Below are 128,492 nucleotides of genomic sequence, written 5' to 3'. Positions count from 1 at the left end.
TTGGCTTGTACAGTCCTTCTAGTAAACAGTGTTTTTTCAGTATCTTACCAAAAACTTTACCCCAACAAAACGGTGAGGAGTGGCGTGCACGCCACACTATTGTGTGATGCAAAAAGGATGCATGCAAGCAAAAGGACAAACAAATCTTTCTGCTCATGAAAACATTTCATTTCCATTTTAGCCAGGAATGCACTAAATAATGCATAATTCCTCAGCTACTCAAAGGTCACCTTTTGGTCTACAAGCAGCTGCAGCAGCTGTGTTCCTTCGAGACCCTCCTCCGAGCACAGAACAAAGCGTGAGAGCTGACAGCAAGCTTGGGGGATGCAGGTATGGGACAGGCTTCTGGAGGCCTCCCAGCAGCTACAGTTGAGAACCACTGCCAAATTTTTTCTCTCATTTTTTACTTTAATCTCAAACAACCTCCTTCCTTTCCCTCCCTTCCTAAGTAAATTAGTCATATGTAAAGTATGAGAAAATTAACAGCCAACTCAGATTTTGACACCGTGCAGAGACAAGTATCCATGGAGATTAGGGACCTCCTGTTCATCACTGATTTCCCATCACATTTGACAGGAAGGTACAACAAACAGAATAAACTAGTCCCCAGAAAGGCACTCTGTGAGGCTGAGCTCAGCTTAGAGGCTACCAAGTCTGTTGTTCCCAAACTATAATGCAGCAAGCCAATTCCCAAACTGTAATGCAGGCAAGACCCACAGCTCCTTTATATATACCACTCATATTTGAGGCTTTCATCCAGTAAATCTGGATTAAAGAAATTGGTGGCTTCTCACATATTATCTCATTATCAGGAATTCAAATATTACTTTTGCAGCTAGGAATCACTTCAGCTTTCTAGACTGGAGTGTTGGTTATAACATACAGACCTTAATTTGGAGAGAGTGATTTTGAAGGGGAAAGAAAATCCATTATCATCCAGTTCAGAATCTGTCCTCCTAACAGGTAGGTCAGGGTGGTACAGAGGAGACACCCTGATCAGACCTGACTTAGACAGGATGGTGGGGGAAGCAACATGTTGTTCTTGTAGGATTTTCACAGTTATACTTTCCACAGATCTAATCCTGTTCCATTTCCTGAATGCCTAGATCAAAATTTCCTACAACCAGAATAGCTTTTGTTTCAAATTAGATCAAACAAGCAAGGAGAGAAATAACAACTACATGGGAAACAAACAAGAGTGTAACTGACTGTAAGGGCTATCTTGCATTGATGCATAGCATTCACTGCTAAGCTACAGCCTAGGGAACACTCCATTTTTAAAGGTCCCACACACAGTAACAGAATCATACCAGAGAAACATCTAACCATATGTACCAGTCATCTTTCCTTACCCAGAAAAAGAAGCAAATCTTAAAAAGAGATAGGAAAAAAAACCCAAACCAAAACAAATCAACTAATGCACAAGCACTGAACTAATTAGAATTCCAGTGCTTATGTATTCCTTAGTTCATCCAGATGTGCTTTCATCTCCTCCACTCACTCACACATCAAGATTGCAGCAGACCTCCATGAAAACCCTCTGAGCTCTGGGATTCCTGTCCTTGATCCTGGGTGATGTAGGATTCATTAACTCCAGCTGCTGCTGTTAGATTTCCCCACTGAAATGGCTCAGTGTCACCACCAGCCAACACAAAATCCGTGCCATGTGGCAAGGCTCCGTGGCTAAGCAGGCTGCCAGCCTTGGTGCCATGGTGGGCACAGCAAGGTGGCAGCTATCAAAAGACAGAAAATAGAGCAAGGTGGATGGGCCTTAAGGGCTCTTCAAATGAGTTGGCAAGAAAATTTTTAAATTTGCACTTTAAAAACCCAAAAAGCAGAATACTGCGGAGCAACCAAATTTGCCGTAAACTGTTCTTTACAAGCTGGAGGTAACAGCAGGAGTTTTCAGCCAGCCTGATCAAACTGAAACCTCCTGCTTGCTCATGTGCCTCTCTGGCACCGGCACATGAGGGCCCTGAACAGCACATACTGCAAGTCAGGAGAGAGCCCCATATGCTTCTGACAGCAGCTATTGTAACCATTTTCCAGCCATGTTACCATCAGGTATGGGTCATTACTGGAATTCAGTCTGCATCAACAGACTATATATATATAATATATACTGGACCTGTCATTCAGTAGATACTTCAAATGGGGCCAGGATATCACTGGCATCACTTAGATCATCTGGCCAAGCCATAGCCTGCAGCAGCCTACATTAAAAAAAAGAAAATCGAAAAAAAAAAAGGAAAAAAAAAAAAAAAGCAAAGCAAGTCTGTTATCCATAGGTTTAAATTTGTTCAGCAGGAGCATACACCTCCTTTGCAGAACATCTGTGAATCTGGAAAGTAGAAAAGGCTAAAGACACAGACCAGTCAAGCACCATTTACTTAAAATATGTGATCCCAGAAATAACTGAGGATCCTTTCTAGCTAGAAATGCAAGCCAGAAAGCGACAGCAGCCCCCTGGACAGACAACAATCCAGGGTTTAATTCTGGGCCTACAAACAGTTAAACAAATGCTCATTCTAACAGCGAGAGAATGGGAACACACAGCCTTTGCACCTATGCCTTCTCTTCCAGTGCTCAAAAGCCATGTGCTTCAGGCTTCCATAAGTTGATTTAGAGTCTTTAATGCAATATGAATTCACCAAAGATCTTGACATCATTTCTACTATTCTAAGTCACATCCTTGGACTGCCTCTAAAAAAGCCATCTTATCTTCACTGACAGTGTGGGCAGCCTGGTAAGAGGAGGTTTCCAGCACAGACTCCTGCATAATGTGCTTCAAGTCAAGCAGTGACAATATTGCTCCTGTCCCCTCACCCTTCCACTGCTGTTCTTCCCCCCTTGGCTAACGAGATGTTTTCCTTTGGCAGAGCAAACCACACCAAGTATGTACAAACAGCTGCAAGACTGGAGTAGGAGTGCATCCGTGTGAGCAAAGCAGCCCTTTCCCAGCTTCACATTGGTGCAAGGCCAAGTGAGCATCAATGCCCTCCATCCCATCTTCAGGCCACCATGGGCAGGAGAGCCCAGCCCAGCAGCTGGACTGGAGTCCTCTGGTGTTACAGTGAGCACTACCCTTCACACGGTATCTGCTGGCCAATTAAGGTACAACCACAGTAATTTTTTGTCTCTTGAGCATATTTTCAGAGTTGTCCCCTTTGATTTAGGTATTTAATGGGTTGCAACCCAGTTAACACATTTGCACACACTCCCAGACACACACACACACACAGAGAGCTGCTTACATATGGCTTTCCTTACAGTTTTGATAATCTGGGTAATTTATTCAGGTTGGCAAAGTTTGAGTGTTTTTCCATTTCTTCTGCACAAGGGGAGCAATGTGATTGTTGCTGTGGTGATCCTTTCCTTAATATTTTTAGCCATAATCTGACTTAAAGTCATGACTGGCAGTGGAAAGTGTCATTTTTTAAGGCACAATACCAAAACATTGGGGAAGAGCCTTTTATTTTTCACACTGAATATTATATATATATATACATATGTGTGTATATATATATTATATGTTATATATATATATATATATATATTCCTTGAAATTCACATTGATAAATGTAAACATGTAGATGTTTCTTTATCATAAACAGGCCTGGGTTTGGCCTTTCTTTTGTAAGGTCTGTTCTCCTCCATCCACTTGGGCTAAAGCTGCACAGTCAGAACCTCTGCTCACCTGGGTTATGTTTTCAGGAAGGGACTAACTTACTCAGACATATAAATGCTGACATTAAGAGTTGCTTGTCTAATCCCACAGGCATGGGGTTTAAAAATGTACCCCCTTCCCTGTTAGTGAGGTTAATAACTTCTCTGCAGAAGGGCAGCAAAGCAATTTCATGTTTTTCCTTCAGTCAAGAGGCTGCAGAGCCAGCATTCCTCTCTGTGCTGAGAGGACAGCAAATGCCAGCTCCCTACCTTCATTTATGCCTTGATCAGTGAAGCTGTTGGTAGAGAAAACTGTGACAGACAGCAAGGAAAGGAGCACAAACCTGATGGAAACGGCGATGTTATTCCCATTTCTAGCATGGACTGTAGGCATATCCCTGCAGGACTCTATCAAAGCGAGGGTGGTAGCACCACCCCACCAAACCTGGAGCTCTGCTGTCGCATGGCAGTGGTGCAGAGCACACAAGGAGCGGAGGTGGAGGTCCAGCCCTCAAGTGTCCTACGCTTTTCTCCTTCCCTTCATTCCAAATAGGAAACCCGAGAGGCCTGGGAATGGATGCGTTCTTAAAGCTGCAAAACTAAATTCATTACACTGCTTTTCCATAACCTGTTTCACAGCGAGTGAAGTGCTTAACATTGAATTATCCCATGGGACTAACCATGTAAAGGATGCCATGAAGTGCAGATGAAAGTAAACTCAACTGGGCCAGTGGAAAGCTGTCCTCCCACTTAGTTGTGGTTTCCTGAAAATTATCATTTCAGATGAAATTTTGTTTGTCATTTAAAATCCAGGATTAGTCATTCAGGAGGGCTGACAATTCTGTTTCTCCATTTTGTGTCTCCTGTGGGTGTTTTCCAGCATTTAAAACAATTTCCAGGTTTTGGGGTTTGTTTTTCTTTTTTTTTTCTTGAGGTGGGGAAAATGAAGGGGCTGTTTCTTTTCCATTCAGGCAAATAAAAAGTGACAATCCAAAAGGTTATACAACTTCCATCATTGTAACTAAATGTATTTGGTGTATCTGAATAAACCAGATTTGGATATTTGTTCCTGAAATGCACCAACAGAAACTATCACATTTTCTTCTACAATGGGATTGCAAATATAGATGATATGAAACCATATATTGTCTTAATTTTAATATGAAGAACTCCTAGAATCATAAGTAGAGACAGTATTTAACAAAGAGATGAATATATACTTATTTACACACACACATTTACTATGAACTGCATTAATTATGATGACAGAACACCACAGCATGATTATGCCTGTGTCTTTTGTTTCTCCCTGCTCCTCTAGAAATTTCAAAATTTTTAGGATTTCATCTGCAAGTTTTCAGTGTGTGCAAGAAACTCGTGCCTTCCAAAAAAGCAGTTCAGTCCTCTGTGATCTTAACACTCCCTGGATAGACTCTGGTAGATTCAGCAGCCTGTTGATGCAGCAGATTACATCAGAGGTGTAAAAAACAACCAGTGCTGCACTGGTGGAACTAGGACACAGCTTTCTACCACCCCTCCAATCCTTTCCCATCATCACCAGCCTGGTGCGGGCACTTGGACTCTGCCTTCCCACTGATCCCCTGAGGCAATGCATTGGACATAGATAACACACATGTGGCCAGACTGCACCTGCACAGTATTTTGGGGACACCCTGGATCCTCTGCAGTGGCTGAACAGTGATGTCGTGCTTGTGCTCATCCAGGCAATGCCAGCAGACCTCCCATAGCTGCAGCCAGCATGACTGCTCCTTGACAATTCTCTCACCAGACCATGCAGGGCATGCTACACCTTGGAATATTAATCATGTGCTGGCATGGGAAGGGCAGGAATTGAGAGCTGATTTACTTTCACCTTGGCCCGTTTAATGCCCTGTCCCACACTGTGATGCCACCAGCACCAAAGTAATCTGCGGGCCTGAGTATCATGTACGTGAGTATTCTTGCCCCAGGGTCAGCTAAACCTCTTTTCTAGGTCATTTAAAGAGATTTCACAACACAGACCCACTGTTATTTAAACCCAGTCCCACTGTAAGAGAAAAAGAACCAAAATAAAGCAGACTGTTGGATGGAGTTCAGCCTGCTTAGAGCTACTTTGACACTTTTTTTTAGCTATAAATGCAAGGTCTTGCTTTCCATACTGACCTAAACTTGCTGGATCTTGGCTCACTTTCCCTTAGCATGCACCACACCTGACCTAACTGCAGTTTCATGGGACCAGACTGAACCTCCGAAGTCCTGCTATGCCACACTCATCTTCATTTCCTCCCAAAGCCTTTGAATTAAGGCAACCTTCCACCACATCCTCCAAGCAATTAGAAGATTTCCTACCTGCTGTAAGGCACCCTTATTGTAAGTGTTTATCACAATACAGTTTTTTACATGTTATTCCACACCAGGATTGCTGCCTTTGTTGCCGGGTACTGAGCTACAGCCCCTGCAGAAGTGCTGAACGGGGCATTTGCAAGCAGAATGTAGGCTTCTGTGCTATTTCTGAAGCTCTGCAATTCACTTCCTGCCTCACACGTGAATCAGGGGTTTGCTTAGATGCAAAGCTCAGATTGAGCTGTCAGTCACAATACACTTCTCCTTTTTCCATTTTAGAAAAGGGATTCATATCCATAAAGGATGCGCTCAGTTCAAAACACTGTAGCCTTAACTACATTGGCTCTGGAGCAAAATAGCGAAGAGAGATGAAGGTATGCTCCAGAATTAAGTCTGTGCTATAAAACAGGCCTTACTAATGTCTAAATTCCAGCCTTGCTGAAGTACAAACAGCAGCCTCCTTTGCTGTGCAGGTAACACCAAGCTGTTTTTTTAACAGTGTATTTCCTAGCAATTTCAATGATTCTTGCTGACAGTTTAGTTTTAAGGACCAAATTCTCAGACAATAACTCATGACCTAATTCTGAAGTCAAGACTTCAGTTCACAGACAATTTTCTCCGTACATCCCTCAGCAGTTTTGGAGAGAAAGGATTCTAAAAGAAGGCCATAGTAAGCACAAAAGAGACAAAAGCAGTTATACAGATATTTAAACCAGATAAAGCCAAGTAAGTACTAAATACAGATTATCAGCAGCAGTTTTTGCAAACCCACAGAGGGGAACTTAGCAGCTCCAAAGTCAAGGCAGGTAAGAAGTTGGACGGTCTTAACTGGTTACTGCCTTGCCACCCATCACCTGCTCACCTCCACCCCGTGTGAAATGAAGGCAGAAAGTAATTCTCAGTTAAAACCAAACAATGCATTCCTCCCCCCTCCTCCTCCCTGCCAAAAGATACCACGATATTTACATATCTTTAGTCAAATCTGTATTATAAAAGACAGAGAAAGCACTCAATTTTTAAATAAAGGGAAAAAGCTCCATACAAACAAAAAGGCAGCAAGACTGGGATATTTATTGTCTCACCTGTCTACAGAGCTTAATTTTGAATTACCTTTGTGGCTTTGCTACTTAGCCTACACACTCAGATTTTTAAATTATGGTTGATTTTTCCAGCTCCTTAGAATATAAGCTTAATTCTAGTAATCACAACTGCTCATTGCTACAGCTTGCTAAAGCTTATTTAAGTTTTGAGGCCCCAACTTCAAGACTCCTTCTCTGGGTATCTTTAAGGAGGAGTTAGACACACATCTCTAAGGAACGATGCTGATAAAGTTGCACTTGCATTCAGAAGGAAATATCGTTTAATGATCTCTTAAGGTCATCTTTGGGGCTAATTTTACGTGACAGGATCTGATCATAACACAACCTAATTGCACTAATTCCAGAGAAAGTTACCTCATCACAATGGCTCTCCCTCCAGCTTCCCCCTCCAGCTTCTCTTCTATTTTAATTAATCCTTTCTCTGTAGTGTAGTTTGGCTATGAAAAAAATTAAGAAAAATAAGTTGTCTATCTAGGCCAGATAGACAACTTTCTGATGACAGATAGAGAACCATTAGCTTTGTCTTTCTATTGTACCATCAGTTGTATGTGACATAAAAACTAGGAAATTCAATACTGTGAGGAGAGAGGTAACAGAAAGTTTCTCACCAGGGTTTCACTGTCACAGACTCTGGCTTTCTCCACCAGCAGACTGCTTGGCAGGACAAATTTGATCTGGGCAGAAGACTGCATTTCTATCAAGTTAGTTGCGGTACCTGAAATGAGGGTAACATTTCCTACAGCACCAAATTTGTCACTGCTATTTCCAGCCTCAGAGAGTCTTTGGACATTTGAACCATTCCTGGAGAAATGTGAGTGATACATCTATGTTGTTGGTATCTGTGATATCAGTGCTCCGCATGGTGTGCCCCATTACACCTACAAAAGTCTGCTGGGGACCTTCCTGTTGGGTTTGCTCCACTGTCAAAGCCTGGTCTAAAAGAATGAGAGCCTTGGGTCCCTGACATTTCTGACAGACTTTTTGGGGCAGATCCCATAAAAATTATGGAGCAATTCACAACCCACACGTGCATAGTTTTGAAGTGTAAAATGTTCCAGAAATTCCTGGTGTATTCTCCACATTTTCTACCTCCTGTTCTGTTTTCCTCCTTTTTTTTTGTATATCCATTAACTCACCACTTGAGTAAAGATCAAAAGTCACTGTCTTGTTCTGTTTTAGGGATCAAATCCCTCTAGAATAATCTCTGCAATGGCATACAGATCTGCAGATGTATTTTTGTGGAAAAAGTTAAAAAGCATTTGAATATTGTTCAGTACATTATAATATTTTGTCTCTTCATTTTTAATTGCCTCTAGAGTGAAGCTTTATGTTTTTTATTTGAACACAAAGATTTCTTTTATGCTTGAGATTTAAATTAGCAGTGGGCAAAGCAATTCCATAAAGAGGAAAGGAGAGGGGATCAACATTTCACCTTCCATCAGAAAATAATATATCCAAAGTGAGATACAGGGGGTGTGTGCTCTGAGCTGGGACCCCCCATCTTCCCACCACTCAGTCCTGTGATTTGGTGCAAACCCAAACCCACCCACCCCACATAAGGCTCCTGCTCAACTGCTCCTGGGTAGACTTTGGAGACCAGCAGGGAAGCTTTAAACCTCCCACGCTCAAACCAAGCGTTGCTCTTTGCTTCTTTGCCAAAAAACATCTGAGAGGACTTCAGGGGCACTCTTTTACAGATCCCATTTCCCAAGCAGGGCTTTGCAGTGTGATAGCAGGCTCTTCAAGTGCCAGTGTTTATCCCCAGAAAGGAGTACACACATGAGAGGGGGAGGAGAGCACCTGACCTGAGTGGAGCCACCAGAGTTTCAGCAAACACAGACTGGAACGGGACACTTGGTTTGTAGCCAGCGGACCAGTAGTGGGAGAAGGAGCAGAAGACTAAGGAAGGACTTCCTGAGCTCCAGAGGAAGAAGAGCATTGGATTATCAAAACCATGTGGATGTTTTGACATCCACAAACCAGGGAACCACCTGGACCTCCTTTTGCATTTTGGAGCTGATCTCTCAAATACTTAGTGGAATGCTGCTCCCTGTGGTTTGCTGGTCCTTACGGGGGAAACAGTAACACACAATTACAAGTCCATTTTATAATATTGTATTACTTACAAACATACTGACTTGAAAAGGATGAAAGTTAGTGCTGGTTTTAAGTGCCTTTGGTTTATATTTTAGCTCTCTAAAATTAACTCTGGTAAACCTGACTGCTTCTAATGGCAAGATAAAACAGATTCAAAACCTTAATGTCTGCCTCTAAAATTAACCAAAACAAAAGTAGTCATCTACTTTCAGTTCCCTCCTTTAAAATCCTCTGACTTCAGTTGCCTTTGACTTCATAGATAAAATGAAGGGTTTGATCCCCTCCCCATTGCCTGTACACAATCCAAGGGACAGTACTGAAGACTATGGCATTTCTCCAAACACACATGACCAACAACAAAATCTGATCAGGTGACATCAGAAAGAGTTTTCCTTGTGGTACATGTGTGCTGTAACCCGCTAGGGGGAACAGCAAATCTCTCTGCACTCTTTTTGGTACTGCACATCCATTACACAGCCCCAGACAGACACACATGATAGCACTGTGCCATGAACTACAGACAAGGTGTCAGAGATACAAGAGAGAATTTCCATTTTCTGATCCTCTAGCAGACGTACTGTCAACACAGAGCTTTTCTTACCCAAGAGGGGATCAACAAACAATACATTACTGCCCTTCTACATACTCGTCCTTTGGTGCAGAGCATGGTGGGAGCCAGCCCATGCCCAACTCTATGGCCATTCTCCTGCCAGCATAGTTTTTTAAGGTCTTAATTTGCTTTGTGCCCAGTCTCCCTTGCAAAGCATCAATGCTGTTCAAAAGAATCATTTGATCAAGGATTTGTCCATCTATGCTGAGAAAACAAATGCTGCAGTCCCTCAAGGAGTTCAGTTTTGATCAGATGTGATACACCGATGATGCTGCACTAATGCACAGTCCTCACAGTCTCTCATAAGACCCTTGTTGTTGCCAACACCATTGCCTGGTTTACACTAAACCAACAATCTCTCCATTCAGTTCTTAGGTACCACATCATTTCTCTGTTTCAAAACATTCTGTTATTTGTCTGGGTAGGCTTGTTATGCAAGCACACGCCCTTGTCTATTGGTTTTGTTCCAGCACAAGGTGTTAGTTTTTCCTAGCATAGCATTGGTCACAGTACAAAATAAACTCACATATTCCGTCCTAAAGGTTGCAGTATTTTCATGCTTTTTGAGGTCATTGTGTCTGTAATGCCATCCCTCCAAGATCTGCTAATGAGTATTAGCTTATGCATTATTTTCTAAACTGTACACCACAGTTAGGAAAAAAACCCCAGACACTACACATGAAGTGTCATTGTTGTGAGTTGGATTTATAATACCTAGAGAACCAACAAGTGGACTGGCAATGTGATGTACTTGGATTCAAATGCTAACTTCTTGTGAGATGAAGTACTTTCACTGAGTGCTGAAAACTGAACCTGGTTACGGAAGAGCTCCTAATTGTATTCCAGTCTGCCCAAATACAAATGTTTTTCAAACAAGGGGTTACTGGATTTGTCAAAGATATAAACAAAGCCTGCATTATCCTAAAAGCTGCAACAGGGAACGTAACACAGAGTTTCAGCCTAAGACTAATGGAGAATCTGGCCTATACTATAAGGACAAGAGAATGCTATGGCCCCACAGCAGAGCCGGCCATTTAACAAGAGTTCTGGGAACTGCAGTCACATTCTGTGCTTTGAGATGCCCAAATAGATTGTCTCTTGGCTCCCTCTAAGTATTCAAAAAACATGGGGGATCTCAATTACAACCCTCTACAACACAAAGAAAAAAAAAAGTAAGAAAAAGAAAAAGATACATCAAGTACATTTGGACCGAAATTAAATTTTTTTGATAGGGAACAGTATAGTATGGTTCAGCTGCAGATAAAACCTAACTGCTCTTAACAACACCCTGCAAAGTTGCAAAACACCTATACACAGACAGCAGGATCAATATAAGCTAAACTTGTGTTTCATAGCTGAAATCAGAGCCACTTCATAGTGACAAAATAATAAAACAGCAAAAGAACAATGAGACTCTGGCACATGTGTACATTTTCTAAAACAACACGTAATGAAGCTTTAGCAATGCAGAACTCAACCTCCCTGCTCAAAGTTTTATTGACCATTATCTCACTGGATTTGGAACAGCAGCTCTGAATGCAGTAAAAGACATTCATTTTTCACAATGTTTTCCCACATAACTGACAAATTTATTACTGTTATAAAAAAGGACACTATTTTGAAATCCTCAGGGTGCTTGACTTGTAATGGTGCCAAACATGTTTCTCTTTTCATTAGCATTCAGGGAACACTGAATATGCCCAAACCAACCTCATCTACTTTTCCCACTCACGTCGATGCAGCTGATGTTGGATCTCCAGTCATCTCAGTTCTTGTCCAAGATAACAGCTTAGGACCAGAGCAATCAGACATACTGAGAGGCTGTTTCCAGATTAGACTGGAGACTGCCAGGCATCCCCAGCATAGCCTCACACTGGCCTATTTCAGTATGGTATGAACCCTGAAAATCTTGTGGCTACCTCACCTCACAGAATGGGCAATGTTAGAAGAGACCAGAGCGGGTCACCTGGTTCAAAGTTCTCCCTGGCTGAGAAATACAGACACTTGTCTCAGTTTGTAGGATGGTTGCAAAAGTAGATATATGCAGAAATTCAATTGATAAAAAAACCTCACAGGTGTTACATAAACCTCTGGAGTGCACGAATTCTTCAACAGGCTTGGCACATCTTCCACCTCCACAGGAAAAAGTGAATGAAATGGCAGCACAACATGTTTTAGGTGATGTCTGAAGAGATCACAGGCAAAAAAAAAAAAGACAGTAATTAAAAGGGCATCAAGGTACTTGGTTAGCCGAATTTTGCTTCTCCCAGGGAGAACTCCTGTCCTCCTTTCATATTGTAACCTTTGTGAAGAAAGCAGGAACTCACAGCCCAGAAACCTCCTGCTTTCTGCCAAGACTGCTCAGTTCTTTGGTCTTCAGCCTAATGACTCACAATCATTCTGAAATTATCTTTGATATCTTGTCCCTCTCATTAATGAAGTCACTTTGGGGCCCTTATATGATATAAATTTTGTTCCCCTCAGCTGGACATGCCTAAATTTCCCTAAAGAAAGAAGGCTTTTTCAGAAAGGCTGGACTCTTCTTGTTCCATGACTTCCTCACTCTGTCATCTGTCCACCCTCTTGGTCAGCACAGGCCTCTGTCTCCTCTTTGCCCACAACTCTCCTTTCTCTCAGAAACCCATCCTGGAGCTCCATACATTCAGTGATACCAGGGTGGTGGCCTTTCACACAACCACCTGCCAGCCCCTTGCATCACTTTGGTCTCTGTCCTCCAGGATATCAAGGCTTCAGCAGTCAATGGTATCACAGCAAGTGCCATTAACTCAGTCACACCCACAGATCACATTTTACATTACAGAGCCTGCGGTAAGGATTTGCAATCTTAGTTTCCACTTGGCTTCTTCTCACTCACCTTCACTGCAGCCCTCACTCTGGTTTTGCTTTCTTTGGCATATTCAGACCTATCTCCAGTGAGTTCAGGTTGGATTCTTCTCCTCTCACCATAGATAGTTAGGAGTTTGATATAGCCTAAATCAACTCAATTGTTTATGCTTTCTCTGCAGTAAATGGAGACAGCTCCAGAGGGCTGTTCATCCCACTGTATTCAGGTACACCAGAGAGGGGGGGAACGCATCGCCTTACACAGAGCAGGAGATCAGACATCAGCAAGCTCAACATCCACATGGCTACAGTTCAGCTCTGTAAACCTTACAGCATGAACAACAGAGATCTGAAAACCAGAGACTGACTGACTGATTGAGAGCTTCACTCCCATGGAAGCCCAGATGTCCTCTCTGTCCCATTATCACTTTCAAGTTGAGGGGTGGGGATGGTGTTTTCTGGTATTCCCAGGAGGTTGTGAAGATCTTAAGGGCATAATCAACACTGTTCTGTGGGGCTGACATCAGTTCTGTGCAACACCATGCTCAATGTTAGGTTATCGTTGGGGTCAACAGCCACAAATGTTTCTTTCAAACTTCTCTTCAGATTCTGCATCAAGGTTAAGCCTAGTTCTCCAGGATCCACATCAACCGCCATTTAAGGCAAGAAAAACAAAGGAAACTGTTCCTTTGAAACTACTAATGATTGAAGCCTTTTAATTCTTTTCCTATTTTCCATTAATTTCTGCCCCCGTGAGTCTCAGAGCTTGCTGCTTTATCTTCTAAGCCTTAGAAGCCTTGTTTTCCTCAAGGACACATTGGATTTATGAATATGTCTTTCTTTGTTCACCATGCCCTTCCTATTTTTTTTTTCAGACTCAGGAACTCATTACAGCACCAGTTCATTCTCTCTCCTTGCCAAGTGAACCTTGAGTATGGAAAGTAAGTGTTTTCTGTATGCAGGGAATCCTTTCTTGATAATTTTCCAAGTAACACAGAATGCCTATTATAAGAAAGAAATCTCTGCATATTCTTACAAAAACATAACGTTGATAAAAAGAGATAACTCTAGACTGATCCTCAATTCCCATATCCCAATCTTCAAAATAACTGAAGGAAATTATATAGTATCTTCATTCAGTGAAAAGATTTTCCTTTGTAAATCAACAAATTCACTTTTTCTCAGGTCTGCTTCTCCTTAGCAGTCTCATACAAACTTTCCTCCTTGCCTTAATTCTTTTCTCTCTGCTTATTATCATTAGGAGTCCTATTCTTACCAGGAATGAAATAGGAATCTTGAAGACTTCACTGGCCACATCTCTAGTCTCATTTTTCCTTTATGACCTTCCTTCTGCGTCCAACACAAGCAACACACAGTGAATCAGAGGCTGTGTATCATTACTAAAAGTGAGTTCTACTTACAAACACAAAATAATTCACTCTCTAGTTTCACAAGTCTGTCAGAATGGACATTTCTTCATTCTAGGATATATTCTCATGATAGAGTTAAAAGTTATTTCAGGTCTCTTCATTCCCCTTGCCAATTTGCACAGGCAAACAACATCCAAAATACTTTTAAAAATAGTAATAACAACCCCCAAACAAATGAACAAATGCCATCCCACCGGGCAAACATGAAAAAGAGTCCATATGACAGACCACCAAAATGTGTAGTCAAACCATCCATGCTGGCAGGGGAAGTACTGAAATAATGAACCAATGCCAGGCTGAGTTACTATATGTGTTTGTTACCAAAATCACTCATAAAGTGAAAAACAGAAACCTTGTGTACCTCACTGATGTGCTGTGGAAGGCAACAGCAAAAGCAAAGCAAAGGGCAGAGCCTGGCCACATGCATGGGAAAGATGGGATCCCACTTGACCTAGAAGACTGAGGTATTTCCTAGTGGAGTGCTGCCTGTGATCCACTGGGAGGGACAGAGAGGGAAGGGGATTTCCAGTCAGCAACCCCTGTGTTTACCAGAAGACTCAAAAGAGGAAGTCTTAATGTTCCCAGAGATGGGAGGGAGAGTCAATCCATGGCAAAAAAAAAAAAGAGAATCTAAGAAATTGATACATTTGCAATTTATCCCTCCATCATAACTTCAAACCTGTTTCTAGGGAAGTCAGTGACAATCAAGGATCAGGGTTCATTACAGTTTATAACTTTTCAAGAGTTATTTCAAATACCAGCAAACATGTAGGTTTCCAGTTCCTTTCAGCACAAAAATTCATGTGCTCTTTAACAATATAAATATTTTAAAACTGCAGACTTCTGCATCTTGCTCTTACCTTTATGGTCCTCAGAAGCTATGATACAAGAATTGTTACCCATACTTAGTTCATTTATTTAAAATCTCGTCATCTTGTCTGCACAACATGAGTTCTCATATAGATGAAGTCACTGACATTCCCTGGGCATATTTGGACTGCTCCTCAGAGCTTTAAGGAGAGAAAGGCACAACAAGAGCAGCTGCCTCTGTCTGAGAGCTGTCCTCATCTTCCTGCTACACCAAGGAGCAGCAAAGCACAAAATCCATGTGAAAGATCCTCACATGACAAAGCCAGAAAAAGGAGATAAAAATCAGGAAGAGAAGCAGAGTTCAAAAATTTCTTACTCTGTTTCCCTGTTTGTGTCTCCTCCTGAGTATTCTTGGGTGTAATGAGGAGGTGCAGGAAGGTTACAGCTTTCCTGACAAGCTGGACTCAAGCCTGAGTCCACATAATTCACAAAAGCTGATACAGTCCAAAAAAATCTGCAGAGTTAACAAAGTCTGGACACCTCATCCTGCCCCCTCCTCTTGGAAGGAGCTCTCCTTCCAAGTCACAGCATCAATATTAAATCAAAAGTAGTGAGAGAAAAATTTAAGTGAGTTTAAAAGACCTGTAGACAGAAAAGTTGTGGAGGAAGTTACCAACCCTGGAAAAGAGGCAGCCTATATGAAATGAAATTTAAAAAACAGACCACAAAGTATTGATCTGATCTTTGCCAGAATAAAATATTAATCATAAGACCCTTTCCTTACACCAACCACAACCGTTATAATGATAAAAAACCCAGGAAGATAATAAAGTCATCTCACAAAAGAAGAAAGAAAATAACCCAGGGAGATATAGAACACCATTTGTCCCAAACATGTTTTCTTAAAATATCTTGCCACAAATAAAAGCCTTAATAGAGCTTTTTTTTTCACTTACTAAAGTTTTACTTCCTTTTCTTGGGCAAAAGGTTGTAAATCAGAGAGGAAAATGGCCAGGAACAGTCCCTTGCAGATTTGCAGGAACCTTTTTGTTGCATATTGCAGGACCCTAGCCACTATGTGAAAGTGATGTCCATTGGGATGGCTGGGATCACCATACAATAAATCATAGAGAATTTTACCAAATCAATCTCTTCTGCATCTTCCCCTGTTCTCTGTCTAGTCATCTGTCTCACTGTGATTTGCAGGATAACACATCCCAATTCTACAGGTGACTCCAATTCGCAGCAGGTCATAAATCAACCTCTTCTTGTTGCTCTAAGTGAGTTTCCTACCCTACAAGCCAGGAGTCATGATTTTTCATAGTTTCTTTATCTCCCATCCCGCAAACATTGAAATAAGAGCTCTTAAATGAACGATCTGGGGAATGTTCAGGTTTTCTAGCAAGCAGAAAGAACTTAGTCAAAGCCCTGGAAAGTCCTGAGTGTCATTTAGTGTCATGAGGTTATTGAAATTTTTCTGGGATTTTGTGGTTTCTTTAAAATTCTGTAAGTGTTCTAATTCTAAGAGCTTCTAACTAAAGCATTCATCTTTGTGAGCAAATGAAAACATTCCCAACATACTTTCCAAATCTGTCTAAAGTAGTTCTCAAGGGCTTCTACTGAGTTCTGCTCCAGCAACATCCACCTAGCTTGTAAGTGGTACAAGTGGCACAGCCCAAATGATGTGTGTGATCCTACCCCAAGCACAGCCCACACGCTCCCTGAGTGGCTGCGCCTGCTTGCATGCACACAGAGCCGCAGGACAAAAGTGCTCCAGCACCAATACTCTCCCCATAAGGACTACATAGAAATGCATGGCTAGACACTAACATTCAGCAGCCATGAGCTGGTTTCTCTTTTGGGAACTCTCCCGAGAAATCCCCATGTGACGGTGCTCAGGGTGCCTTAAGAGCGCAAGGGACTCTGAGTGCCTTATTATCCTGATGGATAACACCTACTTCACAAGTCTGTTCAGCACATGTGAAAAAAAACCCCAGCTGTTGCTTAATTGGAGCCATGGAGGAAAAAACAGAGGACTCAGGAGTTCTGAGGTCATGGAGAGACACTCTTGAGTGGCTTCTCACACAGCTGGCCCTTCAATAGGACTGTAATGCCCAGGAGAGGCCTACAAGTACAGCATCCAAAAGAGGATGGAAATGCTGCAGAGTATTTAGTGAGACACAAGGTCAGTAATGTCAGCAGTTTTGAAGTAAAGAGTATTGAATGTGAGAACTTTCACCTTGCTACTTAGACTATGAAGGAATTCAGGGAAGGATGACAGAGTTTAAACAGTGAAAATGAAAAAAAAACCCTCAACATTTGCAGTTTGGGGAAAACAGTGGTAGCACAAGCATGGGACAACTGAATGATGCAGTTTTCTATAGCTCTTAAAGTAGATCAAATATTTTGGCTTACATTTTTCCTGAGACCTCACTTATACAAGTTCTCAGAAGCATTTCTGTGACTTTTTATTTTTTCCCAAAAGAAAGCTGAGTAATAATTTGGCTTAGGTGAATTTGCAAAAAAGGAACCATACAACCACAGAAGGGAGAAACTGCATTTGGAAGGATTGACAAGGACCATCAATACTGTTGCCAAGGTAAGAAAGATCATTCAAATATACTTGATGAAAATCAAATATATTTTCAGCTGTTGCCATTTCAGCACGATGTGCTCCAGTACTCCCAGAAGAGAAAAGTCCATGTGTATTTATCCAGATCTGATTATCATGCTCCAAGGGTGGGAGTTGGATCAAATGTGTCTCATAAGCAACCCACCTTCTCCGATTATCTCTGCACTGGAAACATAAATTGCTTTATATTTAATAGAAGTTTAATAAACATGAGCCTGCCTTTAACTCTTAAACTAGAAGTTAACTATTTGTCAGGTAGATCTTGTTCTATGTAGGGCTAAGGGAAACCTTACGGTAAGAAGGCATTTTCCTCACTGTGAAATTATTTAGGAGTTCTTGCTGCTTTTCCCTAGGTCCTTTGAGACACCATGACAACCCTAGTATGTCAGGGGCAGGCAGAGGTCAGCTCCAGAGCTCAGTTCTTCCTTCTGCAAGGAGCTGAGTCATTTTGTTCAGAGAAATGACATTGCTTCACCAAGACCAGACCAGTAACAATAGTATTGAAATAATAACTTCATTTGGATCATCAGTTTTTAAGGGATGAATTTTGCCTCTGAGTTATATGACTGCTTCTAGAGGAAAATTTTGCCTGGTGCTCTCTCTTTCTGATGTGAAGAAATCTGTGACTCCCTGACCACACAAAGTGCTTGGTGCCATCAAATATGATGGAAGAGATCAGGGAGTAGGCTGTTTGAAAGATCTGGTTCTCCATAGAGGAGCGTGTCTCAAATGAAATTTTCTAGGTGGAAATTCCATTAGAAACCTTCTTCTTTCTGCTTCTTTCTACTGCAAGATTTATTGCTCAAGGGATCAACAAAATCCAGTCAGCAGACCCATCCCAAACCTGGTAAGCCACAGCAGTAACCATTACAAAGCAGCTGAAATTTTCAGTGAAAATTTCTATCTCATTTCCAAAATCTTTGGTGGAAGCTACTGGCGTGTATTTACAATGTTCAGATTTGACTTCAAATTATCTAGCTTCAGCTTCGTGATTTTCTGCTTATGTCTTCAGATCTGGAGTTCTCAGAGATCACCTTTGTTAAAGCCAGGTAGCCAGCCTGCCAGAACCAGAATTGAGAGCAGGCTTCAACGATGACAGAACTCAACTGAATCTTGACCTCAGGGCATTAAATTTTTCTGGTACAGCTAGAGATTTGTGAAATGAGCAATTATGCAAGAGCTCTCAGAAGTCAGGGGATGTTAAAGGAAAAGCCTGGAAATTTATCAACCCTGTACCCTTGCTGGGGTGCTGAACAAGAATTTTGACATCAGATAATATCTTCTTATGCAACCAGGCTAAAACTTTGCAATGTCTTCATCACCCATTGAGGGCTTTCTCATTTAGGATTTGGGGGAAGGAAATTGTGGGTAGGTGTGATTGTGCATTTCTGATTAAAGCAATAAGAAGACAGAGGGGATAATTTCCAAGAAAGTTAAAGAAATTATTTTTCTTTACTCACATTTAATTTTCTCTTCCAATAGCTACAGTTCTCTCTGCTTGTTTTTATTATCAGCAGAGTACTGAAATATCACCACTTTGGTACTGACATTGTCCTCAGAATAGAGAGGTGATGGCGAACATATTGCCCATTACTTCAGCTCACCTTTTTGAATGGTTGTTTTTCCAAGCACAGTTATCCATTTAGTTTTGAATATGTCTGCTTCCTGCATCTCCTCCTCACATGATTTTGCAAATGTCAGCAAAATAAGTATCCTCAGCTGTGTCTGAGACATGTTAAGAAAGCAATGTGTAATGCACAGAGATTTGCTCAGGTTTCTGGGTATCTAAATATCAGCTAAGAATAATAACAAAACTGGAAGTCACCTTCAAGTCATCAAGCAGCTTAGACTCATGATTTTGTGTCTCTGTCAAGGCACTCCATCACTGACAGAATGAGGAGTCCAACTCTATTCAGCTGCTGCTTTCATGCCTTTGAACAGCTTGGTCTCCTTCTCCATCTTTTTTTATCCCTCCACAAGGACTCCCTCTGTGAACTCTCCAACTTGTTACATGAGTATTTCTCTCACCACTTGCAGCATTTTGCTGGGGTAGTTTTCTGAGTCCTCCATCAGCAGTGCCTAGCAAGCCCTAGCAGCTGCCATTCAGGCAAGGCCACCTCTGAAGACTGCATCCCTTCAATTACACTATTTCACAGCAGGCAGAGACAGTGCCCGATCATAGATCCCCCACATGCAACGTGGTAGGTTAACTGACCTGAGCTGGTCTTTTTCTTGCCTTGTAGTCAAACTCTGGCTCTTCTCATTTCAACTCTCTTTTGAGCTGCAACCACCTCAAAGGACATCTCACTGGCAGCAAAATTCTCTCCAGTTTACACCTGAAGTCTGGTTCTCTGTTTTCCATCACAGTCTGAGGGCCTTTGAATCACTCTGTCTCCTCTGGAGGGTTGCAGACATGCCTGTGATTTTCCAACAGAAGGATGTTCTGAACAGAGAAATTTCAAAAGACACACAGAAATAAGAAAGTGCTGATTCACAGGCACTCTATGGCAGAAATAGTGGGAGTATTCCTTTAGCACACTACTGAAAAGTCTCTCTTTTAGCTCAGGATGAACATGTCATTTTGAACACCATGCTATGAGTCCACGTGTCTGTCATAAATTCCTTGCTGATCTCCAGGGCTGTGGCTATCTGATCACCACTCTGCTACAAGCCACAGATTTTTCTCAGATGTCAGTAGTCTGTAGAAGATCCTTTTTCTGTCCCTGATCAAGTTTGAGATCAAGTCCCAAACCAGGCTGTTTTGATAGACCCTTATCCTGAAAAGATATGCACTGGGGAAGTGGGGACACTTTCATTTTAATTTTTTTAATTTTTCATTTTGTAGTAAATGCATACAGAATGAATAAAAGCACTGTAAAAAAAAGGGGCATTTAACATTATCATACCTAAACACTTCCATTCCCTTTACTTGAAAAGCAATTTTTGCTCTTCCAATAAATAAACAATATTTGGTTTCTCCTCTGAAAGTCAGACAAATGTATTAGAAACAATGGAATTCCCCATGGAACTGATGTTCCAGTTCTTAAGAAACCTGGGGTTTAAGTTTTGGATTTCAGTTTTGCTTTGTTTTCTAATAAGATCAGATACTATATATAGACAAGATTTGGGACAATAAGAAACTTTTTCCAAAATAAATAATTAATACAACAAGAGTTGAGTAATTTATAATGATTGTGAAGCCTTCTGAAGGGACCTGAATTTTATATATCAATCTCTAAGCAAAGTAACAGTAAAAACCCAAAGATAACATAAACACATTTTTATCCTTTCAACTGTTCAATTTCCCAGAAATATTGACAAATTAGTGCTACCCAGTACTTTAGAACTAGTAAAAACAAGCTTTTACAAAAATCTCAAGTTTATAAAAATATTTCCTTTCACATTCTTACGAGCAGAACTTGAAATAATAAAGAGAAATAGTCCTTTTTAACAGTTCCTATTTTAATAAAGATCCTTTCAAATGGGCATCGTTCCTTCAAATTGAAGAAAAAAAGTTCAAGCTTATTTTTCCATTTCTCATTTCCATACATATATGTATACATAAAGAGGAGTGAGTAGTGGAAAAAAAGCAAGGGAAAATGCGATTTAAGAGTTTTTCAAGATTTTTTATTATTATTTTTTTAAGAGAGAGGCATTTTTGAACTGATTCTGCATACAAATACCCAAAGATACAGAAAGGAGAAAAGCTGTAGTCCAACATGTTGCGTGAAAGAGCATGAAATATTTTCCCTTCACCCTGTCAAATACTTTTTTAAATTCTTTGTAAGATTCCCAATGTAAGACATTACTGAAAAGGGCTCTTTAATGTAAGGTGGGCTATGTCAAGCAAAAGTTCTACCCTGTATAAGCAAGAATGTCAAAGGCTATGGCACACACACTGCTCAGCTTCAGCTGCAGCAGAGAGGTAAAGAGGGCTCTGACATGTTGCACTTTAGACCCAAGAGTATGGATTGACATGAGGGAAAAGAGTGACACACTATATTAAGAAAAGCATTTTAGGATAATGCCTGGAATATTCCAAAAGTAGAAGAGTATAAGTTGAGAAAACAGAGCCACCAGGAAAGCTAGCTGGTCAGCAGCCAGGTAGTGCGAGAGGTTAAGGGAGGGGATGTGAGAAGGTACGAGAGCTTTTCCCTGTGCTAGTTCCAGAAGCTCTCACACATGACCTGGCCGAGCTCAACCTTTAAGATAAGATTTGCATCCACTCTGGTAAGTAGAGTGGCTTCTGAAAAAGGACCAATGTACCTTTTGAACCGCGCGGTGTTAAGGGTTATGGGAAGCCTGCTGCGGCTGCAGCTGTGGTTAGTGCTGCACAGTCACCACTCAAAACAGATTTGAGGAGTGCAAAGGTGCCTTTGCTCTGGAGGGGCACAACACCACCACTAATACATTTATTGAGCCAGCAATGGGGTGCTGCCCAAGGACACTTGACAAATGCTGCTTAAAAATTAACACTTTAGATGTGAGTGCTTCCAAAGAATTCCAGAAAATCTAAGCCGCTTCATTTCAAACACCCACTTATTTTCTTTCAGCTTTTAGAGCCAAACAACTTTTCTGTCTGAAATTTTATAAAAATGACTGTTGTTCAGAAGAGGTTGGTAAAGATCTAGGTGACCTCTTTTACTGTACTCCAGCAAACTATCATACTAATTTTTCTCCAGGTGTGGAACATTGTAATTTTAAGCAATGCATTCTCACACACTGTGATAGTTGAATTTTTTGCAATTTTTTCAATTGTCTTTGAAGCCTGTTATTTTCTTCACTAGCAGTCCAAGAGATGAAATTTCTTTGAAGACAACTGTTTCCATTAATACAGTATCACTTGGTCAGCCAGAGACCTAGCCCTGCAAAACGGGCCTTAAAAAGCACCATTTGTATGAATAATCTTTATTATCACAAGAATAAATTACCCAGTGACTGTTGCTCTGTGTATTTACAAGAGATAGATGAAAGAGAACTCCAATCTGACTTATTACATATTTTCCCCACATGGACCTCCAAGTATGATTGTTATTGCTATTACAGCCAGCGCTGTTCAAAAGACATGTTTGAAGAAGCACTTCGGGGGTCAGCATTGGGATTTCAGGCTATTATCAAACTAAGAATTGACCTAGTGGTGCTTTCCAACCCAGCTACAACTTTCTGGAGAAATAATAAATACTTGATAGAAGAAGTGGAAATTGAATGGGAGATGCTCAGACATTTCTGATGTAAAACTGAAAAACTGCAATAAATGTGGTTTTAAATTTGTCTCCTCAGAGAAAATATCTCTACTTTAAATCTGCTGCTCTCAAAATGATTTATAACCTTCATCTTCAATGATACCAAGATCTTTAAAAGATTTGAAACTTGGTGAATCATGGCTATCCCATGGGGTGATGCAGCATGATACTGCTTCAAGATACAGGCAGACCTTCCATGGTTTGCATTACTTGGAGATACGCTGCCATGGTGGAACAAGAGTTTGAGAAGGACAGTAATCATTGTTTTGCTTCAGCTGTGAGAAAATGCTAGGATTGTGAAGGTATGCTTTGAAATGAGTACAGGATCATTGCTTCTAACTCCTTCCAAAAGCATGGCAATCCATCTTCATATCTCTCATCCTCTGGAACTGTACCTTGCATTCCAGTAATGGCCAGGACTCTTCACACAAGCTATTCATATGACAGATTACCAAGAAGTTCCTCATCACAAATTCTGTTGACCAAACTGGTCAACAAAACTATTTCAGAGAAAAATTCCAGCTCTGAAAAAAATCATCATCCAGGTTTCTCACATAAGATTTCTTGATTTCTAGAGCAGCAGTTATTTGATGATTTTCTGAGATCTCGCCCAAGACACAAGAGAATAGCAGAACAGGAACTTTATCATGTGTCTCCCTCATGAGTACTTTAGTCCAACAAGCCCTTCTTTACCTGGAGAGCACAAGGGATGTTGGTATTTCCTTTGCCAACATGATAAGTATTACCATTGCAAGTGAACTGAAAAGTAGCAGTGGAATGAAAAACACTTTTTTTTATCCAGCCATAACATATTTAAGTATTCAATCAGTTTAATTAGAGATATGACTCAAATACAATCAGTTTCTGGTGTAAGGTTTAAGCAAAGACTTTGGAATACCTACCACAGGCCTCAGGTTTCAAGAAAGTTTCAGACAGAGGAAATTTATATCTGACTCCAAGTAATTGGACACCTTGAGAATGAGACCTGGGTCCGTGACTAGTGTGAACCAAAGGAGACCTGGAAACAAAAGAAAGAGACCCTGGTACACTGAAGGACAGAAATCCCTCTTTTTATGACCTCTGTCATTTAAGCTTCATTTTAGTAGGCTCTTCTTGAGCCTTTAAGTTGTTGGCTGAACTTCATTCTAACCCATGAATGAGGCTGAAATTCAGCCCTGAAAGTACTGACTCCACTAACTAGGAATCCTCACGTTGTTACTGTACTAATTGTGTCCTCCATTGTGACAGCTATTAAATAATTTGCTTCCACTCATCATTGCACCATTTGGGGTAAGAAGGCTGGGTAACCAAAATAGGAATCTGAACAGGACTTGAGGCTTACCATAATAGAGAGAATTAGATATTTTTCCATAAAGGAAAATATCTCTCTTCATACATTTAGCATATCAACAGATACCTCAACAAAACTACAGACTTACATCAAGACCCAAACCACATGTTTGTTTAGAAAGACAGGCAGTATGCCTTTTTTTTTTTAATTCACCATTTTACTCACAAAAACAGTGTAAAATGTTTCTTTACAGAGAGACTGTATTGCAGAGAGACTGCAATAGTCTCACCACTGAAAACCCCAGTACAGCAGATTTAAAGGGAAGTTGTGCAGAGGCAGCAATGTGTTGTACCACCCAGGGAGAGCTTGGGTACACATCAAATGAGTCCGACCTTCAGCGTGTGGGTGTGCTGAGATTTTAAAGAGGTTCCCAGTCGAAGAGAAAGAGGAGTCTCCATTTAAGCTAAGTGCCACATTCCACATGTGTTAAGCAAGGCGAATTTCTGGATGTCAGGGAGCCTGCCTAAGATGCAGTTAAGGTATTCCAACAGATAAAATCTTCTCTCCATGCTGCATTATAGCACAACTAGCTAAGAGACTGACCTCTGCTCTGCCCATCGTTCTTGATATCAGTAGAATGCAGGACAGCAGGGAGACTACAAGGTGGAAAATCGAAGTAATGCAGGACACCAAGCACTGCTTGTTCACAGGGTAGCTGGGACAACAGTGCTGAAAGTAATTTGTTCTATAAATCATAGAATACCAACTGTTTTCAGCAAAAGCATGGTCTAGACAAGACAGCCCAGCACTCTGTCCAGCTGAATCTTAAAAGTGTCCACTACTGGGGAACACTCCACTTTCCTGTGAGAGATTATTCCAAGGGCTGTTTGTTCTCATTGTGAAAAATTTCCCTCTTCTGTCCTATCGGAATCTTCCTGAGAGTAACTTGTACCCCTTGTCTTTTCCATGTGATGTCTTGCAAATAGGAATTTCCATCTTCTTTGTACCACACTTGAAATACTAGAACACGGTGATGAGGTCTCCCTAGGCCTCTTTTCCCAAGGCTGAACAAACCCAGTTCTCTCAGCCTTTCCTCACATGGCAGGCTGCCCAGGCCTTTGAATATTTTTGTGGCCCTCCTCTGGACCCTCCCCAGCCTGTCCATAGCTTTTTTTGCATAGCAGGGACCAAAACTGAACACAGTGTTCAAGGTGCAGCCTGAGGAGTGCCAATTAGAGAGGGACAATGCTTTCTGCATCACTGCTGGTGATGCCCTTGCTGATGCAGCCCAGCATCCTGTTGGCTTTCTTTGCTGCAGGAGCAGCACACGGCTCACTCATATCAAGCTTTTTCTTGTCCACCAGGACCTCAGGTCCCTTTCCACAGAGCTGCTCCCCAGGCCTTATTCATTTATTAGCCTCAGGTATAAATCATGATGCTCTGAGAAGTTTGACCTTTTGGCATACAGCCAGAGCCATGTTTCCTCCATGACCTTGCAGAGCCCCCACATCCACCCAGTGTGCAGCAGTTTGGACACAGTTCCTCTGCATGCACAAATGAATGCATAGGTGGAGAAGGAGGGTGTACATGGATATCCTCAGACCTGGCTTGCCACCCCATGACAACATGTTGCTCTGCCAGCTGAGACACCACACTGCAGCAAGGCTGGGAAAATCACCCAGTGTGCATCCTCCCAGACCACAGGGAAAATCAGCCCTACGCTGCTGGGGAGAAAATTGGCAAAGCATGGACCTCAGCCTACTTATTTATACCCTTGTAGGTGCAATGGCTTTGTAGCATTACGTCACAGTAAAAGAGCAGGAACATTATTGACCTTAGATCCAAGAGCCAGGAAGATGCTTGATGGAAATCTTCCCTTATCTCAGGACTGTGGGAAAGATAAGAGGTGTAAGTGCTTTCAAACCTTCACTGGCATCCAAATAGGGATGTAACAAGCCTATCTATGTGCCAAACTATCAACTTTTCTTCGTAAAACCAAACCAAATACCTTCTGAGAGCAAAATAAGGGTTATCTGCTTCAGGAAGTTTAGGCAAATAAGTCTGATGTTTCAGGGTAGCACAGAGGGTACTTGTGTGACTTTAAAATAAAGCTGTTGATCTAAGTAACAGAGTCTCAGGGTCATTTCCTATAAATATATATATGATCTCCTAAACAATGCTTTCCAGTTCTCATTCATTATTAAACCAACGCGTTTGACCCAAAATACCAGAGAGAAAAAATTTGTGACCAAAACTTATCTGACACCTTAACATCCCACTTGACAGACATTACAGGTCTGTTCAATGTCAGATTTTTGCACTAGTATGTCTTTGATCTCATTTTATCACACAGAATGTGATCTGCCAGCACCTCTTCTCTTACCTGTGCCAGTACATACACAACTTCTGGGTTTCTCTTTACCTCAAAGGCAGCTGATTTATTGGCAGGAAGATGTACTTTTTCACAGGCAATGTTCAGGTGGGAATCACACTAATGCTTAGTAACTTCATCATTCAGGCCTCCTCCCTGTCCCCATGGGGATGGCATGTTGATGGGGTCTTGAAAACACAGAAGAAAGAGAGGGGAAAGTCCCACTCCCCCACTTCTGTAGCAACTCCACCAGCTCCTCCATTTCTCCAAGGGATTTTCCTCTCCAATGCAGCACTCTGGTGCCTTTATTTCCGTGTGCATGGAGGTCCCTCCCCACCTACCTCACACATGAGTGCTGTGGTAGCAAAAGGCTAGGTGTTGTTTTCTGAAACCACAAGCTGAGCATGGGTCAGCACCTGAAAACATCACCTCCTCCACCTGCTGCTCCACCAGGTGACTGACGTCGGGACACGCTGCTGTGTCACAGCTTTTGCAAGCATGTGCAGAAAAACTGCCCACAGAGGAAAACCCTGAACTTGGGGCACATGAAAAAACTGTACTTCTACATGCTAATAGCAATGCACTAAAATCCTCTGAACTGAGGCACCTCAATGAACAGTAAATTGTTGTATTTTAACAGCTGTAAAAAAGAAAAGCTGTTAGAAACCTTGGTCTAAATAGTTTTTAAGATATGTAAAAATACAACACAAAAAACCCCCTTAAAAATTACGTTTGTTGTTTTACATCTTCATTTAACACTTATTTGGAAACTTCCAGAAGTTTAGACTGTAATATGAATTTAAGCACCACTTAATGACTTGGCTCCAGCTGAATATATCTTCATTAGGCAAATGTGTCTTAATTTGTTCTGATTAAGCAACAGTCATTGTTCTTTGCCATTGTTATTTGAAGCAACTCCTAGGACAGTCCCCAGTAAAGCAGTCATCCCAGATAAATATACTCCCATCAGACTGAACCCAGGAAATTCAGACAGGGTTCCTTCTTTAATGTCCACTAAGTGTTTAATCTGATTCTATGGTTATTTATAAAAAATCCCATCTGCCAAGGATAACATCTCACACCTGAAACAATGGCCACAGATAAAGCAAAAGGAACTTCTTGAAACCTTTGACATTGTTCTCAGCAAAGACAATAGGGTAGGTCTTTTCAAGGCTGAGGAAGAGTTAATCCTCATAAGTCCTATTAAAACCAGTAGGCAAATCCCTAGGAGGAGTTTCAAAATTTCAGCCCTGACTTGTTCTTATTGCTCTCACACAGGAGAAACCGCAGACCATGAGCGATAGCTCACTGTCACAGACAGGCATTCTCACCAGCCAGGTTGACACAATGGTATTACTCAACATGCAAATTAAATATGGGTAATATGCCATGGGATGAAGGCCCTGTAATAAACGGTCCAAGGAAGGAAACACCTCCCGCTGTGTTTCCAGAGTACCATGTAATTTACAGTCACTGCTGTGAGTTCTCTGTGAGAATATTAATGACTACATTTCTCAGCCAGAAATATTAAAGTCATTACTACCATCTGAGACTGTAGACTACAGGCTGGAAAGAAAGGGGGTTCACTGAAAAGGACATTATTTCCTAGCTAGGAGCAAGGAAAAAGAAATTAGGATCTTAAGCCAGAGTCTGCTTTATTAGTATACCCTAAAAGTAGGAAAAGAAATAGCTGCTTAAGTAAAGCATAGCTGAACATGAGTTGAGTCCTCGGACTATGTTTTTTCCTTCTCTTCACTAAGGTAACACTTTCAGATTCCCATTGGCTTTTGGGAACCGTGGGCAACTTCATCAACCAATACAAGGGGAGTTTGCGCTTCTGTTCAGACATTTCTCTCCATAAGCAGAATATTTCCTCACAGTTCAGACCATCTTCACATGATCAGCTAGTGTCATAATGGCAACGAATGTGAGAGTGCTCTCAACAATAATGTTCTGTGCCTCTACAGTGTCCTGTTGTGAAAGGTGACAATAAGATGTGCCTTCTGTGTGTCATGCAGCAGCTCCATGCTGCTGATTAACTTGGCCACACACTCTAGTGAAGTGAAGAAGGATATTTTACTTTAACATCTTAATTTCAGCTATGACCACACAGCCATCTTTTTAATTTCAGCTATGACCACATAGTCGTAAAATGGGAGAGCTAATCAGCCCGGCACAGCAGCAGACCTCCACTCTGAAGAAACTTTGCTATCTTGTTAAGTCAGCCACCAACTATACCATCAGAAGTTGACATTCCTAACTACTTTAAAAAGAAAGGTGTTTTAATGAGGTCTCTGTATTTTATTATGGATGCTGACATACTCATGTGGTGAGCTGGGAACTCAATAGGAAAAGGGAATTTTTAAGGTGATCCAAACAAACAAAAAAACCAAACAAATAAAACCAGAAATAAATGTCGCAAGAAAGAACTGAAACAGGGAAGTTTTATGAACATTTTCAACTGATATTTCTACAAAAAGAAACATCAGCCAAATGAAATTGAAATGTGGGGACCATCCCAGTCCCAAAACTGTTTTACGTTAGCGTGTTAATTTCTGTATTCTATCAGTAATGGACCAGACTGAGCCAAAAAAATGTGGGTCTCTCATATGACAAGATGCTAACAGCTAATCAGAGAATTCCGACCCCAAAGTAATCACACATGAGAACAGATATTTCTAGGAAGACCTAGAAGTACAGAGTGAGCCTGGGGTCTTGTTTGACCAAGGTGGTAAGCTGTTCTTCTGAGGAAGAAACTGGTGGAAGCAGATGGCTGAGCAAAGCTCAGTGAACTGCCAAGTTCATGCATGACCGAAGACAGTTTGCACAGTTTGTACAGCGTGATTCAGCAGGTCCTACCCAAACTGTGATGGTCAAAACTGTCTTGCATGAAGATGATACTGGGATTTCCAGGACTGCAAGAAGCCACAACTAACAACAGAAGACATATATTCTGGACATCTAAAATCTTTAATGGAAGAATGGGTCACACTGAGTGGCTGACAGCAGCTTTGCAGGAGACACCCAAGCCACGAGGTTAACTGGGAAAAATTGAAGGGTACATGCACACAGGCTGGCACAGACTCAAACTTTTCACTGCCCATGCTCCATGTTGGCTGGATTTGGAGCAGTGGGGAATTTACATAACTCCCAGAGTGTGGGTAGAGAAGGTGAGGCTGTCAGCCCTACTTTATATAGGTGTGCCCTCAGACACCCTGCTTCATTCAACATTTTACTCTCTGACTGCAAAAAAAAAAGCATTAGAAGAACAGAGAATGCTGTGGTCATCTGTCCTTTGACTAAATATATGTTTATAAATCATTCAGCACTTGGAGATATTACATTCCTGATTCTTATGCATGTCAAAACCCATTGTAGCATTCTTGCAAGGGCAAAGGACCTTTTTTGTTGCTGATGGCACAACAAGCTCATAAAAAAGTGGCTGAGTACAAATAAGAACTGAGTCTACAGCTTTTTAAGGTCAGTCTTGGTTCCTGACCAGTGGTGAAGCACTAATTTTTACTGTAGCAGTTGAAATATGAGAAAACAAATTTATAATAGGTGATGGTGGCTGTTCACAGCCATGCCCTCAGAAGCTTGGGCAGAGGGTAAAGCTTCTCCAGGCAGAAGTATGGGGCATGTATTGTGAGTCTGTCACTTCCAGGGGGCAGAGACACACCCAGGCAGAACTGTGAGCTGGGGCCCTGCACTGGGTCTGCACATCTGCAGAAGACACACACTGGGTTTCTATGTGGCCTGCAGACTTGTTGAAAGCATTCTGGCTTGGTTTGTTGCTGCAATTGCTTTTGCTCCAACCAGGAATCCTTGAAGAAGTCTGAAGTGCTCAAATTCTTGGGGGGACAGGGGAAACAAAAGACACAACTGAAGAATCTGAAGGTAGGGTTCCATTAGCCAAGGAGTACATCCAAGCATTAGTCTAAAAATCTAACAGCCCAGACAGGGGGAGGGCAGGGGAGGAAGTTTTTGTGTTTTCTTCTGAACTAAATAACTGAGTAGAAATCCTCAGTGACTTGCAGAAAGCCCATCTGCTTCAACAGTAAAATTGAGATTCCCACCACTTATAGTGGCTGAGGGCAGGAACAGGACACGATGAGTAAGACATGTGAAAGTCTTTGAGAATTTTTACCTCAAGCTGGCAGCATTTTGTGTTGCTGTTTTGAGGAGCCCTTTGTTGTTCTAATATGGCATAAGGTACCGAACATCAAATATGTTTAAAAGGACTAAAATTCAGACGAGCTCTAGAGCTAAGGTTTAGGACCCTTAATGTTCCTCTTTAAAGTGTCCCTGCAGTGCAGAAGGTGACTTTGTAAACACAGAATTTTTGTGCGACATTCATTTTCCCTTTCACTTTCATGTCAGCTTCGCTGCATTTTACACAGCTACAATTTTAGGTAATCCTCAGCATGGCCATGCCAGTGTGGCTTACAAAATCCAACCTGGAATTTGCTGGGGTTTTTTTCTCAGAAGTATTTTTACCTTCTTTAGAGACCATTTCAATAACCCAAGATAATTCCTAATTCTATATCTAACAATTCAATTTATTTATGTACAAAAGAGCAAGGACAAACAGTCAGCCAAGCAGAGCAGAAGGCTAAAGAAACACATCTGGAATAAGTGCTTCAGGAAAAAGAAGACTTCCCTGGTAATCACATTGACCTGAACAGCCAAAGGGACATTTTGCCTAAGCCTCAGGCTACGAAATTTCATTCCATTTTCACTCACCACTCTCATCACCTGTTTTCAAAGTCATATGGTTGAAATGAGTTACCTAACTCCACATTTGGGCTCACAAATAACTGGGATGAATGACAGAAGCACTTAACTCTGCCACATTTACAAAAGAACCCAGAGGGTTAGATACAATAAAAGCTGTAATGATTTCAGTCTTAGCTGAAATATTCAAACGTGAATTGAGGTACTTAATGACCATCTTTATTTTCTGTAAGTGCAGAGCATTTGCCTTAAGTAAAGCAGGCTCTTCGGAGAGCATAAGTTGAGCAGTTGATATCACAGATGGTTTTTAGCATGTTTGTCCATAGCCTGAAAAATGCAGTTTGTATTTTTAAAACATGGCCATACCTAATGAACTTGTTTAAATATTAGGCAGAACGGCAAATATGAGTTGGAAGTCACAGAACAGAATGAGACAGGATGCAGACATAGGACACCACGGTGGGAATCTACTACAAGCCAAATCATACATTTTAGGACAAAAGTTAGTATTGCCCCAAACCAGAGTTTTCATTTAACCCATTAAAAAGATGCACAATGCTACAAACTTCACAAGTAGATCTAAAGCTGTGAGAAGGGGTGAACATGAATCAGATTTAGGGGGTAACAGAATTTAGTTTTCAGTCCTGGTCTCTCACAAACAGATACATGTACAGTAGATATATATGCACTGTTACATATTCACTTTTCACAACTTTACCTTAAAGTAGGAGGATGCTTTAAAAGATGCATTAAGCTTGACAGCTGGAAAAAATTAATAATAATAAGGCTGATCTAACATTTCAGAGTACAGAAGATTTTATTTCAACTTTAGAGAGATATTGAACTTCTGCCATGAAAGATCAAGACCATCAGTGGCAAGAAATGGAAAAGCTGGTAGACAAAAGCAGAGTGTGTTTGAAACATTGCTAGAGTATTAAAACGTTAACTATAGTTGACCCCCACGTAAGGCTCAAATCTAGACGTATGAGTTGTGTTGCAAGAAGAGCATACTTTGTTACAAACAGGGCTGGGTGTTATTGCCCTGTCTGTGGCCTGGTAAATTAGTCACACTGTTCCAGTATGAAACAGTGTGACAAAAAAAAAAAAAAAGGTCTTGCAAAACTGAGGTTCTTTGTCTCGTCACTTATGAAATCAGAAGCTTGCTCTCACACCACTGTGAACTATGCCAGCCACATCACTCCTCATGCTTCCATGGAGTTTACCCTCAAAGTCACAGTGGTTTTTTGCTCTATTGTGGGGCAATGCAGCCAGGTTTTGTTGCTGCGCAGTTAAGGCCAGAACAGAGAAATGTGCTGTGGCAGCACATCACAAAAGAATTACTCATTCCCTGGCATAAGTACTAAAAGGTCTTTATCTCAGGAGTTAGGTCTGCTAGGACCAAACACTGGCAAGCAGGTTATTGCTTTACTCCCCTGCAAAGCAGAGAATATATTTAGTAGATTTGTCCCATCCCTCATCTGCTTGTCACAAAACCTGAGCACAAGCTAGTACCCTTCAAATCTTCTAATGTTCAGACTGGAGATAAGAAGATCAGAAGCATGGCAGTCCAAATTCAGAGAGAGAGAGCCTGAAAATGCATGCACACATCCTTTACCTTAGCTGCACTCATTTCCAAAGCAAAATTTTCAATACTGCAGACACCAAACTCAAAACACACTTTGAAAACAATTCTAAATAGCAACATTACATCACTGCAGTTATTCCTGTGCTGGGAGATGCAAAAAAAGAAACAAGTCAGAAATATCCCTATCAAACCTATTCATTAAAATGCCCTTTTCTTACCTCACCATGTTGTCCCACTTGGAGCTCATAAAAACAGGGAGGTTGACAGGATTAGGACACCACCTTGGAACATGACTATTCTGTTTGAGCAAACACCATGCAGTGTTCCCTTTACCTCATGCACACTTTCTTGGCATGTGTCTAAAGTCCAAGTCAGTTGCTCTTCACATTAGTATAGAGCAGGGCAGATGCACTGAAATGCAGCCAAAGCATTTTCAAATTTCTATTCCATACAAGACTATCAAGACACAGGCTTTATGTTGCTGCTGAGGCCTGCTAATTTCATGTGCTTCTGCACCTGTATATAGGCCATAGATGCTCTAAAGCCATCAGCTCATGTAAAGAAGGTGAGTTGCTCCTGTTTGCCTTCAGTTTAGGGACCAAAGGAAATCACAGGTATATGCTAAAGGTATCCCACCTGACTTCTCAGAAGGGTATCCAAAACAGCACAAGTGACCAAGTCCTCTAGTGGGCTTTCAAGATTTTTTATCAGACTTGGGGTAGGTGGTATGACTAGTTACTGAAGTTCCATGGGGGACAGCAAATTGCCACTATGTGAAAACTAAATTCTCTTCAGTCATTTAATCACACCCTAACAGGGCCAGAAGAAGCAGTGCTGACTCCTGGGAATGGCCAAAGCTCAGACTCTTTGCTCCTGTTACCAGAGGCAGTGGCTGTGGGTGTGTTTTGGGGGAGCAGCATACAGGGATGGAGTCAGCATTCCCTAGGCTACTGATTCACTCCTCACTAGCAGACTGGATGGAGCCGGAATGGGTGAGGAAGCCATACCGTTCACCAGAGAACTGTGTCCAGCTGGAAAATTAGATCTTACCTGTTTATGACTAGTAATGTAGACATTTTCCCTAGAAACCACCTTCTGGTGGTGGGCAGGAACCTTGCTGCAGTCACCTGCACGAACTGATTTAAAATAGTGCATGGGCTCCTTCCAGTGTCACTGTGATGCTTGGTCTCAGGGTTTTAACAGGTCTTCAAGACACAACTTCTCTGCACGTCTGTAACACGCACACTCTAGTTCCACGTATCTGTTTTCTTTCAGTTGCCATCAAACAGCCCTTCTCCACACCTCCAAAAAAATAAAAATAACAAAGCCAACCCCACTTATCTTAAATGGCAACTTCATGCAAGGTTTCAACCCAAGGTTATTTTTTTCTACCAGTTGTTTCTTTGAGAACAGATGGCGTTTGCAATGGTTGAGGATATATCCTATTTTTAAGTGTCATATGTTTTTACTCTTCTGCAGTGGACTTAGCAATCAGAGGAAAATGCCACAAGAGCTGGGCTTTTTACATGATATACAAACCATGCTGCCTCATGCCACTCAGGAAATTATCTCCTATTGCAAGTGCCCAGCAGCCAGGGTGTCTGTATCCACCCTTCTGGTGCAACATTTCCTGCCAGTAATGGATAAGGAACAACCTGCATCCGGCAGTGCCAACTCAGCAGAGCACCCAAATATTAACACAACAAAACCGGCAGTGAGAAAGTTTAAAGTTACATATCATGCCATGACCTCTAGTACATGGTGTTCCAGGGAACAGTCCCATCTCCACCACAAAATTCAGCATGATGAGAATATCTCATTTGTTGCTCAATTTTTTTTTTTGTATTTTATTCTGCGCACATCATATTTTGACAAGGTAGCAGCTCCCCCAGAACAGGAGAAGCAATGAAAAATGGAGTCAAGATCTGACACGCTATTTAGGTTTGTTATTTCTTATACCGCAAATTCATAGGATAAAGCCAGCCTGACTTTGCAAGTAACTGCAAGCTCAGTCTCCCTCTATTTTGATCCTTCTGCACAAGAACTTACTCTTAGAATGGAAAGCCACCTAAAAAAAAATTGAGCTTAAGCTTTTAAACCCTGCCAGAGAGATTAGACCACGTTTTGGACTTCGCTAGCATGGCTAAATAGCTTCTGGGTCAAACCTGGCTTCTACCCAGCAGAGGAGAGTTCATATCAATTTGCAAAAGCCTGGGTGTACATGAAGTTAGTGTTTGAAAGTAGCCACACGAACAGGGAAAAAATGCTATTGTGAATGCTTAAAAGACATTTTAAGGATTTAAGCACAGCCACAGTGACTCGTTCACCAAGGAAACACAAAAGTTCACATCTATAAACCTCTGCCAAAGGCCTCTGGGATGCCACTGGTACCAGGAGCACCTCCACTTTGGTTCATGCTCCTGAATCATTTCCATTTTGTTTCTCTGTAAGGCTGAGCGCTGAAGCAGCAGCAGCTCTAAGGCAGCGCTGCCTAAGGCAGCTCTGGCTGCCTCCCTCACTGCCACCCCCTCGGGGCTCAGCAAGCCCTGCAAGGAACTGCGAGGAAAGGCTGGAATCAGCGGCTTAAGGAAGTGATAGTCAACGGCGCTGGGATGGATCCCCCTCAAAAAGACTGAAATTCAGGAGAAAGGAAAATTAAATCAATCTGGAATCAGACTTCTCGTGTGAATCCAAGCAGAAGGAAAATGAGGAAGGGGAACTTTCCACCTTCACACTAAATCAGGGGGAGACGGGGGTGGAGAGTCTCTTATTGTTTTCCACTAGTTCCAGGTATTCAACTAGGACACTGGAGACCAGGATTCTCCTTTCTAATTAAACAGGAGCAGGATTTGATCTTGTTTAAGAGAATTTCTCACCCACCAAACTATTTTGAAGTCAGAAGCTAGAGGACTTTTGAGTCTCTCCCGGTTCCTCTTCTTCTAACAAATTGTGGGTGTCTGTTCCCCAGCTGCTGTGATAACCAAGTTATTCTCACTCTCTTTGGCCCCATAAATACACACTGTTTGCCAAAACCCCTAACTGATCTTCTGCTCTGCTTTCCTGTCACATGGAACAATGAGAGATTTTTAGATGCCTACAACATTTGGAAAAACAGAATGGAAACATTTCTGAGAAATGTCCTGTTTGCTTACTTCTGCATAGTTTTAAATCAACAACTTCTTATAACAGAGAAGTCTCAGAAGAAAACAAAATAAGATGTATTCCTAGAAAACTGAAGCTGCCTCACCATAAATACCATAGACAAAAATAATAAAACCTCTTGGGTACCCTTCAAGCCAACTTACACAGTCCACTCCCTTAATGCTAAAGTTTAATGTCTCTGCCATTAGGCTGGGTCCTCAGAGTGTGCCACAGTAAGTTTGAATGAGCACATTTGAGACTTGCTAGTAGGATAAATATCCTCCTGGACTTACACATACTTATTTTCTTGCTATTTTTCTACAGCACTTAAAAAGCCAGTCTTGCTAGACACTGATCTCCATAGTAGGGCTATTTTATAGCACATTGCTTTGAACTTATGAGGCTACTTGTCAAGGAAGGTGGTCAATAAAGTCCATCTTAAGAAATCACGTAACTGCAGAGAGCAAAATCTGAAGAAAACCTCCCATTTTCAGGCAACCTACAGAAGTTAGTTCCCTTCCTTCAGAAAGGCCAAGAGCGTGGTCCATAACCCTCAGTTCAAGGAAGTGTTGTGAATTCTGGCCCCCAAAAAGTCAGGAGATGCCTGCGAAAACCCTAATTCTTTCCCATGTATTGTATACTCCAGGATCCAATGTTCAGTTACACAGTGTTTTCCCACAGTTTCCAGCCACCTTCAGTGGATAGGATGAATTTAACTTTGGAAACAAAGGGGGCATAATAAAGCAGACTCTGGTCTGATAGGGCTTACAATCACAGAAGTTGGGAGATGTGTGGTGCTTCCCTTTGATGATAAACCTGGAGATAAGATCCATATCCAAATGAACGGTGTCATGGACTGCTTTCCTGCATATTCACACAGACCTAGAAGCTTCATAGAATAAAGCAAGAGGCCCTCTTCTTGCCCTAAATCCCCTCCTGCTAGGTCATTAGGAGAGTGTGGCAGCAGAAAGGAAAAAACACCCATGCGCCAAGTCCTGGATATGGGAACCTCTGGAGCTGTGAAAGCAGTCCACAGGAAAGTTATGGAAATGCTTCATGTTTTGCAGAGAAAATTCTCTTGTTCAAGCCCAGAGGTCCTCACCTTAAAAGTGAGCAGTGGAGAGAGGGGCTGACAGTCAAAAGAGCCCGTGGTCAACATCAAAGAGGGGCACAGCCAAAAGACCTGACCCAGAGAAGAGCTGTAATTCCAACAGTAAGTCTGACAGAGAGACAGAGCAGTTTTCCAAATTGCCTTGAAAGGGTAGGTTTGTAGTAGTGGCAATTCTGTGCCACTCCAAAAAAAAAAAAAGATTTTACCCATCTCTGGGCAGAGCTTTTCTACATCACAGAGTTGCCTAAAACTCATTCTAATCCAGCATCCTCAATGCACTCATGTTTCATTTTCCAGGTGTCCATTTTGGGACATTTGGAACACGGATAACACGTAAAAATTCCCACCTCCCACTGAAGGTCAACGTGAGCTGTGCTTTAAACATGAATGCAAGAAGAGAAAAAAATTGTAAGTACCTTGGTCTCCCATATTCCAAATACAGAATCAAAGATTAGTGGGCACATCAGGTGGTAACAGCTGTAACATCTGCATCTCAGTGGCTCACATACAAGAACACCTCACCTCAGTGGAGAGCTAGCAGTGGGCAGAAATCCACTTGTGTTCATGAACAGCTTACAAACTCTGATCAGAGCACTTCCAGTCCCTGAGGAAGGCCTGTATTCAGTGTGGGGTTCAGAGGATGTGTATGAAGTAATGTGAAGGAGAATAAAAGGAAGTGAAAAAGCACCATCCACCAGGACCAAGGTGAGAAGTCCAAAGCACGAAAATACAGTGTGACCACCTACATGAAGACTGGTTTAATGTGAACACACACACAGAGCAGAGAAAAAGGATGGGGGGACAAATCAGGGGTTTGGACAACCGAATTTAAACCAGGCACATCTAAACATTTTGCTTTTGGTCTTAAGAAGACATATACACATACCTATCTTGAAAATTGATTCAGACAACTCCTACCACTATCAAATAAAAATATATATGTTTGCAAATTTTCAGCCAGGGCTACTCTAACCTAAGCTCCTTTCCCCTGTGGACATAACTCATACACGGTATACTTAAACAGCCCTAGGCAGTGAATTAAAAATACTGTTTTATTTACAATTCTGTACCAATTGATTCACTGTAGATATACATCAGCCTTTCCATTAAATATTCATCATTCGGTGGTTTGCTCCTGCTGCCATAAGGCAATGCCATGGCAGTACCAGGGCTTAGATAACAGAGACAAGTGCCTTAGAATTACTTAGAGTACCTAGCTCTGCAACAATGCAACCTATTTAGCAAGAACATATATTTTGAAAATCACTTGATTTTCCTTTTAAGCTGCACTTTGACCTAAAGTTCATTATCAGGTACTGAAGCCTTTTTGATGCTACAGTCATCTGGGTCACTCCTAGGATTGGTTGAGGACAGTGGGTGGATGGGCAGAGGTCCGTTGTACGAGGTTCAACAAGGTGAAATGCCCATTCCTGCATGTGGGTCACAACAATCCCATGCAATGCTACAGGCTTGGGGAATAGTGGCTGGAACGCTGCCCAATGGAAAAGGACCTTGGGGGTGCTGGTCAACAGCAGCTGAAGATGAGCCAGCACATGCCCAGGTGGCCAAGAAGGCCCAGTCCTGGCTTCCTGGCCTGTGTGGCTAGGAAAGGACCAGGAAACAGTGTGGACAGCAGGACCAGGACAGTGATCATCCCTCTGTACTCAGCACTGGTGAGGCCACACCTGGAATCCTGTGTTCAGTTTGGGGGCCCTCACTACAACAAAAACATTGAGGTGCTGGAGCAGGTCCAGAGAAGGGCAATGAAGCTGGTGAAGGGCTTGGAGTACAAGTCCTGTGAGGAGCAGCTGAGGGAGCTGGGGGTGTTTAGCCTGGAGAAAAGGAAGATCAGGGGGGACTTCATTGCTCTCTACAACTGCCTGAAAGGAGGCTGTAGACAGGTGGAGGGTGGTCTCTTCTCCCTGGTAACAATCAAGAGAGGAAATGGCCTCAAGTTGTGCCAGGGGAGTTTAGAATAGATACTAGGAAAAATTTCTTCACTGAAAATGTGGTCAAGCACTGGAATAGGCTGCCCAGGGAAGTGGTGGAATCACCGTCCCTGGAAATGTTCAAAAAACATGCAGATGTGGCACTTGGGGGCATGGTTTAGCAGTGAACATGGCAGTGCTGGACTAATGGTTGGATTATTTTATTTTAGAATCATAGAAAAATAGAATTGATTATGTTGGAAAAATCTTCCCAGTTTTAATCTGCAGCAATTCCAAAGGGTTTGCAGGCCCTGTGTGCATCCATCAGAGGTATACAGACTTCTTCAGAAGAGCCATGCCCCTTCTTGAGGAGCCAGCTTGAGCCAGATACTCTCTACCATAAAACAGTTTCATATTTAAAAGTAAGTACAAACCCACCTTGCATACCATAAACCCATAAGCTGAAGAGATCAAATATGCTCCTTGCTATGTAAAGCCCAAAATGTTTGTAGATAATAACATATACTGCCTCCCTCCCTACTGAAGTACCAGTAAATGCATACACATCTCATACAGTAACAATGGGAGACACTGCTTTTGTTCTGAACATGGAGCTAACCATGTAGCTGGAAAGCCGGGGAACATTTCTGCCAAGTTTCAGATATTCTACTTAGATATATTTTCCAAAGAGTCTTGCTTTTATTTTTTCCCCTGTTGGTCTTGCTCAGTCATACACGAAAGTAGGGAGTTTTATTTCAGTTGAAAACTAAACAGGATCTTACTTCAGGCTCTTAAATACAAATGACTGGAAGTAGTTACCTCTGAAATCTTACCACAAATGACCACAGAGCTCCACTGACCTGGATTTTTCTCTTATCTGATCTTACATCACATACATGGTTTATAACACAGAAGAAAATCAGGGAGCAGTTTACACTGATGTGTCTCCCAGAGCTGTTGGGACAGGTTACAAGAACACGTGTTCAGCAGCCACATATCAGCTGACTGATGAGCACTCTCTGGGTCAGCCACATTGAACTAGCAATTTCCAACTGTACAGAAATATCTCTTAAAACAGATGCATAAGATGGATAAGGTCCATGCTGGCCTTACTGCTGGCCTTCAGAACAACAAAGGAGAAAATTCGACCTTTTGTAGCTACTAGAAGAAATTCACTTGTAACTCTTTATTTGCCAGTCTCTGGTACCCTGCCACCACTTTTTGTCAGTATTAGATGACTGTTATGACATTATTTAGCAGAATCCAGGTTAAAAATGGTCAACGCTTTCCCTCATACAAATACTTTTATGAATATGTAAAAAAAGGGATTGAAGTGCTTAGAAAGATCTCCACCTAAGCAAGCACTGCTTGGAATCTTTGTTCCAAGTCAGTCACACTGCCCTGTGCTGCTGCTTTCAGAAGTAATGATATCCATCCTACAGCCAACTGAAAAAAATTATTTCTGGCTTTCAAACTCTCAAAGGAAATACTTTCCATTCTGTTCCTAAAACCAATCAATACTGCAGTATCCACAATTGCTTCTAATACAACTTCATGAAGAGCATGTGCAGGCACCAGGTGAGGGTTACCAGAAAAGGACACCTTTCCAGCTGGAACATAACATTTTCTGCCCAGAAGAACTGTTTAGTTCTCTGCTTCAGGCTCTGAGTACACTGATGGGACTGTACTTCTCCTCCAGTAAGAATCCTTAGTGAAGAAAGAAGTCATGAAATGAAACTATGAAAGTTGAACACACCTTTTAGAAAGCCACTCTAAACTGATGTTTGTGTTGTGCCGAGGGTTCTGTATCCAGAGGTTTCCCTAACTCTAGTTTGCTGCACAGTTCCAGCATTGTGGAATATCATGGAAGACATAACCATGTTGTGAAGAGGAGTCAAATAGTTCATAATCAAGATTTATCTGCATGGACAAAGAGGGTCAAAGCAAAAAGAGCCTGTCAGTCACAAGCAACACTGACCCTAGAACATCAGGCTCATGTCTCTGGGGGCCTGAACTTTAAATGAAGTTTTTTTTCACATGACATAAATTCTATGTACTGTAATAAAATTTACTTTACATTTACACTGAAATGCACTAAAAAATGTTCAAACAACATCCTCTTCTGGAAAATATAACCACCCTGTGTTCACTGCAGAGCTGTCAGAGCTCCAAACTCCATCATCACCTGCCATCATGGGAACACCAGGCACCCAATCAGAATCCAGCTGAGAGAACAGAGGATGGGGGGCCAGGCTGCACCACGGGCTGGTAGCAGGGACATAGCAGAGACTCTACCCATGCTCACAGAGCGTACAAATCTTGCAGGATTTTAAAAAGCCACCACAGTAGGCGTATGCTCACCAGGGAAAAGCATGCCCTTAAACTGTGATCCCATCCAGCTGATGACAGGCAGCTCCTGCTGTCAGAAGGTAACTCGCCAGGCAGGAGCAGAGACCGCTGAAAGCAGCTGGCCCCAGTCTGCACACACTCACCCTGCTCCCTGCCCTGGCACCGGCAGCAAACCTGATTTCCCCAGGCGCTGGCAGAGGCAGAGCAAGCGATGAAGACATGACCATTTTGCTGTGCCCTTGGCAGGCTGCTGCTGCCCAAGGCAACAGCCCACATCACCTGTGCTCCCAGCTGGCCCTGTTTTGCAGTCAGTTCTCTGTTATGTCTTCAAATGACTCTATTAACACCTCAAAAATAAGTCATTTGGGCCCCACCTAAGGTTTGGAGAGATTTTAACAGTTGCCTTGACTCATGGATCTGCAGACTAAACGCAAGTATCATCCAGGAACATTAAATCCCACACACAATTGTGACAACTTTGATATTATTGCTTAGAACAGTGCCCACTTGAGTCATGCTTTAATTCAGTCATTAGTATTTTCATGGAAAAAGGCATATTTTCCTCAGCCCTGTTTCACAGATTGGAAAGCACACAGGAAGGATTTATCGCACATAAAAACAAATTGCTATTTGCATGTCAGAAAATGGCTGTGGGAAACAGAAATACTTCAATTACTCAGAGCAGAAAATAAACAAAAGTGAAATTTTTCCAATTTTTAAAAATAAATAGGTTATCTGCAAGTGATAGCTCCATTTCCCCCCTCACAAAACAATTGCCATATCCTTTTCGGTATGGAGTATAACTATCAAGACTGACACATTGGTTTGATTATTGTGAGAATGAGCAAAACAATGAGCTCTTATAGCCAAAGAGCCTTGAATTCAAACAGATGCCAATCCAACCTGTAGAGAGATACTCTATTGTATCTTTGAACACTTGCCCAAAAAATATATTCTTTTTTTTTTTTAAAGGAAGAAAAATAGTCTTTCACACTTTGTTTTGAGAGGAGAAGGACATGTTTTCCCCTTTTAATTGGTGACCTGAGGATGTCAGCTCCTCTCTTACACATTATCATGCCACCAGAACACAAGTTCAGGGCAATTATCCTGGTAAATGTGACTAAACACAATCTAAGCCACCACAGTGAGAAAGAAGCCCATAAATCCCACTGTTAAATTATTTACATAGCGTTGCAGCCAGACGTGCCTGTTGGGTGGGGATGAGATTGCTGCCCTGCTGCCTGTGTGCTCAGTTTGGGAACATGGGTCAGTGTCTTGGCCTCTCTGTCTTCTCCACCATTTTCCTCCATGTAAAGTGGGATGAATGGTCCATCCTGAATCTACTGATGTTCAGTTGAAGTGCAGTTATTTCCCCCATATGAATAGGGTCCAGCCTTGGCTTGACCACCACTGGTAGGAGGAACAGCCTCCCCCACTTCCAAGACAGAATGAGCTCACTGTGGATTTAGCTCTTTTTTCCTTATTCTGGCAGATTTTAATGAGGATGGGAAAAAATAGTGAGCGCAGATAATGAAAATGGTGTTTTGTGCTGAAAGTTAGTTCAGTATTAGTTTGATGGAGGGATAAAACAGTAGACTCTGGATGGTGCAGTTTTCTGCTTCATCATCTACTTTTCTTAAGATAACAAACAGCTAGCCAAGTGCTCATTAATGGATAGTGACAAGTAGTTTCCTGTGGTCTTAAAACAAAACATCAATTACAGACAGTGTTTTCAGTTCTAGAGGCTGAAAACCATTCAATACCATTCAGCTGGTAGCACGTTTTTTGGGTGATGAGAAAACAACGATGAGGAAAAAAAAACAGAAAAAAAACAGAAAAAGAGAAACTATTGTGCTTTCTCCCCAACTATTGTGCTGCAAAACAGCCTAGACATTCAGTGTCCCTGTAAAACAAATGGCCCTTTGAAGAGCTGTAGCCTGATCTTCATCTGACCTGATCATCTTTGTTTGGCAGGTTAGTAAAGGCTCAGGGCCCATAAATCAAAGCACAGAGCAGCAAGAAGGCCAGGCCATAGCTTTAATGGACACTTCCAAGAAAGTTCGTTCTCATCACCTTTTCTTTCCGTTTGAACCCTTCTGCACTGACAGGTCAAGAAAGAGGAGACTTCAAACCTGTTACCAAAAACAATCACTTATGAAAGGTAGAAATTTTCCTGCCACTAAAGTGGCAGAGAACACCCCATACTCCTAAACCAGCCCATTTTTCCCTTCGCTTGAAATTATCCTAGTGAAAAAGCAGACACTATGCTGGCAAATGTTACAAGGCTGGTTCCTCACTGTAATAGACAGCAAGAGGAACTGGATGCACCACTGGAACATGCAAAATAACATCAACCTAAAGCCGTACCCCAAAACAGAACACTGGACTTTAGGGGGCTATTTATCTGAAAAAAAAAAACCAGGAAATCTTTCTAGATATCCTTGCAGGAAGTTTATAGGGTCTTGGGAAAAACAGAGTTACTGTATTTGAAATGGTGAGAGAAACATGCTGCTGAGCTGTGGGCACAGAGTGGGCACCCACAGCCTGGGTGTACAAATACATGTACACCTTTTACTCAGTAGATATGAGGTTTGGAGAATGTGGCTGTAAAAAGGACAAAGCCATACCCAAGCATGGCCTACTACCACAAGCTCCATGAAGCACTTCCAATGGAAGAACTAGTTCTGATTTGCTTTTCACAAGCAGATTGCAGCACGTTGTAGAGATGGTCTGAGAGGCCTCTGTCTCAGGCAATAGCTACTGTCACACAGCACAGCTGGTTTTGTGGATCTGTCCTGTATCCAGCATTAGAGCATTCACAACCCAAGCACTAGAGCTCAATATGGGACTGGGACTTTTTTCAAAGTTCCTTGAAATTTGGATCCAAAGGTCCAGTTTAGGACTACCCTCTCGTCCATTACCCCCTCCTTCACCAACAGAGGCACACCTTTACAATGGCAGAGCTGTACAACTGTACCTAAACTAACTTAAAGAGGGTTCAACTCACACAGAAAAGAACCCTGGCATAAACAAGAAAGCTTTTTCTGGACAAGTGTAATGTAGATATATGCTTTTTAAACAAGCTACATGCTGCTCCAGCAGGACAAGAGCTACCAGCCCCTTGCACCCACTGAGGGTGCTCAGACACAAAAGTCCTGCCCTTGCTGCTCACAGCCAAGCACCACGCAGCAATTATGGACTGCTGCGCCAGCACAAAATAGTAAGTACACACACAGCCATGGCTGCTGGGGTGAGTTGTGTGTGAGGCAGCTCACCATTCATAGAAGCTCTCTCTGTCTCCACAATGCAACAGCAGGGTCTGATTTTGTCTTTGCATGTGAACACTTGTTGAACTTACAGAGAATGTGAACACGAGAAACACAGCAAAAGGTGGCTTTCTGTAAGCGGAAAGCTCTCTCCAGAAGCCTGACTTCTCGTGACGACAGAAGTGATTGTATGCTTGTGCTGTTGTATTCCCATTGCATCCTCATATGATCCCACCCCCGCCCCCCATCCCAGCTGTGTGGTCATGCTGTGACCAATAAAATAAGGCCTGTCAAGCCATTTCAGACTTAGACTATCCTTATTATTCACCCCTGCGGATATTGTGCCTTTTAGATAGACGGGTGGTTTCACAGAAACTGCATGGGTTATCTTGCTACAGTGTAACCACAGTGCCAACCACAAAGAAAATATTTCCGCCCACATGAATATTTAACACAAGCATTTTCTTCATGTAGAAGGAAGGATAGCAGGGACCCCGTGAGACTATCCTGAACCACACCAACTACAGCAGTACCACTTCACTCCAGTAAATATTGTCCCTAGCTGATATCTCTCAGAGGCAAGACTTATCAATATAAGTTTTGTAACCTCATTCAGAGTGAGTTTACTGAAGTCAGAAAAGAGATATAAGGATTCCTATTAGTGTGACCTCTCCACACCTTGGATCAGATACCAGTGAAAAAAAAAATGCTCTCCCGCTTCAGTCATAAATTATGAGCTTAATTATCCAAATGTCAAACTGTGCTTGCAAATAACTAGGAAGGTCAGATCAGAGTGAGAAAGACCTTTGAAAACCAGTTTCAGGAGCCAGTCCTTTCCACAGCAGGTAATGTGAGGACATTACAGTTAGAACTCACTGACACTTCTTGCAAGTTGCTTCTACAAGGGCCATGAGCAAGGAAAGAACTCTTCTTCCCACCTGGAAACATTAAGGAGCCTGTGATACCAGGGTCTGTTCTATGTACTTGCAGGTAGACAGGATTTCTGTTCCAGCAGTCCCCTATGTGAACATGCAACATACGGAGCAGGAGGTAATCAACTTTCTCTCATTATGGAGAATTGTTCGGACTCCTCATGACTACCTTCCGTTCACACTCAGGATAATCTCAAGTGGAATAAGCCAGAGTGTGGAGCAGGGGATGCGTTAAGGCACTGGGTGTTTTCTTTGAAGTATTAGTCACAGCAGGAAACTAATAAATAAATACTGGATAGCAAAGGGATATAGGGACCATAGACCAAATTATCATGGCTGTGAGAAGAGACACACTGAACGAAATTCTTAATGGTGGTGTTAGAGTTCAAGGGAGACTCAGCCTAAATTATGCTCTTTGTTGGGTTGTTGGTTTTTTTTACTGTCAACAGGCCTGGTCCACCTTTACAGACTCAAAAGAATGCTACAGACTTCAGCGTGCTTTGGATGGAGGCCGAGGTGCTTATAGAAGACATGAACCTTCAAGAGACAAACACATACATTCCCTGATTTCCTCTCAGCAACTCAGATGGAAACCACTGGCGAGATGCATTGGTTTTGGCAGCAGGCAGACAGCCATGGTCACCACCCTGACACAAGCCTGGGGAATCAGGACTGCTCCATGCACAGGCACCCTGCACAGCTGAAGCGAGGAGCATCTGGACAACCACTGGGGCAGAGATCAGATGCACTGTCTGGCAGGGCTGCCAAAGAGCCCCAGATCTTCTACACACAGATTGCACATTTGTTTTGCCAGGTATGCCAGACCTAAGCAAACTCTGTGAAGCCCATCAGGTAGTAAGAAGAAGGCTACAGCATAAAGCTTCCCAACCCTGATGTCACTGGAAGATACCAGCTTCCTCACCTGGGTAAAATCAAGCCAACAGGTCTTGCAGCAAACTGCTTTGCATCTCCAGAAAACACAGGTGCAATTGCTTGTTCCCCCAGTTCTGTTCTTACTCTCTTTTCTCATCACAGGGAGGCAGCACTCCTGGTTATTATTCTATCTGCATGAGTTTCTTCTGCTCTCTCCCAAAATAGGTCACTGCATAATGTTCTCTACACCTCTAATCATTCTCTAATTTTCTGTATAACTCTCCTATTCTCTCCAGGCTTTTTGCCCCATTGAACTCAAAACCCACCCTTTTTGCTAGCAAGAGTAACAGAGGGCCCCAGATGTGCCAGCCCCTCAGCATTCATAAAGAAGTAACCCTTGAGATCTACATACCACCACACTGAGGTGCAGAAGGTTGCCTCTGCAGAGCAAAACTGGCACCCTGAACGGGACTGTGTGTGCACCATTTCTCCTCCAGCATCAGCTCTACTTATCCCCACACAGAAAGGGCAAATGAGGCCTCAGTGAACCCAGACCGAACATTCCATTTCCCAGGTGCTTTAAGGGACCATATGATTGACTGAAGGCATTTCATTGTGGCTGAAAGGAATAACATCCCTTCACCAAGGAAAAGGCACCACCTTCAACCATTTCATGGGTAAATAGTTGCTGCCTGTGCTTTCACTAAACCTCCAAGCTCATTAGACCTTAAATGCTAACTCATGAGAAAAGCCCAGAACACAGAAACATGGCAAGGAGACATCACAGCTTTAATCCTTCATAGGATTAGGTTGTTTAAATTTGATGAGATAGAAGGAAAAATAAAGGATACACATGAAAAGACACCTGGTAATATCACCTCAACAGTTACATGAGTGCCTTTTCTTGTACAATTTTCTTCCCTTTCTTTTTTTAACATTTCTAGGGATCTCAAGTGAGTCAAAATGTCCTTTACTCTCACGCACAAGAGGAGCTGCACAACATGTCACAGAAGTTACATCTTTGAAGAGCCAGGCACAAAAAACAGGTTCTGCTGTAGCATTAAACATAAATTACACAGCACAAACCCTGAGCTTTCACCTAGAGCTGGCACTTTGCTTTCCTTGTCTCCAAACATGCAAGCAGTGCTTGGATGTGTTTTGTGCACCCCTGTCATCCATTCTCTAGGAAAAAAAACCTCAGGCCAGAAAGGTTCATTTAACAACTGAACAACAGAGAGAAGGAACTGGGTGAGAAATGCTGGTGTCAGATATTGGCAAATGAGAAGCCAAAAGGGAAGTACTGTGCTAAGTGCTTTGAGTGCCTGGGAGTGGTCAAAGAAAGTTGTGCAAGACTAAAAAGCAGGAAGAAACATGTAGTCTCTACATTTCCATGTATTGGGAGAGGAAACAGATGATCGCAAAAGACACAAATATTTGTCAAATGGAACAACGTGAACTCCTTAAAGTTTTTTTTATATATAACTTTTAATTTCCCCTCCCCACCAATGGTTTCTCTATGTGCTTGACTGGATCACTCAGTCCAAAACCAGACCTGAGTGCTTACACCTCACATTTATGTACGTGACCCTTTTCTCATAGATGTTGAGCATACAACTTTCCCTAACAATAGGCAGTAGATATTCACTATTTGTAACCATTGCTTTTCCAATTAAAGTGAATGTAAGTGTTCATCTCCGAAAATTTAACCTAGAGGCTTTCATGCCACTTCCCACCAATAAAACGGATACAGGGAAGAGGTTCTTCAGGGATGACTGCAGCAGAGAGCTAAAAAATATCTGGATTTATCACATCCTTCTTCTCTTTTTAATTAGGGAAAAATTAGAGGAAAGACACTGGAAGCAAAATCAATTTGCTGCTCTTGATTTGGCGTTTTGTTTAGTGACAATTTGACTCCTAGGACCAAATTATCTCTGGGGAAATAATTTCTCTTACTTCAAGGCAATTTCTCCAATAGACAGGATGCTTACCTTTCTTCCTTGTGTCTGTGTGCTTCCCTGCTTTTTTCTCTGAAGTATCTTTAATTCCAGGGCGTTTCTCCATTGGCCCTTCAAACGAGATCTTCAAAGTGAGGAGCATTTTCTCTATACAACTAAGCTCCTTTTCATACCTATAACAAGTTTTAAAGCAAATTAGAAATTACTTTATCAGCAAAACACCAGGGAAAAGACATTTCGGATTATGCAGCACTCTACTTAGAAGAAGGAGCAAGGGAGACGCAGTGGCTGATTTGAAGTCTATGTGACAGAAGAAGAATGACCTTTCATCAGACCCATAATTCATTAATATAATTCCCCCCCTCCCATCTGGAAGCCAGTCATATTGCTAGAGATATTGTACATGTGCACAACTATTTAAGTATTCTTAATCCAAATCATGACCAAAAAATCATAATTTATTTCTGCTTTTTTTCCTTTACCCCACAAGAACTTTATTTGAAACTTATGTCAAAATTAATTTTGGGATGCTGATTGTGGGTTTAGTTGAATGCAAGCTGTTTGGAATTTATGTTCTGCTTCTTGTTTTCAGCCCTGGTATTCCTCTGTAAGATTTCTCACTGGGAAATAACCAGAAAATAATTTCCCTTTTTTTTCTTTTTCATTTGCGGGGGGGAGGGTTGAGGATCTTAAAAGTCATGTAAGAAAGATGAAATGACCATCAATAGTTCCCAAGGGGAAGACTGGAAATAGATCTTAATGCATCAGCTTTTCCCACACATTCAAAACCCACATGAAAATGGGAACCCACGCAGTAAAAGCCCTTATGAGCCTGTGCACCACTTAAAAATTTAAACAGCCCTCTAATGGAAAAAGATAACCTATTAAAGGCAAGAGTGCCCATCCAACAATATAATGTTCACACTGCTCAGACTGTTGCACCTCTCTATTTTCCTGTTAAAGCCCTTTCTGCTTTTTTCTTTTGTGTAGCACCCCCTGAGAAGCCTAACAAAGGTGTTGTTTCCCAGGAGATACCTCAGTTTCCTCGCTTGCCTGCACTGAGGGAACTGGGAGACACACAGATGTGACTGCTAGCCAGTGGGGATGAAGTTCTGACAGCCTGGCAAGAGTAAAGGGAACTGATCCACTGGCATTATATTTCATAACTCTTCAGTCCCTTTGTAATTTGCATATACTAATCCAACTTTCCACTTCCAGTGTGGGCAACTCTCTTCTTCAAATTTTCCTCTGATTAGCTTCACCTCAAAGGTAACCATGGACCAATCACTATCAAGAAACTTCTGGAAGGACAAAATCCACACCTCTTTTTACCCTGAGAATCCTTAGAAGGAATACAATCCACAGCAAGGTAATACACAGCTGCTAGAGAGTAGTTCCGGTAAGGGCAGCGCTCATTCTGGTGAAATGTGGCTTGAGAGACAGTGGGAACACTCATCCCAGCTGACTATTTGGGAGAGGATTTCTGTGTGAGCACATCCCCCCTTCGTTCTGGAGGCAGGCCGAGAGTTCACATACGGTGAGTTACTGCGGCTCAAGTGATGAGTGACTTCATCTCGGTGGAGAACCAGCACAGGACGACTGAGCCCATCCAACATTTCACTGCCACTGCTCAAACATGGAAATCCCACAGTCCCTACATGACTCCTAGACATTCTGCCTTGCTTATCTGCCACCAGTTCTGATGCTTTCTCGGAGCTCCTGGGAATTGATACAATCCAGAAATCCAGCAGCAAATTATCTCAGAAAGAAAGCAATATTTTCTTCTTCCAGGATAGAGACAAAGTTGCTTCAGTAAAATGTTTTACGAGCTCAGCATGACACTGCACAGCAGAAAGCAAGAGCAGGAGTAGGGAGAACAAGGAGGAAGAGGATCTCTCCCACTCAGTAGATACAAGTTGTTTGTAAGACTCAGACAAGACATGGAACTTCACCTTTGGAATCACACAGATGTTGTCTCCCATCACTACGAAGGCATCCAAGCAGAGTGGTGATGAAGGAAGGGTAAAAATTCTTTGGAGTACTCTGACAGAAAACGAGAAATGTGTATGAATAGAGTCGTTCAAACATTTTTGTGGAAGAAAATTGCAGGGTGAGTATTTTAGTAAAGAGGATATTTTAATCCTTTTTTTGTCTTTTTTTAAATCTGTTTACCATCAATCACAAACAAACATTTGGAACAAAGTAATGCCTTGTTAGTGATTCAGTGCCTTAATTCTTCCAGTGATTGGAAGTACTGAAATTCAGTGTTTACAGTCTGGATAACAAGCTGTCAAACAGTAACTAGGAAAACCCCTAACCTTTCTAGGGAGGAATAGAAAAGAGAAAGGAAAGGAGAGAGGGAAAAGGAAGAGAAAGGAATAGACCATTATACAGCACAAAAATAGATCACAAACTTCATTCTGTTTTAGTTCTTTGCAGGTTCCTTTTCAAATAAAAGACGTGACTTTTAAAAAGCATGAAACAGCACAGCTTTGCACTTCTCATAAAGACTTCTAAAAGACATTAACTTCTACGTGGCCCACAGCCTTTTCCTATGGGGAAGACATGAAATGGCTGTTGTGTCAGTCAACACTGCTCTCAGCCAAAAATCTCCCCCTGTAAGGAGGCACAGCTGGGTGTTTGCCCAGGAGCAGTGCCCCAGGCCTCCTCTTACCAGTGCCACTGGTGAGGCATTGACAACAAACAGCTGCTACCACCACACCAATGAAGTCCTCAGCTATCCAATCTGGAAAGCAGGCCTATGAGGGTAGAAATTGCATCATCCAACAGTATATGCTCCCCATAGTCAGGAAAAGAAATCATCACAATAGCAGGTCAGAGACAGAGATGGGTAGCCAAAAGTTTCTTCCTGCATACCTGCTACATGGATTTATATCATTGTATGGTTTCCTCCTCTCATGGACCAAAGACAAGCTATGCAGCAGCACTCAAAGTGCCCTCGGTGGCCTGCAGGTATTTATTATTTACTGCAGTCTCAGGAGGTCCACACCAAAAGCAGCCCAGGGAAGCAGGCTATGTTTCATCCACCACCTGACCCACTTTCCAGCAGCTCTGTCAAGCACTTCTGTCACCAGCGACAGGGCTGACTAATGTTCAGTGAAGTAGGTGATGAGTTACGTGGAACTAGCTTCCAGAGGAAATTAATTTCCACAGAGAGGCTCTGGCTACTTGAACTTTGTTTCAAAAAGGCTGTGCTTTATTGCAGTCTAAGTTAATGCAGAAAGGTAGCTGTCAGGCTGCTGCACTGTGGGTGTTATCTCCCAGCCACCTTTCTTACAGCAGCAGAAGCAGTGGAATGTGAACAACCCCTGAAATGAGCTTCCATTTGCACTCATTATAATGTTTCTCTACCTACTGCCACATCTACTGCTTTACTATTACCATGGGAAATAATCAAACCTACTTTTAATACAATGCTGTGCATATGGCATCTCTGCCAAGACCATTCTTGAGCAGAGGAACAGATTGCAAAAAATACCACATGCTCAGCCTTCTGCCTGGGAACTTAGGTAGGAGATAACATCTATATAACACTCAGCACTTCTTAGGAGCACCCAATCTTAAAAAAACCTCTCTTTCCTGCTTTTATTCTGCCAGACCTACTACAGTGAATCTCCCTCTAGGTTAAGCTGCATGCTTAACCTAGTCTTCACATGCTGGAAGATTTTGGAGGCTCTCAGTAGAGACCTTAGTCCAGAGAGCAGGATAAAGATAGTATTAAGTGCATCAATCTGAATAACGTGTTCTCCATATTACATCCATACTACAAAATGTGTCCTAAAATTTAGGATAAATTGCTTTGTGTGCACCTGTGTACCTCAAGCCCTGCATTCACACCCAGGTAGGTTACTGCTTCTAATAGCACTTACCTGAAACCTCTCAGTTAAAACATCTATTGGCTCTCAACATGTTCAAAAGTATGACTGTCTACATTTCAGTCATGTGGGATAATGTGGGAAAAATGCAAAAATAATTTTTTACTCTGGAGTGGCTGCTATTCCACACTGTTAATCTTGGCACAGAAAATCAGGTGCACACAACTCTGCTCGGGATCCTTTGCATGAACACTGCTGGAAAACACACTTTGGTGTGATCAGATCCTTTGCAGTAGTTCTTCACCAAATGAGTTAAGAAACAGCACGTGAGTTAAAGCAGACTTCGCAAGATGGAATTTTCTTGTGGTATTTTACGTTGTTATTTCAAAGGAAAAAAATGATGCAAAACACAAAGAACTTGAAGGTGCTTTAGTTTATATTTAGTTTACATCTCTGAGGCCCCATGTGTTTGCAAAGAATCAGGTAAAAGCATGTATGAACTGTAAAAATAATTTTAAAAAGCTATCCTCAAAAGAAACTGAGACATGTTTAGGCATATGCCTAGTCACAGGCCAGAACAAAAGGTCCAAAATCTCCCACCTACCTTTTAGCGGGTCTAGGAATTGTAGATACAAGACTAACAACTTCTCAGTCTTTATCTATCTTTACCTTCCTCTTTCATACAGTATTTTACATGTTTGGCTAGATACCATGAAGAATGTCCCACACACTTCATTACCTGAAAAGCTTCTCAATATGCAATGGCAGGGGTTTGTTACGGTATCCCACGGTGGTAGGGAGGAGAAGAGAGATCCAACAGGCAGGAATTGTGCAGCAAGATTGATTTATTTAATTATTTTACAAACTCTTTTGTAGACTTTTTTCTTCATAGTCTAATTGGTCAAAGGATCTGCCACCCCTTGGGGTGATTGGCTAAAATCCTAAAACATTCATTGTCAAAATATTTTTCTACTGTACCATAAGCAAAGCTCTGCAAGGTCGCAGGTGTTCATAGTTTATAGAACTCGTCTAGTATCTTCTGTGAGAGAGAAAAGTATCTCACGGGACTGGAAAGAAGCAAGAAAAATTCTTGCTAGCAGCAATATTGTATTCACAGTGGTTTCTACAGTAAAACCCAAATGTGCAGCTGCTTTTCTTGACATTTCAAGATCCTCTTATCAGTATGAAACTCAGCCATGGTTTATTGAAGTGCATACCCAGCCTTCTCACCAGTGCTCCGCAGCTATCAGCATTCAGAATTAATGACTCTATTTCTCATCAGACTGTTGTAAAAATAAAACAGTTTTTTTAACAATTATGAATTCTAAGGATATTTGTTTGTCATCAGATTTTTGATGTTGATGATTTTTGCCTCTCAAACTCTTCTATGTGATCACCAACATCATAATCTTACTTTTTAAAAACAGACACATGAAGATCATGCGAAATAACACGATTCCAGAAATCCATGCTATATAATCAAAATAATTTTTTTATTTGTTAGCTGCACGAACTTTTTACACAGTCTAGAGCAAAGAGTCTGGACTAGGCAAAGGCAGTGCCTGGTTTTTGGAGGGACAAGAGGCAGCAGTGGGGTGAGAGATCCCTGCCCTCAGGAGCAGGGAAAACAGCAGGTAAGAGCAGAACTGTCACTTCGCGTGAGCAACCCATGAAGGTGCAGGGGATGAGTTGCATCTTTTGCAGCAATGGCATGAGGTAAATAAACAATACACATGGTTCCTAAATATCAATTGCAATGAAACTAGAAGCCAGAAGCTTCTGAGGGACAAAATGCTGATTGTCTTCTTTGAGTCTAAGAAGTGGAAATGTGCACACAGACCTAAGTCTTGATGGCTCACAAAACACACCAGATGTGCACATAGTAAAACTCTACTACATAAAACTAACTTCAGACCTGGGGAAACCTCAGGGTAGTATTCTTCCAAGAATATATTTATGCCAAATGATTTATTCCTGCTCTAAGTCGTTTTAGCTACTAGAAAGCCAAAGGGCAGGGGACAGCAAAACTTGTTTTATAAAACAAAGAGAAGTTTTCCTTTTCCTTTCCACTTCTAACTAGAAACATTTGACCAGTGTTGCTCAAAATAGGCTGTATTTACTTCCAAAAAAAGGATCAAGTTAGATTTTCACTGGCAGCATAGATGGTCTCAGAAAAATATGTGAGTGACAAAGTAAAAACCTGAAAAGGCGGAGAACTAGAATCAAAATGCTTATGTCACTTCAGCCTTCAAGTTTTTGCTTTCTTTCTGTGGGTGCATCTCAATTTGCTCAGCATTTCACTGCAGTTACCTTGATGGTGGGATCTGTTCTGTGGGAGAATGGTGTCATGGCAAAAATGATTCCTAAGAATTTTACATCTGATGGGACAAGAGGTGCTATTCTCCCGGTGTAATAAGCACCAGGCTGTGGTCCTGCTACCTGCCTTGCTCATCTACAGAACAGTGGTGGTGACACAGCTCCCAAAGAACAATGCGATTTCAGCTGAGCACTGTAACCAGGTGGGATGCTTACAACAAAACAGCAGGCCAGAGTAGAGGAGGGAATGAAAACTGTGCTGTTACCCTGGGCAGGTCAGGAGGCCTTTTGTGTCAGAAGGAGGTGGAAGCCCACTGCATGCAGGCATGTGCATAGCCATCAGAAATGAACCCCCTGCCATAATGAAACAAAGCAGAAGTTCTCGTGTGTCTGTGTGCTTATTTCCATAATCTTACCCACATTCCTGTGCTGTGCATCAACTCTGGTCTGCCCAGTGGGGGCAGGTCACACAAATAAAATCCCTGACATTTTGCAGCTCCTTTTAAAAGTCTGCATCCATGCAGGGATCATGACAGCTGCTGGACTGACAACCTTGAAACAGCATGTTGCTGCAGGCTGGAGCAGCTGTGGCACAGTGGGCAGTGCTGTGTGTCCCCTCTGTGCCAGCCCGATGAAAAGGGACCACAGCAGGGGGGAGTCATACTTAGAGCCAGTGTTTTAGCTTCTTTGCTGAAAGATGCCAAGTTTACCGTCATCAATTAATTTTATTCAGGGTCTCCCACCTGGGGAGGGGCAGGAGTCACCACCTCATGTGACCAGCTGGTGAGCAGGCACTGCAAATTTGTACCAAGTTAAGAGGTGCAAAGGCATATTCTGCTCTCCGCTGCATGTGTAGAGGACAGCTCTGATCTGCAAAGCAGCCTCTGCCTGTCCCTCCAATTCAAGTAGTTCAGAGCCTTTTTTCCAAGGAGACAAATGTTTCATTTGCATTTCCCTTTCCCAAGTCAGATACTAGGAACAAATCGCTGATGGCAATCACACAGACTGTACACCACACAGCACTTCTGAAATCTCCTTTTGTGTGTTTCACAGTAAAAATACTATGAAAATCCACAGTGCCACAGGTCACCCTCTAAGTCACAGTATTTGCTAAGTGAAGAGAAACAGGCATGGCCTAATGTTGTGTCATCTGACTGCATGTTGGAAGCTTCCTCAGCACAGTAATGGGTAACACTCAAGTTCTTTAACAAAGTGTTGAAACTGCAGCTTAAGTGAAACACATCTGCTAGCAAAGATATAAGCCATTTTTGAAAACACAGTATGTATTACAGATCTAGAATACAACACCATTGTACCTCTGCCCTTCTTTAAAAGCTGGGTAAAGGAAAGGATCAGACTTCCAGATCTAGCCATACAGTGAAATCTTCATTGATCATGTACCAATCTCCTATTGCTTGATTGGCCTCCCTCAGCCAGGACCTCATCCTCAAACACCTCCATGTCTGAAAGCCTAGATCTGTCCCCAAACCTCTCTGCATCCAAGGACCTGGAGGACCCCAGCGCTGCCATACCTTTCACCCAAGGTGCTGCCTGCCCCTCTGAAAGCATACAGGCATACAGTAGCCACACTTTTCTCTCCCTCACAGAAGACAGCTCCTGTGCCAGGCAGAAGAGCTACATTTCAATGATTTGAACTCCCAGGAAACCCAGAAGTAGCCTCTTGCCAACCCGGGGATTGGATGGCATTAACAATAGGCACAGACTGTCTTTTTCTTATAAACACACAGGTTTGAATCTTGCCATTTTTTCACTTGCTTCCAACTCAAAAATTATCCCATTACTTTGAAAGCTAATGGAGAAACAGTGAAAGAGTGCAAATATCATACAACCCCTAATACCACCTGTGAGCAGCCAGTTGGAAAGGAATATGAGTAAGAGAGATCTTCTGGGCCTGGGAATCTGTATCCAAGCAAGCTGTTTCCCAAAGGGCCTTTTGCATGCAAGTTTGAAAGGATGGGGCTGAAAATCAGCATAGGAAAAGGAATATTTTTTTCAGAATAGTCCTTCAGTTGTGGAGGACTTGGGATACACTTTTGTGACTTAATTTTCCTAAATACCATTTCAGGAGGCCAGCACCCTGCATTTTTAAGGAGATTTCATAGACTGTTGAGATTAATATAATCTCCCACAAATGTTTATGGGGAGAGTTTTGTTTAATACACTCTGTGATCTGTATAAACATCACCACGGTTTTAGGCTAACCAAACTCTGAGCTGATCTGGAAGTCGGGAGCTTTATTTGGTATACTAAAGTAGCACAGTTCAAAGTATGATTTTATTTGCAGTAGACTGCTGGGAATTAGAGATTAGTCATATGGGGATTTTAACAGTTGTGTAGTTATGAGAGACAAAATGGCTTTTGTCTTGTAAAATGTCACCAAACTGTCTTGTTACTTCAAATTACAATATTAAGTAGTTAAATACTTAAATCCCCAAAGAAAGACTTGAATTTTTTGGAATGGGGATGGCAGGAGAAAAGCACAGAAGAAGAAAAGTCAAAAAGTATCTGCAAACAAAATTCCACACTATTCACTGTTCTTACAATTAACTAGAAAAATGGCACTATAGCTTCCAAATGTAATTTGCTCTCATGACCCTGTGTCAGATTCATTCAGTTTACATGTCAATTTCCTATTATTAATTGTCAGCCTTGAAAACTCCACTTGAGATCCACAAATCAAGCTGCATCTCTTCATGCCTCCTAAATCACTAGTAATGAAGATCTTGCCCTTTGTAATTTACCTGTCAGTGCTTTGGAGATCCAGACTCAAATCCATCTTACTCCTGCAGTGCCTGCATGTGCTGGCTCTGGATCTTTTCTAAGGAAGCACTTTTGTTTCAACATGGAGGAGACTAAGATAGACATTTCCCAGATTGCCTCACTTTTTTCTCCTCTACTCTCTGCAAACAACCTCTATGGGTTGTATACATATTTCTGGAAAGCTCAGAATATTTGCAAAATATAGGTCTTTAAATATTGGAAAAGATAAACTAAGTGAAGGGTGAGATGTGAGTAGCTGTTGTGTTGCCCTGATGTATTTGTTGATGATGTCAGTAGAAGAACAGGCAGATGAGGAAAACAGAGCAGGATGGGGACAACTTGGCCACTGTAGCAGAGTTTCAGTATACCCTGCATTCACTAGGTTTTATTTCATGTGTACACAGGAACACAGGTTTTTGTGACATCAAACTTCTTGACATTTTGCCACCAGTATCAACAGGGAGCACTTGTCCTATTAGAAGTCCATACTTCTTCACTTTCTAGACTTGGTATTGATTCAATTTGCCCAACCATGCAGTTTATTTAAGCTTGTACTTTTAGTAAAGTGATAGTGCTTTAGATTAGGAAGTGTCACTTGCTAGATTCACATATGGCAATTGCATGGTGAGTTGAAAAAGAAGCAATCAAGGGCTGTGTGGGGGAGTTTCTGATTTGTGCCTTGGAATTACTGCCTCTCTGCCAGGTATAAAGGCACAGACAGAACAAACTCTTTTGGCAAAAATATCATACTGTGTTTTTGACTTATCTCACATAACCAAGATCAGAGACCAATCACAATATCTTAGCGAACACTAGATCCAGCGTATCTAGACCTGCATTACTCTGCCTGCGCAGCAGTTTCTGGTAATCATGCTGACCCAGAATGAACCTCCAGATGGGCAGAAGTAATCTGAACCCAGAAACTTCGTATTTACTCCCCCAAACATCCAACCAACTCCAAAATCCATATAAGCTTAAATTTTTGTATCATATCACTTTGGAGGATGGAAAAATGCCAATGATCCAGGACTTCATTCCATTCATTCATCAAATTCTTGGGATAGTGGAGCTAGGAGGAAGAAAAATCACCATGCAGACATCAAACAAATGCCATGGAAAGCTACAACCTGTTAAGAGAAGTTAGCTATATAAGACCTCAGCAAATATTAAAGGAAGTTTATTCTCTACTGAACCAAGAGTCTCCTTGCAAAACCACCTTTTCCTTAGTATGTTTCTTGAAAGTGAAACTTATACAGGATATTTAAATAGTTGCAGAACTGAGGCCTCATATATATTCTTACCATCTTGGCTGTATCTCATTTTTTCCCTGCCCTTATTTCCAATTTACAGGGCTCTAAAATAGCCACTGTACTTGATCAAGTAGAGCAACACTTGTGTAACTTCAATCTCAGGAATTCCCAAAGCACCTGACCTAAAGAATGCAGGGGAAGCGTGCCAGGGTAGGCATCAACCTACCTGGGTTGATGCCTATTACAGCTGGTGGTGGGGTCCGAGGCTGTGACCCAGGAAGAGGTGACCGGTCCGGGGAGATGGTCCCGAAAGGAATCGCCTTCCCGAGGCCCAGTGTCTTCCCTCAGCTGCCGGCAGAGGGGCCCTTGCAGAGACTGTCAGCTCTTTAGTGATATCAGCTCGTGATTCCAGCTCAGCTCTGCAGGGCAGCCTCCAGGCCAAACCAGACCAGAGAGAGAGACGAGAAGGCCCGTGTGGCTGGTTCCGCACGAAGGCAGCTTTATTATGGGTCCCCTCCGGCGAAGGGGGGAGCCACGGACGAGAACTCTCTCCCTGCAGGGGCCCAGAGAGCTTGCTTTTATAGGGATACAGGGGATCAGAAAAGGCCAATGGGTTACAGAGGATCTGGGATGGGTAAAGGCCAGTGGGTTACAGAATGATCTGCATAGTGTCTCCTAAAGGATTGTGGGTCTGTCTTTTCTCACCGCGACCAAAGTGGTTGCCTTTCCAGGGGGTCCTGCTGGGTGATTGTGAAATCTCTTATCTCAGCACAGATCCCTCCAGGGCAGGGGCTGGGCATACCCCACAGATGCCTACCCTGGGCAGTTTCCATTTTCTCAGTCTTTTCAAACAGGTAGAGTTATAATGATACTCTTCCTTTGTGATAAAATGCACCTCAGCCGGTAGTGGTTTGGGTCTTTCTCCCTTGATCTTCAAAGAATTTACACTGTGTAGTATGGTAGATTTACAGTCACAGGTAGAGTCATCTTAGTACCTATAATAACCTAGCAGGTCATCCAGTGATGCCACAACCACTCCTAGAAGCACAAAAGATAATAAACTGTTATTCTTGCTTTGAGAGGAATAACACATCTTCACCTTCCTGATTTCCCTTAATCATTGATGAACTACCATCAAAGTAATCAATGTCCTTATTTTAATGCCTCTTAAATATTTGGACTCTCCCATACAATGTGGCAGCAAGTTCCATTACTTATCAGTCACTGAGAGGAGACTTCTTCCTTGAAGACCTCCAAAGGTGTTCCCTCAGGGAATTTCCCCACATATTCTTACATTGTAGCAGCCCTTAGCAGTTCCTTACCTGCCTTCTCCATGCTGTTCACAGCAGACTTCCATGGCAGCCCTCCACTGTCTCCCCACAGTTACTTTTTCCACAGACTGGAGAATATGACTTACTCTCATGCTATACAAGCCACAATATCTATCATCCTTGCCCTTTCCTACTGAGCATTTTCCAGTCCTACTGCATCCTATTTGAGATAGTGTGATCAGGACCATGTAGATTTATGTAGGGACATAATAATGTTAGATCTCTATTCCTTTTCCTATCATGTCTAGCCTTCTATCATGAAGTCATGAGAGAACTGAAATAGTACTTCTTATAATACAGAGGCAGTATCTTCTGTGCCCTAGCTGAAACAGCTTTTGGTTACAGGGGATCCAGGCTCAGATGAATGAGAGGATGCTACCAATAAAAGCAAAAAAAAAAAAAAAGAAATAAAATGAGATAGTCAGGTTAGAGTTTACTTTAAAAGAGAAAATAGTAAGATAATAAAAAAGAAAAATGTATGCAAGATTTCCTAGCACAGTGTATTGGAGGGGTAAAAAAAAAATCATATTTTATTTTCAAGCCGTGGTTTGAAAAAGAGTCACTGAGGAAACCATATCAGAAGTTTAGGATATGTCTATGCTGCACAATGCTAATTTACCTAGCTGAGCTCTGTGCTAATGCAGCTATATTGCTTGCCATACTTACAGCTAACTAGTTTAGGGGTCTCTCTGAAATCTCTTCACCAAATTGCACTGTGCAAAGGAGAAATACTTTTTTTAGTCTTCAACACTGCAGGGCACCTTGAAAAGCCAGGTGTCACACTACTGTCTCCTTTACACAAGTAGAATAGTGGTTGTTCTACCCTTGCAGACTTAGCATATTAAATACACCTTGCAGAAAGGCCCCAACCAGGACAACCCATGTAGCTTAAATGTGCCTAGATGAATATGCCTACAAATTTCAACAGAAATGCTCCCAGGCACAAAGTTAAATCCAGGCATATGGGTCTTCTGCAGCAGTAGGGCCTGAGACCTGTTACCCCCACCCTACCCAATGAAAATCAGCCCTTCGGCAGAGCCTGTAGAAGACACTGTGCTATAGAGGTGACAGTGCCACACACAAATAGGTGTTGTAGCTTGGATACAGCACCTACGACACACTTGAATGCACCTTACTCTACACAGGCTCAAAACAGAACAGATGGACTGTGTCTTGCCCAGTCAAAAATGCCCATGGAAGAGGAACACTTACTACTATAACTCTGATCTAAAGTTTTGTGCCCATAACAACACAGCAACACGAAGCTGCACAGAGGTTGCTACTCACTGAGGGCCAAGGTCGTTCTCCAGAGAGGAGTCCCATGCTGTTACAGCCTCGTTGCTGCTTTTACCAGCCCCCACACACAAGCCTGTAGGGGCAGCCCCACTGCCTTCTGTACAGATGTCTGGTGTGCTCCCAAATCCACAGGGAGCACAAAATCCTCAGGCTGCCAAGCCCCCTCTGAGAGCATACAGCAACACTCAGTACTAAGTGGTGCTGGGAGGGGACAGACCCAAGCATTTCCAAGTAGCTCTTTACTGATACAGGCACCAAAGGATCACAACTCCTGGACACCAGAGTAGCTATCTCCAAAGGCTGTTCTGGGAGAAATGCAGTACTAAATTAGCAGCTACCCATGGAACACACAACTGACACGATGGCTGATGTATTTTTGGCCTGATTCCAGTCTGCCGACTCCCTTTAGTGAATTTTCTCCTTAGCTAATTTTAACCAAATTTGAAAGAAGGACAGGAGTATCACAGATAATTATATTTTCATAAGTTTCAGGGACCTGACAGCTGGAGAGAGAATAAAGACCAAAATTAGTGCTTTCTATTAAGGGAAAGCAGGCAAAATTCAGCCACTATATATCCTAGCAAGACTGAGACAGCCAACAAACCTGTACGTGTTTGGTGGCAGAGTAGCATTGCTGGCATTTGCTCTTGCCAGAGCTGGTAGTGTTGCAGTACTGTATGGTTTAGGACACAAACTTTTAAGTGTCCATGTTTAATTATTTCTGATATCATCATAACAGTTTCTATAATTTTGTTGGTGTATTTGTCATAGCAGAGCATCAGCTGAAATTAGGATGATTTGCGAAGGAGCAGTCAAAAATATCTATTTTATTGCAGGAAAAAAAATGCAATTATGACACCTCAGAAATTACTTTTATTCCTCTTGAACAATCTGTTTTTCAATTTTAATCTTGCAGTTACTAGAAAGTAAGATTGGACAGTGAAATTTGCATTTATTAGAAAAGAAATTCAAAGCATCTCAGGCCAATCTTCTGTTATGTGTCAAATTAAGGGAAATTGTGTTTTGCCTCTAAATTAAAAAGAAAAACAATTCTTGAGGAATAAAAATGTCATTGTTCAAGGCAGAGTTATAAAGTATGAATGCCTTTCCTTCAGCTGACTCTCTTTGTAAATGAGCAAGAACACAGAGGTCAATAAATTGTCATTACCCAAGCTTCATAAATCCTCAGTGGCTGGATTTTGCCACACAGTTTAAGTTACAAGACCTTAGAAGAGGCCAAGAAAGATTCATTTGGAGTATTTATAGGCAAAGACGAGGTCTCCAAACTTTTTCAATTGTTACTTGCAGTGTCAACATGGAAAAAGCTGCTTGTCATGGACACTGCTGGCTCTAAAACACAGCTCTCTGCACGTGACACCATTAATAGAGGCCTACGGTCACTCAGTAGAATTAGAGGGTTTACCTGCTCATTATCAAGCATATCTTTTCCAGCAGATCAGTTGCAAAAGATAACCTAATTTTCTATTGCTTTTCTGGTTAAAAGTAGGGCCAGCACAGATACAAATAGCAAATATCCCTGAAACTTTAAGCACAACACAGAAAGGAAAAAGCAGGAAAGTTGATTAGAACAGGATGTATAATATGACCGCGTATGCACTAATTTGCATGAATCTTACAGGGAGCTACCCAAGGACTGCAGATGGGTTCCTCTCACATGGATTCATTCCCTACACCGAATAACACGCTGAGCTGTAAAGGATATATAGCAGCACAGTTTGAAAGGGGAAAAGCAGAAAAAAAATAAACAGAATGTCTAGTATACACTACAAAATTAAAAGATTGCTGAAAAGCACTTTGTGCCTTGTGGAAAACAAGTCTCAACTTATCTGAATTGTCCTGTGACTGAAATGTGAAGGAAATGTGTGTATTTGGGTACAGCATCCTGAAAAAAATCTGGAAGTCTGGATTTAATTAACTATCACTGAAATTTGGGCTTCTGGGTAGCCTTACCTCCTTAAGTTTGAAGTTTGTGTCACTTGCACACTTCAGACGATTTTCACTCCATCACTCCCTTGAGTGAAGTAAGGTCAGCATGTCAGGCACTGTCTTACATGTTTCTCCCTCTAAAGATCCCAAAATACAAGCCATAGCTTGCCATCCTTCTCTAGAAGGACAAAGAGAGGCCTCTATGGCAATGCATAAATGTGAGAAAGCCACCATGAGCTCTGAGCCAGACCAGAGGGGGACAAGGGACCGTAGGAAAGCTGTTAATTAAGCACTGCTTCTACTATTAATAGGCTGATGGAGGGCATCATTATCAAAAGGAAACATGCATCACTTCAAACAAGCTGTTTCTTGTCCTTGCTTGGTTAACAAAGCAGCCATTTGAGTATGCCAGGTCAAGAGTACTACTACACACTGCCATGGGAAGTCCCTGAAAGCAACCTATGAACCTAACAAGAGACAGCATGTGACAGCATTCAGAGCACAGCTTTTACTGTTCCCATGCCTTTGTGCAGCTCTTGGTGACCTTGGATATGGTGAGCAGGGACACAGGAAGACTGTATTAAGGAGGAATTATTAAATATTGATTTATTTTTTTTCCCGGCATTGGGTATCAAGATAAATGCCAGAAATTCATCTGCCGTTTTGAAACTGACCCAGAAAACATGCTTCATCAAGTTCAAGTCCATGAAAAAGGAAATGGGGGCAATGAAGCAAGAAACTTTTCCATCTTACCCATCATAGATCGCTCACGAAAACTCATGTAAGTGGCCCAAATATTGAGACCACAACATTTGGCAAAAGGGACTTTGCAAGTGCTCAGGAACTTTGCTGATCCTACACCTTGCGGTTGTCTGTCTTCCCACAGAGTTCTGGCCATAATCTCTCAACCAGGAATTCCTAGGTCTTACTCAGTAACCTGCACCACCTTTCTGCTCAGCTGGCGTACAGTGCCATTTACCCAGGTTGCAGCAGCTTCTGCAAAGACAACTCAAAATTAACATATCTTTGCATCAGATCTCAATCAGAAATCCTGAACTGTCTTCACTAACAGCTAATAAAGGAGTACCCTTCAGCAATTGTTTTTCTTATTCACACTAAATTAACAGATGTTAAACATGTTTCTTCCAGAGTTCAGCACTGGATTTTAAGGCCCGTGTGACTTTGTCCAGAACTGGATGAGTCCCAGGGCTGAAGGCAAGGAGGGTGCCAGCACTCATCACGGCATTGAAGCTCAGCTGCAACTCGAACTAGGGTATGGTCTTTCTGGCACCTCCAGTGCTACCAAATCCACATTACTAAGGGTAGGCTGGAGGACGTTTTAATGACTTATTCAGGCCGTAGTCAGGTTGTTCTCTGCTGACAATGCAACATACTCCTTTGAACAAGGGCTTCAGCTTACCGATGTTTTCCAAGAAAATTTAGAACAACTGACCTCTTTGGAAGAGTCATAGCCCAAGGGGGTTCTGAAGTTTTTGTCCTTGAGGATTTAAGAACCTCACTGAGTAAAAGCCTGAGTAACCTGGTCTAACCTCACTGCCTATCCTACTTTCAGCAAGAGATGGGACTATAGATTTTCCAAGATCAAATCCAACATGAATTGTCCTATGGTCCTGGAAAAACATAGAAAACTTGTGTCTTCTGCAATTTTTTTTTCTCAGAGTATGAGGTGAAATTTTTTACAAAACTGATCTGAAAGAAAAAAATTCCATTTTGCTTTCTGTCTTACTCAGAATTGCTGGTTTGGAATAAACAGCATTTGGCTGATCCAAAGCATTGATTCTTATTTCAACCTCTTGAGACCTAAGCCAATGTCTCTGTTTCATTTTGAATGTTGATACAGTGTTTATTTTCAGTCCTTTTAGGCCTGGTGGCCTGAAATTTTGGGGGTGAAAAAGAGGAGAGAGCTCATCAATGATATCAATTGGTGAAAAGATAAGAACAGTCTCTGACAAATTCCCCTTATAAACACTTGACAGAGGAAGAAGCTTTCCATGGGAATCTGTTGAGGAGCACAGGGAGATACCTGGAACACACTGGGCTGAAGTAAGCCTAATTTTTTGGTGTGTTTTCATATACATTTCAGTTTCTTCATTAAAGCAGATGTTTTCAGCTGCAGATGCATCTAAAAGCCATTTTCAAATACAGGAAGATAAAGACAAAACCAAAGTTCATTGTGCATGAGGTGAGGGGTGGCAGCCTGCAAATTTGTTGAAAATTGACCACAGTATGGACAGTGTTGAGGGAGTTTTATTTCTGAAAGAGGCACAAAGGCATTTGGGAGTCTGGTGCATTAGACGCAATATGGATTGTGTAAGATGCTCAAACTCTTGCTCAAAATCATGGAACCACAGAATAACAAGCACAAAAGAACCTCTGGAGGTCATCTAGTCCTGCCCCCAAAGATGAGATATCACAGTGTTTCTGAACAACTTCTTCCAGTGTTTGGCCATCTCGCCTGTGAAAATTTTCTCCCTGACATCCAGCTATAATTTCTCAAGCTGCGACTTGTGCCTGTTGCCTCTTGTCCTTCCTCTGCTACACTGAAATCTAAACCCCATTTGATGGTTCTCACAGTCCAAGCTTCCTTAAGAGATGGACAAGCAAAGACATCAGCTGGCAGAACATACAGTAACCATGTCTGGTGACAAAAAGTGACTAATGGGTGACACAGAGAGGTGCAGCATCTACTTTTTAAGTAAAAAAGTGATATCTGCTATATTTACTCTTTCATGCAAAGTCTGAACTTACTTAACTCATGGCTGAAGTACTGTAAAATTGTAGTGTGAAATACTGGGAAATGTCAGCTATGCTGCTGAGAAAACCTACCCTGAACCAAAATTTAGACACTGCCTTAAATAGCAATTTCCATTTCAATACCCTCCCTTCACCAAGTTGCTCTAGAATGGCAATCATTCTTCTTTGTTCTCCTAGATGCTATATAAATTTATTAATTTCCTCTCCACTTTGAAAACTAAACAAGTGTTACTTAAAATGACCATTTAGGTACAATTTCGGTCACTTGCATTTGTAGCAAGTCATGTTTTGCCCTATGACTAGTCCTGTTTATTTCTGGGTTGAGAGAAGTGGAAAATTCTGGCCCATAATATCTATGTTCATCAAAAATAGAGAATGGAAGAGAGACAGTGAGAAGAGATTAGAGTACCATGTATGCTCAGTAACCACCCACATATGTCTGCACCCCCACAGAAAAGAAGTCTCACTCTACAAAAAGTTATTAATTGTATTTTAAAGATCGACAGGTTAATTGAGCTGTTTTGGAAAAACTGACTACAGAATCATTCTGTCATTACATTTTGTCAAATTAAAAATCCAAGTATATTTTTTAAAAATCTACTAGGAAGCCAAATAAAGACTATGATGGAGTCTAGGACACCCTCACATTCTTTTCCACACTGCCTGTTTTCATTGCATATCATGAATATTGGCATCAAGTCCCCATACATCTCAACTTCCAGACATTATCCTTCTTTTACAAGCTAGCTTTCACTGAGCACTTTGTATTGTGGGTATGAGCCTGAAAAAACATGAAGATGTAAGTCAAGCTTAAAGACAATAAAACACAAACAAAAACCTTCCAAAACATACTCATAAAAAGTAGAGATAAAGCACAGAGGAGTTTAAAGGAGTCAAAAAGATTTCTTTTCCCAGGTATATTAGTGAAGTGTCTGTCAGAATGGTGATTAAGGTTTCTGGTCACAAGAAGTACATCCCACCAAACCATATTTTTTCAGCAAATGTCTTCACTGGGTTTGGGCCCTTTTGAGGGGAAGCTAACCCCAGGAACCAAAGGACAGCTATAACATTGTACCTAGGAGAACCAGACCTCTGTGGGGGTTCTTCCAGAAACTAAGTCAAAACACGCAATAATAGAAAGCATACTGGGCATTTATACATACACAAGCAAATATGAATAGCACAGTGGTGGGCTGTCCATGCTGTAGAGACCTCCAGTCTCTATAGACTTCACAAAATCTTAAAAAGAAAACAACCAAAAAAAAGCCCTAAAGCAAAAACCCTACAGATCATTAAAATTAAAGCTAGTTCCAGGTAGTTTGGTGCTGTGGGCTAGTTTATATACCAAGAGTACATAGTAGACCTCTTTGAATAGCAGAGTCTAGACAGTGGCACCAGCACAAAACTCTCTCATTCTCAAAAACTTCCCACCTCTGTTCTGCACAGTGTATGGCAAGAGCTTCACACGAAGCAGAACATTTAGGTTTGCAGGACCTGGCTGCTGCAGTGCAGCATTGGATGGCCTGTTGCATAGGTACAGGCTGTGGCAGGTAAACTGCAATATTGACATATTAACATCAATATTGACATATTAAGATAGACAAGGTGAGATGAAAGAGTGAAAAGATGAGGAGTCTATCTCATTTTTCACTCTGAGGAGCTGTGGAGCCTTGTTCCAAACTACCAGCTTTTCTCCTCTGCATGTGTCAAGATAACCCCCTACTTCCCACACAGCTACCAAATTTTGTCTATTCACAACTTCTCTCCTTCACTCTAGTTCAGAAGCAGCAGAAGACCATCCAGCATTAAATAAAGAGCAGGCACATTTTGCAGCCCATTCCGGGAGTGTGTGCACCAGAGAGAGGTTTCTGAGTGTACAGGGACAGAGACGGCTTTCAGGTACACATGGCCTCCTTTCCCTCTGCTGTATCTGACACAGTCACAATAACCTTTGTTCCTTCAGGCTCCCAGAGTCGCCATCTGCAGCACCAAAGGAGAGGGCTGAAGAAGCATGGATGGTTACAGGTCCTTGTTGGGTGGATTATTTTCTCACTAGTGAAACAGAGTGCTCCACACTCCTAGTCACCAGTGTGAGACTTCAATCACCATGAGAGCCACACAGTCCAGAAAATCCAGGAGTGCAACACTGTTTTACACTGGTGTAAACACCACCATTACAGAGGACGCCTTCCCACTGGCTTTTCCTCAGTCAGCAGGTGAGGAGGGAGGCATTGCTACCAGCATATCTGCATCACGCAGCTGGGACATTCTGCTGCCACTCCACCATCAACACAGCAACAGCTGTCTCAGCTGCAGGGTGAACTACCTTTACAGACCCTCCTGTCAACCTTGGTACTCTATCCCAGACTCTGATTTTTTTCAGTTGGTTCAGCAATAAAACACCTAATGATGCTGGTGCCTGAATCATCATTGGACTCTGAGACAAATAGCTGGGGTCTCCCTCTGCAGAATGATTACTCCAGGCTCTTTGCAGTCTCAAGCAGGCATTAACGTAGGCATGTGTCCCCTGCACACCGTGCCCTGCTTCCATTAGAATGTTTTGAAGCAAGATAAATTGGTCTCACCACCTCCTCTGCTGCAAGTGCTTATTCTAAAGAGGGAGTTTCTGATTCCAGCAGAACCTCCCCCCAGGAGGTGTGGTACTGCGGGAAGGGAACGAAAGGAAAACTGGGAATTGCACTTAAAGTGAATGGGAATAGATGGCTGCTCTTGTTATTTCATCAAAAGAGCCCCTTCCTCAAGCAACACTGATTCCACAGATATTTCAGTAGAATCAAGGTGAGATAAAGAGTATTAATACATATATGTATTCCTTCCTCTTCCAACGTCAGCAGTTAGCACGCCTGATGAGAGATGCTGCAAAGAAACAATTTCAGGTTGAGTGCATCACATACTGATTCACTGCCATGAAGTTCTACACTTCAACAGAATTCCTGGTGAACGATGATGAAATATTCATCGGTTCATATTTGTAAATGGCCCAGCAACATACTGAGTAAATGACCTCCGATGAAGTGCCTTGCATTAAAATGGAACAGCAACTGGCTGAAATGAGGGAACTACAAACTACGCATGTGTTTTGTCAGCACAAACAAGCAGCAAACACAAACAGAACGAAATCTAGTTGGACTCATCATCCTGACGGTGAGAAACAAATGAGAAGCCAGCCTGTTTACTTCAGCAGGACCCACTGGTGGTGCTGCCTGTGGCAGGAGTGAGTAGGGCAACCTGGGCTAAGTATTACTTCCTGCCGCCCTCTGTCACAAGCAGAAAGTGAACCAGGCAGGGCAAGATGTTGAGCTACTTGTTCTCCCCACACGCTGGCCCTGATTGTTCATCACCTCAAGCACTGCTAGTCCTTAACTGCAGGTCTTGGTCCCTAAAATGGAGAACACAACCCTCTACCCTCCAGAGGAAGTGGGGATCCTGGCCCCCCCCCCCAATAGATACATGATGCTGAGCAGGAGCATCCCCACAGTGAGCATTTCTTGCCTTGCCTGCATGCTTTGCTGGGAGCTCCTGTAGAGAGCGAGCCAGGTTTGCAAGGGGTGCAGGCTGTGGGAATGGGGGTGCCACCCAGCACTGCTCTTTGTCTGGGGTGCTGCTAGCCAGTGCTGATTTAAGGAGCAGAAGGGTGGATTTTCTGTCCTGCTTTCAGCACTCATCATTATTCAGGATGCGTGTTTTCCAGGGAGGTTGCCAGAGCTGCACTGCACCGCTTGTGGTGGTTAATCCTTGTATGGGAAAGCTCCACAATGGAAACTGTGAGGAGAATGCAAAATAAATTGGGAAAACCTAGCAAGCCATCATCAGCTTCGCAAAACGCAGAGACACCCAGGCTTGGCCTCCCCCAGACCTTTTCCAAGGTAAATTCTTGAAATTGAGCTTAAAAACCCATCTGTTGTTGCCCCAGGGCCGCACAGAGAGGTGAGCTCCCACCGCCAGAGCCAGGTGGGTGATGCAGCCCTTTTTTTATCATTTATTTATTAATTAAACGCCCTGTGATAAGGCAGATCTACATGCAGGTCCACACACAGCTCTGCAGGCTCGGAGGGGCCTCGGCGGCCGGGAACTTGAACAAACAGCACCATCAGGTGGCTCTCCGGGAAATAGATGTGTGGAAGCACCCGGGATGTCTCCAGGCGGACCTGGCCATCCCTCTGCTCTCCTCTTCCAACCCTCCCACCAGGGAGGGCCCACAGCCCCTCCTGGCAAAATCCAAGTCCAAAATTGTTAGAGAAAGCTTCAAAGGCAGCAAGACATATCCAAAAAAAGTGTTAAGGGAAAACTTTCGATCTGCTTCTTTCCCCCCGGCATGCAAGTCTCTTACGTCCTCTCCTCTCCGTTGCTGACAGCTGTGTGTATCCCAGCTCTAACTACATGGTTTAATTGACTCCTTAACAGGCCACCAGGCATCCAGAGCATCCGTCTGAGCAGAGTACAAGACTTAATTCCCTCCCTTAGCCTCTTCAATTTTTGAGGACACTGGCAAATCAATGTTTTCACCTTGAAAACAATTCCCAGTGTACAAACCCCCTCTGGGGCACTGCTGGCATCCACCTCCCCCCACCTGCATAGGGAAGGAGGAGGATGCCTCGTTCACCCTCAGGCAGGCGCCCTTTCACCAAAGACTGCCTTTGAAATAACTTGGCTCCTTCAGCCTATTTGCTACCTTATCCTGCTGCTCACATATTTGGGTCAGCTCAAAGTGGGAGCAGGAGCCTTTCCCAATAGCTAACCAGAGCAGCTTCAATCCCCTGGGAGTCACAGAGCAGATATAACCCCAACACACATAAAGACAACAGATGAGAATTCAGCTTCTAGAATTCAGACCTCAGCCACTTCACAAAATCTGCTCTCAGGCTCCTGCTTGTCACCGTTACATATCCTCCTAAAGAGAGGAGAGCACTGGATAAGACAATCTGAAGGAAAGAAAAATGCTTTTGCACCCACAGTGCTGCAGTGATTGCAGCTATACCCGTGCTATTTCCATGATCACCAGGGGAGGGACCTATGCCATCAGTCTCAGTTGCTTTTCTCACACCTGGATTTTAAAAGATTTTCCTTTAAGTTGTTCTCCACTACAGTGAATAATTAGGTATTTCTGATTGTCTCCTAGCAGAACTAGGGTAATTTAAATATAAATGCATATAAAGAATATGTTTAGTTGTTTGTATACCTATTTCCTTATACATACATGTCTTCTGTAAGTAAATATATGTATTCCTTACAATTATATAATATACATAAATTAGATACAGAAATCAATAGGCACATAAACACATACACAGTCACATTCACGAACCTAAAGGAAAATTATTCAAAAGTGTGGTTACTCAGTTCCTCTAGAAAACACCTCAGTTCACAGTTTCAGCCTTGACTGCTCCCAGTTAGACCTTACAGCAACAACTCTGAAAAATCAGGACCTTCCATTGTTATGTTTGTGCTTATGCATACAGAAGTACTGATTTACATATCTAATTTCAGGCCTCTGATTTTCAAAAATTTGTGGCCTGAAGAGACAATCCAGTGTTTCCAGTTATAGTGCCCCCAGGGGCACTTCTGTACAAAGCATATCATCCAGTCACCTTGAAAAGATGTCAAAGCATTGCAAGTTGTTGACAGCCTATCTCAAAAATCTCTGCCTTCTGTAATAAAGAGACCTCCCAATTCCCAAATATGCTCAATGCAATAAAATTTTTGAACATCCCATATAAAGTTGATAATAGAGCACCTAACACAAAAGACAAAAAAAGAAGAGGAAATGAGATTATATTTCCCATCACGGCATCTGCATTAAACTCAATAGCTGCTTATTTCTACTATAATTGTGCCAAAGTCATTTTGAATTTCATTTTCTTTATGCACCTTGCTCTGAAGCTGAGATATTTTGGGAAAAACAATGCACAAGACAGTATTTAAATGCAATGGCAACATCTCACTAGTTGTTATTAATGATGTCAGAGGAGGTCAGGTGGGCACAGAAGTATGAATTTTCCCTACATTTGTACACTTTTTGAGTGTCTAAATAGCACCCAGGAGAACTGAGGTCTTCTTAGGACAGTAGGAGCACAGAACACTAAGACGAAGGAATGTATTTTTTCCTGCCACCTTAATTCTCTTTGCGTTCAAGCTCTTCCTCAGCCCTTGCCTTTTATTTTTCTGTAAAAGGAGAATGCAGTGCTAGGGGAAGTCAGCTTGCAGCAGCATTGGATCATGGGAGAGCCTGCACAAGCCACCTCCAGGCGCTTCTAAAAGTACCTCTTTTCTACACTGGGCTGTCAGTTGTGTTGCTCTATTCTAAGTGTAGAGCCATGGAGCAAGATGCTTGGGGTGGATTTGTTGGCAGATCAGTAGGGAATCATAATATTCCTGCCAAATTCATTTTCTCATGTGACCTGAGCTTGACTTAGAACATGGATTTCCTACAGAGAAAAGTTTGAGCAGTGCCAGGAATTTGAAAGCCAGGTGGTCTGCAAAGCTTCTCCCCAGGCTCTGAGATCCTATTTCCTCACATCATTCTTTCCAGACAGCATGGAGTGAGGGCTGGGGTGCTCACAGCAAACTGAGTCCTCAAAACCAATGCAATTGCTCCTTCCCACCACCACAATCCTCTGGAAGAGACTGTGGCAGAAGTGGGAGGAAGGATGAGCACGTTTTCTGCTAGGAAACAGATTCAGACAGGCTTTGACCAAGAATGCTAGTGAAACTTTTCTCTGCCAGAGGAAACTCTAAAAAAAAAAATCCCACTTTTTCATCTCGGCAGCATCCAAATCTGGCTTAGCTAGTCCAAACTGTCGTGTCCTTGCTAACTCAGAAAGCCTATATTTGCCTGTTGGGGAAGGAAAGCTATCATGCAAAGGCAGATAGACAGGCTTTTCTGAAGGAAGCTATCCATAGGTTTACTGATCTCTTGGGACAAGAAGGTCCATATGTTAATTTTAGATCTCTGGCAATCTGCATACTAGAAATACCTTATGGCTCTGATCCATACTGACTTCTATTAAGGAAACAAAAGCTAGAATGAGCTGGAAGCTCTCCCAGATGATGCTCTCTGAATATCCATTGAGAAAAAGCAGCCTATCCTAATATATTACTTGCCCCATCCCTAAGAAACTCTCATTAAATAAAATAAGTTTGGCTCCCTGAAGAGGCACAGTAGTGGTGTTAGCATTGTAATGGGATATCAGACCAGGACCTGGACCAAATACCACAGAGTCACAGAATGGTTAAGGCTGGAAGGCACCACTGGAGGTCATCTAGTCCAACCTGCCTGGTCAAGCACGACTCCCTACAGCACATTACCCAGCATTCTGTCTACATGGCTTTTGAGTGTCTCCAGAGAAAGAGACTCCTCAGCTTCTCTGGGCAGTCTATTCTAGTGCTCAGTCACTCAAAAAGTAAAGAAGCTCTTACTCATGTTCAGATGAAACTTCCTGTACATCAGTTTCTGCCCATTGCCTCTGTCCTACTGCTTGGCACCACTGAGAAAAGCTGCTTTTCTCACTGTTTTGTGTCAGCAGGAACCAGGAGTAATGTACAGATTACAGCTGTCTACTTCTGGACTTCTTAATCTTCTTGTACAGCTAAGGAAGGATCCCTGACACAGAGCAGGGAGTAGCAGCCTCATCCTAAAATGGCTCCTGTCATTCTCTCTAGAAACGTTACAGAAGTGGCATGGTCCATCACACATATAATCCCATATCTATAATAGCTGCCTTGTTGGCAAATTCCCATCACAGATTGCACTCAGTTCTATCCCACCCTCACATCAGATGCAATCCACACCAACCTCTGCCTGCTGGAGCGCCTGGCTGAGGTAACAGGATGGAGAATAGCTCACTGCCCTGGCACTCTTGGGAGACAGAGAAGAGAACTTAGACTTCAGCAAGTTTGAACCCCTGTATCACCTCTGTCTCCTGAGGGCCCAAGGAAGGGATGGATGTAGCATGTCCTTCTCCAGTCTCTCCCACTCCCCCCACTCCTTTCTGTCTGCCTTAGATGCACTTGTAGCAGCCAAGCTCTCCCTGTACAACTACAAAAATGCTCAGTGTGGAGGGAGTGATGTCTTCCACTGAGGCAGCATTTGAAACAGCACAAGTCACTGAGAATGCAACCTCCCTGTGTTCTTGTTGTTGGTGTCATGCTGATGGCTAGGGGACACTCAGAAACCCTGTGTTTCTACAGTCAGAGAACAGCAGGATAAACTCAGGAATAGCTTTGCCGAGAGCAACTGCAAACTCCCTTGGCACACTTCCGGAAGAATGTAGCTGGGAGAGTGTCAGCAGAAGCTCTGAAATTCATTTGCATCAGACTCACAACTTTCTGGCAGTAGGCTGACCAGTCTGAAACTCACTTCCTAAATCCATGAGAATCCAGTTTAAACTTGGTTCTTTCTTCAGCTGTAGTTCCTCTGCTTCCTTTTTTAACGTGCATCCAAACAAATCCAACATTTCCATCCCTCAGTCAGAAAGGAGAGGAGAAACACAGGTTAGGGAACACTCAGGTACCAAAAGGGAACAAATGGCATAGTAGGTCAATGAAATCCCAAATTACTGCCTAATATAAGTCCTGCTTTCTTGTCTGGAAGGGCCAAGCTGCTTGTTCACAACGTCTGTCACTGGTAAGAGACTTCCACTTTCAATTGCTCTCCCTTTTACAGTTCTCTCCCTGAAAAGACATTTATTTACATATCTGCCAGCACAGGATTATGGGACCATTTCTAAAGATTTCACATCAGGCCTCTGTGGAAATCAATTAGATCATTTTAGGAAAGGAAGACTATCAGTGTCAGGTGATCCAGAAGCACAAGGGCAGCTTATCCCTTCTTGCAGATGATTGTTCAATCCAAAACCCTACTGAGTTGCCAAGTTCCCCAATATAATTCTTGTGTGACTACGAAATTCCATACCACTGCACTGTGTGCATTTGGCTGTAGATATTTAGATACCTATAGATATCATTTCCTGCCATGTTGAGTCACCTGTAAACAGAATTTGTCTGTAGAGCCAGAAACTCTGTTCCTTAGATCAAACATTAACTAGTCCTTGGCTGAGTCTGCTCTGTCACAAGGTCCCAGGGCATATTATGAAAGGAGTACCTGGACACTGCTGAGCATTTCCTAGGCAGGAAACTACAGAGTCACTTCACATTGAACATAGAGGAAACTGCATTAGCCAGGATGGAGAAACACTTCCACCAGGAATGGAGAAATATTTCCCCCAGAGTTGCAAAAACGGATGGATACCACATGACTCAATTCAACTGTCCTGGTGTGCTGCTCCTTACTGCCTAACGTGCACTGATCTGCATTGATCCAAAATTACACTCCAGCACCTCAGTGTTGACAAACAAATTCAGTCTATCCAGGAGGGCCACTGGGTTTTGACAGAGGCCATTGATCCACTGTGATCCTGATTCAATACCAATTTAAGCATATTGCCTGGCTGAAGACCTGCTCACGAGCACAGTCATGAGGTAACACATGAGAGATTGACTTCTGACATAATGAGACCTGCCAAGTTCATGCTAAACCAAAGGCTGTTTCCATACCTAATTGAAGGTGCCTCACCAAAGCCATGCACTTGAGAGGCAGTTCACAGAAGGGAGAATACAGCAGTGTGAAATACCTTTTCTCTTTCCTTTGGAGTTGAGGTTTCAAAGTTTCTCATATTCTGAGCTTCATCTGAACAGGAGGCCACCTCCAAAGCAGGTTAGAGCTCTTAGCCCAGGAGAAGGCCCCATATTTTCAGCTCCAGCTCTCAAGAAGTGAAAAGTCCCTTAACCTATACAGGCTATTCTGGAAGTGGAGCTTTCTTCTAATTGCAGTGCTTGGTCCTGGTGCTGGGAAAATTCCTCTGCTGCTAAGGCACATTTCCACAATATTGTACCAGCACTTTCATAAGAAAATTTGAATTCAGTGAAATGGTATTTTCTGAGGAGAACAGTATTCACTAGAAAATTCCCACCCACCTCAAAACCTAACTGCTGCAGCAATAATTCTGCACAGCTACTGAGACCAGTTGGTGGAACTGAGCAGAGGAGAGGCAGAAGTAAATGAATACTTTTCTCTTTGCACCAAAGCTGGTTTTGCCTCTTTTATCCTGACTACAAGGCCAGAATTCCTTTTCAGTCTTAGGCCATGTATATTTGCATCATGAGCATGCGATGTAAACCCCAAATAAATGTATGCACGTGTCATTGTCTCTGCTCTGTGTTACTAAGTCTGCTTTCCTCTTTCCCATTCCTTTATGCAAATGTGCACACTGAGGACAAGTTGACAAACACAACAACACTAGTCCAAGAATAACATCCCAAACTCTCAGTCACTCTCGCTTCTCAGGGACATATGTCACCTTAGGCGCATCACAAGCATGGCTATCCTCTCCACACAGCACCAGAACAAACCCATTTTCTCCTTGCATGCAAACAGAGGGATAGTATATAAAACTCAGCTTCCTGCCCTAGAATCACTGAATGATTTGGGGAAAGTTTAAAGGTCATCCAGTCCAACCCCTTGCAATAAGCAGGTACATCTTCAACAGGATCAGGTTGCTCAGAACCAGATCTAATCTGGCCTTGAATGTTTCCAGGCTCTTTGGGCAACTTGTTCCAGTGTTTCACTAACTTCACCATATAAAAATTCTTCCTTATACTTAATCTAAGAGTAAACTCTTATAAAAGCAATACCCCTCATCTTATTGCTACAGACAAAATTAAAAACTTTGCCCCCATATTTCTTGTAAGCCCTCTTTAACTATTGAAAGGCTGCAATAAGATGTCCCTGGAACGTTTTCAGGCTGAACAATCCCTACTCTGTCAGCCTTTCCTCACAGGAGAGGTGTTCCATCCCTCTGATCAGTTGTGTAGCCCTCCTCTGAACATGAGGATCATAGTTGCTTCATGACAGCAGCCTAATTTCACCACTTTTCCACGACTGCCCACCAGCTTACTCCAGGAAAGACTAGTTGTTAACGGGAGGTAAAGGCTTTACACTGCATACATCTACTACAGCTGCACAGCTTAAGGTGTGTATGTTGGTGCAAGTGCACACCCTCTCACTTGGCAGCAGATGAGCCAGGAAACTTTAGTCTGTCACACAGGCTGTAGACTCCAGATGGAGTCCTGAAAAGTTGTACCAACACACAAACTTAGTTTTCTGAACATTTAATATAAATTTATAAAGAGAAGAAAGTTCTTGCCTCTTCTCCATACTACTGACAACTCCCTTTTCCTTAAAGCTTTAATTTTAAAATGAGTAGTTAAAATCTAAAAAGTAGCTAACAGAGTAGTCTGCTGCTATATATAAGGTGTCAAAGTGAAATTAAAACTTGACCTGTATAAAAACCATGCAGACTTACGCTACATATTTCAAACAGCACCAGTGTTCCATGAAGAGCAGATAGTTCTGAGCAGCAGTTCAACCCCAGGCAGCCACTAAGGGCTTGTGCTGAGAGCATGCCAGGACTCAGCAAAGCTCAGCTTCACAATGGTTACAAAGAGCACGGAGCATCAGCCCCGTCTGCAAGTCCTGCTTGCATCAATCTCAGCCCTTGGTTTAGTCTTGGAGCACTTGAAGAGACAAGTGGTGATTGGAGTAGCTGGATTCCCACCCCAGGTGCTGGCTTGGCAGCTAACAGGGCTGGTGGATCCCAGAAACTTTCATGCCCCATGGAAGGAAGTAGCCTTGGGGGCCTCAGGCTCCACTGGTCTCTGCCCCTGGCAGGGCTTACAAGGTGCATGAGCCCCATCAGGCACGCTGCTGAGGGCATAGCACCTCAAACATCCCCAGCTCTGGAAATCTCAGAAAACAAAACTCACCTTCTCTCAGGTACAGCTGGAAAGGGGGTGAAGGGGGGGGCACATTAGCTTGTATTGCATATCTGGGCCCTGTTCTTTTTGAACTAAAATATTAAATACACTATTACAAGCACAGTAGGAAAATTTTACTTTTATGGAGAGAAAAGGTATCACCTCTGGAAAGTCTTGTCTGTTTGCTGAGAAATTTTCACTCATTGTCTTTGACTAGAAGGAGATCCATGCAGAGAAATATGAGGCAGAAAGCTTTTGTTCTGAGCAAATTACAAGAGAAAGGAAGACAAATCAGTGATGCTTTTAATACTAAGTTTTCCCTCTGGCAACATTTCATTGTATGACACAGGCATGCAAAGATGCCAAAGGCAAAAAAAAAGAGATTTTGGCTTGAAAGAAAGAACTTAAACTTTGGTTAGGACTCACCTGATACTGGACTTGCTCAACAGAGAAAAAAAAAATCCTTAAATAAAACACATTCTTAAGAGGAAACCCCATTGCTGAGGTGAAACATTATCCAGGTCTACATCTGAAAAAGTTTTGCAAACACAAGTACTTGGCTGGGAGGATAGGAAAAACAACATACCTATAACTATCTTGGCAAATGTCACAGCGTGGGTGCAGCTGTATGAGTGCAAGCAAGAGGCCCCTCTGGACCACCAAGCCCCATGACTAGCTAAGCCTCTGCAGAGAACCCAGAGAGTAATTAAACAATTCAAGGGCAAGGATGCTGTGTGAGCACAAACCAGCCATTTGGAGGTGCATGGTGATTTGCTGTATCAGCAATCTTGTTTCAGACAACCCAAGAAGTTGCAGACATTAATGTAACATTATCTGATTACCAGTCCGTTTTGCATCTCTTTACTCATTCCAATTACACTACAGATAGAATAATCTTCTTGATAGGGAACAAGAGATTTTTTCACTCTTTAATATGCCAAAAACATCTGAACAAGGTGAAGAGTGCTCTAGGTATATGAAGCCACTGCCCCTCTAGGTAAATAACTTCCTTTGCAGACATTTTTGAGCTGTTTATCTCCATGGTCAAAACCTTCAGTCAGGCAGATAGAAAAACACGCTTGTTGGCCAGATAAGCAATGTGCCAAAACAGAATTCCCTCTGCCAGAACTGATACCACTTCATTTAGATGTAGTTTCTCATCCCACAGGCTTCGGCTGTTTGAAGGGAAAGTAGTTCTCAGAACATATGGAGTTGGTAATAAAGCTCTTTCGAGGAGATACAAGGATTACACAGGGAATGAAATGGCGAAAGTGTCTGCAGTACACGTTGTAAAACTTGAACCACTCCAAATAAAATTCCCTTCCCACCAGGAAAGAACAACATGGTGGGACAAAGTGGAAGTGACAGCGTGGCTTTCCAAAACATTAGTTATATCATGGCTGTTTCCACTCAGAACATTGGCTGCCCAAAACCTGCTTGAGACACACATTCCAACTTCGCACTCACAAAAAAAATCTTGTGACTTGTCATTTTGAGTCAGTGTCAGGAGCACTGCCAAAAAAAAAAGGATGAAAGAGCTGTCTTAAAAGAGCAAGAGAGAGTCTATGCACCAGACGGGGAAACAGTGCCCGTGTATACCAGAGCTCCCAAGCTCCGCTACAAGTTGTATTTGGTTTCTGCTTGATCTACCCCAGGCATCCCACTTCCAGTGAAGCAAGAAGACTTGTATCCCACAAGTCCAGTGTTGTTCCATGTTCCTAGGCTGTCTACTTGTTCTTTGAGCAAAATCTCTAGAAGGCAAGGCACAGACACTTAGCTATCTGCAGAGAAGCTGCCTTCTGCTAAGAGGACTGCTTGGAGTCGGACTTCAAAAGCCACAACCAGTGGCAACACTGCTCCAAGCGGATGGGGAGGGCAGAGGGAAGGGTGGTAAAGAAAAGCCCATTGTCCAGGAAAACCATTCTAGTCCAGATCAAAGTTCCATTTAACCCAGTAACTTGTTCCCACCAGTGTGGACAAGCAGGCATGCAGAGAAGCTTAAAAGCAGGCCAAGCACGTTTGCTTTCTCCCCTGTATTTTTGCAACTTCCAATGATTTTCATCTCAGGAGAGGTCCTGATTTGGTTTGTTTATTGAATGATCCCCAGTGGGTCTCTCTTTGAAGCATTTATCCTATCTTTTCATTTGCTTTGTTCATTGCTACTGAACATTAGCCTAACATTTTAAGTGAAAGACCATGATGATGTCTTTCTTAAAAAAAAATAGTCTGGAAGTTACGTTCTCATGGTCCTGACCTGAAGTACTTTGTGTTTTGTAATGTATTGCTATATACAATTTTTACTATCTTTGTAGACTTTTGTGGGAAGACACTTTTATTTTATGTGATTTTAGTTTAAATGTATTACAGTAACCCTAGACATTGTCTCTCCCTGCTATTCCCTTTTCAGTTGCTCTTCCTTTTGTCAACTATCTGCAGGGTACAACCCAAGTCCAGTCAAATCAGATCTGTAATTCAGATCTCATTATGTGACTCATATATGTTCCATGCCTAAGGACAGTTGCCTGGATTCTCACTCTGGCCCTGGACATAAAATTTACCATTATGATAGCATCCAAATATATGAAACAAACCTAAACCTCATTATTTAAAGCAAAATCTCTTGGATTGCACTGAATTGGCTTTTAAATTTAATACATTGTGGTTGAAATCTTGGCTGCCTCTTTAATCTGTGTGGGATTGCTTTTATTACCTTCATTGAGGCCGGGATTTTGCCTGAAGAATAGCTCTACCATTTAGCACTATTTCATAATGATCTTGTTAGGTGCTTTCCTGTTTACTAAACAACATAAGTTTTCCCCTGTTCAGCTTTACTCAGTGGCAGAGCAAATGATACTTGCAGCCTTCAGAGCAAGAAAAACTGAGATGGCCAAAGTGATCCTTTACCCAACTCTGTTACGCTACAGAGCCAATTTCTCCTTGTCTCCAGCTCAGAGAATACTATTGCAGACATTTGCTTTAGGGTTGAATTTAGCTTGTAGCATTTTTCCAGTTGGTGCTCTGTCCAGAAAAAGACCTTTCTGGCAACTGCAGTTTGAAATTCTATTCCAACCCTGGATCTTAAACTGATTCAAAGAATTTTACTGGAGATGAAGGAACTCTCCCTTTTTTCCATACTGATCAATCCCTGCCATCTGCACTAGCCACTAATTTCTGCATAAAGCACAGCTTTAAAAGAGCTAGTGCAAATAACAAATGTGCATTTTCACTAGAGGGCCATTAAAAATCCAGGAAGACAGGAGAAAAAAATTCAAGTCTAGGTTTACCCAGCTGGGTGTACTGCGAAATTGTATGTTCCCAAAAACCACTGAACAAAATCAATGTAAATGAAGGCTTTAGCATAGTCAAGCAGAAAGAATTCATTCCCAAAAGTTTCAAGACTTGCTTATGTGGTGTCAGCTGTATCAGACACACCTCCCTTCCCTCCAGACGGCAGATTTGTTACTAGGAAAAACATAGAGACCAAACTGTTCATCTTCCAAAATCTGGGCTGACTTTGTGTGATTAAGATGGGGCAATTTGGATTGCAACTTTTTTTCAGCCAGAAGGCTGCAAAATAAGCCTGTCTGAAGTCTTGTCCCAAATGCTTTGACTTCAAGAGAAGAAACTGGCAGCAAGAGGAGAAATAAACACATTGCTGCATTGTTCCAGCAGGCACCGAGGCAGGAGTATGCCGGGCAGTGAGTAGGTGTGATTAGCTCATTTGTCATTAGTTTAACACCAAGCAGAAAGCAGAAGTCTAAGTACACGGAAATAACACCCTCCAATTCTGATTAGCCTCTTGTTTATACCACATTATGGGAAGCTGTGGCTGCACTTGCTCGCTTAACCCTTTTGCAGGCACGAATGTTGTAACTCCCGTGTCCCCAGGAGAAAGGAAGGAACACCTCCCTCCAGAGTGTTAGCAAGAGACAGAAGTGATCCTGCAAACTACCACCACCACCATGAAGACATCAAATGCTCTTCTTCTCATCTTAGTCCTGCTTTACATCAATGCCAGCACAGAATGGCCTACGCACACAGTCTGCAAAGAGGACAACTTGGAAATCTATTACAAAAGCTGTGGTGAGATTTTTTTACATTTCCATTTTCCTTTTAGCTGCTCAACAGAGTTGTTCTTATGCAGTGAGTGATGCTTATAAGTCAGGCAATGAATGGAAGGGTTACACTCCAAAACCTGCACTGGGTTTCACATCTAAAAATATTTTTCGTCTTTCAAGTATAGCTGGTTTTGGTTCGCACGCTCACAAATCTCACTGTATTTAGAAGATAATAAAGAGGATATAATGTAATTTAATTCAGAATAATAAACCGCTGTGAAAAAAACAGTTTAGCATGAAAGAGACGACTAAGATTTTTATCTTGAAATTAGGTTAAAAAAAAAATAGGAAGACCCTAGGTCTTTAACTTTTTTACCCCGGGATGAAACAGGCTCTTCAATGCACTGATCTGCTGCTTTCCTAATGTGCGATGAGGCTGTGGTGATGTGCTTTCTTTCTTCCCACTTGGAGTGACAAGGGACGCAGTGTGACAGTGGGAAGGATTCATGTTCTCTGCCATTGCCTCTGTGCTTAGCGAGACTTCAGCCGCAGCCCTTACCAGAGGCATTTCCCAGGGATCACAGGGTTTTGTTTCTTCTTTAAATCTGTAGAGAAGAAAAGGAGCAAGCGATACTGGAATTGACTGAAAATGAATTCATTCAATGGTGCCTGCTTTTCACCTCTTGCTTTGCTGGCCGTATGCCTCTCCTATTGTGTTGATCTGCTTTACAACTGGGACAAAGGGAATTAGATTCACAGACGCCTCATTCATTTTCCGCACGTGATTTGAAAAGCGATTCATGGTAAATGAGCACCCTAGAGTTTGTTTTTCCAATTCATCCAGTTACAAAGGGTTTTCCCGGGGGCTTTTCCTCGCCTGTAGCTTTCATGCGTTTTTGCACACCCATTAAAATAAAGCCAGTGAGGGACAAGAGAAGTAAATAAATATTTGTAATGCTATTCTTTACTGGCCTGATCCCAGGGGACTAAAGTCAGGCTTCACATTCTATAAATGGGTATAACACATTAAGAAAATATTTATTAGATATAGAATACAAACTTTGGTATTATCTTAATTTTAGTAACAATTTATTGCATAAGTGAATTCTGCTCCCTCAACAGGTCTCTGCCAGCATGAGATGCCTTGACACAGAGGCACAGGCTACAGTTTGCGTCAGTTCAGAGTATGATGAATTTGTCTGCTGGCATGTGCCAGTTAAATGATGCTTCTTACTGTGCACATCACTGGCCTAGCTAACAATATGCATTTGTTTAGAGTCATTTGTTTCTGTCACTTCTTTTGGTTTGCCATGAACAGGAAGATGAGAGGTATATTCATTCAGGGGGAATTCACAGCTTGAGAAGCACGAGCCAGAGATCATAGAGGTCAGGTCCCACCAGTTAGAATGGTCTTCTGTTCTCCTGAGCGCAGCTATGTGAGATGAAAAGATTACACAGATGGGGAAACAATGCAAGAATTAAACAAGATTCCCTGTTTGAAGTCAGGTTCCTTGCTGCCATACTGCTCTGTCAGATTAAAGGTGAGGCAACTCACAGCTACCATCAGTAGAGGCTACCACATGTGCAGCATCAGCCCAGGATACACCATCGGTATTGCTGCTGATGCAGTTCATAATCTGGCAGTTTGCATAAAGGAGAAGAACAAAAGGTGTTTGGGGTCGAGCCAAGTCATCTGTAGGTGAGGAGGATAAATCCAAGTACACTAGTCTACATCTGCTTCTGAGGAGACACTGTCCTTACTGAGCTCACTGGCGAGCTCACAAAGATGCCCAAGGTGCTGATCACTTTCAGGAGAGGGGGAGCTTTGTCCCTACTTCATTTCACTATAAACCATAACTAGACAGGCAGAACATAACTCCATTTTTCATCTGTGTCCTGCCAATTGTTCTCACCCAGGAGGACACAGACTTGTTAGTGTTTTACAAGACCCTTTCCCAACAAACCTTCTCATGACAAATTTATAATGTCAGCAAATGTAGAGTTGATATTAGGCAGCTGCCCATCCTCTTTAGCTATTTCAGAGGAATACTGCCCCATACATACCTCCAGTCTCAGAAATCCCTTTGGTATTTCTTGCTGCACTGAAAATATCAGAGGATGACCCATTTTGGGGATAACAGGAGCCACAGTAAGGTAACAAGCACAAAATCTTGGGTAACAGACTGCCTGTTGGTTTCAAGAGGGTGAGGATTTCACCTCTAATGTTGTTACTATAGACACTAGAATGTTATCAGTGAATTAGGATTGAATCAAGTAAAATAAAAGGAGGTTGAGAGAATTTTAACCAAGTACTTCACAACTTGCTTCTGGACCTGAATGTCCTCTATCAACAAATTATTAGAATTCAGTCTGAGCATTTAAAAAGGAGCCAAGTACCCATTTTTGCTTTTTCAGATCCTCTCCTATAATGCAATAAAAATCTAACTAAAGTCAAAAATATGGGCTAATATAACTGTGATTAATGCAACAGAGTTTAGGTGGATAACTGAAGACAGAGAAAGTGTAGCAATCTCCTGTACCCAGGAGTAAGTCGCAATTGCCGGTCACAAGCAATTGTTCTACCTGCACCCTGCTCCTATAGCACATAAGATACAGGCATGCATCAGGCCCCCAGCCTCAGCCCATGCTCTGGATCCTAAAGAAAGCATCCCCATTCCCACCCAGCCACATCAGACTAAATGTTCTGTAACCAGGACTCCAAGTCAAAAGAAAGGGCTAGACAAGACCCTAGTGATCAGTATAATGCAACTGTAAAGAAGTCATCTAAAAGAAGTCAGACGAAAGTTCTCAGCAGCAAGTCCATGGTGAGAAAATCAAGCTGAGAGACAGGTGGTCTAAAAGTAAAGTAAATAGAGAGTGTGCTGCCTCCTCTATGTAACCACAGGAGACATAACACCGAGACAGTCTATAAATAGCAAGACATTTCCTCTTAGGGCCACTCTTCCTCCCAGGAGCAAGTGACAAATATGAAGGAAGATCTCAAATGACCACAAATCACTTTAGAAACCTGGGCAGAGATCCCAAGATAAAAGCAGCACATGTTAACATCTCTGACTGAGAAAAGAGAACCATAATTGGCAAGTCTATGCACAGACATGAAAAGAACCTGCTACACAAATGGCCAAATTCTGTCCCTTTTAATTTCACTGTGATAACGCTTTTGATCTTTCCAGCTACATTTTAAAAGACAATTGTCTGCGAAGGGAAGGGCAGGTAGGCAATGGTAACAAAGTGCCCTGGGCAGATTCCAGTGTTATTTGAGTAATAGGCATCCACTTGGAAGTGCAAAGTAGTCAGAGACTACAGAACATAACTCCTAAACACATCTACTAGCATCTGCTTCTAGATCATTCATGTAAAGCCTAATTGTCTTAATTAGCCATGAAAACTTTCTTACTATGTAGTGTTCAAATGGGACCCCCTTCATAGGGGAAAGCGAGTGATTGCTCCTGCAGACACATAAAAAATATTTTTCTTATTATTTTTACAGCTCTTTCTTGAAATGTTAGGTGGGTCTGCACCAACACTTCAGTGCTTCAGAATGCCTGCTTTTGTTTCGACCAGCAAATGCAGACCAGTATGCTTGGTGATTATTTAAGTTCTGCGTTTAGTTTAGGACCTGGGAGATTTCAGAGCTGCCCACTCCCTGAAACTGTAGGTTTCTTTACAGTGCAGAAAAGAAGTCTGATAAGGCAGAAGGTTCTAATAAAGGGTATGGACACCATCAACCATTAAGGATTTTGTTTTCTGTGCACTGGAGTAAATAACAGGGAATTTCAGGGAGATCTTCGGAAGGGTCAAAGTAGTAGTATTCAAAGATGACATCTTCAGAAATACTCCCAAGGCTTTATAAAACACTGTTCAGACCACATGAGATTTTTAAATATCATAGACAAACACATTTTCCCAATTAATATCAGATCTTGTTTGCTTTTTCTTCTCTTTTCTCTCTGAAGCAAGGTTAATAGCCATTAAAGTCTCAGGGGAAGGAGCAAATAATCAGTATTCATTTCAACCTCCAGAACCTAAATATGAGATTGGCTGCATCCTTTATAAGTTTTATATCTGTATATCTACAAATTTTTAAAATAATAAAACATATATAGGGATATGGGTAACCATTTGCTTTAATTCATGTCTTCTGCTAGACAAAGAACCAAGGCAATCTGGTCATCTAGAGAATTATTTTTACGTGACAATGCCTCTTCCAAAACAGAGGAAAGTCAGGCTGAACTTATGTCCAATGATCTCCATGTAGGCTTGCATAGTTCTGCGTCACACTTGAAGCAGTGTAATTTCTATAAACCTTTTTCCTGGCCTCCAGTGGTACAGTAGGAGAGGGCAGGACTGCCCACTTCAGTACACACTTGCAGTAGATTGCATTTATAGATAGAGAAACTCTCATTTGTATGGCTTTTCTTTAAATGTGTGAGCTCAGATTTGGATCTCTGTTACAATGGCCCCTTGAACTCAACAGGGTGTAGAACCTGCTCTGGTCACACAGGGCAGTGAAGACATGCTCCTGTTAAACTCTGTATTGAGGGAACTTTTCAGTGCTTAAAATAAAACAAGTGGAGACAGACTAATTAGCTCACAATTTCCTGATGATTTGTCTGTCCTTTCTGAATAGTTTCAGGTTTACTAGGGTCCCCCTCACACACTCATATACCTTCTCCTACATACTGAGAGATCAAAGATACTATTTTTCTTAAATTCTACTTGTTCCTTTTTAAAAAATATACCTGTAACATGTAGCCCTGCTCAATCAGCAATACCAACTTGTAAACAGTACTGTTAAATTGGCATCACTGCAACACTAATTTTACAGCATATCACTTTCTCTTCTGTATGTCAACTACTGTAACTAGTCCTTTTCCCTCCCTGACCACACGCTTATATTCTTTACTAAAAGGATATAAGTAATCCCAGCTTCAGCTGGGAAAGAGAGGTCTGCAAAAAAATTCTCACTCATGCCTCTTCAGGGCAAAAATTATTCTTCTCGGTAAAAAGAGGTTCTTTTTCCATTACTCTTTGGGTTTTTGGCAGACAGATTGAGCCAGATGCTTCTCTTGGACTTACTTATTTATTTCCCTCAAACAGGCTCCAGCAATTGCTTCTGCTTCTAAATTATTTAAAGCCACACGACACTAACTCCCCTCTGATCTTTTGTTGCATAGATTGCTAATGGGCAAACAATCAAAGAATTTAAGAATTCCACTTGAAAACAATTTTTTTGTTTGTTTACTCTGTCCAAGCCCTCTCACTGTCATAGCTTTGCTGTTGTACTCATCCAGTATAACTTACTTATTCCAAGGGGAAGACCAGATGTGTACATGTATATTTCTGGCACCAGATCCTAACAAACTGAAACTATCATCAGAAGCAAGGTAGCATTATTATTAGTGCACATGAAAATCTTCTTTTAAAATTTTGGTTCCTCCATGAATTAAAACTATCTCATCTATTTCATTTTCCACATCTCATTAGAGGATTTAAATTTTCTTTTGCTATGTGAACTCCTGAGGTAGTTCTGAACATCATTTTACCCTTCTTTCAGGGGTGAAGAGTACTTAGTAAGTTTTAAAATATAAATGGCAAAGAGGAGCAGGAGACAGTTTCATACCTCCAAGGTGCTCCAGCAAAAACATTATTTTCGGTACCTAGACTTTAAATCTTTCAGTAAAATCAGTATTAATGCTTTCAGTGAGACTAGTAGTGGAGAGAATTAACCTCAGCTGAACTTCTCCCACCAGGCTTTAAATTTTCCCATCTAATTTAGTTCTCAGTGATTTCCTCACAGTGCCAAACTCTTCACCAAATCAATTAAGGTCCTGCACCATGGACTGCAAAAGATGGTTGTTTATGTGTGACAGCCTCTCCTGCCTATCTCCAGCTAATAATTCTAAACTCTGACATGTTTTTCACCTACTGACTTTTGCCACATCTTTGGTCACTGTAGCCACTGAGTCACTAAGGTAAATGTAAGGATGAGTGGGAACAATTCAGAGGGCAAGCCATATAAAAATATGTTCTCCCATTTGAAAACATATAGGAGAGACATACCTAAAAATGGCATATTACATTAGTAAAGAAATACTGTGGGCAAGGGCAATACTGTCATTTGCTGTTGGACACTGAATCTGAGTCTATGGAGGGAGCACTCTAATACACTAATCAGGTGAGTCACAGCCATTTTAACAATTTGATAAAAATTTGAGACTAGTTCCTGTATTACATAAAGCAGAAATTATCAAAAGGCACATCAAGTGCATGAAGTCAGGAGCAAGAACAAACCACAGCTGATAATAAGTGTTCCTATGCAAAGCTTTTTCTCTAAGCAATAAAACATTGCTACACTTTCTTGACATTGCCACATCATCTCATCTCGAGCCGTCATCAAGGCCTCAAAGTATCTCTGGACCCTACTGTGCCTACAGTTTAGCAAAGAAAATAAAGGCAGGAGATCAGGTGCTCACAGCAATTTAATATCCATTGGGAAAAATATCCAAAGTATTCTAAGAAAAATTAACACCACAAAAATTAAAAAACTATTTCAGCATTATTGTGTGTTGGTGTCACTGTACCAACTTTAAGGAAGCAACCTAAAACTAAGGAGAAACTGTGGCCATGAGAGACAAGACGTCCAAATGCCCTTTACAGATTCACCACGTACCAGATCAAAACCCTTTGATCTGTTCCAGATGCTGCTTTTAGACTCAGGAGAGCTTCTAGTTGCCAAAAGCTAGCATTTTGAAAACTACCACAAATTAATTCAATGCTTCAGTTTCCTCTCCACCTGAAGATGGATGGCTCCTGTCAAATGATCCAGTGGTGATCAGGCAGGTGGGAACCCAGCTAATTTCTTCAGCAGAGGGGGCATGCCATTCCAACTGCAGCTTACTGCCATTCTCCTGTGGTGGATTTAAACCCATCTTGGGAAAATGGGAACATTTAGCCCATTTATATGCTGCTGATTACTGCTCTGTATAATCAGCAGTATAGCTGCTATCCCAGAGCATGGCATGTGTCTGACAGCAGGACAGTTTACAGCAAGATTTGGTTCTGACAAAAGTCTGAAAGTCTGTTGTGAATCCCCAGTCATTCTGGCAAGCACTGATGTCCAGAGATCTCAGTCTCAAGTAGTGCAATATGAAAAAATGATTAAAAAAAAAAAAAAACAAAAACACATTGAAGAGGGAAGAGACAGCTCTGATTAGGAATACAAGCAGTTACTGTAAGCATCTTATTCATGCCGTGCATGGTGTTTTCTTACCAACAGAAGAACAAAGACTTTCTCTCTCTAATACAGTCCCTGCTGGGCCCAAATTAATGCAGTATTTTCTTGTTACACTGCTGTAGTTGAAGCCTGCCCTGTCTGCCTTTCTCTCTCAAGCTAACTGGGACAAATCAGGATTATCAAGTACAGATCTATATGTGCTATCTCTCAAAGCCTGCATCTTTCAGTTTTGTCCTCTTAAATAGGCTTGGATAAAGGTTTGTCATACCACACGAAGCACAGAAACCCCCCTTTCCAAATACCACCTCTGGCTAAAGCAAGGAAAGGCTCCAAGAACCTTCAGACACAGCCTCCCGTCAAGCCTCGGCCAACACCTCTAACAAGCCTGCTCTCAGGAAAGGTGGTTCAGGCAGGCAAAGGCAGGGAGAGTCAGGGTATGTCTTTGACAAGGCTGCTTTCTGCATGCTAATGACACCCCCATCCCCAAACACAGCCCTGCAGCTGCATAGGGCTCCTCACACCTTCTGTCTTTACAGGGGCTTCCCTCCACCTCATCACATCAGTCAGGTGCCAGCAAATCTCTTCCTCCCTTCTCCACCTGACATTTGGAGAAGCTTTCTGAGTTACTGTTTCTGAATATTTGCACATTTGGACATCAGTTATACTCGGCAACGAATTTTGAAGTAACAAGAGACAAAATCTTTGTCTTTTATTTAAACTAATTTTGTAAGACACTGAAATCACCTTGCTCCAAAACTAAGGCCATAAGCACCAGCCAGTAACGCCTGTGCCTTAATCTAACCAAGAAATATGTAACTGCTCTATGCATTACTAGGGTTCAGTATTCTTGAGAGAGGACTGGAAATTATTTAATTTGCATGAACACTTTTTTTTTTAAGTCGCATTTTAAGTTTCTTTTGCTAGCGTCCTGGGCTATTTTAGCTTATAGATTACACTGAAACCAAATCTTCAGGCTTCCCTCTACAGCCATGTAAGTTTTATCAGAAAGGAAGCAGAGTTATTCACTCCATTAGACATCTCCAAAAGCTTTGGAGGTTTGGGTTTAAGCAACCTCAGAGACCACAAGCTGATAGCACTGTTTGCAAAGGGAAACTCAAACAGTCTGTAACCTCAGGACGTTAAGGATACATGAACTCTAATCTTCCCTATTCCTTCTCCTCTTTGTTGCCTAGGCAAGCCAGAAAAGTTCAGGTGATAAAACATACAGTGACTGTCTGAACTAGGCAAAAGCCTGGAGCTGGTCATGGCTGGATGGAGTATTCTCATGATAAAGTAGACACAGCCAGTGTGAGTCTCACAATTTATTCTGCTCCCCTCTGAACTGAGGGTCACTCTGCCCCTCCCAGACACGTCTGGATGTGGCAGTGGCATGCACTGAAGACAGGCCCAAAGGGAAGTTTATTAAGCTGAAGGTGCTCAGGGCAATGTAGATGCATAACCAGAGAGCTGCTAATTCACCTGATGCTCTTTCTCAGTACCATGTAAGTAGATTCCACTGTCGAATATAACCTTGAGCATTCAGGTTAATTTATTTAAATAGACATTAAAGGGAAGTTGTTGAACGAATACATAAAGTCTGAAATCCCAAACAGTTCCTCATTCTTTCCCTCTCCTTTCATCACCTTGAATGTTGTAAAGACTAATGATTTAATTTTATTAAGAGCTCTGAAGGTAAGGAATATTGGGTAATTGCTAAATGTTTCTTCCTTGTGCTAATTTCCATCTCCTCTAGCAGCAGCTTGTCCTTATATGACCGTGGCCAACTGCAGTTACGCCATTTCATTCAATTCTGTGGCTTATCTGCTCCTAAAAGTATTATTTTGAAACACCCAAAGCTTACCAGTTTGGAAGGTCCTCTTACCACTCCAAGGCTTACAGATGTGGACTTTCACAAGCAAAGCTCCTCTGCTTGCTGCTGCTATTCACTCATACCACTGATTTTCATGCTCATATGGAAACAATGTGATTTTAGAGCAGATTCAGATGAGAGTGAAGCCAGTAGAGGATAGTTAAAAAGATGGGGGAAGGGAGAGAGAAGAATAAAAGACAGAGGCTGTTGAACACCAGCGCAGCAAAATTCCTAGAACAGGTGCTTCCCATCTGTCCTTGCAGTTTCTGTAATGCCCAGTTAGTCATCTAGCAGCTCAGGCTCTGAGGGACATAGCCACAGTGGGTTAGCACATTTTCATTCCCAGCTGTCCGCTTCATCCTGTGCTCTGGAGATCCCCTCCCAGGAGGCTGTAAGGATAGCCCCAGCTTGCAGCCCTGTGCCTTTGTGCACACCCATGTTCAGCAGGGGCAGGAGCCACTGGCCCCACAGCTGCAGTAACCAGGGCACAAAAGGGAGTTCCCATCTGTTGTCCTCGTCACTGAGGCTACACTGCTGTAAATATGTCTGAGCTAATTTACCTATGAACCTTCTGCCAAGAACAAAAGCAGGGAAAAAAACTCTAGAAAGAAAAGTTCGGGAACTCATCTGAGCTTCTAGGCTGTACTACACACACCTGCTCAGTCTTCTAATAAAAACCCAGCCAAACCCATCAGTGTGAGCACCTTGAAATAGTAAGTCAGGCTGAAATCTTGCACTGTGGCACCAGTGCACATGGAAAAACACATCCGAGGTCAATATAGCAACAAATCTCCACCAAGGTACTTGGGAAAGGGTGAAATGGGCAGTGGGATGCATGGGCTCATCTGACACTAAACCATGTAAGGGGTGATCAGTGGCAAGAGGCCAGGTACATCCCAAATTCACCTCTCACAAAGCAGGATTGTACTACAGAAGCCAGTCTTCAGTGCTAGATACAGTTGGGAGCTCAGCATCAGCCACAGTTCAAATAACATGTCTGAAAGATCTTGGAATGCACTGATTGTTTACAAAAGCCAAAGACTATCCCCTTTCCCAGAGCAGTTGCCTGAAAGATTTAGAACTGCCTAGAGAGAAACTTGAGTCAAAATCCTGCTTCCAGACACCTTTCATGCTAGCTGTGTGTTGCAGCCCAAGTCCTTCTCATTAGATACACAAAAAATGCCCTTTTCCCCCTCAGTAAGCAGATTTGTACTGATAAACCTCAATGTGTTTGCAAAATTTCCAACAACATTATGAGTGTTGGTGATATATCAAAGCTGAACTGGAAAAGCAAAATCCTGCAACCAGTTAAAGAGTTTCTAGCTTTAATTATGGAAGATGGAGCAGATTGAAGGGAGTAGGTGGAGGGAAGTCTGGGAACATACAGTACTGTGCACCATGAAATGTTGCAGGGAAGTGGAAGGCTGAAGGGCAGCCCCACGTATTTTAGAGATCTAACAGTAAATGTTATTGCTCTGCACATGTGAAAGACATAACATGTATTTTTTTCAGTCTAACCAGCTCACTTCAGATTGAGGCAAACAAGGAAGAATAAGTATTAAGCCTCCATAGGAGACACACAGTGACTCACAGTTGTATATCTGAGATGAAAAACAAAAATGGCAAGTGCCTTGAGTTGCCATTGCTACAGGAGGGACTCCTCACGATTTAAGGAAAGAAGGGTATGGCACAATCCTTTAGTGCATATAAAGCCCAGGTGAATTTACAGACTTCTTCACTTGTCAAGTGGCCAAACCCCACTATTTTCACTAATTTCGTTATAGTAGCAACCTTTCTCCCTACATGTTTGGGAATCCAGACTCCCTGGCACCATAGCTGTAGCAACACAGCCATCCTCTCAATTGATTTCAGCAGGAGGCCCCCATATATGCCACAGTATCTAAGATTGCAAAGTTGGATTGCAAAGTCTGAGCAGGAATTTCCGCAGGGATGGTCAGAAAATTAATTGGGGGTCCTTTTGGCAGTGGAAATTTTTACTTTTCTCAGCAACAGAGTAACAACACAAAATCCAAGTGCTCCAATTCACAAATTTTGCTGGAGTTTCTCATGTGAGTGCTTCCACACTCTCCTCTGAGGACCAGACAACACCTCCTGGATATGTGAGGATCCTATGCTGCATCACTAGCAGTACAGTAAAAGACATCCATTCTACGATGCACTATGAAATGTGTCATCTGTCAAAGGAGCTCAACCCATAGAAATAAACAGACATCCAAACTAAAATAAGAAGCCCAAGCTTTCCAGAAAGCTTGGTTTCATGAACATACCCTTTCCACTCAGTTACTGATGAGAAATTTTAAACTAAAAGTTCAATTTCTAGCCCTAACACCATGATTTAATTTGTTCATTAAAGTACAGCCTAGTCTCTTTGAAAAGAGAACAGCGTCATATATGTTCCAGTGCCATGTTTGACCATAACTGCCTCTGGAAATTGCAGAACTAACAATTTTAGTAATTTGACAACCAGCCCTATTTGTAGGCATCAATGCCCAAACTGCTCTGAATCTGAGCAGCTGCTTCCTGAACCTTATCATCGCACCACACACAAAACCAAAGCAAGAGGGGCTCTTGCAGAAGTCCAGAGGCAAGCGGAAACCAAGCCCTGAGAGATGGTAGAAACCAGAGGGGAAGCAGGAGTAACAGTCCTAGAGAAAAGAGAAGTTTGACATGCTTTCCAGCTGTAGCAGGAAACTGCTCTCCTAACTGATTCCAACAGCTTCTGAAGCTGCAAAAACAAAGTTGGAACTGACAGGAATAAGAAAAAAGAGGAAAGACAACCTTCTGACTCTGGTGACACTTGATAAACAACTCCAGGTACTAACTTTTTGTCCCAAGCAGATTATGCAACTGTAGAGACTGCTTTAGTGGCGTGGAGGAAAAAATCCAGCACAGGGACACAGAGCTGTGGGAAATACTAGTGTCTTTTATCTCCCTCCTTTGAACAGTTATTTTCATTTACCAGAATTTAGGGCTCAGGGACTCCTTTAGACCACGCGGATAATCTGTGGGTTCACAAAGCCTGGCTTAGTTAAAGCCCTCCAGGTCCTCTCAACACTTTCATTCCTTCTGTGATCCCCTCTAAGCAATCAGGTTTTGGTCACACAGGCTGCTGTTTGCCAGCTGCTACAGCTGTGGGGCACTGCTGCAAAAACAGAGTGAGACTATAGGGATGCTGGCTCAGCCTCACAGAGGACGCTCGTGACTCAAGTTTCACCACAGCATCAAAGGAAAATTCTCCCAACCTGTTATTTTCAACTCAGTGAGAAGATTAGCTCAGGCAACAATAACTTAGAAACAGAACTCCGTTCCCAAGCCTACATTTGTCACTACCAGATCTGTGTAAACCAAGAAGCCTATGGCTGCTTCTGCTCATGCCACAGTTGCTTCTATTTTTTCCACAGAGAACGATGTTGGATGTACAAGCTGGCTGTGGAAAGCCATAATGAGGGACAAAACTATGCCTAGAGCAAGGTTCGAGGCTCAAGGTATTTTTCCAAACTGGCCAAATCTTTCCCCTCCTGCCACAGCTTTGGAAAACGCTTGCACATTCTATTGGTTGTGGCAGCTGAGCTGTCAGTGGTTGCTGCTGCCTGTCACCAGAAAGTGACACGTCAGCAAGCCTTCAGGCACAGCATCAAGTCTCATGGAGTCTAGCAACAAAGAAGGTGGAAGTGGTAGGAAAACAATTATGTTTTTACAAGAGTTTTAGAGTTTTTGCAGAGAAAAAGATACTGTAGAAACTGGAAAGAATCACATTAATGGCAATTGTAAGTCAAAGGGCTCCCTTTAGTCCCACAGCTCTGCTGAAGTCTCCCAGAAAAGGAGAAATGTAGAATATTTTCTGGCTTAGAAATATCACAGGATGATGGACTCAGCAAAAAGTACTGCAGTACCTCATTTAACACAATTTAATTTTCAGTTTTGGACTTTCCATCCCACTCCAGAATTCCCTCTCCCAATCAGCTTCACCAAGCCATCTTGTGATACAAGTTAATTAAAAAACATCTTCATGACCAATTGCTCATCAGTGCTGAGGAAGGTATGGCAATGTGCAGAGTCTGGGAAGAGCTATTGTTCTGAGACTTCACCATTGAATAAGTATTGACTACCCACCACTGCGCAGAGCTTGGTTCATTTCTTTGAACTTGCTTCATTTTCCTACAGAGTAGATTCTAGCCTCACAGAGGTTATCATCTGAGTGTGCTTCAGACCGAGGGGGCAGGAAGGATAGAAGTAGCTATTGAACACAGGGTATGGGAGCTTTGAGCACTTCTTGGAGAACTTTTAAGGAATGTTTAATTTGTTTTTTATAACACTTCTGTATTTTATTGTTTTTTCCTGTACAGTCAGTATCTCATTGAAGATACAACTTGTAACTCACTGTTTTGTGTCTTGAAACAGATCCCCAGCAAGATTTCGCTATCAGCATTGACCATTGTTCTGATATCACAACCCACACCTTTAACATCAGAGCTGCAGCAGTCCTAAGTAAGCGAATTGCTATTTTCTCATGCCGTACACAGTTAATTCACGTGTGAGTGCTGGTATTAAGTAAGCAAGGGTGACAATCTCCTGTAAAATATGAATGGGCTTCATTTCTTACAAATTTTAGGAGCTGTGCAGGGTTACTAAAGTGTCAGTTCTGTTATCAGCTCGGCCTCAGACTTCGTGTGTCACCCTAAACAGGTCATATCAGCCCTCAGCCCCCATTCTGCTCTTCATTTGTACACATGGAGAGCCAAGGGGGGGCTGCTCTAGAGCTTATCATCTTCATAGCTAAGTCTCCTGCGGAGAGTCTCGTTGAATGAGACAGCTCCAGCACCCACACTCTTGTGTCAGCACAAGCAGTGCTCACCAAAGTGCCAAGGCTGTGACCCTTGCAGGTAGGGGACCGAATGGACTCCCACAGAGCAACGTGGGGACACCCCTCTGTCCCTCCTGGGCATACTGAGAAGTGTGCTGGGAAAGTGCTGGCCTGAGGCAATAGTCAGGCAATCAGTTTGCCACCTGCACTAGCTGAAATTATACCTTTCAGCACTTGACTGATCAGCAATAAAAGATAAAAACTGGGTGCACAATTAGCAAGTTATTAGCCATAGCTTGCTTTATGATTCGTTCACAGGAAAGATACCTCTTGCAAACCTGTTGTCCCCAAGCTCACCTAGATCCTCTACTACCAGAGCATAAATATGAAAGTGCTGCTGTACGTTCTTGGTGCTGAAAATAAGTTTGTGTGACAACTGTCTTTTAACACCTGGGAATGCTTCCTTACATGCAAAAGGTCTTCCTTCCTGTGATATATGCTGTCAATTTGTCCAGGGAGCATCAGTTTTCAGGTGGCTGCAAAGGTAAACAAGCCTGCAAAAATCACATTACAGCCATTTGCAAATACTTTTCCCATGAATCAGAGTACAGGACCTCCATCTAAATCCAGTAGCCTCTCTGGCTCTGCCTGTGTTAGCAAGCCAGGCACAAGCAGGCAACCTCCTACCACTGCCAAGCTGCTGTACTGGTCCCTGGCACATGTCTGGCTCAGACCAGCTACTGTTTTCCCAAGCAGCAGTTACTGGTTGCTCCCAGGGCCCCATTGGATATGATCCCTCTTCTAAGAGCACAAGAAAAGTTTAGATGTAAGGACATGAGATTTGCTGTATCATTTGACCTCAGAGTCAGAAAATGGTCATGGGCATAGTTTATTTAGCAATCAAGATAACTGCTATTATGTCCCCTGTCATATACCTTGAAGAGCCTAAAGACCTGTTCCTGAAGAACAAATTTCTATGTATCAGGAGTCCTCAATGAAGACAAAACATCTAATGGCTCAAACAGCTGGGAGGAAAAAATAGAATCTTTTTTAAAATAAAGCAATAAACCTGTTTGAGCTCTCTTTTCTGCTTTGTGTGTAGGCCACAGCATCAAGGAACTCTATGTCAAGCTGGACATGATCATGAACAGAAAGACCATCTTAACCTACTCAGAGACACTTTGTGGGCCGGGTCATCCTAAGCTTATTTTCTGTGGAATGAAGAAAGGAGGTAATTTAGGTTGCACTCAGAGTGTTTGATGGCTACTGAATACTCCAAGCAGGATGCACCCGCTGTGCTGCTGACTGCACCAATACATCGTAATGTTCTGTTTACTTCACCAGCATGTTAATGGGTGACAGGAACACAGTAGGACAGAGACATTTTAATTTAAGGGCCTGCTTTGCCCCCCAACCTGTTTGTTTTCTTTACTTTTAATCACAGAACATTGCACGCACATGGGATTTCAAGTCCATTAAAAATAACTGTGGTTATGTGACCCTCATCCAACAGCAGAGAGGTTCATAAGCCCTATTTAGAGGCACGTGGTTGTCATGTGAGCAAGAAGTATGAGAAAAATAAAGGCTAGTTCTGTAAAACAAATGGCTGAGCAAACAAACACGTTCTGAACATATTCTTCACTATTAAGCAAGTCACACTTCCTGTCCTTAAAGGCAATTCTTTAATCACTATGAGGAAATATGCTTGAATAAGGATATTTGGAACAAGATAGTATGTGCTACCATCTATGGTTTGCATCTTGTTTCTGTTCAACTTGTGCCTGTGCAGCAGTCAGATGAATTCAGCTCATGCCAGTCACACTGCCAGCTGGTGAAGACTTGCTCTAGCTGGTTTAGAGCACTATTAGCTGCCCCCAGAAAGCAGGCATCTTTGGGCCCAGGTGAGCCTGGGCACCTCAAGGCCCCTTCTGCCACAACCCAGGCCAGGCAGTGCCGAGTAAGCTGTGCCGTGTCTGGGAGAGCTATGGTCATGCTTCTGGACTGCAGTGGCCATATATCCAGTAATTTTTAAATCCCTCTTACATCATGATCATCTCTTCAGGCTGATTTTATAAAAAAAACTGTAGAGCCACAGAGAAGTTTGAGTTGTTACAGCACCAGCTAGTTACAGAAGCTCTGCTTTCGTTCCATTCACTTGCATCTTCAAGCTGATAACACTGCCATAATTCATGCGCAAGGGCTATGAGTTTAAAGACCATGCACAGCACTACTGCTAAGACAGCCCCTGGAAAATCACTAAGACATTTCACACTGCACAAAACTATCACAAAGAATAATAGAGAAATGCTGCATGAGCAACCAATTATGTAAATCCTGTAAGCCAGATACAGAAAAAAATTAAATTCAGAAGTTTCTTCAATTGTGTATTGAATTACAAGAGGAAAAAACCCACCCACAGACCTACTGAAAAACTATCTTATTCTGATGAAGTACTAAATAACATCCTTTAGTGAATACATTAAGGAGAAGTAGAGTCAATCCTGAGCTGAGCACAAACTGCTACTCACACATTAAGCTACAAAGCCAAAACCTCCTGGGGTTTCCAAGTCTCTTAATCTTAAGATGACAGGTGATTGTTTCCGCTAATTGAAGTACATTATGATATAAACACATAGTTGGTTGTTTAAATAATACTATATATCTTCATTTAGAAGCATCTCTACTTTAGTGCAAAGACCTCTGCCGTGCACTTTTTAATACACACTCTCTCGTTCAGCAGCTGGTTTTATGTAGTAATTAAGTCACAGTGGGGAAGAAGTGAACTTTCTCAGACAGGTTCAGACTGAAAATGTGGTATTTCTTAATTAGTTGACAGTTGAATCTAACCCATGTTTTAGGATGCAGAATTGAGCTGAAGACTAATTTAAGGCAGTTCAGGCAAAATTTACCACATTAGCACAGCTGTAAATCTGACCTAATGCCTATGCAGGAAGGACAACATGTGAATGGCCAAGTATGCAGGCTACTAAGACACAGGAGAGCAGAGAGCCCTTTCAACTGAAGCTTTTCATGGAGACCCTCTTCTTCCCTGCTGTATGGGCAACGTTTCCAACATCTGGCCAGACCTGACCTGAGTTTAAATATACTTTCACACAGAATTTGCTTGCCTTTCACAAGGAGGCCAAAAATTGCCTGCTCCTCCCTCTCCCAAATTTAGACAAAACATCATCCTTCTACAGATCTTGTTGATCCACTCACTGGTGAGGAAAAGCACAGCAGAAATGACAAGAAAAAGAGACTTATAAGAGCCAGATGTGGCAAAGTCTTAGTTGTTTGAGAAAATTTTTCTTTTTTTCTTTATTTATATTTGCTCTTCTATAATGCTACAGTTTTTTCATGACTGGAAATACTCTCTGTGCTGGAAAGACTTAATATAGCTGGAGGTTTCATGTTCATCATAATCACATAGTATTTACTATTTTTGTTAAGCAAAGGTCATATCTGGCACTGCTCACTCAGACTCATAAATAGGATTCCAAGATCTTTCTTTTAGTTATATGTCTGTTGTGAAGTTGTTAGCTCAAAGTTTGCAAGGAAATTGGCCATTGTCTGTTTAGGAACAATAACAACAAGATTGCTAAATTCTTTGTGGCATAACATGAACTCAGGCCTTCCTCTTTTTCAGTAGAAAGTGCTGGTTATTCCCCATTTCCTCCAAAGAAAACAGTTACATAAGATTTAACAGATTTCCCAATGCAATCACTAAAATCAGAGTAGAAGACCTACCAGGGTAATGTTAAGCAATGTGCCAACCACAACTTGCAGGCTTAAACAAAGCTACCTAACAAAAAGACAGCCACATCCTCTGCAAGTTTTCTTTCAGGCTCAACTGACAGAGCCACCATCAGAGCACTTGCACAATTCCTTGTGCACCCTCCCAAACCATAGAAAAACCCCCACCTTTCTTCAAACCTCCATTCTTTACATTATTGTCCCTTTCAGTAGGTGCTACAGTGAGCGAGTTTCTAAAACAGTATTTGTGAATAAAAGTAGAGAACATAACATGAATTAAAAAACTGGCTATCACATTGAGAATATAGGTAGCTGTTTCTGAGAAAGCAGCTATACCACAAAGCTAGGTCTTTGGGCTGACACACAATGCCATCTTGCTTAGCCCCTTCATCTGACCTTTCCCTCACCAGTAAAAAGAGCAAATGTTTCTCACCTGGCTATATATTTATATATGTTTTTCCCACTCAACTATACATCTATAGCTGGCAGTTATTCACATCATTCCTACATCCACAGCACCCACAGAAGCTGTGTCAGTTGCATGGGTGCAAGATCGTGTCCTAGAAGAACTCCAACACAGAGCATTGAAGTTCTAAAAATATTTAAAACATAGAAAAAGGAAGAGGTGGGTGCAGATGTACAGGGCCTTTATATAGTACAAGAGTGTGAGAACTCATAAAGATTTTCAGTGAAAGGAAGATTTGAGAAAGAGGAGTGAGAATTTCATTATAGGTGTTTAGTCAGGAAGGAGAGGCATCTTCATGATAAATGATAACTAGTAATTTGAAGTAATCCTCAGGAAGTTCTTACTTACACATTTGAAAACTCTGCTTCAGACTGGAAGCTACTAAAGGCCCTCTCACTAGCAATGAAAAGCACTAAGTTACTTTTGGTAAAAACAACAGAGAAAAGCTGCTACAAAAAATACAGTAGTATCACCTTGATTCAGTGGTACATTAGAAATATTTCCTAGGCTGCTCTATAGAAATCACCTCCAGGTAAATCTACAAGAAAAAGGGCTGAAAGCACATCACTGATGACAGCATGCTTGACAAGTACCATAAACTTCCAGCAGACCAAAAAAGAAAAAGGGGAATATTTAATTGGAAAAATGCACTCATGGTTTATGCTCTTCCAAATGTGTGAGCATTTTTTGCAACCACATTTGGGCTTTTCTCTAGGAAGACCACAGAACTCTTTCAATGAGATAGGCTCAGTGTTTGTGACAGCTACACTTACTGCAGCAGATGTGCTCATCCTCTTTCAATGGAGGAATGTAAAAATGTATGAATATATGGAGAAAAAATGTGTATGAAGGATGCTGTAATAAACTGCAGTCCTTCAAGCCTTGGAGGATGTTTACACTTCTGGAATTATAGCAGAAATCCTCATGCAACTGGAAAACTGAATGGTCTTTGAAAAGCCTGACCCACTGAGAAGGTTTCCATGGTCCAAAGTGAATATGAATTATAAAATTCAGCAGATTGATGAATCCATAGTATTTCCTGACAGGTCTCAACTAGCTGAAAATGAAAGCTGCCCATGCTTTCCTATAAGGAAATACTTCCAAAGCAGCATAGTTTCCCCCTCCCCATTGAAGCAAGGAAGGTCGCAGGAGTTTTCCAAAGGACTGGTTACAGAACCACAGAATTGTTGAGGTTGGAAAGGACACTTGAAGATCACTTAATCCAGTTCCATCTACTTCAAGCAGGGCCATCCGACAGCCAGTTGCCCAGGACCACGGTATTTAGATATATCCAAGGATGGATGCTCTACAACCTCTCTGGGCAACCTCTGCCAGTGCTCAGTCACCCTCACAGTAAAAAAAGTCTTTCCTGATGTTCAGGAGAAACCTGTGTTTTAGTTTGTGCCCACTGCCTCCTTGCCCTGCCACTAGGCACCAGTGGAAAGAGCCCGGCTCCATCCTCTTTACAATTCCACTTCAGATATTTGTACATATTGATGTACTGTCCCCTAATGTTTTTGTTCTCTAGGCTGAACAGTCCCAGCTCCTTCAGCCTCTCCTCATTGGAGAGATGTTCTAGTTCCTTAATCATATCAGTGGCCTTCCGCTGGAATCTCTCCAGTAGCTCCATATGACTCAGTTGTGGACCACTTCAAGACCCATGGTTAGAAAGAGCTAAATAAGGGTAAAGTTGAAGCATAACGCAGTAAATGTGGACCTCAAACTGGACATGCAGCACCTGCTGCTCTGCTGTTGAAGGCTCCTTGGAAAATAATACAGCCCATGACAGTGATTTCTTTGATAACTGAGCAAAAGCATAGCTACAACACATCAGAGCAATCAAGGAAAACTTCTCAGAGTGGGCTGAGGCAGAGCCCTGAGACTGCATTCATCTAGTTACTTTATCACAGTGAAGTTTGTGGGGAAAAATAGCTTCTACCTACACTAGATGAGAGATTAGCATTGCCATCATTTCAGAAGCAAATTTATGGCCTGATGACACCTACTTCATTTTAAAATACAGGCTTTGCAGAGCCTGAATGCTGCATCTATGTTTTTAGATTCTGAATGGCTTTCTGAGAGGCTAGATGAGATCCTAACAAGCCACATGAACCAAGAGAAGCTTCCATGTCCCTGTGCAGAAGGACTTTGGGGCAGGGTGATTGTTCACAGCCCAGTTTCCTCTCTACTCTCCTCTGCTGTCATCCAAGATCTGCTAGGCTGTGAGTTGACTAAAGACAAGGTAGTCCTACGAGGCTCTCTACTGAACAAAAGGACACACAAAGCATGAGCTCCACCACTGCATTGTCCACACCACCCTGAGGGGGACCCAATATGCCTTAGCTCATATCGACATGCAGAGCTCAAGTCCCAGGGGAGTCACACATCACCTAAGTTATGCAGCCTGCAGTGCCTTTAATTCCCATTTAGACTATTAAAGCTGTGAACTGAGAGGTGGGCTGTACTGTATTTTTAAAACTTTTGAGTCACTGCTCCCTGCAGTGGAGATGTGTCAGACTCCTGAGCTCTTGCTTCGTGCACAGAAGCAAGTGGCGATGGTGACTGCTCTGTGAAAACAACAAGACTTCTTGGTGTCCACATGAATTAGCCAGGGATGCAGAGGGTAATCAGTACAGTAGAATTTCTGTAGCACAGTTGATCAGTTTGAAATTGACAAGCCAAGATGTACTTATTCTGGTTTTTTAGGGCAACACTGAGTTGTTTTGCATCTTCTCCACCTCCCAGGATCACCAGGGCTTTACATTAAACAAACTTCTCATTAATGCAAAGGTGTAGAGCATTGGTGATATCTCAGGTTTCTCCTTTTTCTAGTTTATCTTATTGTCATGATTCTTTCATATAATTTTGTTACAAGACTACATTTAATATCATGTGTGGGAAGAACTTTTGTGGACTGTTTTCCAAGTCCATGCATGGAGAGATGGACTGTACAACCTAAAGATGCTTTTATCCAACCTTTCACAAGAAGCAGTTTAAACCAACAGTGAGAATAGACTAAAACAGCTCTCTAGAAGTGACAAGCATCAAAATGCCAGCACATACTCATATAAACATGATGAAACACTTACTCCTCTGTCACTGTCAAAGTAAAGAATATTTCATGACACCTACAAAAGAGAATCCTTAAACAGTTCTTAGACTTTTTCATTACTTGTGTGGGGCAAGTTGTGCAAGGAATTCTGAAATACTGAAACATCTACAAGTTTTATTTTCAGTCAAGTCTGCACAGTTTGGCCCAATAAGCTATGAAAAAGTAGGAGGAACTGCAGAACAGCTTGCTAATTCTCTCCATTAATGCCAAAGTTGCCCTTTCTTCAACAGCCAAGAGCAGGCATGCCTCGCACGATTAGGGAGATGGGGATTGGAAGGTGGAACTCCCAGGCTCTGTTCCAGTCACTAACACAACTTGTGATGACTTTAATACCTCATGTAACTTCTTGATGAACGCTCCCTCAGCAGAGAGACAGACATGTTCTTTTTACTTTAAAGTCATGTTCAGCAAGTAGTCAGAAGTCCACACCTACACAAACATTCAGCTCAGATTGGTTTTTCTAAAAGTTACCAAAACATTACAGTTCAACTACTGCAGCTGCAGGTGTTTAATAGTTCCTGCTAAAGGACTTGAGCCTGGCAGTCCCCCTCATCCCCTTCCATTTGCAGGATGCATGACAACATAGGAACGCCCACCTGGCTGTGCAAAGACATGCCCCCCCTTTTCCATTTAGATGGGTTGCAGATGCTCCTTGAGACCAAGCTCTGCCTTGCTTTCCCATAAGGCCGTATACCTTCTGATATTTCCCTCAAGAGGGCTGTTGCAAGACTGCCTATGGAGCATTTTGCAGCTCCATAACACTTGTCACCAGAGGCTTTGAAATGCCATTACAAAAAAAGCATCTATGATCAGCTGCCTCTTTCCTTCATGTGCTGCATGTCTAACCATCCATCACCACTGTTGCTTTCCAGAACACTTCTACTATGAGGGACCAGTCACACTGGGAATCAAAGAAATCCCTCAGGTAAGTTGGTTACAGCTGTGTTCCCAAGCAGAAGGGCTTTCCAGATGAGGTATGGTCAGAGGACTACCAGCAATTAAACCAGCACATTCCAGGCTTCCCCAGCTGGCACGCTGGATCTGAGAGTGTTTTATATGAATAATCCTTTTCAATATGAAATTAAGTGGCTTTGCTTATAAAGAGTTACAGAGGCACTACTATCCAGAGACAAAAGGTTTTTTTCAGGATAGCTGATCTCCTGTACCAGCATTAAGTCAGATGGCCATAGAGTTCTTTAGTAGGCTCTCCCTCTCTTACTCTTAAAATAGCAAGAAAAGAAGCAGTTCCAGAGGACTCCCAAGAGACCAAGGCTGCAATTTTGCTTAGTCCTTAGTGAACGGAACAATTTGGAGAGGCTCCAAATCCTCTCAGGCATCCTCTCTGGCTATAAAGGCAATTTAGATAGCTATTGCAATTGACTGTGTTCCACAGCACATACATGGTGTCAGGCAGAGACCGAGGTCTTCTAGGTGGCAACTGAAGGTACAAGTTATTAGGCCAAGAACACTTTCTCTGGATTTATGGAGCCTTAAAATAAGAAAATAATTTCTTAGGAAGGCGAGAAAACAGGCAGTACTCTAGGTACTGCTCTGAATTTCCTGGTCATCCATTACAGATGCTTTTTACTGGCAGCCTTCTCCACACACAGCTAAGTCTCCTAGAAGTTCAGCTGAATCACACTGCAAATAAAGATCTCAAATGCTGAATGCACCAGTCTCTTAACCAGGCACAGCATGAAGATCTATTTGGTCAGTACGTAACAAAGGAGTTTTTAGAGACATAGAATGAAGAGATTGGATTGAAGGGAAGAAGGCAAGGTCTTTGATTATCAAGGCATCTTGTTGAGAATGTGGCAAAGAAAGGATCACAGCCATCACTGCAAAAGCATAGAGTTCAGGTGGTCAGTCAAATACTCCTTAGATTTACTCAAAGAGGCACAGCATGAGCTCTCAGTTCTTCAGCAGCAGACATAAAACATATGTCAGAGGCTCAAAGGTGGGGTCTGGGGTCTGCTCAGCACTGGATTGCTCCAGGCAGGAAGAGAAGACAGGATCAGAACAGGGATACAGAACAAAGACGTGAGTCCCAAAGAACCGGGCTTGCTGAGACCTGCAGAGGTGATAACGAGGATAGCTGGCTTCAGGGAGGATCAAGCTTCTGTAAGCACTACCAATCTCATATGTCTCAATCGTCCCTTGGTGATAGCACCAACCACAACCTTCATTTTCCCAAGGCTTTCACACAGGGAGCTGGACCCCCTTTACGCAGGCTGTTATCCCACCCTAGCCAGCCTAAAGGCTATACCTAGAGATGCCATGTTGAGCGTGTCTTTTGATGTCTCACACAGGAGTGCCTGAGCTCACATCAATCAGCCTCCTGCTCCAGGAGCAGCTTTACTAACATACTTACGTAGTAAAGCCTCAAGACAAACTGAAGAATAGGTCTTTAAACCAAGAAGAAGCCCTAGAAACATGCATGCAGACCAGTAAAACTCCAGTTCTGGGCAAATTAACTGAATTTTCAACTAGTTTCTAGAGCCAGGAACTTCAGGACTCTTTTAATAACAATTTTTCACCACAAGCAAAAAATTATTCTGAAGGAGAAAAAAGAAATAAGCAATGGAAATTAGTTATTATGAAGTCCCTTATTATGAATTAAACTATAAGCTTTTAGAGAGTTAATGCACTTGTGAGAAAGGGAATAGGAAGCCACTTTAGTTAATTAATCAATCAGGAAAATAACATCATCCCCCTGCGCTGACAAAAAGGAATTATTCCAAACAGCCATCGTCTTCTGCTCATTGCAAAGGACAACCTCATTCAAGAAGCGTGAGGGATGTTTGCACAGTCCACACAGGAATTACAAGCAGGCTCTATTCTCAAGAGCATGCTGCCATTGGGCCTCTCTCTAAATTTAGATTTTACTCCTAACTTGAACCTCTCTGTGAGGATACAGGCCAGATATTGCTTTAGAAATCCCATTGTAAAAGGCAAATGCCAAGAAACCTGACTCATTCTAGCCATGCCTCCTCCTGCTCCACAACCAGAAGGGCTCTAAACAGGGCAAGACCATTCTGTGGTTCAAAGCCAGGAGGACAGTGCTGCCAACCTCTCCTACCCCACATTTTGTTCCCCTCCATGCTCCAGAAAAAAAACCCCAGAAATAATTACTGCAGTGCCAGTAATATACAGTGAATAAAATCTAGTTCACCTCTTCTTCCAAATCTGTTAAATAAGCCTTGTCACCTCCCCTGACCAGAGCTTCCCCAAGTGTCTGGAGAGAGCCATTTTGACCAAGACAGCCATGGCTTCTTTAAGGTTCAGATGTTTTCTGCACTGTAATGACATAAGTTCTCCCTAAAGCCTGAATTCATAATTTCAACTACACAATTGGAAATTAGACGACTTCTTTTATTATATAGGAATTCATCATAGATTGAGTCATCTATACACACACTTCCCCCAATGGGCTCTGTTATAAAAATTCATATCAATAACACTGAACAAAAAGATACATGGAAGAGAAGTGCCAGAGAACTTAGTACTTCTTTTTCCAGTTACTAAACAGGACAGGCCATGTTGTGCTTGCTCATAAGAAAAATGAGAAGTTACACAGATTTGAAGGGATTTTTCATGCAGCAAAACATTTCATTCCCCTTGCACTGTTTTAATTTTCAGCTTGTGCTGTCAGCATTGATATCTCTGAGGAGAGTATTTTGGCAGAAAATATGGGCATGTCCTTTACCACCTCTGAAACATTTGGACCAGAAAGGTTTTGGAGGAACTTGATGGGGAAAGCATTATTCTGCTTCCAGAAAGAGGAGCTAGAAACTTAAGCAGTTATATACTACTGATGGACTAATCTCTTGCTTTGCATTTGTCTCATACAGGGAGATTACACTCTTTCAGTAAAGCTGACTAATCAAGATCACGTCACTGTCGCTTGTGCAGATTTTACTGTGAAAAATTATTTAGACTATTATTAGCAGCAAACCAATTTCATGAAAGCTACAGACTACCGAAACTATTCAAGCCAAGTAGGCTGTTTGCATGCTACAATGATTCTGAAGAAAATAATCCTCGTATGGTGATTCTGATGGTGTTCCTCTTTATAATTTGCTATTTTCAAGAAGTTACTAGATCCTCTAGTGGTAATTTTATCTCTAAACACACACTGTAGCCTACTTTTTCCTTCTAATACATACAGCTGTAAGAAGAAAGTATCCAACACCAACACTCTCATCTTAGGATGAAAATAGCATGAGGCAGAACAGGCGAGAGCCTAAACACTTTTTTGCAGTAAGTTATGGAGGTATCCATTTCTAACACAGGCTAAAAGATGAGTTTCATATATATCATACATTATGCAGTTACAGAACTCAACATCTTAAATCTTCTCTGGAGCCTATCTGGAGATTCCACTAGCACAGCTTTTGTTATAACCACAGAACAAAAGCAAATAGGATGAGCATGCCTTTTTTCCAGTGATCGATGCCCTGTCACTGGATTCATATCACCCTCGTCTTTTGGAGTTTACCTGGAATTTTTTGTTCCATAATGTCTTTCAAGTGATGTGTGAATCATTCTATACCTAGGCTATGTGCTCTTCTTGCTTCTCAATAAATTCATAATGAAAGACTGGTTTTTCTCCTTTTTTGTCATGATTCTAGGCTCCCTCCAAAGTTTAAGGGGGGAGGGGGAAGGGGATGATGAGGGAAACAAGTTCAAAGAGCACACTTTAAGTAGGAAGTATCAGTCATGTTTACGTTTTATATTCACAGAGGACAAACTGTTCCTTGCTTTGAAGCCCAGGAGAAGTAACACAAATTATATTCCAAGTGCAGCACATCCCCAAACCATCTCATTCCGGAAGCCTTTGTAGCTGGCATAGCTGATGGGTAAATAGATAACCAAGCACAGGGCAGCACATGGGATTAGAATCTTGGGCTGGAGAGTGTAGAGACCTATTTGTGATCCTGCCCTGGAGTAGGATTATGATTTGGAAAGGTATGGGCAGGAATCAGAGACACAGGAGGCTCCTGGAGCTGAGCACAAGTTTACAAAGGCTGGTGACCAGCATTGGGCTGCATGCCTCATGTCGGTGAGGTTCAGCATGTACAGCTAGGGCAGCTGTGCCTCACATCTGGCCACCCAGGAGCTCTGACATATGGCCTCCATCCTACACACCCATATTCTGCAGCTCAAACAAATTCCTGAGCAGCCAAAGAATCCCTGGTGCACAGATGACCAACACCTCAGACCAGCCAAGAGCTAGCAGCAAGGGAGAGTCTCTTGTTTTCTTCTTGTGCAGCAAAACTCTCACCTGTTATCCCAGCAAAGGAGAGCAAGTCTGAGACCTGCTCACACAGGGAGGCTTACCGCAGCTGAACGTGAAGCAGCAAGCATACAAGATGGGATAGAACACATGTAATACACTTCAATTTCAGCCCATTTCTATTATACCCTGGTTTGGAGAGGGAAAAAAGAAGAGAAAAGAAGGAAGGCCAAGGTGTTTGTCACAGCTTTGACCGCCACTCCCCAAATCAGGGTTCAAATTATGCTGTTTTGGAAACAATTCATCCAAGACACCATCATTGCTGCATTTTAGGGCCACATAAATAATAAAATAGTATCACTATACAGATACAAGAACATTTTTTTTCTCCTCATGTCAGCAGCTCTTCAGATTCATCTCTCTCCCCCCATGATTCCCATGAGAGATCAGAAGAGCCGTACCCAGAGGAGAAGCTAACAAAACTCCATTCAGCAGCAGCATTCACACAAGAGTCCACTCGCTCAGCTCTGTTTCACTGCAATCACACAGCAAAAGCATGACTAAAACCCAAATTCCAGCCACCAAGATTCTTGGTCTGTTATCTGATGAAAGACTCAGCAGATTAAAAACAGACATAGTGCTAGTTCAAGCACTTGTACTTGAAACTGATCCTGTAATAGCTGAGATCCTCTTAGCTGAATTCACCAGGCTCCTTATAGCCTTGGGCACATCTGAAGGGGTCCCCAGGCCCACCACAGCAAACAAGCCAGCCTTTGCCTCCACACAGTATAGAGGCTTCCCCAGAGCATCCGTAGCAGAATCTGAGGTCTCAGCTGATCAAAAAGTAAGAATTCAAATCTCTAAAGCATCAGATGTCTGGCCCTTGAGATTTTCTGACCCTTCACTGTCCAGCTTACACACAAACATTGCAGAGCCTCACTCCCAGCACCAGCTGAACAGCATTTGGCTTCCTATCACAAAAACTCCTTGCCCTTTTTGCTATGGGAATTAAACTGAAAAACCAAGACTACATCTTAAACCCACATTCCACAACTTAAACTGGAGCTTTCTAAATAGCAGGAGAAAGGTATGTTTGTCATACCACAGAGACAGGGAGATTTGTTGTCTAAAAATCATTTAGGGGTTGGCAGCTCAGTATCTCTGCTGTCCTCTAAATTTAAAAGGGCTTTACCCCTTCAGCCTAAGAATTGCCTTGGTTTCTTCCTTGAATTCCTGTTTCTAATCAGACACCATTTTGACATGGTCAAGCAACAAAATCAGAGTTCATCTTCACTGATCCCAGCATAGAAAAAGAATCCCTTGCTGTCCCAGAAGACCTGTGGTATATTCACGCTATCGCACCTGAATTCTAGTACATCTGGCAGCTACTGCAGATATCTTTCTGAAGTAGCCTCAAAAAGTTTAGTAAGGGCTCTGTAGCAACAACCAGGCTCTGAACACAGCTCAGCTGTGCATGGATGAGAGCAATATTCTCCAGGGATGTGCAGCCTGAGCAAGAAAGTGGTGGGGTTTTGCTAAAATAAAGATCTGCACATTTCCACACAGTTCTCCTTGAAGTGAGGGGTATGAGGCACAAGTGAACCCCATGGCCAGATTCTCAGCCCTTACTGGCAAGATTGCCTGAATTGGAAGTGTCTTTATGCTGTTCCTTCTGTAACGTTGAAAGATGCTACTCTTTCCGTAAAGATCCATTGTTTAAATTTCTCATACACCATCTCTTATGCTCTCTAGTGTAGCCCTAAAATAATCCCATTGTGGCTCCATTTTGTTATTTTGATGGTGTTTTGCGGCATGAGAAAAGAGAGTAGGGGGAGCAGGAACATCTAATCGTGTTATTCCAACTGAAAACAAGTTTTTGCCACAGAAGACACAGGGAAGGTAAAGCATGAACTTATCTTTACCCTTAGCTCTCATGTAATGGAGCATGATGAAGAATCCACCTAGAGCACAAACTCCAATCTCTTTAATGGATCATTCTGAAGTAACCTTCCCAGGACTGACAAATGCTTCAGTCAGACAGATGGGATGGGAGTCTGCTCCCCAAGGAGTTCCCACAGGGCTCAGGCAAACACAGTGATCAGTATGCTACAAATACACTCACTGATCAGCTAAAGCTGAGATAAAACAGCTACTACAATGTTTCTACCAAGTCATGCACATCCTAGTCACAGGGTCTTCTGCGTCTCAGCAGGCAAAGTCCCAGACTGCCAGACACAAACAGATCTCCCATCACCCCTTCATACCAGTACATCCCTGGTTCAGTGTGAAGGTGCACCCACAAATCCAGCTCCCACCCAGCCTCCTTACATGGCTGTAACTGCTGAGACCCCCATTTCTGTGCAGCAGTAGGATGGGGCATATGCCAAGACCAACCAGCCAAGAACAGAAAAGCCTTCCCAGACCTCGCATATGGATGCAGGACCGTCCTCATGCAGTGCAAGAATGCTAACTGTGGCAGATATGAGGGCAGATAGTCACACATTTTACCCTGGAAGCGCAAGGGGGAAGTCTTGCTTGAATTGCTCTGTCAGCCATATAGATTGCTTCTGGTTCCCCTCAGCATACACACCTTCAGGAGGCCTCAAAAACAAGTACTCTGGCCTAGCATTGGCTGGATAATGTGGAGCTATTTAAAAATAAGAATTGTAAAAAAATATATTATGAAGCAATCCTTTGCAGACTAACATCCACAGGGTTAACTTCCTGCTGCCTGATCTCTTCCCTTGCTGCTCAGCCCAGCCTCCCCTTGAAGGCAGGGACATTCTGTGGTGCTTCAGCACCGCCCTGATCCTGGAAAGAGAGCCATTCATATCACAAGAGCTACATTCAAGCCCAGCTTCCCTCTTGCCTCTCTAGTGCAAACATATTATGAGTTGGCCTTAAAATGAATCTTAACTCAAGCACGCAGGTGTCTACAACAATCTCCCCAACAGAGTACAAAATAAATAAAAGAAATACAGGTAAACAAAACAGGTAAGGGGAAAAAAAAAAAACCATGGAAAAAAGTAAAGCTGCCTTTATTCTGCCCTTAACACAAAGTGAGATGCAAGATGTTTGCATAGAAAGATCCCAATCCTGAGGACTTAAAAACCTTCTCCTCCCTCTGTTTCCCCCATGAGACTACTCTGTTCCTCACCCATGCACCTCCTCCCAGAAGCTCTTTATGTATTTCTCCAGCCAGCAAGACTGAACAAGAACAGCACATTCACCAAGTGAACCCCCCCACCAGACAACAACCATGGAGCCTGAAAGGATCAGAGAGGAGAGGTTTGTTTCAGCCAAGAGACTCATTGCCAAGAGGGATTCAAGCAGCTCTTGCTGGAGGAGAAAGGGGGAACCCTGAACAAAGAGATCAGTCAGAGAAGAAGCTCCGGAAGGGAAGAGCCTGGGGCTCAAGGTGATTTCTGCCAGAGGGCCATTTTGTTGATAAGGATTACAGAGTTACTCAGTCTGCCAGACATGAGCCTGCAAATGGTAAAGCATTCCCAGTTGGCCCTGTGAAAATGCCTATACCATCTAGTTATACAATAAGCCTTAGGTTGTTTTCCTAAACCAGGCAGTTGCTGGCAAAGCTAAAATAAGCTACGGTTGCCTCACACTGCAGTAAAGTGGCCTCACACAATTTCCCTCTCCCTCCTGATACTTTCCCTCTTCCACACAGCTGCACAGAAGATACTGATGTCATCAATGCAAGATCAGGGCACTCCCAGTCCAAGAAGGGAACAACTTAAAAGAGGTTCAAACTCCAACCGCTTTGATCAGGGGAGTGGCTCCACCAGAGCCAAAATAAATGTTTGCTGATAATCCCGTGCCCTCTGTTTGCTTGTGTGGCTCCCATTTTATTAGCCTTCCTATGGTAAATTTTACAGCTGGGGTTAGCAGAGTGATAAAATGCACAGATTATATTCTTCACTGTTGCAGGTCTGCTTCTCCCCAGTTTAATGCAGCTTTACCTTGAAAAAATAAATACTTTGATCCAGGATGCTCTCTTGCTCCTTGCAAAGCTTCACCTCCTTCTACTACTTGACAGTCATCAGTTTGGAGAACAACAGCCTGCTCCAGGGTGGGAGGAAAGCAAGTCACAATCAGATTTCCCTACTGAATGCTTGAGATGCTCTATAGGAGAGCACTTAAATCAGAGATCCTCCTCAATCATTGCACCACTGACACGAATTTACCCCTTCCTCCCCGCCATGTTCTGGCTGGGCTCCAACAGGACCCCCCAGGTGCTGAAATACAAATAAGTGCAGGATCCAGACCACAGAAACTTATTAGCATCCTGATTTGATTTCTCACAACACCACCGCTGAAGCAGAAACTTCAGCGTCTACGCAGTAAGTTTTGATTCAGCCCCAAACACAATACCATAACTTTCATCTCCTCCTTCTTCTCAATTTATTCAAGATATGCCCCAGCTATTTCTCATTCTGAAAGCCAAGAGAGAAGCCAGCAGAAGAAAGGGGCTTGCTTTGCCTTTATTTTTCCAAGTTCAAACTCCTCAGATTGAAAACTACACTAATCTGCATCACTTAGCTAGAGACACCTTTGTTCTATCTACATAAAAATCAGAGAAGAACCAATTTATTAACTGTGGCACAGCAAAAACTGAAGAAGCTGTCAGTAGCTCTCTAGTCCCAACATAGCATTCCTATTGCTTGGCAGCAGGCTAAGAAATTACTGTTCAGTCTTTAATGTTGAATTTTCTGAATGGAAAACGGTTTTGCCCCAGAGCTTGTATTTATTATTCATAGCTTGGTTTTCTCCCTAAAAACAGGAAAGTAACATCAAATTCAAGGTCTCCCTGGATTCCTAGGGAACTACAGACCCTGATCAGGAACACACAATATTTTTCCATTCCTAACTCTTTTGTCAGCGTCTCCAAGGGTAAACACATAACAAGAAGCATAAGAGTTCAGAAAAACATTGGTACCTTGTGGATGATGAGTACAAACAAACAGGCCTAGAGCCACTACTACAATGAGCTTTGGTACTGCAATTGCAGGAGGTGGGAAGCAAATAACACTGCAGGATTCTTTCACCTCCGAGTCACTGCTGCTTGCTCACACAATCTTCTTCTATAGCATTGTCTACAATAGCAAACTGCTCCCACCGGCCAACAAAAAAGAGCAACATGAGAAAAAACCCAAGTAGAGCTAAGAAACAGACTCAAGTAGACTCTTGGGTATCTCTGGGTTTAACCACATCAGAGAATTATGTAGGGGGAAAAAACATTAAAAAAAAAAAAAAATCAATCTTAGTTGAACTGTGGTAAAAATTCAGGGAAATTTTTCAATGTTGGCCTGACTGAAATAACAAACTCTCTGTGCAGACCTTCATATAACTGATATCAGTCTTAGTATTGAAAGGTATTTTATCTGCTAATTTTCTGGGGTTTACCTTTCTCTTAAGATGAAACCCCAAACACAGGTGAGACAGAGCTAACAGACAAATTTTGAAGACTTTCTGCTTGAAGTCAGGGGATGCAGCCAGATCAAGCAAAGCGCTCTTGTCTGGAAAGAGCAGTGGCTAAAGAATGGATTAAATGGAGGAACCTTCCAGACACAGACTGGGACCGCACAGCAGAGAGGACTGGTAAGACAGAGACTCATCACTAGCTATTTGAAAGAAAGACCAAAACTATTAAGTTGTACCTTGATAATGTGGGGACTTCAGCAGCAAAACTGGCTGAAGGAATTCCTGATTGTGTCAAGACACTGGACTTGTGCTGTAGTTTTATTTACTTATTTTAGGCTCAGAAAATTCTCTGGCCTGGCTAATACCACAAAATTTTCAGCTGGGCTGAAGGATCAAGGTCCCAGGGTGCAGCATTGCTCACATCAAAAGCACTGCTAAGGTTTCTGCATTGCCCCACCACAGTGCTGCTCAGGAGGCACTGCCACACTACCAGGTTTTTCCACCACAGCAATTTCAAGATGCCCCTGCCTCCTCTCCTTTTTCAATAGTAACTACACCCACAGGAAACACTGTAGAATGAGATGAAACAGAGGAGGATGGGGAACACCGTGAAACACAGATATAAATCCAAAGAACTTGCCAAAGTGGTACATCAGAGGGAAGATTAGAAGCCCAGTCTGCTGTATTGCATAAGTGATTACATTTTGTACCATCTAGAGAAAATAAAATCCAACACCCATGCTGTTACTGGAATGTCTGCAAAGATAAATTGTTTCCTTAGGGAGGGAAATGCTGCCTGTACCTATAAGGTCCTGCACATCTCTAAGTGCTCTTGAGACCACGTTGAAGCAGCTGATGTGCCCCAGGAAGTGCACCCTGCTAATGAAGGCCTGCCCCAGCTGCACTGGGAGTCATCACAAACACAGCATCCACAGCAGAGCAGAGCACCGAGGCTGCTGGAGCTGTGCTAATGCCCATGACACCTCAGCTGTGCACTCCCCTTCCCCTCCTCGCACCCACACGAGGTTCATTCTGCTCTGCTGCACACCTGCTCACAAACCACACCAGCAGAAAGCTGCTCACCTCTGTCTTGGGCTTTCTTCTTGGACTGGCTCTGCTGGGGTCAAAGAAGCGCTGTAATCAGGAGCAGGGAAACGAGGTGGGAGGCTAAGAGATGCCTAAACTGCTGTGGGACTGCTGCTCACAAGCAGGGCAGTCCTGGATCCTGCTCAGCTTCATGGAAACTCAAACACAACAGCAAAAATAATTTGTGAACCCAATCCTCTAGGGAAACCAAGGTTCCGTCCAAAGCTGAGACCCATTCTACTGGCATCCCTAAGGGCACCTCTTCCCACAGTATCCCAAGCTACAGCCCCTCCATCCCAGGCAAGTCTTAGCTCTCCAGCTGACCCCCTTCACATCTCAAGAAGGAGTCCAGCCATGCCATCCTCACATCATCCTGGCTCAGGAGGTATTTGCAGCAGTACCCAGTGCAGTCCCAGCAGGGCTGCCTGTCTACATCTATGCTGCCTTGTGCAGCAGCCCAGGTCCTGTGCTAATTGGTGCTAGTAGATCAGAAGCCAAGAGGATGGGACAATGGCTACCCCCTTAAACCAGGAAAATCTGGCCTGTTCTAAGCAAAAGGCCTTACAACAGTGCCATAGAAAAGGCGTTTTCATTTCAAAGTACCTTCTTAATTTTTTTGCCTTTAATTAACATGAAATTTAAATATCAGCATTTGGACAATGGATCTGACCTTACCAAAGAGAACCTGTCCTGTCCTCCCCACCCTGCCGTGAATCAAAACAATTTATGTTCTGAGGCTCCCATCCCTGGGGGAGGAGGCGGACTTCTTTTCACCCAATGCAACAAAAAACCCCAAACCAAAACAAACCAAAAAATTGAGGTGTTTGCATGAAGTGGAAAAATCCTGTTTGGGCCAGCCTTTGCACACCAAAGACCATTCCTGGCTGCTGCACTGAGCAGCCCTAAAGCTGCAGCTGATTTTCCCCTTTGCAGCCCCGCAGCGTCCATCGCTTGGCGAGAAATCCGCGCGTGGGACTCGACGGCTGCTGCTGGTAACGAGTGGGTGTGGGACACGTCAGTGGGAAGCTGGGACATCCCTCCCTGCCAGGGCCAGCCAGGAGGTGGCACTGTTCAACTGCTGAGCCTTCCCACTGCACTGGACTTGTGCCGGGGGTTTTTTTCCGCTCCTACCTCCCCCCACTAATCTTTTTTCCTGCCTTGAGGATGGCGATACACCGTAGCAAAAACTCGGCAGAAAAAAAAAAAAAAAGAGCTCGTTAAACAGGCGATGGCTTTATGATGTCACGGCTGTTTTCCTCTCGCATAAAGGGCTGGCCGGCCGAGAGGAAGAGGTTTACTCGGTGTAAGGTGATGTTATACAACTTTCTCCCTCTAGCAAGTGCCGGAACTGTTCTGGTTTAACCCTCTGACACCTTGACCCAGCCCATTCAAAGTCCCTTTTTAAATTTCTTTTAAGCGGCCTACACCCTTAACGCACAGCAATGCAGAACACCTACCGAGCTCTGACCCAGCAGGCAAACAACAAAAGCGCTTTATCTCGAGGGACACGTTATCGCCCAACTCCTGCTCCCTGAGCAAACAGCAGCGGTGGCCGGGGACAGCCAGGCTCCTCTGCCCAGTGCCAGGGCTGCTGGACAGTGAAACAGCACTGACCTACCCCCCTCAGCAGTTTGTACCACGATTTGCTGAGCTGGGGGGACAGTCTTTCCTCATAGGACTCAACAAGTCCCTAATCCCCAGGGAGGAGGCAGCGATGCCGCAAGGTTTTCCAGAATGCATGTCGGCACTTTCATGTCCCAGCAGGGCCCCACGGGAGCATGGCTTGTTCACTGAAGGGAGGTGGCTGAACAAGCTGCTGCAATTCACAGCAGTGCTTTGACTCTCTGTGAATCTGTAATAAAGTTCCAAGTGGGAAAAACATCGTCAAAATATCCTGAAATTATCTCTACTCACACTTTGATAAGGCAGACATCAGCTTTCTTCATAGACATCGCCCCCCCATCAGCAACACTCACTACAGTGAAAAGCCCCACCATCCAGGAATTACTGATATTCCTGCAACTGTTTCATCATCTGTTTTTAAGAGAAAGACGACAGTGAGAACATATTTGCCGGATTTTTGCTTCTCAAACTTGTTTAGCAGCAGTGGAAGCAACAGGTGGGAAGTAACTAGCCAGCCGTGACCTGCTGGCTCTCCCTAAGCTGCATCTGGCTGTGGCTGGAGGGAAATCAGTGGTCGGAGGCTCAGCATGGGAACTGCTCACCTACACCATTTCTACTTTCAGGGCTTCAGAGAGTTCACGAATGAGTGCTGCTCCCTTGAGTAAGGAGGTCCACAACTGCTCAGCCTGCCTTTTTCAAGTAACAGCCCACATGAGTCATAGCAAAGATTGCAGTGCCTGTGTCTTTTTTTAGTGAGTTAAAAGTTCTCATGGCCACTTTTTTCCTCCCTGAAACTTGGCCCTTCTCTACCACAACTGCAGAAACTACCAGCAAGTAAGGCTTTGCAAGCTTGGTACACTGGGACAGCGGTGCCCCAGTTGCTGGCTAGACAGCCACAGGTTATTCTTGCCACGTGAGTACTGCACACCTCACCTTTCCTGAACATCATATACAGGTGGAAGAACCAACCTGTGTACATGCAGACAGCTCAACACCTCTCAGAAACACTGCCCTTGTTGTAGGCGCTCAGACAAGCCTGTGCCCACCCTGCTTTCCATCAAGGCCATCAGACGGATGATCCTGAGCTGGTGGTACCAGAGAAAATCATTTTCCAAGAGCTCCTGGGATTCATTATAGAAACTACCCACAAACACTGATTCTTCTGGAAACCAAGCCAATTGCCAGCTTTCCTGAGGGCCTGGCAGCCTCTCCTCTCCCACTGAGAGAGCTCACACCTGGCCTCCTGATACAGAAAAGACCATCATGAAACACAGATGGGGCTCCAGTGCCTCAGCTGCAAGAGCACTGCCAGGACCAGCATTTAAGAGTAGCCCACTGCCTGCTTTGAAGGGCCTCCTGATACAGAAAAAAACATCATGAAACACAGATGGGGCTCCAGTGCCTCAGCTGCAAGAACACTGCCAGGACCAGCATTTAAGAGTGGCCCACTGTCTGCTTTGAAGGGCTCTCTAAACAGGCAACAAGGACCAAGCCACAAGCCTTAGAAATTGCCCCACTGGGACCTGACTTGCCAGAGCAAATCTAGTGTCATACACCAACACAGTCTAAGTGCCTTGAAAATGGGAAGTTTCCAGTTAAACAATCATCTTGATCTTTATCAAAGCAACTTTTCTAGGACTTCACTGCATAAGGAGATATTTATCACTGAAGTGCTAATGGCTGAAGTATCATTTGTGTCCACAGTAAGAGATTATTTCAGCCTACATTGGCAAGACAAATCTTCCTCCGCAGAGCTAGAGCAACACTAACCCCAGCACAGTACTACTGTTACCCCTTCTGACCTCAGCAGCCAGCCAAAAATGTAAGGAGTGGTAAGTTTCCATTACAGGCAGATTTGGTAGCTGAATGAGGTGTTCCCTCCATTCCTTGCAAAGAACGCACAAACTCCTTTTTTCTCCCCCCTACGATGAACACAGGAGAGATCAAACAAGCGATGTATTTGTTCACATTCTCATGTCAGAAATTCAACATGAATTTCAAATGAAATTCATTTAAACTCTGTCTAAAAGCCTCTTCAGACTTTGACAGTGGCCCTGGCTATTCCTGCTGCAGGACTCAAGGACACTGCCAGTTGTGGGCCACCGACCCTTTCAGTGCCAGAAATTACTGCCCTGCACAGTGGACAGCTGAGCACAGCATACACTGCTCCCAAGCCACCTCCAGTAACAGGCTGGTATGCTAGCAAACCTGACAGTACCAGGCATTAATAGATCTGCTCAGCCTCTGCAGCAGATACACAGCCCCTTCATTAACAGCTTCAGCTGCCAACCCAAGACTCAGCAGATTTTGTTTCCTGAGAATCACCCTCAGATCACTGGCTCTTACATCCTTGCAAACCCCTGTCTGCAGCTGAGCTTCTCCCTCATCCCAGCACGACCATCCCTGCCATCCCACTGATGGCAAGCTGATCCTACTTCAGGGGAAAAAAAAAAAAAAAAAGAGAAAAAGGAAAAGAGAGAAAAAGGGAAAGATGGGGGGGGAAGGGGGGAGGAAGTTTAAAAAAGAAAAAAAAAGGAAAAGGGGGAAAAGGGAGAAAAAAAGGATAAAAAGGAAATCACTGTTGGGGAAGATGAAGGATACTGGGTTTGTGTCTTCTTAGGCAGCTCACTTCATTGTCAGGAAGGAGGAGCACGGGAAAGGGGAGAGCTGGAAACTGTGTTCAGTAGCAGCTAGCCATTAGGACAGACTTCCTCGATCATTACAAGAACACCATCATTTTTCCCTCCTCAATCCTTTCACACTTGAAAAGTCAATAGCCAGCTGAAGCCCCTCCTGCCCATCGTGTGTGCAGGAGGGGTTCCAGTATTTCCACCTTCAGGTAGCATTAGGGGTCTTAACCCTTTCCTACTCCTGCCACTAAAGGGGAGAGGGTGGGTGAGTGTAGCAGTGTGTGCAGATTCTCCCCCCACCACCAGTTTCAGTGAGGCTTAGTCTGTTTGCAGTTTGACCTCAGTCTATTTGTGTCTGCAGCAGCCCTTGCTGAAATCGATAGAAAAGATCCCCAATTACAGTGGGAATTAAATTCCTTCTCTTTCCAATCAGTCTTCAAGTATTTCTTTCTGCTCTTTAACACTGCTGCATCCTTCATGAAAGGAAAGGGCTGAAATGGCCCCTTCTACTCACTTTCACCAAAGTGAAAACAGAGGAGGATGAGCCTGATCTGAAAATTGTACCCCCAACCTGTGTTGCCTTAAATAAGGCCAAGAGATGTTTACATGAGGTTTAATTCTGTCTTCTTTTGTTGGGATTCTAAGGCTGCTAATAAAAGCATCATTATGAAATTGGGTTTCTGGTCTTTTACAGGGGAGATGCTTTTAGCTTGAGAAATACTTGATCTTTTCCCATGAAGGGGAGAAATTAGGGGTGCTTCCTTTCAGGTATGGGATGGGTTTTCTCCCCCCATCCCAGCTCTAGGAATACAAAATAAACATGGCCTTATCTGGTTTTGCAGAGATCAAGATGTTTTCAAGGCTGAGTACCATGTGCTCTCATGACTTTTGTGAAAAAGAAGAGTACTGAATGCTTAGGAAAGAATTGCTCTGAAACACTTCTGAACACTTGGGCACTAAAAGTACTTACTGCATTAGTTTCTTCATTACCACAATGCCTTTTAGGCTGGTCAAAACCTCCGTGTTAAGATATAATAAGGACTTGTTTTGTGCATTTTAACAAAAAAGGGAACTCCGTCTTCTTTTTCCTGTGTTACAGAACTTTTTTAAAAAAAATTTAATCATGCTTGCCCTCACACTGCACTAACAGCTGACTCAGAAGACCCTGAACTATTTTGCCTGTTGACTGGGCTCAGTAAAGGAAAAAGCGAACAGCTACATTATGAAGAGTCTGTTAGATACCCAGATTATTGACATTTTAAGTGCCAGTGCTGCTAATAAAAACACAAAAGTGATAGGCCCATGAATACTCCCTAAAGTTATGTTCAATATTCCAGAGCCTGAAATCCATGACACAGTAATTATTATCTCTGTTTTGTTTCCAGGAGAAGCTGAAGCCAGTAGCACAGCTGGGAATCTCCTACACTTCCTGACTGCCAGCCCAGCATCCCCACTAGAAACTAACTGTCCCTTTCCTGTCGCTGACATGCCTCTGGATCCTCAAGCAAGAGGCTGCCCCAAGGGAAAGCAAGGAGCCAGCCCATGACTCACCTGCTCCCAGACTAGTTTCATCCATCTCTATCCTCCAGCAGGGAGGGAGAGGGGCTGTGCCAGCTCCCCACCCGCACAGGCTGGGGCAGTGCGAGACCTCAAAGCTTTGTCAGTGCACAGGGCTGGTTCGGCTGCAGCCGGGGTCAGCCACAGGCACGGTGTCAGGGGGCTGTGCCAGCAAACACCAGCGCCTCTCCCAATCCCTGCTGAAGCGAACAGCACCAGGTGTGCTGCTGAACCAGACCGGGCGTGGCTCTCGCCCATCACAGCCAGTCTCCAAGATCCTTCACCTTGAGTCAGCCGCTGGCAGGGCTCCCAGGGAGGCAGTCTGCTTTGCATCTTCCATCCCGGGGCAGCCCTGGCACTCGGGAGAGAATGGGCACACAGCGCTACACCTCTGTTCTAGGACAGCGTTGCAAATCCTTTTGGCTAATATACACTTCTATAGGAGGGAATAAACAGTGTCTAGAAGCCATTGAATCAAAACAGGGTTTGAACTGCTGGAATAAACACGCACCAACCCATACGAATGCACTTCTATGAGCTGACAACAGGTTTTTATCGGGTTAGCACTGAGCTCATCAATTAATTACAGACCAGCATGTCCACACCGTGGTTTCTCTGTGATTTAGTCAAGTCAATTTTCCAAAACACTTTTAACTAACCTGGTCACAACCGAATATGTAGAAACATACTTCATGATCAGAGACAGCAGAGCATGGTCAGGACTCTCAGGCACACAGCACACATAAACACAGCCCTTCCAACCCATCACAGAAACTTGCTGGGGCTGCTTACACTACCCATGCCCACCCCAGCTCTCTTGCAGGGGCTGCTGCACTCCCCGGTGATGCTGGAGGAAAGGGATACACGCCTGCGTCTTATCTGTTTTATGTTAGAAAGGGTAACATTAAGTCTAAACTGCTGAGGAAGGTTTGTGTACAGCCCCCAGCCTGCAAATGGAAAGTAACAAACAGCTGAGGAGCAGTAGCATCTTAAACAGCTGCAGCTGTTTCCCCAGTGAACGTGATTCAGAGCCACAGTGTTCAAGAGCTGAAGCTCAGAACATAGCAACGATTCTTGCAAAATATTTTGCTTCTTGTCTTTTTTTTTTTTCTTCTTCTCCCCCACACAGCTTTTTAACCTCTTGGTGCCTATGCCGAGTTCCTCCCAAAAATAGGTTTCAGGGTGGAACATACTTGCCACTTGATCCATGACTTGCTAAATTTAGCCAAACACAGACTGCCTGTATAAGATGGTTCTCTTGAAATGTCAGTAGCCACAAGTAAAGTTGCCAATGTCATCCAGGAAGTGGGACACCACGGCAGTTATATTTTTTACTTAAAATAATAATAAAAAGAGACTTTCGTACTCTGTAGAGATGCAACCATAAATTTGATTCCAAAAAGTAAAGAGAGTAAAGAAAGAACAGGCTTCAACAACGCAGCACTTGAGCCAGAAGTGAACCTTTGTTTTAACATATGTAGAAGAGATTAACTCTTTGTATTTGACTAGAATCACTAAACGCTGAAAAAGAGAAAAATCCACCCAGCTGGCTTTTGGCATTACAGAGTTAAAGTAGAAAACATAGTGACAGTCTAGAGGAAGGAAGGACTTGGAAGGAAAAGAAGAATATACCAACATAACACACAGTTCTACCTTCTTAAGTTATCAGGTGTTCGATGTCAAAATCTAAAGGTATAAATACATGACTTCTGAAAAAATTACAAACACCCAACTGGTCCTCCATTCAACAAGGCACCATGATCCATGAAAACAGTTTTCCCAGGAGAAACATGGACATCTTAGCAGGGGTGACACCACAGGCTGCTAAAGAGCCTTTCTTTTGCAGTCCCTAGACAGCTGTTTCTCCCTGTGCTCCTTGCAGCATCTCAAAGAGCCAAGTTCTGACAGTCAGCATCAACCTAGGTGCAAGTATTCCCAAAGCAGCTTTTAAAAAGATATATGTATAAAAAAGATAGTTATCGATGAACTTAAGCCCATGTTTAAAGAACTAAAAATAAACAACACACCTCTTTAAAAATTATCTGGCAACAGTACCTTTAGAACCAGAAAAGCTCCTGCAGATGGAGTATCAGATCAGTTTATCTCTCCATGAAGGAGAAGGCAGGAACCTGAACTAGGAATAACGCTTCTAGCTACCTCTTCTCCCACTTCCATCCTTCCTAAAGGGAAAGTAACAACTGCTAGTGAGGCCAAATCAGTCAGGGGTCAGTCCTTAAGGCAAGGGAGTGCTGAATGAACTCCATCAGCTCCACTTTGCAAATTCCCCCCTGCATCCACAGATGGTGCTGCCTAGGCTCTGTTAGGTCTTACAGCTTGGAAATGACCCCAGCTGTAAATAAGCTCCTCTCTATCAGCATGTAAGACTGGTCACCTGCTATACATTCAGAAACATGAACCACTTGCTGGGAGTTCAGCTCAGCGGAGGAGGAATATAAATATGGGTGAAATTAAGAACTTGTTAGCATGTAAAATCATCATGTTTTGCACCCAAAGTCTATAGAAAAGCAAAGCAAAAGCAGAGTTCAGCTGGCCCAGAGCTGCTGAGGTTCCCATCCCAGGACGTACAAACAAATGAGGGCCTAAAACCTGGAGGAGGTTAGGAAGCATGTCTGAATGTGGGCCTCTGACTTGAGACTGGGGTATGGGTACACCCGGGCTCAAGAACTGTCTTGTTGTGTTGGCAGAAATGATGTCTCATATGTCAGTCACTAAAATGTGATATTGCACTCTCCTGGCAAACTGAGACCCTAGACTTTAAGATGCCTTTGGGGAATAACCTGTTGCATCTCAAATTTAACTAACTGTCTGGGCAACACAGAGCTATTTTCAAGATGAAGATAGATGCCTTATCCTCCTAGAGACTGAAGCAAAGGAATGAGAGATTAACTGTGAAAAATGTATACATATTAAGAAATAGAGCTGTTATTCAATATCATGCAACATTTTCCCATTTGAAGAGCTGCCTGACTCTTCAGATAGATAAGCTTCTGGCTGTGATGGGATGGTTGTGGGAAGGGATAATACAGGGTTTCAGGTGGCTGTGGAACAAGAAAGTGTTCACTATGCAACCAGTGGTAGAGATGGTGCAGTGTCTTGTCATCAGTATTTTGCAGAACTCTCCATAAACTGTTGACCTACTTGCCCAAAGTCACAGGTGATTATCTTCATATCCAATATAAATTTGTAAGATATAGGTGTCACTGATACGGAGACAGTGTAACTTGCATTCTTTCTGGCATTCAGTGATCAGTAAAATAATCCTAACTATGTGCAGAGAATGATGATGGCAGGAAAAAGGGGAAGATGCATGATTAAAACTGATGGGTGGAGCCAACAGCATCAAAATTGTGCTGATTCATCTTCCCCATATTTTATATTTTAAACTTAAGCTCTTTTCCTCCGCCCGCTAGATATCTCTAGGGTCAACTGAAGATCCAGCAGGCATGTAGTTTCACAGTCCCAAAGGCAGCAACATGAAAACATTCACCTTTTTATTCAGCTTGCTTAGAACTTTTGGAGTCATGATGACTGCAGCACAAATCAGAAAACTCAACAGCATTTCTTGGAGATGTTCACCAGCATAAAAGCTGCAAGCTAAAAGGGAAGCAGGGCCTTTATTCTTAATTAATTCTTATTTAATTCTAATATCTAGCAATCAGTTGGATTAAAATCTCTCTTTGTTTAACATTCAACAGCTGCTGTTCTTTTAATGCCTCCATAAGCTACTAATCTGGGTTCCCCAAGGAAGACCTCCAGCAAGAAAACTCTGAAAGAAATATCAGATCTTAAAAACTGTGGGTCTTTTTTTCTGTAAGAGGTGGGAGGGAGGGATGAAGCAGAGGGTTCAGAAGCACTTTCCAAAGTTTTCAGAGGCTTTGCACTGTTGCACACTCTCTTTAGTTTCAGAGTTCCTAGCTGGGAGCTTCCACTTTTCACAGCCAACTGCAGATACAAGCTGTGCAGATGCATAAACCCCCCAACCAGCATGAGGAGGGTAATCCCAGCAGGGAAATGCAGGGCACAGTCTGAGCAGATACTGTCAGATTTGTACACCTGCAAACTTCCAATCATAAGAAACAGACCTGAAGCATCATCCTGGGCCAGAGCTCCTCTGGGTGCTAATAGTTTCAGAACCTGAGGCAGAGCCTTTGACTGCAAAGGCTCTTCCTTTTTGTGGTTTAAATGTCACTGCCTGTTAAGAAGAGAGAGTACTGCCTAAGCCATGGCAGCATCACTCAGGTTACACCACCATCTTGGCCAGCAGTGGGGTAAAACAGCCATCATTTAGTCCAGTGCAAATGTTATTCTCATTAAGCTTGTGCCAAGTGATTTGCTAGTTCAGCTAATCTGAATTGGCTGTGGGTACCCGAATGCCAAATAAGCACTTTCCCCTCTTTAATTATAGTCTTTATGTTTCATGATTTAGGTTGCTCCTGTCATTGTTTGCAAGGAGGATGGAGTTGCATAACAGTGTGTAACACGATACAGCTGCAGACAGGGCTGCTCAACCAGCACAAGCCCGAATAGAGAACAGCTTCTTCTGTTAACCAGCAGCTGAACAACAGCAGGGAAATCTCACCCATCCCTTTTTCACTGGTAGGGGAAAGGGAAGGCTTGTGGGCTGTCCCTTTACTCTTATGTCCAGCTCATTACAGCTACCAGCATATCAGTGAGATTCAACAAAATTCTCTCTGGTGAGTTCTGCCTAGAAAAGGAACTCAAACTGGTTCTGTGTGGAGAGTTGCTTTTGGTGAGAGTTTTGCCACCTTTATTTGAAGAAAATGGGAAACTCACCCCAATAATTTCACTTTTCACTCACCAAGTGTCAAAGCTAGTAGGTCTCCCTCAGGCAAAAATCCAATCTGTGTCAGCAGGACTGTTGGGTTAGTCTGTTTTGTTTTGTTTTATTTTGTTTTGTTTTGTACAAGGCCTGTAGGATCCAGTCCAGCAACTCTTCAGCCATCACGTTTGGGCCCAGGATTAGTCCATACTTCACCAGATCCTTGTACTTCTGAGGGAAATTCAAGAAGGGACAGCATTACTTTACACTTTTCTGTGGCCTACAGGAGGATCTGAGATCAGAGTCTGGGACCAAATTTTTTTCTTGCATTCTTCAATGTAGTCCCTCTGAAGCCACTGTGAGCAGATAAGCTATGGAGCAGAGCACAGCCTTATGTGGACGCTTGGACTGAGTGACTTATTTTTAGCTCAATGCTCTACCTTAATGTTTGTCTCTTTTAACAATGCAGAATAGCCCTTGCAGGTACCTGAGAAAATAAATGAGTTTAAAATCCTACAACTGCTTTGGAGTGTTGCAGATGTGTGTGGATGTTCATGTTAGTTTGTAAGGCACCTTGAATCCCAGTTTTTTAACAAAGGAAGCTGCACAGATGTTGCCATTTTTAAAATCAGTGCAGCTTCTGAGGTAAAAATTACACTGCAACTTCCTGGTTTCACTGTTGTACCCAAAATAGAAATTTTAAGTATGTTCATTGTGATTCTGGAATATGAAGTGTAGGATTTGTCAAGTGAAATGAACAGCTGCACATGTTCTTTGCTGTGCAGACACAGACTGAGGAATTTAGAAGCTGATGAGTGCTACTAGATATAGAAAGACCACCTGAAAACCCCACGGGTGCAAATGCTCAGCAACAGAGATGTGACCTAGAAATCCTTTCACACATGGCTCCTAGTTCAGTGTGTTGCACTGACCTGTAATGGCAGCTTAGGAAAAGCAACCCATTTAACAGAGGAGTTTTTTAACTTGGTGCATGCCCAAACCTGATCCAAGCACATCCCATAGCACTTTGGCTACCAAGTGCGGATTGCTATTAAACAGACTGCTGCCTACATTAGTCAGGAACATTGCTTACTAAGTATGTTCAGACTTCTGGTTGTCTTGCACCAGCCTATTATCTGATCTTAAAATGCTACCCGGCATTCCCCTGCCGGTGAAGGCATTGCAGATGGCTACGTGTCAGAACTGCAGCCATCTGCAGATCAGGTTGGTCTGCAGCTCATCATTCACAGTTCAGGCAGCGAGAAAGGAGATGGAGAGCACAACAAAAGCATCCAAAACACGGCCAGCTAAACATGACTTCTATGCCAGTTCAATTTCCTTGGGACTTTCCCAGCATTCTTACCCCAACTGTTCGCAGCAGTGTCAAGATTCAAGATTTCTTTTTCTGGCCCAGGCATCCTAATAGTTCTTCAGCCTGGCTGCAAAACTATATAAACAAGGATGAAATTCTGGCCCCTGCAAATCATGGCAAAACTCCCACTGATTTGAATGAAGCCAGGCTTTCTCCACACCACCCCCCTCCACCTTCCAAAATGTATGAACCCAGATTTAAAATACATTTTATAAATAGAGCACTGAAACTGTACTTTCCAGGCTGAATAGAAGAGGGAATATCAAAGATTGTATCCTTGCTGTTTTCATTAAACTTTCACTGCAGCTGGTTAACTGTGGTGGAACAACAGTTGTGATCCTGTGTTCTCACCGAGATTGTTACCAAAAATTAGCAAAAGTAGTTAAGTCAAGAGAGAAAGCTGTGAACAAAGTCAGGCCCCAGCTCCCGGAACTTTTTTCCAAGTGTTCTCAGAGTGCCTGTTTGTCTGCTTAACTGCAATTCATCTTTCATTCTCCCCTGTTGCTTATGGACTCCAGTCCTCAGTAGGATGCTAGATTCCTTGGCAAAGAGATGCAGGCTGTGTCGGTACCATTCTTTAAACTCCACTGATCATTAACTCATCTGCAAAATTCCTTCCAGCTATCTTACTGCTTCCCCTGTGCTGCTCCAATACATCAGCGTACCTCCAAACAGTCTTAAAGATTTTGGTTCTGGGGAAAAAACCAGAACTCTACAACACTCAGTGAGTACCAGGCTTTTCAGGGAGCCTGTGTTCATTCAGGGAATGCTCCCAAGGGAACAACATGCTGTACCTTGCCCGCTGATAAGCAGCAGCAAGCTATTCAGCAGGGAACTGCATGGTCCCACTTCCCAAGAAACGTAATCCCTCTAAGTCAACAAGGCAGGCAGGGCACAGATAATTTTCTCCAAACAGAGCAGACATTATTACAGGTCTGGTAGAAAGCAAGCAGAAGTTGACACTATGTGTCTTCGTTACCACAGAAGAACTTTTCACAAATAGAGCTGTCTGAACTCTGTCCAAGTGTTTGGGCAAGTCCAGAGCAGTGTCTCTCTGACCAGGTCGCCTGTGGTCTGCAGAAAGCTGATGGAATTCAAGGGATCTGCTGTTGCTATTCTTTGTCCACCCTCTAAATCACATCTAAAGCTGTTAGGAAAGGCAAGTATTTCCCTAACAGGAATCAAAGCAGGATGGGATGTGGCAGAAGCAAGGAGCAAATGATGGGGCTTGCACCAAGTGCAGGGAAGAGGCACATTAAACCATGAAGAGTAGTGAAGAGATCTCGCCACACTTTCTCTCCAGAGATTTGTCCCATGCTATAAAAACACTGGAAAAAGCTCTGAGCTAAGCAGATTTCTTTCATTGAATGCACAAAACCCGTGCTGTTCCAAAGCTCACAGGGACCGACAGCCATTAGAGGGCAGCAGGTATCTAACGCAGGCATTGGTGGATCCCTTTCTGATACAGGATGACCCAGCCTGCAGAACTCACTGGGCAAAACAAGAGAAAAGGTATTTACTTTAAAAAAAATCTCCTTAAAGAAGCATTGTCAGCCAAGCACCTACCCACAGGCAGTACAGCCACATGCCATCCTATGCCAGGAATAAAAGTGTTGTAATGTCTCATCCTGAATGAGCCATCCACCATCCTACCCAGCTATTATCCTGGAGATATAAGAAAGAACCGCATTTCTGGCAAACATCCTGACTTAACAGCTGAATGGAAGTCTGGAG

The 128,492-nt window shown here is 42.7% G+C and overlaps 1 protein-coding gene and 1 long non-coding RNA gene across 2 annotated transcripts; one reads left to right on the top strand and one right to left on the bottom strand.

The window, feature by feature from the left end:
* Positions 1-50,077: 50,077 nt before the first annotated feature.
* Positions 50,078-120,771, bottom strand: LOC120409680. Its single transcript, XR_005601426.1, has 3 exons — positions 120,580-120,771; positions 82,110-82,338; positions 50,078-50,354 (listed from the first exon to the last, which is right to left on the bottom strand). It is a non-coding gene; the product is annotated as an uncharacterized LOC120409680 (long non-coding RNA).
* Positions 81,426-107,619, top strand: LY86 (lymphocyte antigen 86). Its single transcript, XM_010402840.4, has 5 exons — positions 81,426-81,758; positions 95,284-95,370; positions 96,789-96,917; positions 103,890-103,942; positions 106,869-107,619. The coding sequence occupies exons 1-5, from the start codon at positions 81,638-81,640 to the stop codon at positions 106,962-106,964; spliced, it is 486 nt and encodes a 161-aa protein (XP_010401142.1). The 5' UTR covers positions 81,426-81,637; the 3' UTR covers positions 106,965-107,619.
* Positions 120,772-128,492: the final 7,721 nt, after the last annotated feature.

The sequence above is a fragment of the Corvus cornix genome, chromosome 2 (assembly GCF_000738735.6).
Source record: "Corvus cornix cornix isolate S_Up_H32 chromosome 2, ASM73873v5, whole genome shotgun sequence".
Classification (NCBI taxonomy): domain Eukaryota; kingdom Metazoa; phylum Chordata; class Aves; order Passeriformes; family Corvidae; genus Corvus; species Corvus cornix.
The sequence above is the reverse complement of the archived record's forward strand: the minus strand, read 5'-3'. Positions and strand labels throughout refer to the sequence as shown.

Coding starts and splice junctions, on each gene's coding strand:
- LY86 (XM_010402840.4), top strand. CDS start 81,638: ATGAAGACATCAAATGCTCTTCTTCTCATCTTAGTCCTGCTTTACATC. Junction 95,371..96,788: donor CAGAGCTGCAGCAGTCCTAA/GTAAGCGAATTG, acceptor CTTTGTGTGTAG/GCCACAGCATCAAGGAACTC. Junction 103,943..106,868: donor GAATCAAAGAAATCCCTCAG/GTAAGTTGGTTA, acceptor TGTCTCATACAG/GGAGATTACACTCTTTCAGT.